Source organism: Acomys russatus, chromosome 5 (genome assembly GCF_903995435.1).
Source record: "Acomys russatus chromosome 5, mAcoRus1.1, whole genome shotgun sequence".
Lineage (NCBI taxonomy): Eukaryota > Metazoa > Chordata > Mammalia > Rodentia > Muridae > Acomys > Acomys russatus.
Genome location: NC_067141.1, coordinates 3,249,567 through 3,389,574, shown reverse-complemented (window position 1 = coordinate 3,389,574; position 140,008 = coordinate 3,249,567). Strand labels below are relative to the sequence as shown.

The following is a 140,008-nucleotide window of genomic DNA, read 5'->3' as shown; positions in this document are numbered from 1 at the left end:
GGTAGTTAGGACTTGGGGGAGAAATGGAAATGAAATCTTCTACATCACAAGGGGAAGTGTCTAACAGGTTGTGAATAATTCAGAGTTAATTACTAGGAAAACGCCTTCCTTTCTCATTTTATTCTTTTCTCCTGCCTGATGCTTAGGCTGCAGGTTTGGTGGATAATTTTGTTGCAGAAATTCCACTTGAGAGAGAGTGAGCCAAGTCTGCAGATTTCATCTTTTGGGGCTCGAAAGCTGGAGTGCTTGGGGTGCGGGCAGGAAGCTGCCACCTCCAATGTGGGGGACTGTCTCTAACTCCTGTAGACTCTAAGGGAATGTGCCTAGCAGTGCAGATGGTCACCATTAGCATGCTGACAGGGCCTCCTCACTGTCCCACAATCCCATTACACACCCACAGTTATCAACTTCAAACTCCATGACTTAATTCAAAGTCCCACTACCCACTCTTACATCCTCTCTGATACATTAAAAAAAACCCACAGCGTTATTGAGGTATAATTCCTGTAATATAAAATCCGCCCCCCTTAAATGGTTTTAGTATATTCACATAGTGGTAGAATGCCACCATTGCCTTACTTAGAGTGCTTTATTACCCCACAAGAAAGCCTCTTGCCCAGCAACAACTTATCTCTTCTCTACAAGCCATGACAACCGTTAATTTACTTTATCTGGTGTTTCAAAGTAGGATTTGGCTATTCTGGGCAGTTCATGGGAGTGCGATCATCTGACGTACACTCTTTGTGCCTGGCATCTTTCATGTACATGAGGTTCCAGTTTTAAAACCTAGGTGCAGTGAATAAAGGCCTGCTTCTTCTACATCCTTGCAAAAACTTGAAATCACACAGATGCCTCCTGGGAGTCAGTGTAGGTTGGCTTGGTTAGAAGGGCTCTACAGAAGTTGGAATCTGTGATACCCATGTCTCTTATGTAAAGATGTCTACCTTCTGTAATTCAGTTATCTTATGGGGTGTCACACAAGAGCTCATCGGGGCTTGAATTTGCATTTCCCTACTGACTGATGATATTAAACATCTTTTTATGTGCTTCCCTGTCATGTTTAGCTGCCCAAGACTGGACTATAGTCCAGTGGTAGATCACTTGCTTAGCATCGCACAAGGCCCTAGATTCAGTGCCCAGAACTCCAAATAGCAACAAAACCAAGTAAACCTACTGTCCATTTAAAAATTGTTAGTTTCTATTCTACCATTGAGTTACAGTAGTCCTTCAGACAGTCTGGATACAAGTAATAGTCAAATATTTTCTCTTATTCTCTGGCTTCTCTTTACTCCCTTTCCTTTGAAAGACTTATTTTATTCTTTAATTATGTATGTATGTATATGTGTGTGTGTGCATGCACGCGAGTGTGCGTGTGTGTGTGTGTGTGTGTGTGTGTGTGTGTGTGTGTGTGCAGGTGTCCATGGAGGGAGGCCAGAAGAGGGTGTAAAAGCCCCTGGACTTGGAGCTACAGGCTGCTGTGAGCTACCCAGTATGGATGATGATAACTAAGCCTGGGTCCTCAGCAAGAACAGCAAGGGATCTTAAACTCTCCTGACCCCAAAACATTCTCCAGCCCCCTTCTTTCTTTTTGTGAGGTAGGCTTTCATTCTGTAGCTTATACTGACTTGAAACGTACACATATGGCCATCCTCCTGCCTTAGCCTCCCGAGTCCTAGAATTACAAATAAGAACCATCACACCTGTCTTTCTTTGCACATAAGCTTTCTTTAACAACAAACAAACAAACAAACAAACAATGTGTGCGTGTGTATGTGTTACATGGTGCACATGCAGAGGCCAGAGGAGAAGTTGCATGAACTTCTTCTCATGTGTGTGTCAGGTGGTTAAACTTGGGTTATCAGACTTCACAGCAATTAACTTTACTGGCCCCTCTTCCATTTTTTTTTTTTTTTTTTAGACAGCGTTATCCTGGCTGTCCTGGACTCACTTTGTAGACCAGGCTGGCCTCGAACTCACAGTGATCCGCCTGCCTCTGCCTCCTGGGTGCTTGGATTACAGACATGAACCACCACTCTCGGCTCCTCCCTTTACTTTCTTGGCGATGTCAATTCATATGCCACACTGAACACTTCATGGAGCTCAGTTTATTTCTTATTTTCACTAGTGCTTTTGCTGTGATGTTTGAGGGGCCACAGCCTTACCCGAGATGAGGTGATTTATTTATATATTTTCGTCTAGACGTTTTAACAGCGTCAGCTCTGACATTTAAAGATGATCAGGTTTGACTTTGTTTCGCACACTCTGTGAGGCGGTGGCTGTAGGCTGTGTGGCATGTGCTTTCCTCAGCCCTTGTCAGCTTTCGCGCCACAGCTCCACTCCCTCATTGGGTAACGGGGACCCCCTACCATCGCTTCTTTGGACTTTGATATTTTACCTGTAAGATTCAGTCTGAGTTAATCTGTGTTCTCTAGAGGAACAGAAAAAATAATGGAACCCTAAAAGGAACGTCATTTGGTGACATATACAGTAGTTTGGGGAGCCCAAAAATATCTGTTTTCACACTGCAGAGGCTGAGAACCTGGTAGGATGCCTAAGCAGTCCTCATCTGGCATTGGCCTGGGCTACTCCTGGAAAGCCATTGGTCTTCAGCCTACACCGGAAGGCCTAAGAAGCTGGCCCTAACCCCAGGCCTTTGTTGAAAGATTATTGCTCAACCTTGGTGAGTACCTGCACATAGAGTTACCAGACCCTATGATGTACATTTATTTAACTTTGTAAGAAGATTCCAAATATTAGCCACTTCAAATAGTGGAGCGTGGCAGGTGCAGTTGCTCCAGGTGCTTGGGGACATCTGGAGCTGTCACTCTGTGGGATGTAGGCATCCTAACAGCTGTGAGGTGTTACCTCATATTGATTTTAATTGCTTTCACCCTCATGCCTAACAACAATGGGCGCGTTTTCATGCACTCACCCACCATCTGTGCGGCTGCTTTTTTTTGATTGCTCATACTCTCACCCAAGACAAATGTCAAGTGGTTCCAGTTGCATTGTTAATTTAGAGGAGTTCTTTGTATATGTTGGATACTGTTTCTTTGATAAAGTTACTGTGTTTCCGTTTTATTTATTTTAGTGTGGGCGAATCTGTTTGGAGATTCAAATGATGAACTGTATGTTAGGCACAGCACTTGGCATATAACCATTATTCAAACAGCAGAGGCCACAGAGTGGATGACTCTCTGTGCCCTGCCCCTCCCCCCCATGGCTGGACAACACCTTCCAATTTTAGGATTTCCAACCTACTCTCTCTCTCAGCAGAAATCTTGTTATAACTGATGCTCGTTTGTTGTTTTAAACCCCTTGCTTTATTGTCTGCTCAAACACATTCTAATTCTATATTTCTTCCATTGAAAACAATGTCAGGTGGGAGGAAAATAAAGGACAGCACATACAGTAACTTTTTCTTATCTCTGACTATTTTAAGATTTCCTTCTTATTCTTTTTCTCCATTTTTGAAATTGAGACAGTATCCTGCTATGTATAGGCCAGGCAATACTTCTATATCAGTTTCCCAAGTGCTGGGATTATATATGTGCCCAGTTATAGCCAATCCCCTCTTTTGTTTGTTTGTTTAGATCGAACCCAGGACCTTATATATACACAAGGCACTGAGCTATATTTCCAACTCATTTCTTGTATTATTATTATTATTATTATTATTATTATTATTATTATTATTATTAATGTTCAGACTTGGTCTTGCTAAGTTAAACAGGCTGGTCTTGAACCTTGGTAGACCTTGTACTTGTGATCTTTCTGCCTCAGCCACCCAAGTAGCTGGGATTGTAGACATGTGTCCCATTAGGCTCAGCGCCCTAGTTGCTGGCCTATTGCTGTGAAGCGACATCATGACCATGGCAATTCTTATAAAAAGAAAGCACTTAGCTGGGGGTGTACCGTTTCATAAATTTAGTCCATTGTCATCATGGTAGCGAGCATGGCAGTACACGTGCTGGAGCAGTGGCTGAGAGCTACGTCCTGATGGTGGTAGAGAGAGGGGGTGGGGATTCTGGACCTGGCATAGGCTTTTGAAACCTCAAAATCCACTCCCAGTGACACACTTCCTCCAACAAGGCCACACCTCCTAATCCTATCAAAGAGCTACACTCCCTGGAGACTAAGTATTGAAATTCAAGTGTATGGGGGTGCCGTATTTTTACCCAAACTACTGCACTTAGCTATTTCCTCTTTATTCTCCCCGCCCCGCCCCCCCTTGAGACTGAGTTTCTCTGTGTAACCTCAGCTGTCCTGGATTTGCTTTGTAGACCAGGCAGGCCTTGAACTCACAGCTATCTACCTGCCTCTGCCTCCTGAGTGCTAGGATTATAGGAGTGCACCACCATGCCAGGCTCTTCATTCTTTTTTTTTTAAAGATTTATTGCTCTGTCTGCATGTACACCTGCTGGCCAGAAGAGGGCATCAGATCACATTATAGATGGTTGTGAGCCACCAACTGGTTTCTGAGACTTGAACTCAGGACCTCTGGAAGAACAGTCAGTGCTCTTAACCGCTGAGCCATCTCTCTAGCCCCATTGTACCATGATGTACCTCTATGCGGGGCTCACCTTACTTATTAGTGCCTTTAACTGGTAAGTTTCATTTGCCAACCAGAGGGGCTAGTTTAGTTATTAGATTTTTCCAGTTAATCACCTTGACAGTACAGTCAGCCATCCATACCTACACAGTCAACCAATCATAGATGAAAACTGTAATTATGTTTACAATGGCCACATCTGTGTTGAACATCTGCAGACTTTTTTCTTGTTTTTATTACACAAATAATACAGGATAGCAACTGTTTAATCGCATCTATATTGTACTGGATGATTTTGTGTGTCAACTTGACACAAGTGAGAGTCATCAGAGAAGAAAGAGCCTCAGTTGAGGAAATGTCTCCATGAGATCCAAATGTAAGACATTTTTTTCAATTAGTGATCAATGGGGGAGGGCCTGGCCCATTGTGGGTGGTGCTATTCCTGGGCTGGTGGTCCTGCATTCTATAAGGAAGCAGACTGAGCAAGCCATGGGGAGCAATCAAGCAAGCAGCACCCCTCCATGGCCCCTGCATCAACTCCTGTCTCTAGGTTTTCGGCCTGTTTGAGTTCCTGTCCTGACTTCCTTTGATGATGGACAGCAATATGGAAGTGTAAGCCAATAAATCCTTCCTTCCCAGCTTGCTTTTTAGTCATGGTGTTTCATCATAGCAATAGAAACCATAGCTAAGACATATGTTAGGTATTGGAAGTCAGTAATGTACAGAGCATTTAGACTATATAGATGGCATTGTCTGTATTCAAACCTTATGCCATTCTATCCAAGGGACTCCAGAACATCAAGTGTGCTACCTATCTGGAGAGTCTTAGTGTTACACTTCCTAACCAAGGAAGGACTAAACTCCTAGACTCTTGAGCTAGTCCTTCCACTTTGTACTTATTGACCTGGGAGTCCCTAGTCCTCCATGTTTCCACCTTTTCTACAGATTCTCCATGTGTTGAAGAAACAGTTTCTTCTAGTTTTGTTTGTGTCTTGTGAGCTGACGGCTGCTGTAGGTTCAGCTTTGGCATAATGCTTCTGAGCATCTGATGCTATTTTCCTCTGTTCCCAGGGACTGATAAATTAGTTTCATGCGAGGTGGAGTGATGACAACAGGGCGCTTGCTCTGAACCAGTCTCCAAGGGGACTTTTTAGCATGTGGCACACAGAGCCTGCTGCCTGGTTCACTGGAGATGCTCAGCTGGTTATGGACAGAATGGGACGAAGAGACAGGTGGTAGGGAAGGAAGCCTTAGACACTGCAGAGCTCGATAGGTTATGTAATACAGGGCTCAGGGGGATGGGATGTGGAAACAGACAGTGCTGACTCTGGCTCGGTTGCCTACTCGCTTGGCGACTCTGAGCAAGTCACCTCAGCTTCACTTTCCTGAGGATAGATATCACAGTGAGTCACAGTGAACACTGAGCCCTTAGAACAAACACCTGGGGCGCATATCAGAAAGAGATTAAACTTGGTTTAAATTGCACAAAATATTTTGGATCCAAAACCATGTTTGAGGCCTGTGATCTTGTCACTTGTGCTCTTACCAGCTGCCCCTCCCCCTCCCCCTCCTCCCCACCCCACCCGCAGAGCTTCCTCATTCACCTGCCTCTTCCTAGGAGTAAGTTCCACCCCACCCCACCCACTCAACTGTGCAAAGCCTCTGCCTTCCAAGCAACCCAGAAACCTGCTACCCAGTTTTCCCCTTATGGGTCTTAACTGAGCCTGTCGTTACTGGAGGTACGAGGTGACTGAGCCATCAGTATTGTTTACTTAATGGACCTATGTTTTTTTTTCAGGGTGCCAATACCAATTAAGAGATGGAAACACAATTTTAATCCCATTTCTTTCAGGGGACAGGACATCTGAACTTGAAATACCCTGTCTCCAGGGCACTTGACGGATGCATTTGAGAATGCCACATCTAGGATGGCATCTCACAGTGATACAGAGGAATCGCCCTGTAAGTCAGACTTCAGATATGCAAATACAGGGGCTGGGGAGATGGATAAAGGTACTTGCTGCCTAGCATGGTAATCTAAGCTCTATTCCTGGGATTCACATGATGGAGAGAAAGGGCCACCTCCTGATGTCCTCTGATCTCCACACCATGTGCACACACACGCACACATGCACACGCACACATGCATGCACGCATGCACGCACGCGCACGCATGCACAATGAAATAAAATAAAATGGAAGCAATTTTTAGCTTTTTGACAGTTTATGACAGAAGCAAGTGTGAGTTTGCACGTGTGTGTAACTAATAGATGTTTAACATCATCATAACCTTTATGCATTTTTGCAGAATGTTTTTCTTCTCTGCCGCCTCAGCCCTGTCTGCAGAATGGCTGGGAGGAAGCATAGCTCTACCTCCTCAGACTGTGGTGGCCAACATCCAAAGGATACTGGGCCCAGACGTCTGGGGTTGCCAAGGGTCTTCTCCAGCTGGGCAGGAACTCCTGGCTGCCTCTCTGTGTCCTTGCACCAGGAGGCCTCTTTTCACTTTGTTTTTTAAATATTTCCCGAAGCTCTAATTGCTACACTTCCTCAAATGTTTTTTAATACAGGCAATCAGTGACTACTGCAATTAGGAGGGCCTAATTACCATCGGCATTCTTTTTTTCTTCTGAGAAACCACCATTGGAACAGTCACAAATAAACCTTAATGAAGACCAAAGCTTCTTCCCACAATCGAAAGTCATTTGTAATCATGATCTCTTATTGTCAGAGCTAGCAGGCAGAGGAGTCCTTTGAAGGACTGTTGCATATGCAGCAGCAACAGCAGCAGCAGCAGCAGCAACAGCAGCAGCAGCAGCAGCAGCTCCTGGGGTGGGGGGGCCCTTCAGGAGACACAGGGGGTTTGCATTTCATTCATTGTTAGCAGTGTACTTTGTTCATCTGATGAAGTTGCCTAAGCCATACATTTAAAGAAGAATCCCTGAGGTGCTGGAGAGATGGCTCAGTAGGTAAAGTGTTTTCCATGCAAGTAGGAGGTCCTGAGTTTGACCCCTAGAACCCACAGATAAAGCTGGATACAGTGGGACATGCCTGCAGTCTCCAGTGCTGGGGAGGTAGAGGTACAAGGATCTCTGGGGCTTGCTGGCCAGCTAAAACAAGGTGGAGAGCAATTGTGTATGTCAGCTTCTGGCTTCTGTATGCTTGTGTACTCATATGCACACATGAACAGTAAGTACACACAAATAATTTTCAAGATGTAGGATATGAATGGTAAAGTGCACACATTGTAAATATAAGATTTGATGCATTTTGAAATATAAGTATATATAGTATCAGTGGAGTAGTACATAAAACATTTCGAGGCTTGTGGAAGGCCTCTTCCCTGTCTTTCATTCAAAGTTGAATGAGAAGGCAGAGCCAGGAGGAGGCTTAGGGAACTGGGGGGGGGGGGGCGGAGAAGTCTCAACAATCTGCCTTTATTCAACCTAGAAGCAGTTGGAGAATAAAGTTCAAAAGACAGAGCAAGGGGCCCAAGAACAGATATGCACACGCATTGACAAGAGCTGCTTACAGATGGGGAATCCAGATCCAGAAACTAAAGCCAGAGCCAGAACCCAGAAAGAGGGGAAACCTGAAGCTGGAGGCCATTCGTGATGTGTGTGAGATCAGAGGGAGCCCAGGGAAGGCTGTTTGTCTTGGCTGCCTCTGGATTCATTATCATGGGGAGGAGCTGGAACCCAGTGCCTCTGGACCTGCCCTCCCCAGACTCCTACCCCCACCAGGAACCTTCAGAGCACAGAGCTGCAGTTTACAGATCACTGCTTCTGCCAGCTGTAACCCGGAAAGCCAGGCAGGCAGGGGACTCTGGAGTGTGGTCTAAGGGGAACAAAGCTGACTGTAGAAAGGACAGTCAGTCTCTAACAGAAGCCTGTTTGTGTTGCCTAAAGGTGGGTGGTGGGTGGCCTCCTCCAGCTCTGAGACTTGTGAGCTTAGAAGAGCCTCCACGTCAGCCACAGGAGACTGGCGCACCTTCCTCAGATTGGCAGGAGGGAGCTAGTGAGCATCTTTTCACTCTTGTCCCCATCCTCCTCAAGACTAAGTGGTGGTGTACTGTGCAGCCTCCTGGGAGGCTGAAGTGGGAGAGCCACTTGAGCTCAACAGCAGTCCTGAGTTTGGAGCCAGTCTTGGCAGCACAGTGGCGGGCTCGCATTTCCTTACCGTACCCCTCACTCTCAATTTTGCTCTACTTAAAAAAAAAAAAAAAAAAAAAAGAGGGTTGGAGATACAGCTTGGTGGTAGAGTGTATTTAAGAGGATGAGCTGTGACTGTGGCTCAGTTGGGAGAGCGCTTGCCTAACATGCTGTCATAAACTGGATGTGGCAGCACACACCTGCCATCCTGGTCCTAGAGAGATGGAAGCAGATTTGATTGTTTTCAGTTGGCTTTGGTTATATGCAAAGCTTCAGTGAACATTTGCTATGTATCTTTCAGTGTGCTTGTTTTTCTTAGGCACCTAGGAGTGAGACCATTGGGCAGATGTAGGTTTAGTGTTTATAGGCAAGGCATAGATTACTATTGGCGTTTGTTCAGAAATTTTTAATTAACTAACTATTATGGTGTGTGGCAAGGCATATACATACCACAATACACATGTGGATGCCAATGGACAAGCTTATATGAGTGTCTGAGTGAAAGAACAAAAGGGGGCATGCAAGGAACATGTTTTGTCAGTCTTGGCCAAAAAGAGGTCTGGGTGATCTCTATCTCAGGTCTGGCTTTGAGAACTCCTGTGATGTGAGGTTCATTCATCCTAGAAGTTGAGACAAACTGGGAAGACCGTGACTCAGAGAGACAACAGGGCAGAGGAGCAAAAATTAGTTAGCTGGGGGCTTGGGGAGGTGGGGATTGGGGAGGTGGGGGCTTGGGGAGGTGGGGGCTTGGGGAGGTGGCTTGGCCAGTAAAGTGTCCGCCATGGAAGTACAAGGACTGGACTCTGGATCCCTAACACTCATATCATAACTAAAAGTCAGAGGCCAGCACTGCGGTGATGGCGAAGGAGCTCATTGGCCAGCCAGTGTAGCGAATCAGTGAGCTCCGGGTTCAGGGAGAAGGCCTGTCTTACATGACACATAGGGAAGGGGAAGGTCCTGGATGCCGTTCAAGAAGACACTGAGACAGGTTTTGGGGGAGTCAGTTGAGTAGAAGAGGCATTAATACCGTGGCCGAACAGACAGAGAGGAACAGGGTGGTGAGGGCTTTGAAGAGTTCAGGACCCAGCACCAGAGATGGTATGGTGGTGGTTGAAGGAGAAGAGGATGCGAAGAGAAGACGTTAAAGGCCCATGTGGCAGAAATGGGAGTCTCTTCTTATATGGTCCCGAGGGTAGGAGTGGTTTCAAAGCACAAGCGTGAAGCTAGGCTCTCTACTTCCCAGGCAGGAGCAGAGGAGAGGACAGCGGTTGGGGGTGGGGGATGGGGTTGGGGGAGGATTTGTAGCCCATCAGTACCCTGTTTGATACAAGCTCACATCCCCGGGTGTGGTGGTTTGCATGAGAATTGGCTCCTCCCATAGGCTCAGAACACTTGGCCCCCAGTTGATGGAACTATTTGGGAAGGATCAGGAGATGTGGTCTTGTTGGAAGAGGTATGTCCCTAGGGGAAGGGGAGATTGAGGTTTCAAAAGACTCATGACTTTCCCACTGAGCCCACTCTGCCTCCTGCTTGCAGATCAAGGTGTGAACGCTCAGCTGCTGTTGCAGCTGTGTATTGCCATGCTCTGGATCTGCCATCATAAATTACCCATCTGGAACCCTGTGGCTACTTAAACACTTTCTTTTATGAGTCACCATGGTCATGGTATTTTATCACAGCAATAGAAAAGTAACCAAGACACCAGATGAGAGATCTGGGCAGCTGTCAGTCTCTTAGCTAGGAACTCGCAGGCAGTGTCTCAGTAGAGGGCCTATGGGTATCCTTGAGAGGTGAAGGGCTGCTGCAGATAACTGAGCAGCAGCTGGATTCTAGCATTATATTCTTTCCTACTTTCTTTCCTTTATTCCCCTTTAGACAGACAGAATCTTACTGTATGGCCCTCGCTGACCTGGAATTCTTATAGTCTAGGCTGGCCTTGAACTCACAGAGATCTATCTCTGCCTCCCAAGTGCTGGGATTAAAGGTGTATGCTACCACACTGGGTCCGTATCACTACATTCTTACAGAAAGTGACCGAGGAAGATGGCCCCACATTGACCTTTGACCTCCCTACGGATACACACACACACACACACACGCATTTACATCTGCATTACATTCATGAAGGTGTATGAACACACACACAGACACACACACAGACAGAGAGAGAGAAGCACAGAGAGAGACAGAGACATGGAAATATAGAGAAAGACAGAGACACCGAGGGGACAGAGAGAGACAGGAGGTTTGGTGTGGTGGTGACTGTTGTAAGCTGTTGGTTAATGATCTTTTGACTGCTGTGTCCCTGAATATCTTGAAAATATCTTAGTTTCTCTTTAGTGTCTTCAGCCGTGAAATGACGTAAGAGAGGTTATGTAGGACCAATCAAGTGAGTGGTTTTTAGATGAACACTTAAATGGTTACCACGCCCAGCCAGGGGCAAGGTGAAGCAAGAATGAAACTTAACCGTGAAGGTGGCAGAGGAAACAGAAAGCAGAGGCAGAGACGCCAAGCTTTTGTCCTGCTTCTGATTGCCCACTAGACAGCTTCGGGCCCAAGGGAAGAGTCAGAGCTTGTGGCTCAAGCAACCTCTGTCCTTGCTACTTACAAAGAGACGCACCCTTTTCATTCAAGGAAAAGCAGGGGGCAGGCTTCCAGAAGAGTAGCTCCTGGTGTGGGACCTTCCCAGTCTCCACACAACAGCCTTATTTAAAAGCTCTGGAGGGGAGACCTGCAACACAGGAGCTGAGTGTGGGCTCCATCTGGGCATAAGTGCTCTTGCAGAAATATGAGTTACTTCTGCCCAGTCTTGTGACAGAATTATGAAGAATGCAGAAATGTTAACGTTTCAGAAACCCAGTGCTGTCCAGGCCTAATCTTGAGGGAGTTTAATATTCCAACAGACCTGGAAGGAGCTGGCTCTGTTAAACCCCTGCCTTTGTGTTCAAAGCAGACATTATCGTCTCAAGGTGGAACGGCCTTCGGTTTACGTAATGTCTTTCCTTTTGTTCCCCCTGTTGTCCCAATTAATTGCCTTAGAATACCCGACCTCTGTGATTTCCTCTATCTCTCTCACCAATAATGATTTATGATCCGCTTCCCTCTTGATACGTAAAATGTAAAGAAGTTCAGATACTTCAAAGGCTTCACAGGACTCCCCCAGGTCTGGATACCAACTGTGGAGTGCCAGAGAGTGGATAAGAGGGGGGAGGTACAGGAGGGATGTAGCTCCTTGCTTAATCAAAATGTCTCCTTATGTTATCAGTGGGTGGTTTGAAGGAAAGGTTGTGAGATAAGGGTGTTTAAAACCTTGTGGGAGTTGTCTTTCCTGAGATTTGGGGATGGGAATGGTCTAGGTAGAGACACAAAAGTCCCCCCCCAAAAAAATCAAAACCCCCACACTTAACAGTCAGTGTGGGATCATTTGGAGCTTGGCCTTTGTTGACCCTACTGTGTCTTACACAGAGTATCTGGAGTCTGATTTCTAGTGGCCCGCAGCACCTTATACCAGTGGCCAGGCTCAAGGAAAACAACCCAGTCTGTACACTTTTCAGTTTAACAACATAATAAGAGGTCTGTCTGTCCCCTTAGCTGTACACTAGCTTAGGACTCACGTGAATAGACAAAGTAACTTCCTCCTCAACTGCTACCAAAAAAAAAAAAAATCCTTCCACTGCCCTCAGTGACAGGACTTTCTCTTTGGGAACTGGCCCACTGCAGTGTTTTTCAGTAGATTCTTCTGTCCATATCTTGGTAAATTTTTTTACTGCCAATGTCATTGGACTTCCATGTGCCATTTTACACAGTACCTGTGCCTTTGTGTTTTAACAACTTTAGCTACGTTTCTGTGACTCAGTGGTTTTTTCTTCTCCAAGTTTCCCTAGAAGCTCTAAGGGAAAAGATCCTATGCATTAGTTAGGAAGTACACAGGGTTTGAGACTTTCTTTTTTTTTTCTCTTAAAATATTATTTATTTTTATTTGTCAGTGTGTAACAATGGAGCAGAAAATTCCTTTCAACTGGAATTCAAATAAAATAACAATAAATTAAAGTGAAGGTCAAATTGACAGTATATGTTATTAATTTGTTGATTTTATTTCATGATTGCATGGCAATTTTCAGCTTATTAAAGAAAACAACTAAATGAATATTACTAATTTCTCCAACACACACACACAGAAGACTTATTGATAATTTTTTTTGTGACAACATCCAGTGTCTTTAATTTTAATTTATGTTCTTATATTTTTGCTTGTGAGCCTAGCCTTTAATGGCTGAGGCATCTCTAGAGCACTTAATTTATGTTCTTTTTTCTTTTTTTTTATTATTAATTTTTTAAACACATTTTTATTGAAAGATAAGATAATTCATATTACATCTCATTTTCTATCCCATTTCATACATTCTCCCATTCCTCCCTCCCTCCCAAGACTTTCTAACATGCTTTTATTTATTTAGTGCTGTGAGGCAGTGATACACAATGTCCATCACAGGTTTGTCTTGTTTAATCCTCACGTATTCAAGTTGTCCCTATTCAAGGCTGGGGATACATATGAAATATCAGTGGGTCCCAAGAGATTAGGTATGGCCAGAAGGGGGAGAAAGTGATGGTGAAATAGGCAGAGGAACTAGTGTAGACCACACCTGGAACAGGGTACCATCAGCCTCAGCTCTTTGGAGTCTTGACAAGAGTTTCAGGACTGCATAAGGAAGGGACAAAAAGCAGGAGTGATAACAAGAAACATGCACAGTTACACATTAGTGAACTCGTGGTCTGGCTGGCCAAACATTGGTTGGATTGGTTGCTGTCTTAGGTTTTCTTCTGTTGGATCCCACTGGCTTCAGGGAAAGTGTTGCTGGAGTAGGCAGTTGGGCTCTCCCCTTCTGGGGGTAGCTTTCATTGTTTTTGTAAGATGACCTCTCTCTCCTTCTGGCTTGGGGGTAGCTTCCATCCCATCATGGGATGATTAACTTGCAAAATTCATGGCTATATAAACCCTGAAAGATCTTTGGGTTGCATTTATCTTGGTGTGTTCATTCTTAAAGGGAAAAAGAGAAGAATGGGTCAGTTAAGGATCGGGTTAGTCAACCTTGAGTTACCAGGCTTTAAATGACACCCTTTAAAAGAGTAGCATGTCTTGGCTCCTGAAGAGTGACTCAAAGTTTAAGACAGCAAAGGAGGCAGCTGCATGGAGGCCCACAGGTCAGTGGCTAGCCAAAACAGCTCTCAGCCCCTCTTACGCGGCAAAGATAGAGTCTATTGGTATTTCTGTTTTGTAATATAGAGGAAAAATGTCCCCCTGCCTTCTTATATTTAATACCTGGGTCCTCCACATCAAGCTTATAGAAGACAGAGGAACAGAAAAGAGAGGACTCATGCAATTTTTACTTGCTGTTAGCATTTTAATTTCTTTTTAAAAGATTTTTATTTATTTACTTACTCACTTTACATCTGGGTCGTAGTCCCATCCCTCCTCAGCTCCCAATCCTATCCTCCTTTCCTCTCTTCCTCCCCCTTCCCATATTCCTCAAAAAATGGGAGCCCCTCTTCCCATCCACCCCACCTCATCAAGTCATATCAGGACTGAGCTTGTCTTCTTCCCCTGTGGTCTGGCAAGGCAGTCCTGCCAGGGGGAAGTGACTGAAAAGCTGGCAAAGGAATCCATGTCAGAGACAGCCCCCGCTCCCCTTACTAGAGGACCCACATGAAGCCTGAGCTGCCCGTCAACCATATCTGTGCAGAGTGCCTAGGTCCAGTCCATGCAAGGTTCTTGGCTTGTGCTTCAGCCTCAGTAGGCACCTCTGGGCCTTGGTCAATTGGTTCTGCTGGATTTCTTGTGGATCTTCTGTTACCTCCAAGTCCTTTCCTTGCTCCCATTTTCCTACAAGGCTCTCTATGCTTTGCCCAATGTTTGGCTGTGAGTCTCAGCATCTGTTTCTAAGTGTTGCTGGGTGGAATCTCTCAGCAGACAACTCTGCTAGGCACCTGTCTCCAAGCATAGCAGAGTATCGTTAATAGCATCAAAGGTTGGTTCTTGCCCATGAGGTATGGCTTGGGTTGGGCCAGGCATTGGTTGGACATTCCTTCAATTCCTGCTCTGTCTGCTCCATCTTTATCCCTGCACATCTTCAGGCAAGGGTGAATTTTGGGTCAAAGTTTTTGTGGGTGGGTTGGTGTTCCCCTTTCTCTACTGGGAGACTTGTCTAGTTAGAGGGTGTCCTCTTCGCTCACTATGGCCACTGCTACTAGAAGTCTCTGTTAGGGTCCCTCACATATCCTCCCAGGAGCCTACCCTGACTTAGGTCTCCAGCTCGTCACAGAGATGCCCTGGTCCATGGTTTCTCTTTTCAATACAGGCTTTCTGTCTCTCTGCACCCTGCAGGTCTGATCTCCACCTTCATATCTCTTTGCGCTCCCTCTCCTGCCTTGTTCCCTCTCTTTAACCTGTGTCTATTCTATTTCTCCTTCTGAGTGAGATTTAAACATCCTCCTTTGAATCCTCCTTGTTGCTTATCTTCTTTGGGTCTGTGCATTTTAGTATGTTTGGCTGTGCTGTATGGCTAAAATCCACTTATAAATGGGTACATACCATGTGTGTCTTTCTGGGTCTGGGTTACCTCACTCAGGATGATCCATTTGCCTGCAAATTTCAAGATTTCCTTGTTTTTAATAGCAGTATTTCATTGTGTAAATGTACCACAGTTTCTTTATCCATTCTTTAGTTGAAGGACATCTGGATCATTTCCAGATTCTGGCAATTACAGATAAAGCTGCTATGAACATAGCTGGAGCAAATGTCCTTGTTGTAGGGTAGAGCATCTTTTAGGTATATACCTAGGAGGTCTTGAGGTAGAGCTATTGCCAATTTTCTGAGAAAGTACCAGGTTAATTTTCAAAGTGGTTGTACAAATTTATACTCCCACCAGCAATGGAGGAGTGCTCCCCTTTCTCTACATCCTCACCAGCATGTGCTGTCACTTGAGTTTTTGATCTTAGCCATTTTGACAGGTGTAAGATGGAATCTCAGAGTCATTTTGATGTGCATTTCCATGATGACTAAAGATGCTGAGCATTTCTTTAAGTGCTTCTAGGCCATTTGGGATTCCTTTGTTGAGAATTCTCTGTTTAGCTCTGTGCCCCAATTTTTAATTGGGTTATTTTGTTTGTTGGTGTTTAGTGTTTTGAGCTATTTATATATTTTGAATATTAGCCCTTTGTCAGATGTAAGATTGGTGAAGATCTTTTCCAAACCTGTAGACTGATTGTCGTCCTTTGCCTTACAGAAACTTTTAAGTTTCACGAAGTCCCATTTATTAATTGCTGATCTTAGAGCCTGTTCTGTTGTTCTGTTCAGGCAGTTGTCTCCTGTGCCAATGAGTTCAAGGCTCTTTCCCACTTTCTATTCTAACAGATTTAGTATATCTGGTGTTATGTTGAAGTCTTTGATCCACTTGGACTTGAGTTTTGGGCAGAGTGCTAAATATGGATCAATTTGCATTTTCTACATGTAAACATGCAGTTAGATCAGCACCATTTGTTGAAGATGCTATCTTTTTTCCATTCTACTGTTTTGACTTCTTTGTAAAAACTCAAGTGTCTATAGTTATGTGGGTTTATTTCTCGGCCTTTGATTCAATTCCATGGATCAACTGGTCTATTTCTATGCCAATATAATGCAGTTTTTATTACTATTGCTCTGTAGTATAGCTTAAAGTCAAGGATGGAGATGCCTACAGATGTGCTTTTGTTGTATAGGATTGTTTTAGCTATTCTTGAGGTTTTTTTTGTTTTGTTTTGTTTTTACATATGCCATTTAGAATTGTTCTTTCAAGAGATATAAAGAATTGTGTTGTATTTTGATGGAAATTGCATTTGGTAGATTGTAGCTTGCTTTTGGTAAGACGGACATTTTCACTATGTTCCTCCTACTGGATCCATGAGCATGACATCTTCTGATGTCTTCTTCAACTTATTTCTTCAGAGACTTGAAGTTTTGTCTCACAGGTCTTTGACTTGCTTGGTTAGAATTACACCAAGGTACTTTATATTATCTGTGGCAGTTGTGAAGGAGGTAGTTTCTCTATTTTCTCAGCCCATTTGATCTTTGTATACTGGAAGGCTACTATGGTTTTTAAAAAATAATCTTGTATTCAGCCACTTTGCTGAAAATGTTTATCAGATGTAGGTAGCACTTCTTTGGTTGAATTTTTGGGGTCCCTTATGTATACTATCATATCATCTGCGAATAGTGATTCTTTGACTGCTTCTTTTCTGATTTGTATCACCTTGATCTCCTTTAGGTGTCTTATTGCTCTAGCTAGAACTTCAAACACTATATTGAAGAGATATGGAGGTAGTAGGCAGCCTTGTATTGTCCCTGATTTTAGTGGAATTACTTTGAGTTTCTCTCTATTTAATTTGATGTTGGCTATTGGCTTGCCGTATATAGCCTTTGTTAAGTTTAGGTATGGACCTTGTATCCCTAATCTCTCTAAAACTTTCATCAAGAAGGGATGTTATATTTTGTCAAAGGCCTTTTCTGCATCTAATGAAATGATCATGTGTTTTTTTTCTTTTAGCTTGTTTCTATGGTGGATTACATTGATGGATATCATATGTTGAACAATCTCTGTATCCCTGGGATGAAGCCTACTTGGTCATGGTGGATGATATATTTGATAGGTTCTTAGATGCGGTTTGCGAATATTTTATTGAGTATTTTCAGCAATGTTCATAAGTGAAATTGGTCTGAAATTCTCTTTGTTGAGTCTTTGTGTGGTTTAGGTATCAGGATGACTGTGGCTTCATAGAATGAGTTTGGTAATATTCCTTCTGTTTAAATTTTGTGAAATAATTTGAAGAGTATTGGTATTGGCTCTTTTTTGAATGTCTGGTAGAATTCTGCACTAAAACCATCTGACCCTGGTGCCCCCCCTTTTTTTTTTAGATTGGGAGACTTTTGATGACTGCTTCTATTTACTTTGGGGATATAAGACTGTTTAAACTGTTAAATGAGCTTGATTTAACTTTGGTAAGTGAATTCTATGGAGAAAATAGTCCATTTCCTTTAGATTTTCTAATTTTGTAGATTACAGGCTTTTGAAGTAAAACCTAACAATATTTTGGATTTCCTCAGCATCTGTTGTTATGTCTCTCTTTTCACTTCTGATTTTGTTAATTTGGATACTCTCCTTCTGCCTTTTAGTTAGTTTGGCTAAGGGTTTGTCTATCTTGTTGATTTTCTCAAAGAACCAGCTCTTGGTTTCATTGATTCTTTATATTGTACTCTTTGTTTCTAATTGATTGGTTTCAGCCCTAAGTTTTATCATTTCCTGTCATCTACTCCTATTTTTTGTGTTTGCTTCTTTTTGTTCTAGTGCTTTCAGTTGTGCTGTTAAGTTGCTAGTATGGGATTACTCCAATTTCTTTATGAAGGAGCTTAGTGCTATGCACTTTCTTCTAAGCATGGCTTTCATTGTGTCCCATAAGTTTGGGTATGTTGTGCCTTCATTTTCGTTAAATTTTAGAAAGTCTTTGATTACTTTATTTTCTTTTCTTTGACCCAGTGGTCGTTGAGTAGGGAGTTGTTCAGTTTCCATGAATTGGTGAGCTTTTTTTGTTTCTGTTGTTGAGTTTGAGTCTTAATCTACGGTAGTCTGATAAGATGCAAGGGGTTATTTCAACCTTCTTGTATCAGTTGAGGCTTGTTTTGTGACCAAGTATGTGGTCAGTTTTGCCAAAGGTTCTGTGGGGTGCTGAGAGAAGGTAAATCCTTTTGTGTTTGGATGAAGTGTTCTGTAGATACTTGTTAGGTCCTTTTGATTCATGATGTCTATTAGTTTCATTATTTCTCTGTTTAGTTTCTGTCCCTATGATTGGTGAGAGTGGGGCATTGAAGTCTCCCACTGTTAATGTGTGGGATTTGATGTGTGATTTAAGCTTTAGTAATGTTTCTTTTAGGAATGTGGGTGCCCTTTGCTTGGGGCATAGATGTTCAGAATTGAGACTTGCCTTGGTGTATTTTTCTTTTGATGAGTATGAAGTGTCCTTCCTCATCTCTTTTGATTATTTTGGTTAAAGTCTATTTTATTAGATACTAGAATGTTTATGCCAGCTTGCTTCTTGGGTCTGATTGCTTGGAAAACCCTTTTCCAGCCCTTTACTCTGAGATAACGTCTATCATTACTGTTGATGTGTGTTTCTTAGAAGCAGCAGAATGATGGGTCTTGTTTTTGCAAACATTCTGTCAGCCTGTGTCTGTTATTGAGGAGTCGAGGCTATTGATGTTGAGAGATAGTAATGACCTGTGGTTGTTAATTCCTATTATTTTGATATTGGTGGTGGTAGTATCTGTATGTTTCCATTCTTTTGGCTTTGCAGAATTGGGGTTATTTCCTGCATTTTCCTGGGTGTAGTTAACCTCTTTTGGTTGGAGTTTTCCTTCTAGTTTCTTCTGCAGAGATGGATTTGTGGATAAATACTGTTTGAATTTTGTTTTGTCATGGGATATCTTGTTTTTTTTTTTTTTTTCCATCTATGGTGATTGAAAGTTTTACTGGGTATAGTAGTCTTGGCTGACATCTGTGGTCTCTTAGGGTCTGCATGACATTTTCCTAGGTTCTTTGGCTTTGATGGTCTCTGTTGAGAAGTCAGGCATAATTCTGACCAGTTTTCCCTTATATGTGACTTGGCCTTTTCCCCTTGCAGCTTTTAATATTCTTTCTTTGTTTTGTACAGTTAGTGTTTTGATTATCATGTGGGAGGAGGGTTTTCTTTTCTGGCTCAATCTATTTTGGGTTTTGTTAGCTTCTTGTAGATTTATAGGTATTTTTTTTTTAAAGGTTGGGGAAGTTTTCTTCTATGATTTTGTTGAAAATATTTTCTGGGCCTTGGAGTTGGGAGCCTTTTTCTATCTCTGTTATTCTGAGGTTTGGTCTTTTCATAGTGTCCTAGATTTTGTGGATTATTTGTATCTGGAACTTTTTAGTTTTAACATTTTCTTTGACTGAACTATTGATTTCTTCAATCATATCTTCTACACCATTGATGCTGCTTACGTCTGTGGTTCCTGTTCTCTTCCTTAACTTTTCCATCTCCAGGACTGCCTTAGATTGTGTTTTCTTTATTGATTCTAATTCCATTTTTAGGTCTTGAACAGTTTTAGTTATTCCCTCCCCCCCTTGATTATATTTTCCTGTATTTCTTTAAGGGATTTATTCAATTTCTTCATCTGATTGGTTATATTTTCCTGTGTTTCTTTAAGTGATTTAGTCAATTCCTACATCTGTTTGGTTGCATTTTCCTGTATTTTTTTTTGAGGGATTTATTGATTTATTTTCCTCCTATAAGGCTGCTACCATAACCTCAGATTTAAGATCATTTCCTTGAACTTCAGGTGTGTTAGTATCTCCAGGAATTGCTGTGGTAGGATAGCTTGCTTCTGGTGATGTCATATGGCCCTGGGTTTTGCTGCTTATGTGTTTATGTTGACCTCTAGCTATCTGGTTGTCTCTGGTGATAGCAGGCCTGGTGGTCTCTGATGGAAAAGCAGTTGAAGGTGAAAAGGGCTCTAAGCTGAATGTTGCTTGGGCCCCACACAGTCCTCCTTGGTCTGCCAGATGTACAATGTGGGTCAAAGCCTGAGTACTGCTCACCTCTGCTGACCTTGTTACAGGTGATCCAGGCAGATCTGGAGTCAGTGGGGAAAGGGCTCTGAGCTGCATTTTGGTCAGGCTCCCCACTTTCCTCCTCAAGATGGTATACAATGGGGTTGGGTCCTACCTACAGCTCACCTCTCTGCTGGCTGTGTCCTAGGTGGGAGGTTATGAGCAGACTTTGGCATTATGGAGCCAGCCACACAGTGAATGAGAGCTAGCCTTAGGGATTCAGATTTGGATACAACCATGCAGTTGCTTGGTAGCCAAGCAGGCTCTGTGCTCCTGGCACTCAGATTTGGCTGGGCTCTACCATCTTGGACCCACACCCTGTATGCTTGTATTCTCCAACTGGTCTCCACAGGGAACCAGTAGAACCATGGACTCTGGTTATGATGCTGACCCCAGGTATCCAGGCTCTGCCTTCAGGGAAGCAGGAGGAATCCAGGTTTGGTTGCTGACACTGAGAATCCCTGGAACTGGTCCATATAGGCCCAACACACTAGGGGCCCTGGGTTGTGAGACTCTTGGACCCTGGAGATAGCTGGGGGGGGGCTGAAATTGTGTATCCCCCAGCTCCTGGGATGTACCCTTCTACCTGGAAACCCTGATGTTGGGGTCAGCTATTAGATTACTCGCCGTAACCATAGTCTCTTGTCTTCTGCGATTAAGATACAGTATACCCTGGCTGCTGCCATCCTGGAAGTCTTTGTGTTTTAATTTCTTACCTCTCCAGAGGAGGACAAAGGGCTATCTCTTGATAGAGAGTGGTGGTTTATAAATGTAAAAGGGGAAACTCCCTGTTAGGATGAGGTGTTTAATTTAAATTGGGCATGTTAATTAGGTGAACCAAAGGGAGCTTTTGATTGCTGGACTTCCATAGTTTGATAGCTAGACCTTGGTAGTCAACTTCAGGAGGAGGAAGTGGCCAAATAAGGGAATAGACCTTGGTGGCTAGCTTTAGGAATGTAAATTTAATGTTTTTGTTTGTTTGTTTGTTTGTTTTAGCAAGGTAGAGGGAATAGAGGAGAAAGGCAAGGCCTGCCAGAGCCACGTTTGTCATGCTCAGGCTGGCTAGAGTCCCTTCACGGGAGTTTATATACTATTTTAACAAAGAGCAGTACAGTTGGGGAGAACCAACGAGACAAAGGGAAAGAGGTTAGACTCTTGGCAGTGGTCAGTTGTGGAAAGATGAACACGTGGAGGCAGACTACTGGAAGGTAAGTGTTGCTTCAGCGAAGCTTGTATGCGCAGATTCAAGTTGGTGCCCTCCCCAGAAGTGAGCCAGCTTTTTATCCAAGGACAGGAGAAATGGGGATAGACACCCAGGGATTTATGCAGCAAGGGAGAGTGCAGAAAACTTTTCCTACCTCTGTGGTGTCTCAGTTGTCTTCAGTTCAAAGTAATCTTCATGGCAACGTGGCATATTTGAGGTGACTTCTGATCCTGTTCAGCATGGGATAAATCAAGGCACAGAAAGCCACTGATGTCATGGAGAAGGGATTGGATGGACCTGTTCCCTAAGTCAAGAGTGATGGGGCTGTGGCAGCAGGGGGCTGAGCTCTTTGTAACAAGGAAATTGTCATCATAGAGTTAAAGGGTTCTACACCCAGGATGCTCAGCTCAGGATAAATAGCTGCTGTGACTTGGAGGTGAGATGGAGCCAAAGAGAGGAAGAAGCAGAGGAGAGGACTGGAGTCAAATCAGCAAAATTCTATCAGAGGTCCTGGAGTTTGAGACCAAAGGGTTGAAAATCAGAGGGGAGTCAACATCAGAGGTAGGAATAAGATTTATGGCTGGAGGGAAAGGAAGGGAGAATAACACAGACAATTAAAGGCATAAAAGGGTATGCTGCAAAGAACTGGTTTATGTGGTTGTGGAGGCTGGTTGGGTAAGTCTGAAATCTACCGGGCAGGCCACTATGAAGAGCAGGGCAGGTGCTCATGGGAAGCAATGGGTGTTTCTGCTCACAGGTGGAGTTTACTTATTTAAATTTTTATTGATTTTTTTATGAGTTTCATACCATGGACCTCAATCCTACTCATCTTCCTATTCCTTCATATCTGCCCTATGGCCTTGCAACCTTCCCCCAAAAGAAAATAAAAATAAAAAAAATAAGCAACAGAAAAAGAAAGTACACACACACACACACACACACACACACACACACACACACACCCACCTCTCTGTGGAAGCATGTTATCACAGTGTGTCCAACAGTATACCATTTTGCCCACACATCTTCACTTGCAAATGTTCATTGCAATGGGTCATTAGTCTTGTGTGAGGCCTCTGGCTTCTGCTACATTGTCAATACTGGGTCCTCACTGAGACTCCTCCCAGATAGCCTCTTGTTGCCCTGTGTCATGGAGATCCTGCAGCTTTGGATCTGCAGGACTGACCCTTTCATGAGCTTCAGCATCTTATAGATGAGGTAGGTGGATGGGTCAACTCAAAGGCCTGGATCTGGGCCTAGGTGATAGTTGAGTTGGTCAGCCTGCTAGCTCTCCCATACCCACACCATCAGGGACAGTTCTCCAGCACTGCCCTACTTAGCTCACTCAATGCCACAACCAGCAAGGGGCAGACTCAGCTCTCCCAATTTCATGCCCTGAGGGCCAGCTCACCTGCACCCATGCCACCAAAGCTAGCTCTACTTGTGCTGCCCAGTTGAGGTGCAGGGCCTGGTCTCCCAAGTGCTGCAGTTGGTGAGGTGTGGGATCAGTTCTCCCAGTCTCATGCCCCCCAGGGCCAGCTCTTCTGACTGCTTCAGGTTTGTGGGGGGCATCTCCCCCTCACCCACACCACCTCATGGCATCTCTCGTATGCTCACAAGCAGCTCTGTCAGCAGGACCAGTTCTACTGTGCTGCCCAGGTGAGCACAGTAGAGGGACCGATCTCCCGAGTGCTGTAGTTGGTGAGAGGTGGGACCAGCTCTCCAGAATGCCAAAGCCAGTGAGGGGTGGGAACAGCTCTGTACAGCCTTTGGATATCAACATGGTGTCAACCCAGGTGTCAACCCAGATCAGGGTTATCCACATGGTCTTTAGTGGTAATATGAGCCATGAACATCAACACAGACCTGTGCTGCTCCATGGCCATGGACCCAAAAATGGCTCTCAGTGGCAGCATGGACTTGGATTTCACCATGGATTCAGGTGACAGGGCAGGCTACCACATTAGACTAGTCCTCTGCACACTCAAGTCTCCAGTCCCACCTCTCTTCCTAATGCTCAAACTGTCCTGCGTTTCTTTCTTTCTCATATGTCCACCACACACTTGTACATTGTAATGGCTCCCACTTTGGGTGAACCACATGGCTGGCTGACCTCTGGGTGTCCTCAGCCTGCCCATGCTATTTACTTTTCAAGAGAAACCTCAGTTAAGTGTTTGAAGCCCTTCAACTGATTGCACCAGGTCATTGAGCATAATTTCTTTTATTAAGCCAACTTTATAATTAGTCATAGCTGTGAAAACCCTTCACAGCAACATCCAGATAAGGGTTTGTGTGATTCATTTGGTCCTATAGGTCAGACAAGTTGTGATGGTTCCTCTTCACTGTCAATTTGACGGGATTCAGATCACTATGGAAACAAACCTCTGAGTATACCTTTGGGGGAATTTCTAGATTAGATTAATTGAGGTGGGAAGATCCCCACCCTGAATGGGTAACATCATTCCAAGGGAAAATGAAGAAGAAGGAGGAGGAGGAGGAAGAGGAGAAGAAGAAGGAGAAGAAGAAGAAGGAGAAGAAGGAGGAGGAGGAGGAGGAGGAGGAGGAGGAGGAGGAGGGAGGAGAAGAAGGAAGAAGAAGAAGAAGAGAAGAAGAAGAAGAAAAGAAAGAAGAAAGAAGAAGAAAGAAAAGAAAGAAGAGAAGTAAGAAGAAGAAGAAGAAAAGTCAAATGAATACCAGATCATCTCTCGGGTCCTCACTGACCATAGATACCAAAGTGGCTGACTGCCTCCCACCACTATGCCTTTACTCACCTTGATGGACTGACTGTATGTGATGACTCAATCCATGAGCCAGAATAAACCCATCTTTCTTTAAATTCATTTTGTCATAGCAATGACTCAGGTAACTAATACATGTATTGAAACATAAAAATCTGCCACCACTGTACTCAACATGCACTTACCAAGGACTTAGTGTCTGTCACTGTTCTGAGGACTTGTGTTCATGGATTCTTTTACTCTTGCCAACAAACACAGGAAGTCGGCACCACTCCTAGTGTTTGAGAACTGTGCTGTGTCCTCATTAGCATTAGCTTTGCTTCCTTTCCCAGGCCTGTGGTGAGGTCATGTTGCTGTATACTTCACATTGGTACAGCGGCCAGTAGAAGCATGTCAGAACCTGTTTTTATCTCCTGGTCATTCTGCTGAGCAGTATTCAGTGGTGGGGGATTTTTAGAAGGACCTTGAACTCGTCAGTGGGTTGAGCCGATGGTGTCGTAGCCTGATAGATGGTAGGGAGGAAACTTTAGGGGATGGACCCTGGTGGGAGAAGTGGTCACTGTAGATGTGGCCGTGAAAAACGTGTTCTGTCCCCACCTCACTGCTGCTTCCTGACCACCATGAGGTAAGCAGCTTTGCTCAGCCCACTGCCATGTTCTGTCTCACCTGCACCCAGGGACAGTGGGGCTCAGTGGCCATGGACTGAAACGACATGAGTCAAGAGAAACTTCTTCCCTCCTTCTCCCAGGGATTTTGTTAAAGAGTTGGAAAGCTAACTCAGGGGTTCTTTAGTTCTGCCATATAACACAGCCTAGCCTGATTGTGTCATTTTATGGGTGAGGAAACTGAGGCAGAGACAAGTTAGGCAAACTGCTAAGTCACCTTACTAGCCAATGTTAGATCCAGAACTCCCACTCAGCCTCTTAGCGTTCTGTCCTGAGCACTGTGCTCACTCAGGTTGCTATCTTTCTGAGGCTGAGTTCTTTCAATTCCCTGTCTGCCTCCTCCCTTCAAGAAACATTTGACAGTGGCTGGAACGATTTTTGGTTGTTACAAGTCGGTAAGCAAGGAGAGTAGAAGCCAGTGGTGGTATGTCATATCCTGCCTTGCACGGGGCCGCTCCCCAAGAGGGTCGCTCAGCCCCAAATGTCAAATGGTGCTGCTTCTGGGAAGCTGGGATAGACCTCCAGACTAAATTCCCTGTTTCTTATGTTACCTACTGCTGCCCCCAACTGCTGCCACCCTGTCTTTATCTCTTTCCTTCCTCCCCATCTGTCTTCCACCACTCTCCTTCTTCATCCTCTGTCTCTCCTACCTCCTCCAACTCTTGTTCACTCTACCTCCTTTTAACCCCCTACGTTCTTTCTCCTCCTCTTCTCTTCCTTCACCTACCATTCCGTTCCCCCCTGCCTCCCCCCTCACTCTTCCTTCACCTCTTTGGCTTCCTTTCTCCACCTCTACTCCTCTTTCCTCCTTATCCTGGTGCTTAGCTTGATGTCTCCTTTTTATCCGGCCTGGGACCTCAGGCCGCGGAATGGCGCTGCTGTTCACATCCAGGGTGGGTTTTCTTTCCCCCTCAGTTAACCCATTCTACAAATCCCCTGGCAGATTACACAAATGAGCCATGAGCCATCACACCCCGGTTTCTGCCTGCTTGCAACCAGTCACGTGGTTGGGCCTGCCGGAAGTTAGTCACTTAATGAATTGACTACAGTTGAGTGTCGGTGCTGGGGCTGGTCTTAGCTGACATTTGCCTAGCTGATCTGGAGGTGTGAGTGGTGAAGGCGCCACATTTGCTGGTGACACTTCACTGTGCCAGGTAGTGAAATGCCAGGCTGCTGCGGCTGAGGCACAGGGAGAGAGCTCAGCAGGCTGCGTGAGTGGGCAGAGGAGTTGCCAGGGATGAGCTTAGTGTGGGCAAGTGCAAGGTGCCGAGCTTGGCAAAAAATAATCCAGTCTATACTTAGAGGTTAGAATGGGAGGGGGAAAATTATGAATCAAAAGTAAAGCGACTTCAGTGAGTGACTCCCAGCCTACCTGACTGGGAGATTCACCGGAGCACTGGAAAGCAAGCTCTGCAGGTGTCTGGACTCCCGACTCAGGGATAGTTTCCCAGAAGTCTGGACTTGGCTTTCTTAGGTCCATTTTTATTTTTCTGCGGAAAACTGAGCAGGGTTTCCTAGACTTCCAGGGTTTTTGAGAGAAGCCCCCCCCAAAAAAATCTTGGTTTTTTTTTTGTTGTTGTTGTTGTTTTTTTTTTTTTTTGGTCAAGTGCCCATTTCCGTTTTCTTTATAACTTTTACTTTTGATATAAATTCTCTCCATGGAAAAATATTTATGAGAACAGTTAGGATTCCTATATGCCCTGTGCCCAGATCCATTGCTGGTTAACATTTTGCCCCTGTTGCTTTCTCTTTTCCATTTGCCAATTTAAAAATAAACACCCCACCGAACAGGGTAATTAAGAAGGAATAGAATTTGGCCAAGCTATCGGTGATTTCTGAAGTCCAGCCCCATTCCCAGGCCAATTAAGAATCCCTGTAGTGATAGGGGTCAGGAACATAACTCAGTCAGTAAAGCAATTACTGCACATTCAAAAAGATCTGTGTTCAGTCTCTGGCATGCACACCCCAAACTGGGTGCAGTGGGCACGTTCTTGTAATCCCAGCACCGGGAAGGCAGAGGCAGGTAGATCCTTCAGGCTTGCTGGCCAGCCAACCTAGTAGGAGATATTGTCTGCAAAGACAAAGTGGCCAGTGCCTAAGAAATAGTACTCAAGATTAATTTCTGGCCTCCACGTGCATGTGTGCACCCCTACACAGGCACGCCTCTCACACACAGAAGTATAACTGGGGTGGAGTTTGGATCTTTGTATTTTTTTAAAAAGTTCTTCCTCATTAATTAATTAATTAATTAATTCAACTTAATGTTGGTTGTAGCCCCATCCCTCCTCACCATCCAGTCCCACCCTCGTTCTTTTCCCCCCATTCCCTCCCCTATTCCTCAGAAAAAGAGAGCTCCTCTTCCCATCCACCCCAGGTCATCAAGTCATATCAGGAGTGAGATTGTACTCTTCCCTGTGGCCTGGCAAGGCAGTCCCTCCAGGGGGAAGTGATCATAAAACGGGCATCAGAGTCCATGTCAGAGACAGCCCCGCTCCCATTACTAAAGGACCCACATGAAACCTGAGCTGCTCCATCGGCTACATCTGTGTAGGGGGCCTAGGTCCAGTCCATGCATGGTCCTTGGTTGGTGCTTCAGTCTCAGCAAACCCCGCTGGGCACTGGTTAGTTGGCTCTGTTGGATTTCTTGTGGTGCTCCTGTCACCTCCAGGTCTTTTCTCTTTTCCTCCACTTTTCCACAAGACTCCCTACACTATGCCCACCCAATGTTTGGCTGTGCGTCTCAGCATCTGTTTCAAAGCACTGCTGGGTCGAGCCTTCCAGAGGACCATTCTGATAGGCTCCTGTCTGCAAGTATAGCAGAGTATCATTAGTAGTGTCAGGGGTTGGTTCTCTCCCATGGGGTGAGTGTCAGGTTGGGCCAGGCATTGGTTGGCCATTCCCTTAATCTCCGCTTTAACTTTATCCCTGCACATCTTGCAGGCAGGGCAAACTTAGAGTTGAAGTTTTTGTGGGTGAGTTGGTGTTCCCCTCCCTCTACTAGGAATCCTGTCTATTGAGGGCGAGTCCTCTTCAGTTTCTATGGCCTCTGCTAGTAGGAGTCTGTGCTAGAGTCCTCCTCAGATCCTCCCAGGAGCTTACCCTGACTTAGGTCTCCAGCTTGTCATAGAGATGCCCCGCCCACAGTTTCTCTTTTCTCTACAGGCCTTCTGTCCTCCTGCCCCTGCTCTCCCAAGGTCTGAGCTCCACCTTGGATCTTTGCATTTTTAAAAGATGCATTTATGTTTATTTTATGTGTATGAATGTTTGTCTGTATATACATATGTATAAATGTATATGTATATATGTATATATATGTGTGTGTACACACACACACACACACACACACACACACACACACACACACATGATATGTGCATCTGGTGCCCAAGAAAGCCAGAAGAAGGTATTGGCTCCCTAGAACTGAAGTTGCAGACAGTTGTGAGCTGCCATTTGCATGCTGGGAAGTGAACCTGGGTCCTCTTAACCACCGAGCCATCTCTCCAGCCCAGGACCCTTGCATTTGAAAAGAATCTTCTCCAGGTGATTCTCAAGTGTAGCTGAGGCTGAGGATTACTGGCTGTGGTCCCCTCAGAGTAGAGCCATGCATGCCACATATAGATTGGCTTACAGGTGGAGAGTGATTCAATTTTACCCAGTGGGAACAAGAAAGAGGCAGAAAGTCTGCTGAGTGACTCTGGGCAAGCTTTCTCCATTCTTAAAGAGGTATTTTCTGCTGCATGTTGTGTCTAGCTACTATGGGATATCACAGCACATGTGATGGGACAGTATTATATCTGATAAATATGGGATGGAATTCTGGCCTGCGGAGTTAGTTACATAGCTGTTGCTGTGGAAAAATACCCAACAAAACAGCTTAAATAAGAAAGGATTTATGTTGTCTCCCAGTTGAAATTATAGTCTATAGTGGAGTGAAGGTGTGGCAGCAGGAAGCTGTGCTCAAGCTGCGCCCTCAGGCAGGAAGCAGAGAGAGCTGAGTGCTGCCCAGGCAGTGTTTTCTCCTTATCCAGTCCAGGCTCCCTGGGATGGTGTTGTCCACATTTATGAGGGTCTTTCTAACTCAACTGATCCAACCTAAAACTTTCTCTCAGACAAGCCCGGTTTTTCTCCTAGATGGTCCTGAATCCTGCCAAGTTGACAATCAACATTAACCACCATAGAATGAAAATGTGGGGAGATGGAAAGACTTTGGTCCTTGGGTTGATTGTTAAGTTGCTGAGTTAACGAGCTTTGGGGTTCCATTTAAGTAGGGCATATTTTTCTTATTTAAGGTGCATGACAGAGATGACTAGTAACCTGCCGAGGCTATTGCACATGTTATATGATGTAGTTATTACACAGAAGCAGCTCTCTGCCTGTGGATGGCATTTTCAGCAGCATCCTTTCCTCTGGAGTCTACACAGAGCCACATGGCTGGTTCTCATCAGTGGATGGGACACGAAGTATCTAAGTTCCAGGCTGAGGTGGTGAAATTCCAGTTCATGATCCTTTGTCTTCTTACCACTGTCTCTTTCTTTATCCCCCCATCTTCTAGGTGGTGGCCACCAGTCTGATTCCAGAGCTCAAGATGTCACAGTATGGATCCTGAGTCACTGCCTGGAACTCAGTCACCTGACCAGAAACATTTCTTCTGATCTTTATGGGACCAAGAAATGAAGGCCTTTTGTGATTTTGGTGCCGTTTTCAATGACATAATCTAAGTCTCCCTGACCAGTGTAAACTGGCTAAGCAGGAAGTAGGCATTGGCTGCTTCCAGAAGAACTCCAACTCAGGCATGGGAAAAAGAAAGTGGTCATTAGGTCCAGATCACCACCATTTTACACTTTTAATTTAACTTAATATTTTTTGAGACAGGATCTTGGAATATAGCCAAATTTGCCCTTGAACTTATGGAATCCCTCTGCCTCAGCCTTCTGAGTATTGGGATTCCAGCTATGCACCACTGTGCCCAGCCAGATCATTGTCTGAAGATTGATTTGGGGGTGTTGGGGACATAGCTTAGTGGTAACCCACTTGCCAAGAACATACATGGCCATGGTTTTGATCCTTAGTACTGCTCTTGGGTTCTTCTTTGAGAGAAACAACCAACATGGGATGATTACTCCTCAGGAGCTGCTTGTTTGAGCTTGGTGGCTTGGCCTCTCCATTGTTATTGTGATGCCTTTGATCCTAACATTGTCCAAACCCTTAGACCCTATCAGTTGATTCTAGTTCCTACATCTCTTTCTCTGTCTTTGCCCTTTGAGGACTGATCTGGCTTTGTGGCTATGTTCTCCTGACCAGCTGCCACTCCTGTCTGCCTTCTCAGCATCTCCTAGATAGACTCAGCTGCCCTACAACCATTGGGTGTTCCTTTGGGTCTAGAAGCTTGCAGAAATACCTGTTCTGGTCAGTGTTCATTCAGTCATCAGCAACAGAGGCATACTCTGGCATTCTGATGGATAGGGGGACTGTGAAGGAGTACAGAAAGAGTGCCCAGGGCTCAGAGAACAGGTTGTTAGTCGGGCCTTGAGGAAATAAGGCAGCAAAGGTTTAGATAACAAGGCTATGGTGATGGCTCTGATTTACTCTACAGAGCTCAAAGTGCACTCTCTCCCTCCCTCTCTCCCTCTCCCTCCTTCCCTCCCTCCTTCTCTTCCTTTCAGTGTTTGAGCCTCATCAGGCATTAGGCAAGGAAGATATAACAGGAAAGAAGCTATCCAAGAATGCTGCTTGTATGGGAAACTTTTAAAAATATGTAAATTAAAGATATACAAACAAATTTAGCTATCCAGGGAACATGTAAAGAATCATGGGCCATCTAACTTAGCTTGGTAACAAATTCCTCTCTGAGAAAGTGAAGGGGGAATTAAACCTAAAGGACGACAAGGGGACAGGTATTTAGAGATGGAGAGATTCCAAGTTGAGAGAACATCAATTGCAAAGGCAAGAAATTGACTTAGCTTGACCAAGGACTGAAGTAGGGAAATGGCAAGACTGGGGTGTAAGTTGCAATATGCACATCCCATGGCATATAGGCAAGTAGGTCAGTAGACCCACTGGAATGCGAGATCCATCTGAACACAGGAAAAGGTGGGTTTTCTTTAAGCATAATTGAAGCTTTGTAGGTTGTTGTAGCTGTCGTATGCTGTTCGTATGAGCTGTCCCCTGCGAAGTCTCGTGTGTTTAAGGTTTGTTCCCCAACTGGAGATCTAATAATTGAGAGGCAACTGGATTCTAAGGACTCTAGACACATAATTAATCCCTTGAGAGGTTCACAATCCAGTATTGGGAGGTGATGGGATGTAGGAGGTGAACCCTAGCTGGAGGAAGCAGGCCACAGGGGACATGCCCTGGAAAGATGTGCTTTGTCCCTAGCACCTTCCTATGTCTCCTCCCTGCTTCCAGGAGGCCAGGATGTGGACAGCTCTGCTCTGCTGTGCTCCTGTCACCACAATATTCTACAGTACCTTGGACCTGAGGCAATGGAACCAGACAACCTTGGACAGAGACCTCGGAAACCACAAGCCCAGAGAAATCATTCCTCCCCTAAGTTGTTGTCTTTGGTGTCTAGTCACAAGGATGATTAACATGGCTGTTCTCCTTACCACATGGTTCTCGATCATTCTACCTTGCCCTTGGCTCCTGGTTAATGCTCTCCTCTCAGACTCTCTCAGATCTTTCCTGTTCCCTATAGCCAATTAGCAGTGGCCTTCTGGGTGTTTAGTTAATGTTCCCAGTGAAGATCGTTTGATCTGTCCAGCTTCTTTTTTGTAGCGAAGCCACACATCGCAGGCCACTGGCCATCCAGTGAATGGCTTATCAGGGCTTTGGTCAGGCACAGTCCTCTGACCCAACAGCTCTGCCTGGGAGCAGAGTCATGTTTGGAACACAGTGATGTCTACTCGTTGTGACAAAGACGTCTGAGAACTAAGCCCGAAGGAGATGGAAACAGAGATGACTGGGAAAAGTAGTATTTCCCTGGGACCATGGCTTACCAAATGTCTGAAAGCAGAAAATATGTGTTGGAATTTCTGATATGGCTTGAATCAAAGTGTGTGCGCACCAGCCCATGTATTTGCGTATGTGAAGCCAACAGTGCGTGGCTTCTCTCACTTTCTACCATATATTTTTAAAAAGTAAAATGGTATGTGTGTGTGTGTGTGTGTGTGTGTGTGTGTGTGTGTGTGTGTGTGTGCTCATGCATGCTTGTGCTAGTGTGCATATGCTCATAATGAGAGGGGAAGCAGGGTTGGGGGTTTTGAGTGATGGGTGCCATGGCACATGTGTGGAGGTCAGAGGACAATCTGCAGGAGTTGACGCTCTCTGTTTATCATGTGGGTTCTTGGGAGACAGACTCAGGACATTCACCTTGGAGCAAGCACCATTACCCACTCAGCCAACTTGGCAGCCCTCTGTACTTGGTTTTCTTTCTTTCTTTCTTTCTTTCTTTCTTTCTTTCTTTCTTTCTTTCTTCCTTCCTTCCTTCCTTCCTTCCTTCCTTCCTTCCTTCCTTTCTCTCTTTCTTTCTTTCTGAGACAGGGTTTCTCTGTATAGCTTTGGCTGTTCTAGACTTGCTTTGTAGACCAGGCTGGCCTCGAACTCACAGCGATCCACCTGCCTCTGCCTCCCGAGTGCTGAGATTAAAGGCTTGGCTTTTTGAGGCAAGGTCTCTAACTGGACCTGGAGCTTGCTGTTTCAGTTAGACTGGTTGGTTATTGGTCAACAAGCCTACAGGATTTGCCTGCCTGACCCCATGGCGTTTCAGCCATTTATCACCGTGCTTGGTGTTTGTGTAGAGGCTGGGTATCTCAACTCCGGTCTCCATGCTTATTCAGGAAGCACTTCATCCGCTGCGCCTGATCAAAACTCCCAGATGACCTCTGATGAAATGAACGGACTCAAGGTGAAAGTTCCCACCCCTAATACTCCTCTTTACTCTTAGTTGAATAACTAACTTTTGGTGGGGCCCCAGTATTGCTTTCTTTTTTGGACCACCCTCTGACATGGGAGACCCTGTCTATATACCTCCACACTTTGTTTGGTATGTGTTCCTTTTATGGAAAAGGGAACCATTTTAAACAGTGTAGACTGCTGTGCTCTCTGAACACAGTCTCCCTCACCAGAAGAAGAGGGACATAAGGACGGAGGTCACAGCTCTTGACATCATGGCCACCTCTATGATCTAAGCCCTGTAGGAGCTGGGCCCAGAGATGACTGAGGAAAGCAATATTTTCCTGGGAGCATTCCCTTACCAACTTCTGAAATCAGAAAATATGTGCTGGAGTTTCTGATATATCTTGCATTAAAATGTGTGTTTGTGGTATGAGGTGGGCGCTTGCTGAGGGCTGGCTGCTGAGATGGTAAAGACACCTGCTGCTGTTAAGATGACCCAACCTCCATCCCTGGAACCCACATGGTGGGAGGAGCAACGTGACTCCTGCAAGTCGTCCTCTCCTTTCCACGTGCGTGCCGTGGCACAGCCCTCCACTGCAAATTGAAATAAATACAAATAAATAAATTAAATAATAAGTGCTGGGTGCATGAAGGGATTGCTTGTCAAGAAGTGGAGACTGTGTGGCCTGGGGCTCACTGCACTTCAGGCTTCACAGAAAGCATGGGGCTTGATCTTGGTTTGAAGGGAGGGGTTTGGGGAAAGAAAAGCAAACACATTCCAGGTAGGGATAAGATTTGTTCATAAGGCAAAGAACTGAGAATCAGTATGATGTAGCCAGGGTACCATAGTAGCCTGGCTGGAGCTGGGGTGACACAGTAGCCTGGCTGGAGCTGGGGTGACACAGTAGCCTGGCTGGAGCTGGGGTGACACAGTAGCCTGGCTGGAGCTGGGGTGACACAGTAGACTGTCTGGAGGTGGGGTGACACAGTAGCCTGGCTGGAGCTGGGGTGACACAGTAGACTGTCTGGAGGTGGGGTGACACAGTAGCCTGGCTGGAGCTGGGGTGACACAGTAGACTGTCTGGAGGTGGGGTGACACAGTAGACTGTCTGGAGGTGGGGTGACACAGTAGCCTGGCTGGAACTGGGGTAACACAGTAGCCTGGCTGGAGTTGGGGTGACACAGTAGTCTGCCTGGCTGGAGCTGGGGTGACATAGTAGCCTGCCTGGCTGGAGCTGGGGTGACACAGTAGCCTGGCTGGAGCTGGGGTGACACAGTAGCCTGCCTGGCTGGAGCTGCGGTGACACAGTAGCCCGGCTGGAGCTGGGGTGACACAGTAGCCTGCCTGGCTGGAGGTGGGGTGACACAGTAGCCCGGCTGGAGCTGGGGTGACACAGTAGCCCGGCTGGAGCTGGGGTGACACAGCAGCCTGGCTGGAGCTGTGGTGGGTGTCAAAATCATGTGGAGAGAAAGACCCAAAAGGAAAAATGTAAATTTGAGATCAACATAAAGTAGCAATACTTTAGTTTTTTTGTTACTTTTTGAAACAGGGTCTTGTTATGTAGCTCAAGACTGTCTCATTCTTAACCTCCTGATTTCACCTTCCCCATGCGGAGACTGGAGGCGTGTGCCACCGTGCTTGGAGAGTGACTTATATGGGTGGTGCCCATATACTTCAACTTCTTTTCCAAATGATTTATGACTATGAACGTAATCCTCCTAAAAAACAATCCTATCGAGTCCCATTTTTACTTTATTGATTGGTTGGTTGGTTAACTGGTGGTAGTGATGGGGATCCAACTCAGGACCCTGTGGGTTCAAATGCAGGCAGACACAGCTGCATAGTGTAGAGTGTGGTACCGGCATGTGCCAGCTTTCCCTCAAGAAAACACCAAGGATCTGCTCCCGAGGTAGCGGGGAGACTGCGCACTGAAATGGGTGTGAAGCCCAGGCGCTCTGGTTTTGAAGTTGGGAGAAGAATGCTGCTGGGAAAGGAGTCCAGCTTAGTAGAGGAGATGGAGTGCCCCATGATGGAGCAACCAACCAGGAAATCTCTGTGATGGATGTTGCATAGGCTTTGTGGTCAGGCAGGCATGGGTCACGCTTCTGGGTTGCTATGTATTTTTGAGTTTCAATTCTATCCAGTGGTTTAAATAATAACTGCTTCAAAGGTTAGGACTCAATGGGACAAAATAAGTGACGTTTGTAACATGGTGCTTGATATGGAGGGTAGAGGACTGGTGCAAGGGAAGGACATGTGTGTGTACGCGTGCGTGTGCGTGCACATGTGTGGGAGTGTTCATGCACATGTGTGTGCATGCACGTGGCAGCCAGAGAACAACTTCTGATTATGACGAGTGGAGATGAGTCATCCACCTTGTATTTTTGAGATAGCGTTTCTCATTGGCCTGGGGCTGGCCAGTTTGGCTAGGCTGGCTGGCTACTGAACATCAGGAACCCTCCTGCCTTCTGGGCTTGTTGGTGAGGGCCACTGCACCTAGAGCTTTTACCTGGGTTCTAGATATTGAACTCCAGTGAGCAGCAGGTGCTTTACTGACTGAGCCATCATCTCCTCAGCTCCTCTCATGGGGATTTTGATGATGAGGATTGAACAGAATCCTGACTACGGCCTGGGGGTGCTCGTAGTCAGCTGAGCAGTCTTCAGTAGAGGTCTTCTGAGGCCTCTGGTGCTGAACCTTTGCTGGGAACAGCCTGGATGTCACAAAGGGTCCTTCCAGGAGCAAGGGGCCCATCTCTCTCCTCCATCTCTCTGGCCTTTCCATAATGGCTTTATATTGATGTTCTGGGCCAGCACCCAGCTCGTGGACCACTGGTACAGATTCTCCAATCTTGATTAGCTCCTGGTTCCTAGGGTAGCCTGGAGCTGGGGCTTCCTCCTCACAGTGTCTGTCACCTACCTGCTAGATTACTAGATCCTTTCATCCCCAGGGGTGTCTGCAGCCCCCGCATAGAGGGAGATGGTCCTCTGTCACAGCATCGCATCACCAAGTGAAACTGGTTCCTCCTTCTCTTTCTTGTTCCTTAAGCCAAGAGAAGAGGTAGCTTCCCGAGCTAGACTCTCTTTACCACTCCCAACACTTGGTGACATGCTTTTGATAAAGGGTGGCTGCAGCAACAGCTAAAAGATATCACCACCATTATTATTATTATTATTATTATTATTATTATTATTATTATTATTATTATTATTAACTTTCCAGTTGCCATTTGCTTATTTGAATTAATTCCCCTTTCCTCTTTCTAGTAAATAAACTATATACAACCACTTTCCTCCTCCTAATAGATAAAGTATGTAGAATTGCCTTCCAAAATCTGTTTATGGAAAGAAAAACTGAGTTTATTTAAAGAAAAAGTAGGTATGTAATTGTGTTGTAGGCCTAGGAACCATCTTATTAAGCTAGAGCTGGGGTTGGCTGAGGCTTGAGAAATGCTGATAGAGTAGGGAATCCTAATCCGTGTCGGAAGGCTTGCATACAAAGGAGACTCTGCTTGTTAGCATCTAAGATGCCTCCCACACCTTGAGTCTCTATTTCCTCACCCACTTAAATGGAGAAAGCGATTTCTAGAACATGAGGGTGCTTTGATGATTAAAAAGACAATTGAAGATGCATGTCAGCTGCATACAACAGCTGCTAAGCATTAAGTAAAAGGAATCGTTTCCAGCGTGCACTATTTTGAACACTTATTTATTCACTGGGGATGGGGGTGCATATGCACGTGGAAGCCAGAACTCAGCTTGCAATAGTTGTGCTCGCCTTTACCAAGTAGGTCCTGGGATCAAACTCGGGGTGCCAGGCTTGGTGGCAAGCACTTTTACTTGCTAAGCCAGTTCCCCATACCACCCCACCCACAGTGCTCACTTTATAGAGAAATTCAGAGTCGGGTCCTGAGTGGTTGAGACTTTCATCACACCACAGGAATGGATCTTGGCCAGTCACTTACCCTCTCTTGCTTTAGTTGGCTCATTGGTCCATAATGATATTAGCAACATCGTCTTTATGGGGCTCCTGGGAGGACCAGCTTCTTTCTTTTTAAACAAGTATATGACCCTGGATGACTGGGCTGCCAAGAAGGAGCACTTAGAACAGTGGCCCTGCCTCCCACTGGGGCTGAATCCTAGGTGTGTAAGTTCCGTGGATACCTGCCAAAACACCCCATGACACTACTGTTGAGGAGGGGGCATACCACTCATGCTTTTAAAATTTAAACAGTCATTCAGCTGTCTCCTCTTAAAGGCCCCAGAGCCCGTATAAGAACACTCTTCCCTCCCTTCATATAGAGTCACTTCCATTGGCTTTTACAGTGTTTTCTACGGACAGTATATTATATCATGGCCCCTTCAAATTTATACGTTAAAACCTTAAATCCCGGTGTGATGGTTCATGAAAGTGAACCCTTAGGAAGGCCCTCAGGGTTCATAAGGTTGTGAGTATGCCCTCCCACCCACCCCAGGAGGTCATTAGTAGATTATAAGAATAAAAGAATTACTTCCCCTCCCACTATATGAGAACACAGCAGGAAGTCAGCTGTCTACAAGCCAAGATGAGGGCTTTTGCCTGGAGACATGTACACAGGCACCTTGACCTTGAGTGTCTCAGCCTCTGGAGCAGGGGGTGACCTTGAGTGTCTCAGCCTCTGGAGCAGGGGGTGACCTTGAATGTCCCAGCCTCTGGAGCAGGAGGTGACCTTGAGTGTCTCAGCCTCTGGAGCAGGGGGTGACCTTGAGTGTCTCAGCCTCTGGAGCAGGGGGTGACCTTGCGTGTCTCAGCCTCTGGAGCAGGGGGTGACCTTGAGTGTCTCAACCTCTGGAGCAGGGGTTCTCAGCCTTCCTAGTGCTGCGACCCTTTAATACGAGTCCTCAGGTTGTGGTGACCCCCAGCCATAAAATTATTTTTCTGCTACTTCCTAACTGTAATTTCACTACTGCTATGAGTCATAATGTAAATATATGATGTGCAGGGTATCTGATATGTGACCCCAGTGAAAGGGTTGTTTGACCCCCCCAAAAAGGTCATGGCCTAGAGCTTTGAGAAATAAAGTCGGCTATTTAAGCTACCTAGATTAAGGTATTTTGTTATGGCAAGTACTGGTCACTAATACAATTCTCACCCTACCTAGAATCCATGTATAATGTAAAATAAAGTAATCTATTCATCTATCTATCTATCTATCTATCTATCTATCTATCTATCTATCTATCATCTATCTACTTGCCTATCTGATTCCTGCACTGGGGATTTTGATAGAGTCCTCACCTAGCACACACAATTCTCAGCACCATATAAAAACTAGATCTGGTGCTGTATGCCTGTAGCATTGGAACCTAGGAGGTGGAAAAAGGAAGACTGGGAAGATCAAAGTCATTGTCAGCCACACAGCAAGTTTGAGGCCGCTTAAGCAACATGAGACCCTGTCTCAAAACTACACAAAAATACTCGCACAATTCTTTATAAATTACTAATCATTATAATACAGACGTGTTTAACCTCATAGTTCTACTTCAGATGAGGAGACTGAGGTTTGAAGGTTGACAGCTTTGAATGTCAGAGTCAGAACTTGGGGGGCAAGCGTCCACCAAACTCCCTGAGAAGCCTCCAGGGGTTCAAGTGGCACGAAAGGCTACAGAGAAGATCTCGCTGGTCTCAGTGAAAGACGGAAATCATTCCTGATAGCTAGAGAGAAAAAGAGAGAAGAGTGGTTTCTAAGAGAAACACGAGCCAGGCTGGTGGTGGGAGAGCACATTTGTGTAGGAAGTACTCAGAAAACAAAGCCAAACGCCTCCAGCGGCACTGGTTACAAGGCAAAGACCTTTAATAACACGAGTGCTTATTACATTAGCTGCTTCGGGGCACTGACATCCTTGATTTCTGGTCATGTTTTTCTAACACTTAAAGGTGAATGCCTCTCCCGGGGCCGCCTGTGTGGTGGGTTTCCCCGAGAGTTTGTGTGGGTGGACAATGGGAACAGCTATGCATACAACTGATGGGGATTTGGAAATTCCCCCACTGCTACGACTGCACCTTCGGCTTTGAGTCAGTCCTTTCCCGAGGAGGGAAGAAATGCCATGGTCCTTCCAGCAAAGAAGGAAAACAAAAAGGAAAACACCTGGTACAGATACACAGAGAGGGGGGTAACACTGAGGGACGAGCGAGAAAAGTTGGGGGAGGTGGATGGGTTAAAGGGCTGAGGGATGAGGGACCGATGTGGAGGGGGCTGAGTCCATTTGGTTTCGTTCTTTGTAAAAAGTGATACCATCACGAGGACCATGCCATGCAACCTTAGAGACATCTGTGTACACTTCCCCCAAGGCTGTGCTGGGCGGCGGGGCAGAGGTCAGAGGTCAGCTCAGACAGGCGTGGTACGTCTGTTGGCCGGATTGTTATGCAGCGACTCCTTGAACTCTTTGGGCGTGGAATTGTGGAACTGTAGAAACCCATGGTCCCGGTCAGAGTTGAGAAGGGTCCCCATGGTGAGCTTAGAGGGGTCCCGGGAGAGGGTGAACATGGAGATGTCAGTGGAAGGGATGGTGTGGAAGCCTTTGCTGATGGGAGACAGGTCTCGAGACCTAGGCTCAGTGGAGCGAGAACTGGACCGTCTTCGGAATCTATACCTGTAGGGTGGTAGGCGGGCAAACGTAGACTTCTTCAGGAGCTCCGAGTGGGATCTGGCACGCAACTGCTGATGTTTCTCGATGTAGATGTGCACGGCGACCACGCCCACAATTTCCGCGATGATGAAAGAGAAGGCTCCAAAATAAAAGGACCAGCCGTAGGAGTAGCTCTTTTTAGAGTCCCTCTGCCCGGGGTCTCCAGCATTGGCTGATATATAAACTATGATGCCGATGATGTTGCTCAGCCCTGAGAGAAAGGGGGGAGGGCGGGGGGGGGGGGAGGAAGAAAACACGCATTCTATAAACCCTCAGAGGCAACGGCCATTTTTAGTGTTGGAATACTGACAGAACATGTGGAAGTAACGCGGAGAGGAGGCAATGGGTTGTGGCCAGGAAATCCCACAGCGGAGCTCTTCCTGCAAGGCTTGTCTGTTGGGAAATGAGTTCTGATGCTCAGTCCTGGGCAGGACACCATCGGCTAAAGAAGACATCGTCTACTCTCAGCAAGTCCTATAGAACCCAGACTGCATTTGTTTCCCCCTTGAAGTAACCCGTTCCGCCACCACTTAATCTTGGACACCAACTCACAAGGATGGCGACATGAACAAGATGTGGGGCCCTGACCTTGACTTTCTCCCCAGCAGTTGGAGAGACTGACATGTAAATGTAACTAGAGCACAATACAACACGGACCCTATCAGTGAGGCCTATGAGATGACTCAGGAGCAAAGGGGAGAGAGAGGGAGGGAGAGAGAGAAACAGAGAGAGACAGAGACAGAGAGAGAGACACACACAGAGAGACAGACAGACAGACAGACACACACACCTGTAGACAGAGCCAGAGAGAGGTGCACACACACACACACCACGATGAGAGAGGAGGAGAGAGAGCGAGAGAGAAGAGAGAGATGAAAGAGAGAGAGAGACAGACAGACAGACAGACAGACAGACAGAGACAGAGAGAGAGAGGCACATGCACACACAGAGACAGAGAGAGGCACACACACACACACACACACACACACAGAGAGAGAGACAGACAGAGACAGAGACAGAGAGAGAGAGGCACACGCACACACAGAGACAGAGATAGGCACACAGAGAGAGAGAGAGAGACAGACAGACAGACAGACAGAGAGAGAGAGGCACACGCACACACAGAGACAGAGAGAGGCACACACACACACACACAGAGAGAGAGAGAGAGAGAGAGAGAGAGAGAGAGACAGACAGACAGACAGACAGACAGAGACAGAGAGAGAGAGGCACATGCACACACAGAGACAGAGAGAGGCACACACAGAGAGAGAGAGAGAGAGACAGACAGACAGACAGACAGACAGAGAGAGAGAGGCACACGCACACACAGAGACAGAGAGAGGCACACACACACACACACACACACACACACACACACACACACACAGAGAGAGAGAGAGAGAGAGAGAGAGAGAGAGAGAGAGAGAGAGAGAGAGAAGAATCTTGCTTAGGAGTCCAGGTGGTTTTTGAGCAGGATCCAGACAGCTGACAGGAGAGGTAAGGCTGTGTGTGAGCTATGAAGTGTGGGAGAAGGGACAGAGAATTGACTCTCGAGGGTACAGCTTCGATGCTGGTGGCATTGTAAGCAGCAAACAGGGCCAGCTAGGAAGTAGAGTAGGGCATGTCCAGATACATGAGGTTGGAAATGCTGATGAGAGAGCAGAGGACACACACAGGGTGGAGCTGTGGTCAGAAGGTGAATAAAGCCCTGGAAGAAGGAAGATGACTTGTTTCTCTTTGTTTTGGCAGGGAGGGGGGGACTGCCTGATGCTGTGAATGGAACCCAGAGCTTTGAATGTACTAGGCAGTGCTCTACCACTGAGCTACACCCATGACCTCCAAGTCTTCTGTTTTCTGCACAGAATAAGACACACTTTAGTTCAGCTGTTGTGGCGCACCAGCAATTAACCTTGACGATTCACTCCCATGACTTGATTATCAACTTGATTATCAGCCTGAATTTTAGTGATGCCATCTAATAGGCTGGCAGCGGGTGGGGTGGGGTGGAGGACCCAGTCACAGGGCACATGCAAACTCCACTCTGAGTTAGTGTGTCTGTTGCCATGGTCCCTGGGCAGCAGACAACAGCTTCTTCAACCTTTCAACATGGACTCAACATCAGATCTTACGGACCAGGACTGTAGAGGTGTCCAGCTCCTTGGACTGGGCAACCCAGGGGCTTTTTGCTCTTCTACCATGCAAACACAGACAGTTGCTGGATTACTTACCTCTCTGTTGTGTAAGCTAACCCAATGCCGGCTATGTTTCAATGGAGAGTCTTGGCTTATTAATGTACCCGTCTCCCTCAGGCGTCAACAGACTACACTGGGAACAGCCAGTTGCTAACTGTTTAGGAGAAGAGTTGACTCCCTAGGCAATGTGATTGGGGCAGTGCTTGGGGTCCGTTCATCTCCTGTTGACTGACTAACAATACTTCTTTATGTCAGGGGCTCAGGCTTGCTGCCAACAATGATTGAGGGGACTGGTGTACCAACTGGCATCTCCTTGCCTCCAAATTCTCAGTACCTGTCCAGTGGCACTATATGGAGTCTGTCCCTCTTGGCAGGCCCAGCACCAGCTACTGAGTACCCTTTCCAGGTGCCTTCCTGTTGGGTCCCTTCCTCCACTCCTCAAATGCCCTGCACTTCTCAAGATATCCCCAAAGCTGTACAACTGCAGGGTTATCTTAAAGTCCTGCCTAGAGGCTGCAGAAACAACTCGCAGCTTTTTCAGAGGATTGTCTTGTGGCTGATAACTGCCTGTAACCCCAGCTGTACAGGATCACACATCCTCTTCTGGCCTCTGCAGGCACCCACTCTCTAATACACATAAATAAAAATAAAATAAACCTTAAAATATAAAACAAAGCTTTGCCAAGCAGAGTTGCTTCGGTGCCACCATTCTGATTGGCTGGTGCACATGTGTGAGGTCTTACAAATATTTTGCATATGACTCTGGTCCTACTGCATGTAGGATTTGCTCCTAGTAGGGGAGGGACAAGTTCTGCCACTACACCATGTTCTGTACTGGCCTTTCCTGGCACAGGCTTTCCTCAGGTAGGCTGCTCGTTTGAGATACCTCTAATATGGGAGATGACAGATCAGGAGATGACAGATCTGGCTCTGTCATGCTACAATGACCCCCCCCCCCACCACCACCCAGGATAAAAAAACGGCTTCTCTTCCCCAAGTGTCAATTTGCCTGGATGATTAGTGGAAGACACATTCTTTTATATTAAAATGAACATGGATATAATAAGAAGGAGAAAGCAGAATTCACATGAATTTTTCAGTTAAATGGGAAACTGACTTCAAAGGCATTTCAGCTCTCTGATGCTTCTACTGATGCCCTGGGTGCCCAGGGCCATGTTCTCACTCTCTCCTCTGACAGCAGAGAAATGTGGGTGACAACGTTTAGAAAGTTCCAGAAAATAGGGCTTTTCTGGGGGTGGGGGGAACGGTAGGAAAGTTCACAGAGATGCTCAAATGTCAAACTGGATTGAAGAGGCAGGAAGCCAAGCAAGCTATCAGTCATTCACAGGGCACTTATTTTGGACTGGACACTGGATGGCATCTTTAGTGATTTGGTTTGTTTATTTTACGGTGCTGGTGCTGGTACCCAGGGCTTCAAGCATGCTAGGCAAGCGCAGTGCCGCTTCGCTACAAGCTCCTAGCTCCACAATTTTTCCTTCAGAGAATGACCGCGTATTCCCTTTTATAGACAGGGAAGCAATGTGAGTTAGTAAGTTTCCATGTCAGCGTAAGCTAGGAAATTAACAAAGTCGAATTTGAGCCCAAGACTCTTAGCCACAGTGGTTTGAGATTTCAGTAAAGAGGCTCTCGGGGACACTTGATCATCCCTACTGCTCCAGATTCTAGCCCAGAGCTTGACCCAAGGCAAGAACACAGGATGTGTTTGTTGAATGAATGAATGAATGATTTGATGTATGCATTAAGCACACAAAACATGTAACACTCACTTTGTGTTGAGTCACACCAGGTTATAGCCACGGATCTAGGCTCAGTAATGTGTACCAATTCATCTACTCCTTTAAGCAACCTCCAGAGTCAGGATCATCATGACTCAGACCTTTTTAGGTGGGGAAACTGAGGCACAGAGCAGTTTAGTGACTTGTCTGCTGTGGTACAATGAGAACACAGTGCAGGGAAGACTAACATTGGGGAGGCCTGGCTTCAGAGCTCGTGCATTCGGACCTTGTGATCAGGCCCAGGACACAGTCAGTGCTCAAAAAAAGGCTGTACCGATCGTCTAAACCCTTAGCACATAAAGGGCCTTGAACAGCGTGAGGTCTTCCAATATTGTCATTTTATAGGTGGAAATTTAAGGCTCTTGGGGCTCCAGAGGGAGAGTAACAAGATTACTCTCCAGAGGGGTCTTAGCCTAACAAGTATCCCCTCAAGGCTCTCATGGTCCCCTGCATCTAACCTACCTGTCATCCCTCACAATACTCCCATGCAAAGAAAGTAGATGGTGACACTCTCCCTTGACAATCCCCCAGGGGGACAAAATAATGATCTTATCTCATTCTTTGTGAACTGTCACGTCAGTGCAACACTGCTGTGGATTCTCTAGGTTGGTCAGCCAGAGTAAGGACAGGGCTCCCAGTGGGAGGAACAGTCCCCAAAGCCTGTTAAGCCAGTTAGCACCTGTCACCACAGAGTGTGGTCAGAAGCCACAGTTACTTCCATGTGACCTCATCTCCCCAGGGTAAGGGCACGATGTACTTTGTGGTCTGTAACTGGAATGGCTCTATGAGGGTCTGAGTGGATGCTGTCTCTTACTCACACTGCAGAAAGTGTAATAGTGGGGGAAGGAGCCAGTGCAAGGTCTGGTAGGGGACCAAGATGCTGGGCTCCATGCTTGGCAAAATCTTGTTGCTGCTTTTCCAATAGTAGAAAATAGCATCATGATTTGCATGCCTAGTATCCTTTTTACGGGCTTTGTGAAGTGGGAATCATTGCTCTTTGCCATGGTGGAGGTGAGAAAGCCAAGATACCAGGAGGTCGGTGATGGCTCCCAAGGCCAAAAAGGTGGAGCCAGAACTCAGATTTCAAAATGTCACTTATCTGTAGACAATGTTAGCCTGGAAATAGTGCAAGGACACTATAGAAAGAAGCAACTAACATGCTTTAAATGACCTTGGTACAGTTTATTATGATTCTTCTATTTTATTGTTTATTAAGATCTTACTATATCTAATATATAAGTTATACTTTCATATGTGTGTTTTTACAGAGTCAGTACAGTGTGTATAGATTTGGTTCTATTCTTTGGCTTCAGAGTCCACTAGGATTCTTGGAAAGTACCCCTTGTGGGGAAGAGAGGACCAACAAACAGCAAAGTTTGAAGTTCACTACCAAAGCCGTCTTCTTCCACCCCTGCTATGACCAAAGCCATCTTCTTCTACCCCTGCTATGATGGTTAATAATAATTCCCAACTTGACTGCATCTAGAATCTTCTAGGAGGAAAGCCTGAGCATGTCTGGGAGGGACTTCCCAGGCTGTTTTGATTAAGGTGGAAGACCGACCCCAAGTGTGGATGACCCCACCCCATGATCTGGGGGGCCTGAATTGAGTATCAGCTCATCTCTCTCTGCTTCCTGACTGCGGTCACGATGTGATCAGCTGCCTCATGTTCCTGTTGCTTTCTTCACCAATGTGGACTGGGCCCTCAAACTGTGAGCCAAGAGAGACCCTTTCTCCCTTAGGCAGCTTTTGTCAGCCGTTTTGTTGCATCAATGAGAAAAGGGATGAGTAAACTTTCCTTGTTCCTTGCTTTCCTAAAGCCTTTTATCCAGTTGTCATTGACCTGCCTGGAGCGGGGACTGATGGGAAGAGATGGCAAAGACATGAAAGGAAACACAGAAGAAGGAGAGGAAGATGAGGAGATCGGAGGAGGTGGGTGAAAGAAGTTTCTGAAGATGGTGTCTTATCTCCTGGTCACCTCTCACTTTCTCCTGCTCAGAACCCCTGTGGACGGATGACCAGGTCTTCCTCAAAAACATCTGGGAGTATTGCCTTTGCCTCCTCCTGAGCTGCTTGGGAGATACAGGGACTTGAATGCTTGAAATGTTGTGAACAGCAGTTGATTGGCAAGCAAGTGTCTCCAACCCCTTTTTAACCCTTCTCCTTCTCTCTGTCCCCTCTGTCCCTCTTCCCTCTTTCTCTTGTCTTCTCTCTTCTCTCTGCTTCTTCCCTGTCTCTCCTTAGAGTTTCACCATGCAAACCAGGCTGGCCTGGAATTAGTGGCTCAGCCTGCATAGTGTTGGTTTTCTAGGCGTGCACCGCCATGCTTGGCTGTCTCTTTGTCTCATAGATGCTGACATCTTGTTCCCTCCATGTGTTCCTCCTGTGGCAGCCTTAGCTAGAGTCTGGGCCTTTTGTTGTCTAATAGCATCTTCAGCTATACACAAGTTGGGCGTTCACCGTCGGTGTGGCTCTCTGGCTTTGGTTTGTTGTCTGGGGAGATCGCCAGGGTTAGGGAAGATGCTCACCTGCAGAGACAAAGAAGATGCCCGCACTGAGGATAACACTGTGCCTGCTGCGGTGGAACTCGCTGGCAGCTACACAGAGGCCCCCGAAGAAGAGCAGAGTGACGCTGAGGATGGGGAATACACTGGAGGCCCTCACAGCCCCTGTGGAGAGAAGGAGAGAAGCTTTCATTTAAGCTCCAGCCATGCCTGGGACTCACCTGCTGTGGTTGTGGAGTGTCTACAAACCAAACACTGCAGAACTGAAGAACAGTGCACATTGCATAAGGAGGTAAGGCCAGGACCAGACACTCAGGGGCACAAGCCCTTTCTAGAGGCCGACCTCTTGAAAGTCTAAGCAATTTTTACAGTAGTGTGCACTGTAAAATATGTCTAGGGACTTGGAGCCCAGAATCACACAGGACCTCACTTTCAGCCAGCCCTCATTTTCTTAGCTCCCTCCTCCCCACACTTCCTGGGGTTGAATGTCAATCCTCTGCTGCCTCAGCCTACTAAACGGGTCACCCTTCATCTCTGATGTGGGCCTGGGAGTGAACACAGGCAAAACCAGACTTAGTTGCAAGCCCCAGGTCCTTGGGTGGGGTTTCACTTACTCTGAGGGTGTCCCTGTGTCCAACAGAGGGCAATATCAAACAATAATTAAAATCAAACAATGGCAACCAAAACCTGACCATGATAGGAGAGGGAGGGTAGATTTAAAATCTTTTGGGTCTGTAATTTGAGCCTGGAACCCAGGATCTTCATTTTACAGTGGGATCTGCAAATTATATAGGCAGTCTTGAATGCAGGCATTCCTGTCAGCCCATTTGCAGCTCATCAAAATGCAGAATCTTAAACACCTGTATTTGCATAGTAAAGAGTCTGGCAGTACCCATTCAAAACCCATTTAGTCACAAAATGATTAAATGAATTTATGTATTCACTCAAGAAATATTTACGAAGCGCCTACTAGATGCCAGGCATCCTGCCAGGTGCTGGGGAGACAGCAGCAGAAACACTTATGGACCATAAAGGCACTGTCCTTGGGAGGAGGGATGCTGATCAGAAGACCCCTGAATACCTGGCTGTGAACCTGGTGGCTTCCTGGACCCTGCAGAAGCCTGAAATCCCCATGGTAGGAGTCAGGATGACCCTAGCCAGGATGAGGGTGCAACTTCTAATGGGTTGGGTCTTGATGAACCTTAGGACACTGGAAGTGCTACAGATGCAGCAGGCACTCCCTACATGGATGGACAGAGCCTTGGCCACAGTGCACCACAGAGTGTTGGCCACTCCCTGCAATGGACAGGCTGACCATGACGGTGGCTGATGTACACCATGGTTTAGGATGATGTACATCGTGGCTTAGGAATAGGCCCAAAGAGTATGTGTTAAACAAGGCTTTGCTGAGCATGTATTGCTTTCAAAACCACTGTAGGGTTTGCAAATCCCAAGACAAAATGGCCTAAGTCAGGGACTGGCTGTATTTTCTGCCATTGGTGGGGGATGGGAGGGCAAGTTGGACCACTCTGTATTTCACATTACAGAAAGGAGTAAGAGCCTCGGTATAGCTAATGGTTGGCTTGTTCTGGGCCAGTCTGCACACATGCATTACTAATGGGTTGTTTGTCCTAACTCTCCAGCCCGGCTAACATCTGGAGGAGTGCAGAGAGCTGACGGCTAAGTGTCTGGGTCCAGATGTCCAGAAAGATGAAAACAGAAGGTGGGATAGACATTCCATGAATGTTGTGACTACCTGACCAGAAAGCCAGCTTGCATACTGGTGATGGGTTGTCTCGTTCTCAGTAACAGCGCTGGCCTGAGAAGAGGCGTGAAGGTGAGGTTAAGAGTGTAACCTGCAGTCTTCCCTGGCCCTCTGAGTAAAGCTCGCCTTAAATATTCATAATAGTCAGAACAAGTGTTGCTCCAGTTGCAGTGTAGCGAAGCCTGGATATAGAACTTGAGTGGATTCTGTGCTCATCCATATATGAAAAAACCACAGGCCCTATCCACATGGTTTTCATGCTCCAGTAGAGACCACAGGCAGGGCCTGCCGCATAGTTTGCAGGGCCTTGTGCAAAGTAAAAATATGAGGTGTCTTGTTACACAATTAAAATTTCAAGATGGTGACAGCAGTGCAGTGATGGCGACCTTCCCCTGGGTTGGGCCCTGAGTGATTGACAAGACTGCAGGTATCCCGGCTTGGACTAGTGCAGTGAACCGTGGAAGGTAAGTGATGGAATTCAGGGCGTATTTTCTATGTGGAAGCTCCTATATGGCTGTGAGAAGAAGATACATGAACAACTGCCATGCTTGCTCTCAGTGTAGGGTGAATGGTGGCATCTTACTGTGGCCCACCAGCCAGAGGAGCAGGATAGGGGTGGGATGGGCAGGGGACAGGCTCATGTGGGCCATGAGAGGTTCAGAGTTGAGTTAACGTCCCTCACAGTCACATGACTTAGCTCCAGCCACTTCTGCTGTTCAGATCTAAAAAACTGTTTCTAGGATGCTGTGACTCGTTTGGGTTGGTTGGTTGCGTGCTTGGGGATGGTAAGGGAGGGACGAGGTGGGGCACAGAGGAAGAGATAGGGACTTCTGTATTTGTTTCGAGATGTCTCAGGCTGGAGGCTTGGGCAGTCTGTGGTCATTGATAGCTGTTTCCTTCCCGTTCCTTTGCTACCACAGTAACATTTTAGGAGGGCTTTTAAACAGCCTGAAAAGCTGGTTGAAAGAAGAGTGGCATAGGGGAGGGTATCCTGGGCCCTGGGAGGACCAGAGTATTCTATCAGCCCCCTCGGAGCTTGTGGCTTGCCCTAGCTGTCTTTGCTACTGCCCTGGATTGTGTTGGGGGGCCTCAGAGAATGGTAACCTGAATATATAGTGCTTGTTTTTGTTTTGTTTTGTTTTGGCTTTTTTTTTTTTTTTTTTTTTTTTTTTTTTTTTTACATGCTGAGTAATTTGATTTAAAGTAAATGAAAAAAGCTTTTAAAAAGCAGGCTCAGTGTCAAGGTCCATCTGACCTTGTGTCATTCTCACCAGCATAACTTCATGGCCTCGTTTCAAGTGCTAGCAGAGGTTTTCTGTGACCTTCTCTTATCTGCCTGAGGTCTGGACTCACCAAAGAGGAAGCAATTACCCGAGTCCCTTCCCCGAGTTCCCATCGCCTAAGCTCATTTCACAGGGCCAGGCAGTGTGCCGTCACACCTGGATAGACTTCTGCCTGTCACCCATGGCTGCCTCTGCTTCCACTCCACAGAGAATCACTGACAACCCGTTGTGTGTCTTGGTGTCAGAGTTTGTTCCGGCCCACTGCGTGTCTAATAGGCCCGCTGGGTCTGAAGGAAAGCTATTTACTTCCTCGTTCTCTCCTTCCCCTATGGAATAAAGGAATCTGTAGGTTTCTAAGTCATGTTAGGTGGGCGCTCATGCTCTGCTGACCTTCCAACATGAAGTGATTTGCTCCCCCTCTTCCACACCCACACATTTGTAAGCCTCTTCCCCAACTGAGTGTGTTTATTGCTAGTTCATTCCAATAAAGCTTCAGAAGGTGCAGTGGGGTTGAGGGGAGGGGTTCCCTTTTACCTCAATACACGAAGGAGGTAGAGAGGTCATCATCAGAGTGTGGGGTGTGGCTTACTGGGTCCAGCCTTGGGAGCAATTCATCAAATAATTCCTAAAAAATTGCCATGTTTGATGCGTGGGTTCCCAGATGGATGCTCGGGCTGAACCCACAAAAATCTGTGTATGTGTTTATGTTTGGTAGTCAGAGGATGATTTGTAGGAGTCAGTTTTCTCTTTCTACCGTGTGGGTTCTGGGATGGTGCTGAGGCCAGGTTTGGAGGCAGGTGCCTTTAATCTTTGAGCCAGCGGTTCTCAGGCTGTAGGTCAAGACCCCTTTGGGAGTCCCATAGCAGACATCCTACATAGCAGATATTTGCATTGTGATTCATAATAGTAGCAAAATTACAGTTATGAAATAGCAACAAAACAATTTTATGGTTGGGGGGTCACCATAACATTTAAGGGTCTCACAGTGTTAGGAAGGTTGAGAACTCAGAGTCTGAGCCATCTCGCCAGTCTGAGAATTAACCTTTAACGAGACCGTTTGCATTGTGAGTTGGCAGGGTTTGCTTGAATATTCAACGTAATGAGTTTATTTGATTAAAAGAATTTTTTAATTAAAAAAATGATTAACCTTTGAAATGTGCCCCAAGGACATGCTCCCAACACTGGAAGTGGTAAGGTTGATTATAAAAGCGTATATTTGGACTGGCCTGGTGGCGTAGGCCTGTTATGCATTCTAACAAGGAGGCTAAAGCATAGCACAAGTTTAAGGCCTGATTGGATTACAAGGTTAGTCAAGGCCAGCCAGGGTGAATTAATGAGATCCCATCACACACACACACACACACACACATACACACACACACACACACACACACACAGAGAGAGAGAGAGAGAGAGAGAGAGAGAGAGAGAGAGAGAGAGAGAGAGAGAGAGAGAGAGAGAAAATAAAAAAGAGAAAAAAGGTAAAGGCTGGAGACAGCTCCGTGGCAGAGGGTACACACATATGCCACAGAAGTGTATTTGAAACATGTGAGTATCGCTATGTGTGGAAGAAGGGCCATTAGCGAGACCAGAAAGGTAGCAGGTCTTCAAAGCCTGCTTGTTCCAGAGTGTTCCTAAGACAGGAGGAAACTGAGCTTCCTCTGGCCAAATGGCGGGGGGAATGAACTGTTAACTGCAACCCACACCTCAGAGATGCCTCTGCCTCCTGTAAAGCTGTCTCAGACTAGGAGTAAACATTGACCAATTAGAATTGCCCTCATTTGCATGGTAGATAATTCAGGGCAGGGCATTGGGCATTGGACTTCTTACCATATCCTATCCAAATAAATGAGGGTAGCTCCAAATAAGGACCCCAACCCCACTCCAAGCAGCCCAGCATCTTATGTAGGCAATTGTTCTTACTGTCACGCCTGCAGCATACTAAACAAACTTGTCATTTTTCTACTCTGGTCTAAAGAGTGTCGTGTGTGTGTGTGTGTGTGTGTGTGTGTGTGTGTGTGTGTGTGTGTGCGCGCGCATGTGCGCACGCGTGTGCGATGTTCCTAATGGTGAGGCGGTTTCCAACATGACACAGTAGCAACTTGGCAACCCTGTTGGTGGCCAGCCTTTCCCCTGCCCACAAGCAAGATTTAAATAGGTCTGCAAACCTTGGCCACAGCCATCTTCCTTTTCCACATCTGCTACCCAAGCTCTGAGGGACTGAGTTCAGGTCTTGAGAGTCAGAGGTAAGCTGATTTGACTGTAGTGTCATCATTGGCCATAGAGTTGGACTTTGCTGCCCTTTATACTATGTTATGGGAAGTCTTCCATTGATATGACCTAGGCCTTACTTGTGAGTCTTCTACGCTGCTACGGGTTAACTGTGGCCCTCAACGTTCCTGTGCTGGGGACTTAATCTAAAAGTCTGCTCATGGCATCTGTAGCATGGCTTCTGGGAGGTCACTGGAATCAGATGACTTCAAAGGGTTGGGCTTCGATGTAGCTGTTGGTGGCTTTAAGGAGAGGGAGGGAAACTAGAGCTGACAGATTTGCTTGTCTTTCTATATGGTGTCCTCTGCCACATGAGATGATGCAGCTAGAAAGCCCTTGCCATTGGTTTGGCGGACACCAGCACCATGCTCGTGGGCTTCCTAGCTTCCAAAACTGTTAACCAAAGAAGCTTCTCTTCTGTATGAATTACACGGACTCAGGTTCGCCATCATGGCAGCAGAGAGGGATAGGACTAAGATGCAGGGGTTTAAATGGCAGCGGGCCCTCAAAGTCTAAGAATGTAAGTGGAGAAAGCAGGCTGAGCCGCAGAGTTCCTTCATCACCCTCTAAGCGCCTATTACGGATGTGATATGACCAGCTCACTTCCCTAGGATGATGGACTGTCACTTGAGCTGTGAGCTAAGGTAAATCCTTCTTGCCCGAACTGCTTTTGAATCAGGGTATCTCATTACGGCTGCAGGAAAAGAGACTCTAAAGACCGAGCTCTAAAACTCCTGGCAGGAAACCCGAATGCTACCGTGAAGCTGCTGCTCCGGAAGGAGGGAGAAGATGGTCAGAAAACCAACCAAGCTCTCCGAGGAATTTAAAACCCCTTTTATGAGTTGTGGCGTGAAAGCCACAGTTCTGATTAGTCTCCCTTAGGGCAGGTATAAAACAGCGTCTTCCAAGTAGGAAAGGGAAACAAACAATGAGCATTCTGGGAAAATTCCATTGGTATTGACTTTAAAGGCATGGTCCTTTGAGGGAGTCCTGTTCACACGCCATCCCTCACACTTTAGATTTTTCTCCCTCCCTCCAGCCCACCTCTTTCTTCCCTCCTACTTCCCCTCTCCTGTTCCCCGACCACCACTCCCAATGCAGATTGAACTCTAAGGACATATTCCACCCCCTTTGGCCCCAAGATAGTTGATCTCTGAGTCACAAAACCTGAATAAGACAATTTCTTGGAAGTTTAATTTATAACCTCAGTATTTTTAAAAAAAATCACCTTAAACCTAACATTCCTAAATAGCAAATTGGGAAACACTTTGGGATTTCCCTTGTGCTTGAACTTGAAATGACACTGGCATCCTAGGCCAAGCTTCCGGTGCCTGGACCAGTGTGAGGCCTATCTGTATCCGACACTGCTTTTTCTAATCCCATGTGACAGGCCAGAGCTGACACACACCACCTCATGATTGCCTGTTTGGTCCAGGGCTGAGTGTAATATACATTCTTTTATTTAATTTTTGTGACCTTGTCAGACTGAGGACATTAAAATTTCCATTTTAAAACAGATGAAGAAAGTTCAGAGATTGAAGTATTTTGCCTCAGGACTAACGTCACTAGGAAGAGACCAAATAGGGTTAAAGCTTGGGCCATTACATCCCAGCCCCACATTGCACTGGCTCTAGAGTGCTGTGCTTGGAACAGCCCATGACATACCCAGGTTATTGACCTTGGAAAATTCCTGCAGAGACACTTCCCTGTCCCAGTAGGGTTGGAACTGCAGAGACGTGAAAGGAGAAGTGATCTTTGGCTTGTATTTATCATGCCAGGCCTTGCCCTTGGGGACCTCACCCATTAGCACCTTACCCGTTACCACTTTGCCCATTAGCACCTCAACTCACCACTGGGAAGGTGAAAACTGTACTAAGTTGAAGAAAATTCCTTAGATTTTCTTCTAAGGAGACTAAAAAGAACCTTTGAATTCTTTGTTTCCTTTCTATTTCTAGCTCATCGAAATAAAAGAAACTTCAACATCAGAGCCTTGGGAAAAGTATGTCTATACTTTGAGGTGGATAATGAGGAACCTCACACTCATAGGTAAGTAGGTGACGGCAGGGGGCCCTCTGCTTCCTCCCAGGGAGGGAGACAGGAAGGGTAGGGGAACTTACGTAGAAGATATTCTGCTGTATCCTGTTCATAGTCTGCGTCTTCTGGGAAGTGATCAATTTTCTTGCACACACCTCGGAAAGCCCCTGTGAAAAAAGACACAGCCTTGAGACAGGGGAGAGTGTTACTGGGACCCAGGCTGGGTCTGCAGTTCCATGCTGCATATACTTCCCTGCTCATCAGAAGCTGTGCACAGAGGCCCAACAGCTGATGCAGTAGGTGCAAAACAGAGACCAGCTGCTGTAGCTTGGATCTTGAATGTCCTTGGGAGGCCCATGCCTTAAAAGATAGACCTGGGGCCGAGAGTAGAGTTCAGTCACACACAGACACACACACAGACACACAGACAAAACCCTTTCTGCCATGGCCAGGAGGGGCTAGGACTTTTAAGCCCAGAGTGAGGAAGCTAGGTCATTGGGTGCACGACTTAGAAGGTGATTTTAGGAGTGAGGCCCTTGTCTTTCTGTTTTCTTTTTACCATGAAGAAAGCAGCATTGCGCTCCTATATTCTACCCAACACGAACCACCCATGTTCTGTATTAGGCAAAGCCCCAAACAGCGGAACCAATTAACCATGCCCTGAAATCTCAGAATCAATGTCCTCCAATACATTTCTTTTCATTAAGAGTTGATTTTTGCCAGGCATTGGGGTACACACTGGTGGCTCCAACTACACGGGAGGTGGAAACAGTAAGGATGCAGGTTCAAATCCTATCTGGAATATGTGACAAGTTCAAGGACCACTTGGAAAACTGAGCAAGACCTTCCATCAAATTAAGAATAGAAAGTAAGGGGAGGGAGGGAGCTCAGTAGTAGAGTACTTGCTTAACACACACAGACACACACACACACACACACGTTTGTCCTGGGTACTTGTCACAGTGACCCACAGCTAACATATCAATGAAGACAACAGATAATAAATAGATACAATAAAAACTAAGAGGCTGAAATCTGCTGCTTTTGATATTGCATGTTCAGATATTGCTTGCTGTTGCTCTCTTCCCTAGTGAGATCACAGTCTTATTCTCCCCACCCCACCCCACTCCAAGCCCCATCCCCCACCCCGCCAGTGTGGCTCACTCCTATCCACAGAGAAACTGTCAGCATTTTGCTTGCTTTCTTTCTCCAGCATAAACTTGACTCAACTCATTGTGTGTGTTTGTTAATCATTGCGGGTGTTTATTAACTAGCCAATTAACCAATCTCTGGGGCAGTTAATGACTCTGTCAGTTCTTATAAATGACAAACAGTATTCAGAATGTCTCACAGCACAGCATGAAATTATGCTCGTGTTTCCTCTTCCCTGTCTGCAAAGACAGAGGAGGGGAGCTGAGGGGCAGTGTAGTGGAGAGCAAAGGAGGGAGGTGAGGAATCAGACAGAGCCTGGCTTGCTTCTCAGGGAGGTCACTGTAAAATGAGAAAGGGCCATCTATGAAATATATATGCATATATAATTCTTATGAAGGTTTGGCATATAACCGTAATAGCTGCCAGTTATTGTCTCTGGGGTGGAAAGATGGCTTAGAGGGCAAAGCACTCACTGCTAATTGTGAGGAGTTCAGATCCCCAGCAACCACATACAAAGCTGAGTATGGTGATGGTGATGGTGGTGGTGGTGATGGTGGTGGTGGTGGTGATGGTGGTGGTGGTGGTGGTGGTGATGGTGGTGGTGGTGGTGGTGATGGTGATGGTGGTGGTGGTGGTGGTGGTCATGGTGGTCGTGGTGGTGGTAGTGATGGTGATGGTGGTGGTGGTGATGGTGATGGTGGTGGTGGTGATGGTGGTGGTGGTGGTGGTGATGGTGGTGGTGATGGTGATGGTGGTGGTGGTGGTGGTGATGGTGATGGTGGTGGTGATGGTGGTGGTGGTGGTGGTGATGGTGGTGGTGATGGTGATGGTGGTGGTGGTGATGGTGATGGTGGTGGTGGTGGTGGTCGTGATGGTGATGGTGGTAGTGGTGATGGTGGTGGTGGTGGTGGTATGGTGATGGTGGTGGTGGTGGTGGTGGTGGTGGTGGTAGTGATGGTGATGGTGGTGGTGGTGGTGGTGATGGTGGTGGTGGTGGTGGTGGTGGTGATGATGGTGATGGTGATGATGATGTCTGCCTGTAATGAAAGTACTGGGAGGAAGAGACAGGAACATCCCTGAGGCTTGGTGAACTCCTAGTTTAGTGAGAGATGTTGTCTCAAGAAGTAGGGTGGAGGACTGGCAGACGGGCACATTATATTAGCCACATAATTTCTTTTTTTAAAAAAATCTTAAAATATATTTTATTAATTTATTTATATTACATCTAAATTGTTATCCCATCCCTGTATCCTCCCATTCCTCCCTCCCATTTTCCCCTTACTCCCTTCCCCTATGACTGTGACTGAGGGGGACCTCTTCCTCCTGTATATGTTCATAGGGTATCAAGTCTCTTCTTAGCCACACAATTTCAATGATCTGCATTTAATTTCCAGAACCCACATAAAGGTAGAAGGAGAGACTAGACTTCACTAAGTTGTCCTCAGGCCTCTGTACACGCTCTGTGGTATTCAAGTAAGTGTGCACACGTATGCAGATGCATGCTTGGACATACACACTAATTAAAAAGCAAAGGTTGGCTGGGCATGCTGTTCTATGCCTTTAATCTCAGCACTCCAAAAGCAGAATCAGGCAGATCTCTGTGAATCTGAGGCCATCTTGCTCTACATAGTTAGTTCCAGGCCAGGATAGCTAGCAATACATAGTGGTACCCTGTCTCAAAAAAAGAAAAGAAATGAAATGAAGAAGTAATTGAAGAAGCCACTCAACATTGACCACTGGCCTCCGCACCCATAAACGTGTGCACACATGCACACTCACACACTAACATGAAAGTGTTTCCAGTGGGCCAAGCACAAGGATGGAGCCCACCGCCCTGTGAGGCAAGGCTGTTAATACTGACATTTCTGATGAAGCACCAAGGATCACAAAGGCATCCTAGCAGGTGAGGAGCCACCTTTAGACTATGAATACCCTCCATTGTTGTGCCTACTGTTCTTGCTCCTATGATTATCTTGTAATGCGAAGGGTGCTATCTATTTAACTCCTTACTGCTCATGATTGGAAGTAGGCCCCAAGACAGCAGCACTTCACAGTAATTGTGATGAGATATGTAGACCACCTCTTTGGTTCTGATTCTTTGCAAAGTGTAGATTCAGATCCAAAGAAGGAGCCAGGGGAGAGGACTCAAAGAAATTCTTGGAAGAAAAACTAACCATAACATGTCTCCTAACTTTGAAAAAATAAAAAGATGCTAATTTTACTCAATTGTATTTCAGAGCTTCATTCTCGTGTTCCTGTTTATTGAGTGTGTATTGTCTTAACGTGTGCCTGAAAGACCCACGCATCAGTCTTCAGGGAGATGGAATCACGGGGCTCTGCATTTATTGGAGGATTAATCCTCTCATGGTTTATAGCTGAACAGACTTCATAGGGGCTCTGGACCTGGTAAGAGATGGGGTACAGTTGGAGGAAGTGAGTCTTTGGACATATGTGTGCCTGAAGGCTGCTGTACCTTGTCCTCAGCCCCATCCCTCTCTCTTCTTGTCCATAGCAACCAATGTACTATAAAATGAATAACCTTCTCTGCCATCACACTGCCTCATCGCAAGCTTACTGAAAGCAGTGGGTCCAGCTGGTGGCATACTGGAGCCTTTGAACTGTGAGCCAAAGGGAACACAGGGCTCAAGCATCTCGTCTCAGCAATGGCTAGCAAGCTGGCACTGGATCCAGGGAGACGGCTCAGTGGGTAAAGTGCTTGCTACACAAATGTAGAGCCCTGAGCTTATTTCTCTAGCACCCATGGAAAAAAATCAAGGGTGGCATCATGTATCTGTCACCTTAGTGCTAGGGTGAGGGCAGATCCTAGGCCTTGTTGGTCATCTGGGCTGGCAAGCTCGGACTCACTGAGAGACGCTGGCTCAAAAATGAGCTGACACACACACACACACACACACACACACACACACACACCAACACAAATTGGCTGGATAATTTCATAATAAGCACACCTGTTGCACACTTACTATATCCCATGGACCACTTTACACATCTTATATGCTTCCTACTCTAGAGCTCTCAAAGCACATTGTTTTGTGATCCATTGTACAGGCAAAGCAAGCTGAAGATTAGAAAATTTAGCCAACGACATGGCAAATACACTGTCACTCTGGTGTACTGTCTCATGGATTCTGAAGCTGAAAGTCCTAAGCACTGTCGTGACTCTCCATTCCTTCAGTGGTCTTAGAAGTGGGAGCACAGTGCTTTGGCCCATGACTGAGTTTTGGGGTCATCCCTGTCTATCAACAGTGGCAGTGGGGTGTACAAGCAGCTTCCCCACAAGCTTTGCTTCTTCCATGAAATAGGCTGGCGGCCACTGGGTAGAGCAAGGGGCTTGGAGGGTGACCTCACGTCACTGTAAACTGTTTTATATATTTCAGAGAAGATTTCACAGGAAAAAATTCAGGGGGAGGCAGAATGTGGACTCTCCTAAAACAGACCACCCAGGGTCACTCTGGGGCTTAGTGCAGGGATGCCTGCATTTGACACGGTACAGGCTGCTTTAATGATTAAGGCAGCAAAAGACGGGACCGGGAATCATTAACACCAGTGGCTCCTGAAACACACTAGCCAGGTTTTCAGTGTGTACAAGTGTGTGTGCGTGTGCATGTGTGCTCTCATGTGAGTGCAAGTGAACCTGCACATGCATGTATGTGTATTCTCAATTACTGTCCACTTTACAGAAAAGATTTTATTTTATTTTATTTTAAAAAAAGTTACGTGTCTGTATGTGGGTCTAGGGAGATGGCTCAGTGGATAAAGTGCTTGCTGCACAAATGGAAAAGATTCTGCTGAGCTCCCCATGGTCCAATAACTTCTGCCCTCTAAGGGGAAAAGTGTAAATTAAAAGAAGTTTGGACTTGCATAGGGTGTAGGGTATATGAGTGTATGTGTGTGCGTGTGTGTGTATGTGTGTGCTCCTGTGTGTGTATGCACCTGTGTGAGTATGTGGTGTGTGTGTGCGTGTGTGTTGTGCTCCTGTGTGTGTATGCACCTGTGTGAGTATGTGGGGTGTGTGTGTGTGTATGTGTGTATATATGTGTGTGCTCCTGTGTGTGTATGCACCTGTGTGAGCATGTGTGTATGTATGTGTCTGCTCCTGTGTGTGTGTGCATGCACCTGTATGTGTGTTGTGTGTTGTGTGTGTGTGTGTGTGTGTGTGTGTGCTTGTGTATGCCTATGTGAAATCCAGAGAAGAATATCAGGTGTCCTAGTCTCCACCTTATTCCCTTCAGACAGGATTTGGCACTGACCCTGGACCCAGGCTGGAGGCCAGCAAGCCCCAGTGACCTCCCTGTATCTGCTGTCCCCTCAGCACTGGGTGACAGGTGCATGTGGCCATGCTGAGTCCTGTGTGTGTGATGGGGACTCACCTGGGGCTCCTCAGGCATATGCAGCAGGTCCTCTTACCTGCTGGTCCATCTCCCTGGCCCAGTGAGCCTTTCAGAAACTTGAGTCAAAAACTGTTTTGTGTGGTGATTTTTGTTCATTTGCTTTCTTTTAACCTGTATCGTTTAGTTGCCCATTGTTCTCTATTAAAAATTAGATATGTTTGCTGCTATTTAAAACTGAGCGTATTTCACATGAAAATCATATTGTCACCTCATTAGTTGTGTGACACCCAATCTCTGTAGTCAGACATCAACAGCATTCTTTAGCCTGGGCAGGAGTTCACCAGTTGGCCAGAACCCCCAGTTGCCCTGATTTCCCTATGTCTTTGCAGACATATAAATCCTACTGTCTCTGAATGAAACATAGTAATAGGCCTGTCTTTGGAGACACGTCTTGGTATCAATGGTGTCAACCATTCACTAGTCATAGTTCTCGGTGATTTGCCTCTCCGGCCTTCAGGGAGCTGAAAGGAGTGACGCCACAGAGCTGTTCTGCACTTGAACTGGTGCAGTCACAGGTTCTTCAGCACCCAGGGCTGCTCTCAGCACCCTCCTCACACAACTTTCAATCAGGCAAATGCAGAAAGCAGTTAGTACACTTCCTGGCACGCAGTAAGGACTCAATAAATCAGACCAATTACTATCATTGGTTTTGGTAAATATTTTAGGATGAAAAGAGACAGATTGGTGACATGGTGTGATTTTCAAAAGCAAAGCATTATGAAAGGGAAGGGTGTTGAGGATTTCCCCAAGGAAGACTCCCCACACTGATCGTGACGCTGTTGGCACCCTGAGTCAAGTGCTTGTTGTAAAGTGAACTTGGCCATGTGCATCAGCAGCATACTGCTAGCTCCCAGAAATAACTCCCAGCTAACATTTTTATATCCCTTCCATGCTTTTTTATCCTCCTGTGCTTCACACAAGATGATTCAACAGGGCTGGGATCATATATTCTTTACTTACATTTTCTTATGAATATTTCCCTCATATTAGAAAAAAACTTTGAAACTTTCACCATGTAGTCAGGCTGGCCTTGAACTTGTGATCCTCCTGCCTCAGCCTTCTGAGTGCTAGAATTACAGGTATGTGCTTTAAAAACCATTGGTGTTAAGAATAAAGGTATTTTAAGGAGAGACACCTGTATTCCTCCTTTTAGTTATGAGACTATTGAGACAATGGACCCCGAGAAAATGGAATTGGCATGAGTCTCCTGCTAGGAGAAGGACAAGGCTGGACATTGGTGCCAGCAGAGGAGGACGTTGTCTCCTTAAAAGAGTTTGTCCACTTCTGGTAAGTTGTGAGACTACCTGGCAGGAGAGCCTGGAGCTGACGCAGGATAGGTCAGTGGTGGTGGGGACTATGTTTTGACCAGGCTGCTCAGATATGCAGATCTTATCCTCCTGTTAAGCCTAAAGCTCTTGTCAGGGCCCCAGAGGCAGACTGGGGAGGGCCATTGGACCTCTTCTGGATAGTTCTTTCTCTGTTTTGTACTATTATTTGTCTCTGTAATGGCCTATTGAGTACAGCTGGCCGAGCATAGCTTGTTAAGACTGCTTGCCTGGGCTCTGAGTCTTACCAGCCCTGGCAATACTACCATGCACAGTACTGTATTAATAAGTCTTTTTTAAAAAAAGAAAGAAAAAGGCTGGATGTGGTTTATTGACATGCTGCAGACAAGTGGAACCTAGAGAGCTTTTGAAAAAACATTCAGATTGTCAGGGAACAAACTCAAATGCTCGGCTTCAAGCAGAGGCAGAGGCAGAAGTGCTGCAAGGGGGGTGAGGTGAACACAGAGGAGGGCTATGGTTGTTGGTCTGGGCCTGATCTGGTGGCTGAGGGTGAGAGGTAAGGGGACTCCAGTACCCAGGCAGCTGGAGGACCTGGGGTGTGAGATCCAGCAGACCACAGGCTCCTGGGAAGAACATTGGAATGGAAGGGAGAGATTTATTGAGGTGGTGAGGTCTCGTGGTAGAGACTGGCTGTATGGAGATTAATGTTTCAATCTGGGAAGAGAAGGTTACTCCAGTAGTTTGACTTTGGCTGAGACAGTGGAATTGGTCCCTTCATGGAAGGAAGACCGTCTTCTCAGACCATCACACCTCTTAAAGGGCAGATCCCGGAAGCAGTCCCACTAAAGTCAAGAACGGGAGAAGCATGCTTGTCACGGTCTCTGTTAGTTACCACAGCTCCATGGGCTCCACTCAGCACAAAGACCGAGCTATGATCAATGTGGGAAAATAGAATAAAGGCACCATTTCTCCAAGGTGACAGAAGTGGTCTATTCAGAAAGCTGAAAGCAATTTTCTCAGGAAAAAAGTTAGAATGAATGAATGAAAGGGCTCAGAAAGGTGTTTTTAAAAAAAAAAAAAAAAAAAAAAACAAGATATTAAGCCATTCAACAAAGCTATAATAATTAAGTCCTTGTGGTACTCACATTGAGAAATTATTAGAACAATTCTTAAATGCATAAAATGTCCTAAAAGTAAGCAGCCTATTATGTCATATTTAGATAATCTCTGTTAAATTAAAATAACATATGTGACATATGGTTCAAACAGTATAGAAAGGATTCAGCGTAAGCAACCTCACACACACCAAAAATGATCTCCCTGGTAACTCAGTGAAAATGATCTTTGTTAACTGAATGCTGAGCGAAATCCTAAGTTGAAATCTGAAGGGTAATGAGAAGCTAATCAGAGGGGGTGGTTTCTTCCAGCAGAGGGGTATCTGGTGCACTGAGGACATTATCCAAGAGGGAAAGCTTGCCTGGGAGTTCAGAGTCACTGCGGGTGATATGGGGTCAGCGGAGGGTGGTCTTCAGAGGAGACCGAGAGTGCATGGGTGAGAGAGAATGAGAGAGGTAGTGGAATCTGGGGAGGGGCTGTGTATGAGAACTGGGCTACAAAGATTGGTGTCAGGTTCTGAAGATTCCCTGGTGGTCAAGACAGAAAGGATGCTGGTCCCCAGACCTGACATCCTCAGTGACAATCTTTAGACCTGTCACAGTGTGAACAAGATGACTGTATTTTGATAAATGGGCACGGCAGTCAAGCTGCTTTCTGCACACACATCCTTTTACTTGTAGATTTGTGCAGTGCCCACCCCTCACTTCAGAAGCAGTGGACAGTGGTTAACGCTGAGACACACAACTAGTCAAAGTCTATTTCCCTACCTCAATTCTTCTTTTTCTGTCTGGTGCTCCCTTTCCTTCTCCCATATAAGAGAACTTGTGCCATTTCTCTTTCTGAGTGTGGCTCATCTGGCTTAACGCAATGGTTTCCAGTCCCATTCATGTCTCAGGGTTACTATTGCTGTGATGAAACACCAAGACCAAAGCAACTTGGGGAGGAAAGGGTTAATTTGGCTCACCCGTCCACATCACTGTTCATCACTGAAGGAAGTCAGGGTGGGAACTCAAGCAGGGCAGGAACCTGGAGGAAGGAGCTAATTCAGAGGCCATGGAGGGTGCACATCATGGCTTGCTCAGCCTGATTTCTTATAGAACCTATGACTTCCAGCTCAGGGATGGTACCACCCACAATAGGCTGGACCCTCCCCCATCAATCAATCCTAAAGTCAGATCACATAGAGGCATCTTCTCAGCTGTTATTCACTTGTTTCAGGGAACTCTAGCTTGTGTCAAGTTGATATGAAACTATCCAGCACAACTTGTTTTATTGAAAATAATTGCTTTTTTATGTCATGGGGATAGCATGAAGCAAGTGTTCTACCATGATTCCACATGCTTGGTATGATGATAATTCTGTGTTTAGTGAGGGAACAAAAATTCATATTGTTTGTCAGCCTGACAAAATCACCTAGGAGACAAACCTCTGGGCACGCCTGTGAGGAAGTTGCTAGATTGGGTTAACAGAGGTGGGAGGACCCACCCTAAACTTGGGCAGCACAATGCTCCAGCTGGAATCACAGACAGAGAAGACTCTTGACCGTGGGTGCAGTGTAAGTAGTTGCCTAACACTTCTGTTGTCATGCCTTCCCTACGGGGACGGACTGTGTATCCTCAAAACTGTGAGCCAAAACACACCTGTCCTTCCTTAAGTTGCTCCTTATCGGGCTTCTTGTCATAGTACCCAGCAACACATACTTTGCACACCTAAAGGCTTGAGTTTGATCACTGGAGTCCTCATAAAAAGATTGCAATTCAAGCATTGAGGAGACAGAGATGAGAAGATCCCCAGGCTCACTGGCCGGCCAGCCTAGCCAACTTGTAAGTCAAAAGAATAAGGGGAAAATGACTGACTGACGAAGACAGCCGATGTTGACCTCTGTTTTCCACATGTACATGTACTACCCTGTGCCCCAAAGAACTCATTGCAGCCTCCACTGTTACAGGGACATGATCTGCCAGGTACCTGATGGATGCTGTCTGGGTGTCTCTCCCAACCTTGCCCAGCAAGCATTACTCTAGGTAACATGAAGAGGTGGTAAGCGTGGCTTATTGGGGTTGGATCCTGCTTCTATTACACATCAGTGGTTACTTGCCTTATTCACAGCTCACTCTCACCCTTCCTAAACTGTGAACAGTACTAACATTTATTGAGCTCTTTAATGTGAAGTCAATATTTGTCAAATGCTTCATTCGTTCATTTATTTTTGAGACAGATATCATATATTCCAGGCTGGCCTCAAATATTCTCTGCAGTCAAGGATGGCCTTGCCAGTGGATGAATTTCTGATGCTCCTGCTTTGTCTCTGGGCGGTGGGATTATGGGCGTGCACCACCATAACTCCTTCATGATATTCTGGAGTCAAGCCTAAGGCCTTGTGCATATCAGTGAGCACTCCACTTGCTGAGCTGAGTCCCCAGTGCTTGGCAAGCACTTTCAATGGGATTTGTGCAAGTATGTGTTAATTCAACTAATGATTTTCAAGACAGAGAAAATTAAGATCTGATTAATCCCAGATCTCAGCTCTTAGTAAAACTCTCTTAATCCACAGCACTGGGCACTTAGGTTAGAGGGAACAACTGCTAATAATGTCATCTTTATTTTGGGCCTAGAAAGGAAACCAGGGTTCTCTTCCATCCTCTGCAGTTGCATGGATATTTATGCAGATCTGTGTGTGTGGGTGCATGCATGCATATGTATGTACTGTGTGGAGGTAACTTAGGCTGGACGCCCAAGGAGCTTGTCACCCTCCAGAAAGATTGGCCGGGACAATCTGCTCTGTCAAGTGCAGCTGAGGGCTACATAGAATTTTGTTTTTGTTTTTTTGTTTTTTGGAAAGGAGAGAGGTCTTAAAAATAGCTCTTCAGTGTGTATGTGTGCATGTGCCTGTGTGTCTGTGTATTTGTGTGTATGGGTGTACATACACATAGCTGGCTAGTCAGTCCCAGGGGTTCTCCTGGTTTTACCAACCTCTTCTTTTGCCAGCACTGGGATTACAGGTATATGCTTCCTAGCCTGACTTTTTTTTTTTTTTTTTTGTGGGTGCTGGGTATCTGAACTCAGGTCCTCACTCTTGCACAGCAAACACTTTATCCACTCAGCCATCTCCCTAAACCCAGTGCTTTTGGTCTTAACTTTTCCAGGCTTGCGGTCCTGAAGGAGACAGGGTCAACTGCAGCTATGACAAACTACCTGGGGATAATCAACTTTATAGGAAGAAAGGTTTGTTCTGGATCACGAGCTCAGAGGTTACAGTCTGTGGTTAGATTGCTCTGTTGTCCGTAGGCCATTGTGATGAGACAAGGAACACGCGGCACTGCAAAGGTAGCCAGGAAGTAGGACACGAGAAGAGACCAAGAGAGGTAGGATGAGATACAAAGACACATTTCCTCAACTGGGCTTCAACTCCCATAGTTTCCGCCCACCCAATAGTCCATTCAGCTATGAATCCATCAGTTGATTAATTCCTGATGATATTGAGCTCTCATGAGCCTCTGAACACTGTTGCATGGGGGACCACAATGCCTTCAATGCAGGCGATCCTCAGGTAATACTTCCCAACCAAACCATGGCCCAGGGGCAGATTCCCCTCCAGCAGAAGGACAGGATGCCGTCAAGGCCTTTGATTCATCTTGTAGACAGGGTCGTTTCCACCTATCTCCATGGGACGATCAGCAGCTACACTGGTGGTCCTTAGGCAGACTTTGCATGGCTGTGCTTTCATACAACCTCACAAAGGGCCATTGTGTCAAGCGAGCTCTGGGTAGGCACCCCATGTTCAGAATGAAGATTGGTGCCCTTACCAGTCTACAAAGCCAAGCTCCATACCCAGAACCAGCCCACAAACAGAACCAACATAGTAACTGAAACTTGGTTACTATCTCAGCCACAAATCCAGCCAGTGTGCTCAAATTCCAGACCCCTAAAGCCCAGTTTAGAACGCAAGGCTACAGTTATGGAGCAACCAGCATTCTGGGTCCAGCAATCTACATCTTCAGATGCATCCCCGTTGCAATAGGTTTGTCTTGAGATATTGGGAAGAACAGAGGTCAAGTTCTTTGATGCCCCAGGGGCATTTGGGCTAAGAAGGTAAAAGTAAGCTCTTGCTAATAAGAGTGCTTGTGTTAGAACACATCTGTATTGTCTAAAGACAAGGATGAAATCCACCCACGGAAGCTCTTACTTAATGACACTGGGACATACAGAGTTTCTGAGTGTCCATGGTGGCTCTAATTGTAGCTAGGTCAAGAGGCATGGTCCTCAGAGTAACCCTTGGGAAGACACTTTTTTCACAGGAAACAATGAAAGGCAAAGATATGCTTGCTGCCAATTACATTTAGGACTTGAAATGATTTATAAAAATGTTTGTTTCAATTGATCTTTTTTTTTTTTTTTTTTTTTTTTTTTTTTTTTTTTTTTGGTTTTTCAAGACAGGGTTTCTCTGTGTAGCCTTGACTATCCTGGACTCACTTTGTAGACCAGGCTGGCCTCGAACTCACAGCGATCCGCCTGCCTCTGCCTCCTGAGTGCTGGGATTAAAGGTGTGCGCCACCACGCCCGGCCCTGATCTTTTCTAAGTATGGTATAAGATAAACAAAAAAAAAAATCATCACGTTGACTTTGGGGGTGGGTGGAGAGACCTCATTTTTCTGATAAAGCTGCACGGTGGTCCTATAAGAAATCCCTTATGGCAGGATTGTAAAGTTTGATTTTCACAGCCGAATCATAAACTGGGTCAATTTTGTAAAAAAAAAAAAAAAAAATTATGTTAGCTCATCATCAGTTTTCCCAAGGGCTTCTGTTAATCTTTTGATATTCAAATCATGGGATGTCTATCATGTTATCACCCTTGTCAGTTCCCCCCTCTCCCCTTGTTAGCTGTGTCCTGAGGCAGGCTCTGCTTCTCCTTAGCTGGCACATTACATTCCGACCTTCTATTTGCTTTGCACTGTCTCATGTTGACAAGAGCTGGCAATCATACAGAAAGCTGCCAGACAGAGCCTGGGGGTGTTACATGGGTGGGGGTGGGGTGGAGGTGGGGGGTAGGATAGAGCCTGTGAGCAGAGGCTGCTTTTGCAAGTGGTTGGGTCATTAACACATATATTCATATTTAGGCCGAGTTCACTCGCCTGTCCATATGCACAGATTTAGATAATGAATTCCTGGATAACGAGGACCCTGAACTAAGCCTGGTCTCTTTGAGCAAGATGAAGCACTTGGGGTATAGCAGTGATGAATTATTGCCTCTAATAAGAGGATCAGGAGCCTGAGAAAGTTAATGAGAAATAAACATCTCTGGCTTAGCAGAGATGCTTCTTGCCTCGCTGTTGGTGCACATCCTGAGCCGTTCTCTTGTTTCACAGATGTCTTTGGAGGCGGCTGCATCCCATGAAGAGTGGGGCCGACACTTTGGAGTTTGTCAGTGACTGAAAGCAACAAATTCCTGCAATAAACACTGCTGAGGGAGTGACTGGGTGGGTTGTGAAGGGTGCTCATGAAGCTGGGTAGACAAGGGAGGATTCTATAAAAAGGCAGCTTTTAATGACAAAAGGGATCTGTGCCTGGGATGATAGATATGAGGGAAGTGTCTTCCATGCGAAAGAGAGAAGGCCCACAGAAGGTCTTTGACCTCAGATGGGGAATTTAGTGAGAGAGGATGGGCTTTTGCTGCCACTTGTCTCCTGCACACAATAAAACAGTTTGCTTTATTTTTAAGGAGCCTGGCATTAAGTTCTTGGCACAATCGGTCAATTGGGTGGGTTTAGAAAGTTTGTGGTATAATGTTTCCTCTTGCCCTTAATTAGGAGGACAATTGAAGAAAGAACAAAATAACTAGCTTACCTCAGAGCCCAGGATCCAACCATCCCTAGGCACAAGGCCAAGAGGCCAGCCCTCCCCAAGTCCAGGTCTGGGCCAGGGCCCAGATTCACTCTGGACCTGTGCATCCTGCCACCCAGCACAGTACCCATGATTCCATGGGCTCCATGGTTTGTGTAACCAGTGAGACAGCGGAATTGTTCAATGGTCTGTTTTGTGGAGAAAGAATGAAAACTGAAAGTTATTTGACTGTTGACATTTACAAGGAACAAAATAAAAGTCACAGGGGAAATCTGGTGCATGTTGGTCCCGTTTATCTACTGGTTTCGTATTGTTACTCGAAGGCTTGAACCCCAGTGGGGTTGCGGTGCTTACACAACCACTGACTGTTTAGAGCCCCAGTATTTGTCACCCTGTCCCCGTGGGCACTGGAAGTGCACAGAACTCGTTCCCTCTGCAGCCCACAGAGGCGAGGGCTCTGGAGCAAGGGGTTGAGAGAAGTCAAGAGTCATGGATGTGGCTCCTTTATCTTGGCTTCTTGCACACAGGCCCGTGTCTCTTCCAGTGGGGCAACGCCGGAGCCATTTGTGTGAGATTCACCTGGAATGTTGCTTAAAATGTGAAATGTGTCCTCGGGCCTCCCTTGGCTAAGGTCTCTAAGAACCTCTGCTTTGCAGCAGCTCCCTGTAGGGTTCCGCTGAGTAGTAGGGTCTAAGAACCAGGCTCTGACCCCAAGAAGGTGCTTCTTTAATAGCCAAGTGGCCTCCCTGGCATGTCACCATATCTGCAAAGAACTGTGCCTCAAGTGTCTGAGAGGCTGAGATGCACAAGGTAGATATGTTAGTTACTTGCTGCTGTGACAGAATTCCTCAGAAGAAGTGACATAAAAGGGGAAGTGACACTGTCCATCATGACAAAAAGGCATGGAGGCATGTGTGGGTGGTCAGTCACACCAATATCCCAAAAGCAGAGCGAACAGAAAGCGGGCCAAGATACGAAACCTCAAAGCACATCCCTCAGTGACCCACTTCCTCCAGCAGGAGGCGCTACCTCCTGAAAGTTTCACAGCATTCTCAAAGAGGGCTACCAACTGGGGACCAAGTGCTCATACACACAAGCCTATGGGGGGCCATCTCACATGTGAACTATGTACAATGTGCTTGGTGGGGGGGTTGGTGGGAAGAGAGAGACTCTTTTTGAAGGTTTGAGGCAGAGGCCGTTCAAGACTAGTGCTGTGTGTGGTTCAAATGTGTCCCCCACTGTTTGTTCACACAGTGGAAGCCTAAGCCCCAGTTCAAGTGTGGAGAAATGAGACCTTAAGAGGCAACTGAGGTCTAAAGACTCTGTCCTCAGAAGTGGATTGCTGTTGTTGTCATGGCCTTTGTATGTGTTTGCACGTATACACACTCATGCATGCACACACGCATACTGTCACCTGACTTTCGTCATGAGAAGGAGGTTCTCAGCAGAGTTGGCTCCTTGACCTTGGACTTCCTAGCCCCTAGCTGTAAGAACTAAAACACCTTTCTTTATAAACCACAGAGCCTCAGGATCTCTTCCAGCAGCACCAAACAAGGTAAGATGACCCAAATCTTCCAACAGTGAAATAGCACAGTCAGGGAGAATCCTGAGTACTGAACCCCTGTTGCTAGCTTGTCTGGCCTGTGGGGTTCAGTCTTTATTGCTCACAGTCTGGTCAGCAAGCTCCTCCTGCTCTTGTCTGTCCAGGGCTGGGGTTACAGGCTCTCTGTCGTGCCCTGCTTGCTGTAGGAGTACTGGGGATTTGAACCCCTGTCCTCACACTTGCCAAGCAGGCACTTTACTGATTGAGCCATTCCTTCTGTTCCCCCGCCTTCTTTCCACCTTTTATAAGTAGCACACATATGGCCCAAAGACAATATGGCATGTGGAGGCTTGGAGTTCAAAATAGTATTTTTAAACCCCAATTTGACACTTTCTTCATTAAAGAAAAAAATCCAGAAGAATCTTTTAAGTGCTGTTTCTTAGTTCCTGAGTGACGTGCACTTGGATTGCCACCCCTGCAAGTTCTATAAACATGCGCAGAATAAACCCCCAAACCGGAGCCCGGGTTTAGCTGTGTATAAAGAGTCACACTATTTTAATTTAATTTAATTTTATATTTTGTGCCATTCTGGTCATGCTAAACTGAGAAAAGGAACCGAGGCTCCTGGATTAATCTCCAGCTACCCTGGGCTGCTCATTTCAACCTTCGCTGGTCAGCTCTGTCCAGCACTAACAGGCTGGCTCTCCAGAGCCAGCGCATCCATTGGGGCCCTGACATTTACGTGGCATCTTTTACTCTCCTCTATTCATTAAGCATGGGTGGTTGCCACAGCAACCATTAACTGCACCTGACATCCAGGAATAGTTCTGGTGTTTTGAGCAAACACCACACTGGGGTTTCATTCAGTGATGTAAAGACCTGATTGCCTTCCTTCTGAACTACGTGGACACCCCAGGGCTTTCCCAGGGGTCTGAATTCAGTGTCTGAGGCAGGATAGAGAAGACGAGATCTCCCCTCCAAAATCCCGGTTTCCTTCCCGATTGACCCCAGACTATCTCTTTGTTTTCTGTTTTTTAGACAGGGTCATGAAATATATCCCAGATTGTCTCCAAAAGTCACAATCCTCCTGCCTCAGCTTCATGAGTGCTGGGATCATAGGTGTGCACCACTATGAGCCAGTGTGTGTGCGTGTGTGTGTGCGTGCGCGAGCGTGTGCGCGTTTGTGTAAGTGTAGAGGCCAGAGGTCAACATCAGGTACCTTCCTCAATAATTCTTTACCTTATATTTTGGGGGACAGAATCTCTCACTGAGCTTGGAACACACTGATCCAGCTAGGCTGGCTGACCAGCGAGGTCCAAGCTTCCTCCTGTTTCTGTCTCCTCGAAGTAGGGACAGCAAGTATGTACAGGCATGTCTGGCTTCCTATGTTGCTGCTGGGGAAATGAGCTCAGGTCCTCACTCTTGTGTGGCGAGTGCTTTGCCAACTAAGCCATCTCCTCAGCTGCCTCCCCGAGTGTTTCTTAGTATTGAGGAGAGGTGCTAAAGGGCTATATTGAGTGGACTCTGTGCCGACGACAAGGCGTGGACAAGGGTGGAGGGGGCCTCCAGAGTTATCCGAGGTGCGTGCACATATATTTTAAGAATTCAGGCACTGTGATGACCCTATGGTATCCATGTGTGCACATGACTGTGTGCTAATGAACACCTATCTATGGCTTCTAGGCCTTTGCATATCTCTACCTGGGCCGCTGTCTCTTGGCTCTTCATGCAGCATTGAAGTGGTGGTCTTCCTTAAGTGTGTCTAGTGACTTTCTCTCCAAAGCTTGCCATCATGTGTGAGGACGCTAACCACTTGTCTTTCCTGCCTTGTATGCTATAACTTCACCACTAGCTTGAGCTCCTCTAGGTCTAAGCACCTTGGCGCAGAGTGGCAACCTCATGCATGCCTGTCTATCATGCGCGTGGACCAGAGGGAATTTTAGACCAGATGACTCTTTGTTGGGTAGTAGCAAGGATCCCTAGCCTGGCCTATAAGGGCATCTGTGATCTGGTGCCCCCAAGGTTTCCAGACCCTTCTTACCAATGCTACAGCCTTCGCTCCTCTCATGTGTCCAGAGCCCTTACACACATAGTCTGCTTGCAGCGTCCCTCCCCGCATGTCCCAAATTCAATTAATTTCTACTTGTACTAAGTAAGACCTTGCCATCATATCCTTGGGCTGATGGTGTTTGATTATTTGTTCCCACAGCACCCTATGCTTCTCTTTCAGGGGCATATTATAAATAATTAATTAGGGTTTCATTATGTCTGTTGATTCCACTTAGTGTAAATTTCAAAAGAACATCTCTATCTTGCTCACTGCCCTCTTCCTGGCATGGCATGCAGTAGACTGTTATATAACAAGTGAACACTAATAGATGCATCAGTATTGAGTATTTCTTACAAGTCTATGTTTTTAAGCTTTTCTTCTCTGCTCAGGACTCTTGAGCCTGGTTTTCCAGCTCACCTTCTTGCCACTTCCCTCTCTCGGGGCTATAGATTTTTTTTGTTTGTTTGTTTGGTAGCATTCAAGCCCTGCTCACTCCCTAGACTTTATCTCACCCAGGGAGGAGAATGGTCAAATTCCCAGCATGCTCACCACTATTCCACTCGGCTGCCAGTGTTGCCACTGGCTGCCATGGGCTCTAAGGATGTGAGCAACCCGCCTCTCCTTCTGGATGGGCTGTATGCTGGAGCTTGCAGTTAAAGGTCATCAGCAGCGGTGGAGAGAACAGGGAATGTATCTCTGTGATCATCAGTGGCCTGAGGCTACTATCAATGAAATCTGCTTTACCTGCCCAAGGATTTCTCTCTCTCCTTCACTGTGAGAAACCCTGGCCTCATCCCACAGTAGGGAATGGCATCTCCTACTTCAGCCCCAGCCCTCGTCTCTCTGTCTGTCTGTCTGTCTGTCTCTGTCTGTGTGTGTCTCTCTCTCTCTGTGTGTGTGTGTGTGTGGCCCCACTATCACTTCAGGTGTTATAAGGCAGCTGTGAGCTTATGGGGACAAGGGTACTAGTGTCTTTCTGACAAATTTAATTTTTTTCATTTGACTCTTTAAGAAGAGAATAAAAGACAGAGAGAAAGCATGTGTGAAGGGGCTGGATACATGATAGGTGCTAAATAAAAGCTGGTTTTCTTTTTCCCTGTGCTTTTCCTTGGAAAGGAGACCCTTCCATTCATGTATCAACATTTATCTCCATAACAGATGCCTATCAAGTTGAAGAACTTGTTTCTGAGATTCCCCTTATTATCCAAGGCTTTACATAAACCGAAGGTCAGAGTGACCTGGGACGCCGCCATCCAGGACCTGTCACTCACTGGCTGCACATACTTGTAAGGCTTCCTACACCTCTTTCAACACTTATATACTCTGCCTAACATGAACAAAGCACTACTACTATTAAAGGAGTTGTGCAAGACTGAAGACTGAGGAGGCATCTCATAGCACCCTCAGCAGCGAAGGGGTAGACTTGCCAAGGCATGTCCGTTCTATGAACCATCAGGTATCAATCACAGGCAATGACAAAGTTTTGACTATACAAATGAACAGGAAAAATTCTTACATTAACTTTGTCACAGCTCTAGGGAGCTGGAGAGATGGGTTACAGGTTAAGAGCACTGTCTGCTTTTTCAAAGGAATCAAGTTGCTGGCTAACAACTGCTGTAACTCCAGTTCCAGGGGGATCCTATGTTCTCTTCTGGTCTCCACAGGCACCAGGCATGCATGTGGTACACAGGCACATGCAGGTAAAACAGTGGTACAGGTTAAATGAAAAGAAAAATAAATAGTCATGGCTCTATATGGAAGTTCCATACAGAGATCCCGTTGTTAGCAAAAAGAAAAAAAATGTGAATACTGCAGTTTATGGAAATAGTAGTCTCAGGAACTGAGCAGTGTGCTACCCTACCTGGGCGATCGTAAAAGGGCCATGCTATAGTGGATACTCATTGTGGGTATATTGACTTAGACATACCTACGTCTCAGAGTACATAGGAAGATGCTGAGTGCATCCTTTCCACTGGTACTTACCTCTGTTGGTTGTGGGGAATGACAGAATGGCAGAATGGTGGGGATTATGCTTTTTTACATGATATATTTTTTAAAGTGATCTATAGATATTATAGTGCATTTACTTTTGAAGATGCACTTCACTATATATTTTTTTTCAAATTTAAAACTCTTCAAAAGCCAGAGATAATGTATAAAAAAGTGTTCAGCTGGCCATGGTGGGGCACATCTGTAATTCCAGCACTTGAGAGGCAGAGGCAGGTGGATCTCTGTGAGTTCTAGAACAGCCTGGTCTACACAGTGAGACAAAAGCCTTGCTGAGAACTGTCTGGTACAGGGTTTATATATTTAGTAAACTCCAACTACAAGGAAGAATAAGGCCATAGAGAGCCTGCTGCTAGGTGATGAGGGAGAAGACGAGAAGGCCAAAGACAACACATTGTGAAGAAATTCCTGCCTTGTACTAGGGTGACCAGGACATGCTGAGGTATGAATGGCATCACAATGTATTTCTTGGGCTCTGATTGGACAGTGGCTCCTGGTGCCACCAGAAATAGTGTTATTTCTGCCTGACCTTGTGTTGCTAATGTGAGAATATCCAAGCAGAGTGTGGGTCCTCAACAGGCCTTGGGTGGAATGGGGGAGTGAGATGTGAGCTCCTGGCCACCTCCATATTCCTTTTCCATCTGCCTAGCTTCTGTAAGCTCCAGGGTGGTATCAGCTGTGAAACTTGACACGTATAGTAGCTAACTGTCAAGTGGATGGAATTTAGAATTATCACAAAACAAACTCCTAGGCATGTCTGTAAAGGGGCTATCTACATTAGGCTAATGATGTGGGATGACTCACCGGAGTTTGGCTGGCTTCATTTCAAGGATGGGAGTCCCAGGTAGAATAAAAAGAAGAGCCAAACAGCAGTCTTCATTGCTCCTGACTTTGAGTGCAGTGTGGCCAACTGCCTCAAGCTCCTGAGTCGTGATCTCCCACCACAATGGGCTGTTATTATTTTAAAACCGTGAGCTGATGCAACCCCTTCTCTTACACGTTGCTTTTGTCATAGCAAGAGAGAAAGGAACAAATATGACAGATCCCAAATAACTCTTTGGGTCATTGTTAGTAACTGATACAGATCAACTAGGTAACACATATATCTAGTTCAGTGACATTAACGTTCAGTAGTGTATTAATATCTGTGTTATCCACTAACCAAGGACCATGCATACAGTGGACCTCGCCCACTACATATATGTAGCTGATGGGCAGCTTAGTCTTCATATGGGTCTTCTAGTAAGGGGAGTGGGCAAAGACTTTCTTGCATGTTTTCAATCACTTCCTCCTTGTGGGGCTGCCTTGCCAAGCCACTGTGGTAAAGAATGTGCTCAGTCCTGATGAGACTTGAAGGACTGGGATGGGATGGGGGTGCACTCGCTTTTTCTGAGGGTTAGGCTTGAAGGGATATGGGGAAGGAAGAAGGAGGGTGGGGGACCAAGAGGAGAGAGGGAGGGGCTACTATTGGAAGGTAAAGTGAATGAATTAATTTAAAAATCCATGTTATCCTTAAGATCCAGAATCCTTTACCCACAATTCTGAGACACATGCAATTTCCTTGGAGCTTATTTTGTCAGCAGAATCAGACTGAGCTGATGTGATCAACTCTTCCTTGTCCTTACTCATCTCTCTTTTGAGCATAAGTTTTATGGGTCTTATAGTCTGTATAATCCACTTTATGGATCATATAATCTTGGAACACAGGTATCTAAGTGTAGAGTTTTGTCTCACAGGACACCCAGTACTCTGTGGTAGACAGTCCCCCAATCTTCCTAAAATGTTCAGGAACATTTGCCTTCCTGAAAGCTATCCAGGTTGGGGACTGAGGAGCAAGACATCTGATGTCTACAGCAGTCACCCTTCCATGTTCCAAATCCTTTTTCTGTGTATTTATGACATATATATTTTTTATCGTTTATCTCCCATTTCTCTTTAAGTCAACTCAGTTTCTTTTTTAACTTAAATTTATTTCCAATGGAAACTTTATAACTCAACTGTAAATGGAAAGCTGGTACCTCTGGCCATAAATAGAAGTCTATTATAAAAATAAACACAGTAAAACCAAAACCATATTATGAAATTTCTGCTCAATTCCATGAACTGAAAAGGAAATATCTTGCTTACCACATGGTGAGATGTTATTTAATGGCAGGCTAGGAGGCTGTGTGTGAGCTACGGTGTGTGCTGCTGCAGCTAGGCAGTTGAGTGACTTGCCTGGTGGAAGGAGGGTGCTGGTTAGCTTTCAAATATCATCCATCTCTGGTTCAGGGCAGTGACTTTCCGTGCATCAGATGGCTTTCTCCATGTGGTTGAGGCAGAGGGCCTATGTCCAAAGTCACTCCAACTTCCTTAGTCTTTGGTCCTCCCCACCCTTCTCATCCCCCTCTCCTCCTCCCAATAAAGAATCTCCTTCTGAGATATAAAATCCTTGGGCCAGTGTTTCTGGGAGACTTGGCCTTCAGGATGCCATAGCATAACTAGGAGCCATGAGTCTGGCTTTTGGTGTTGCCAGGAAGAAGGACCACAGAGTACTGTGGCCTGGGTACTGGGAAGGAAGGAGGGCAACAGAGGCCGGGTACTTAGCTGATATTGGTTCATTTGTTTATTAAAGACACAGCTAAATATTAACAGTGAGTGCTTGCCATGTGCTAAGTACCACAGTGGCTCTAGGGATACAGAGGGCATTAGAGAGTGGACAGCACTATCCCTGAATGGGACCAGCCCTAAGCCAACAAAGGGCCCAGACAGCCAGTGACAACAGGGAAGGATCTCAGAAAAGGGAATCTGAGCTGAGGCCAGATGCTGACATGAGCAGCCACACTAAGGACAAGAGAGAAAGAATCTAGCAGGGAGCCAGAGGCAGGAGTCCCACCTTTATGAGTCCCTGTATGGGGTGGCATTTCTCAAGTTTCGGTGAGGCAGAGTCCCTGGGAGGGTTTGTCCAGACACAGCTTCCTGAGATTCACCTTTAAGACTGGATTTAGCAGGTCTGAGGTTTGGCTGGAGCTTCTGTGTTTCTAAGAAGCCATGATGCAGCCAGGACTCCTTCAACAGAGACAAATCAGATAGGTCCATCTGATCTTTCAGATTTCCAAACTGTGAGCTAAGTCTAACCTTTCCTGACTTATAAAGAAACCAACCTGAGGTATTTTATTATAGCCACAGAAAATGGACAAGTACAAAAATCTGTCTACACACACACACACACACACACACACACACACACACACACACACACACACACACACACACCATTATTCAGGCAGAGGGCGTAGTTCTGTTTCTTTAGACTTCACACCTGTCAACAGGGCGCTGCCATCTCTGGTGTGAATATACCAGAAGAAAGCTATGACCTGCAGCATGGGGGAGCCTCAGTTTTTCCAGAGCCATGGATTTGGGCTACAAGTAGTAGTTGTCCAGCCCAAGTCCCACCGGTCATTTACTGACACGAGCTCCTCCATATTCTCCCTCTGGTCCCTGGAGCAGGCAGAAGACATCTCCATGGTCTTCTACCCAGCTCAGCTTCCATCATCCAATTCCTCTATGGTATATGGATGTTCCATGACTGCCACGGACCGTCTCAGTTGGGTACAGGTCCTTGGGAATGATAGTTCTCGAAGTGTTGGTGGACAAAGATAGACGAAGTGACACTCAGATTCAAATACTACCCCTGGGTTTGTCTCTGTTTGTTACTTTGCCTATCTTTGTCCACTGATGCTTTGAGAACTCCTATTCCCAAGGACCTATACCAGACTGAGACGGTCCGTGGCACATGACCTTGGAGACAGGGGCCCAATAGGGAAACTTGGTGGCTCAGGAATCACCCCCAGTCAAACTCATTCTTTTTTATCCATGTAATCTGCTTTTAATTTCTCAGCATCCTGAAGCCTTAAATTCCTCATCTGAAAGACTAGATGGCCCAGCTGAGCTAAGGGAAACATCCGAGACAGACCATGCGGGTAGTGATAGAGTGATGGCTGTTTGCATCCTGGTGGTTCACATACGGAGCTCCTCCGTGTGCAGGACTTCCCTAGGTTCAGCCGGCTGGAGGCTGGCATCATCATGCCATCATTCAAGGTACCACTCTAGACAGTTCTACTGCTACGCAATCCCCTGTACATTGTCTTCCTTTGTATTTCCCTGGTGAGGGCAAAGGAGCTCACAGAAATGAAACTACCTAAGGTGGCCCAGCCGGGCAGCTCTGCTGGAATCTGGACCAAGTTTGAAATGTGCTCTGCATCTGGAGTTTGAGCTGTCCATCTCTCTCTGCTCCACATGATGCACAGTGTCAGAGCCTTGCTGGATGCCAGGCAAGGGAATGGAGCTGTGTCATTTGCTCCCAGGAGTTGAGGGCTGATGAGGTACAGTCTCCATCACCGGTGCATATGGCTGGGGAGAGGACCTGGGCTTTGGGAGGTGGCGTGGAGTTCCCACGCAGGTATCTTAGAGAGAAGGTTGGGAAAGCAGCCAGAGAACAGAGAAGACACAGATGGATTGATTAGGAGATGCCTCAGTGAACAGCATGTGTCTCACTCCAAGCCAGTTCTCTGGGGGACACAGAAGCAGAGCACAACCTTCCCCCAGGAGCTGTATCTCATCGGGGACTGAGATCACTGATTCCAAAGAGGAAATCCCACTTTTGAGCAGACAGAGAGTGGGCTGAGAGCTGAGATTTGGGGCTGGGGCTGGGGAGGAAAGGCTGAGTCAGGGCAATTTCAAGGGTGGACATAGCCTAGGCTGACAGGGAAGGTTCCGGCTGGGGACTGGTAGAGGAGGTGAGACATCAAGACTGGGCCCGCTCTCAATGTGCTATGAATGTATGAGGCTCAGAGGCTCTTGAGATCCTCCAAGTGGGGGGTGACACTGAGGTTACTGCATAGTTCCCAGGGCAAGTTGTACCCACCCTCTGATGCTCAGTTTCTTCTTCAGCAAGACAGAGATGATAGTATAATTCCCCAGGCTTTCTGTAAGATGAAAGGAGAGCATGGCATAGCTCACATGTGGGCTGCCACAGCCTCATGGCATAGAGAAATATGTCCCTAGCTCCCACTGACTCCCCAGGAAGCATGAGGCGGTATTATTCTGAAATCTGGCAAAATTCAGCAAGGGATCTCCCCTCCCCCCTGCCCCCTTCCCCTCCCCCAGGCATTGTCCACTCTCCCTCATCCTCATGGCTTCCAGGACACCCACGCAGTCAGGCAAAGGGAAGGTGGGAAGGAGGGTCTGTGAACTCAGAGGATGTCTGTGATCAAATTGCCCAGTATGTAGTCTGTGTGAGGTACATTAAGACAATGGTGAGGATGGTGGGCATAGTGAGCAACCGGAAGGAGTGAGGTGATGCGCTGCTCTGGGTGGAGCCCTGGGTGCTAAGCCCTGGAAAGTCCAGCATGCCTTCGTTGGGTTTGGAGTGTATCTCTTCTCCCAAAATAAAACATCTGGAGAAGATGCTGCTGTGAAGGAGGGCGTGGTGGCACACACCTGTAATCTCAGCACTCAGGAGTCGGAGGTAGGCAGATCTCTGTGAGTTTGAGGCCAGCCTGGTCTACAAAGTGAGTCCAGGACAGCCAAGGCTACACAGAGAAACCCTGTTTTGAAAACAAACAAACACCAAACCAAAAAGAAAAAAGATGCTGCTGTTGTGTGTGGGATGTTCTGCACAGGCCTGTGTGTTTAAACATTTGTTCCCCATTTGTTCCCCAGCTGGTAGTGCCACTAGAAACACGGTAGAGATGGCAGACCCTTTTGGGTAGGAAGTATAGCTAGCAGAAGTGGATTCCTGGCGGTGGAGTGGGGGGGACTTTAACCAACCCATCAGCTTCCGGTCCTTTCTTAGCTTCCTGGTCAGCTGCCGTTACGTGACCTGCGACCTGTGACCTGTGACCTGTGACCTGTGAGCTGTTGCCTGAGATTCTCACTGACAGTTACTGGGCTGCTCAGCAGTCACGATGGATCCAAATCTCCTGAAACCCTGAGCTAAAGTAAATCTTTTCCACCTTACATTGCTTCTGTCTGGTCACAGCAAAGAGAAATGTAACTAACGAATGCAGAGATGGGGGGGCAGGGGGGGCAAATCTATAAAGGAAGTTTGACAAGTGTGATGCCTACTCTTGGTTGTCAACTTGACTACATTTGGAATTACCTAAAACCCAAGCACTTGGGCACACCTGTGAGGGATTTTTTTTCTCAATTAAATCATTTGAAGTAGGAAGACCCGCTTCTAATGTGGATCTTTGAGGTGGGAAGATCCACCTTTTCTCTGGACCACACCTTCTGCTGGTAGCCTCTAGAAAGCACGTGGAAGAAAGAAACTTTCTCTTTGCCTGCTTGCTTTGACTCTCACCAGCAAGTTCATTCCTTCACTGACATTAAATCCTACTTTTCTGGGATTCTGGAGTACACTGAAGATCAGCAGAGACAGCCAGCTTCGTTAAATAAACTACAACCTACTGAATTCCTGGACCTTCTGTTGGCAGGCAGCCATTATTAGACTAGCTGGACCACAGCCTATAAACCATTCCAATAACACACACACACACACAGACACACACACACACACACACACACACACACACACACACACGCACACATGCATGCACGCACGCAGGCACACACACACACAAACCTACACAACCCCCAGTTTCAAGAGCTTCCCCAGGAGCCTGGACTCTAGGGTCGGAGGTAGGAGCATTGTACTCAGGATCCCCAGCTCCTATGTTCCATCCTTTGAGTGTGTGCCTACCTAGGTTCATGAAGATAAGGGAGAGTGGGTGAAGAAGGGAGGAGGAGAGAGGAAGAGGAAGAGGAGGAGGAAGACGAGGAGGAGGAAGAGGCGGCAAGAGCGCTTGGAGGATTTTGCCAGGTTTCAGAATTAAGCTGCCACATGTCTGCAGGGGGAGTTGGAGGGAACACAAGGACATATATATTTATACTGCGAGGGCTGTGACTTTCCTTCCCACAGCATTTTGATGGCTAATAAATCCAAGAGGACAAGAATTGGTCTTTTGCTCAGATATGCTGGGGACTGAGGCAGAGGCACTCTTCTAGAATCATGGCTTTTCTGCTTCTCTCTCCTGGTGCCCTGGCTCACAGGGTCAAGGCTGATCACGGCCCTCATTCTGCAGGCTTGGAGCTTGGTGCTCCACTCACACGAAGCCAGTGGGTGGCCTGGAGACACAGGAACTTATTTCTGCCTCAAGATAGGGGCCACAGTGATCAATTAAATAACTGGAATGAAATAATGGCGACAACGCTGTAATATATAAATGCAGGCTTATTGGAAAAAGCACAGTAGGGGGACGGTAAGGGAGAGTGTGTGTTAGGGGTCGGGGGAAAGAAAGGAGAGAGGGCAGGGAGGTGGGAAAAAGGCAAGGGCGGCGAGGGGGGCAAAGAGGCAAAAGGGCCAGTTCATGTCCTGAGTCTATGGGAGAGGGGAAGCCCCGCCCCTAGGTAGAGGGCGGGGCATGCCAGCCACGCCCTGCAGCAAGACCTAACACTGGCTAGAGCCAGAGTGGTACATAAAGGACCTGCTCACTTCATTTAATGTTCTTTCTAGCTTGGAATTCTTCCCTTTTTTTTTTTTTTTTTTTGAACAAGACATTTATTATTTTCATGTTGTGCTGGACCGCATACAATACAAGCATTGGCTCCAAAGTCCTATCAGATCCCCAAATTTGTACAGGCCAAGTTCCTTATATAAAAATGGCTAGAATCTGCACTTAACCTACAGAATTCTCCTGTTTATTTTATATTTTAATTTTTCCATTTTAAATACATGTGCTGCACATGCGTACGCATGCTTACATGTGCATAAGCACACAGATTTGCGACATGCGCACACGTATGATGCCAGGAATTATGCTGGCTTTTGCTGCTGTTGCTGTTAACTTGACACAAACCGAGTCATTTTGGTAGGCAGAGCTTCAGTTGAGGGATTGCCACCTTTAAACCGGCCTGTGAGCAAGTCTACGGAGGGATCCACTGTGGACAGTTCTAGCCCTAGGCAGGTGGTCCTGGATGGCATAAAAAAGCAAGCTGAGCAAGTCACAGAGAGCAAGCCAGTAAGCAGCAGTCACCTGACTTGTATCCGCCTAGAGCTCCTGCCCTGGATTCTCTCCGTGATGGGCTCTAATCTGTAAGATATAATTGACACGTTCCTCTCCAGGTTGCTTTTGGTCATGGTGTTTCTCACAGCAACAGAAAGCAAAATAGAACATGAGTAATCCACCCTGTCTGTCTGTCTGTCTGTCTGTCTGTCTGTCTATCTATCTATCTATCTATCTATCTATCTATCTATCTACCTTTCCAGAAACAGGGTTTCTCTGTATAACCCTGGCTGTCCTGGAATTCCCTCTGTAGACCAAACCGGTCTTGAACTCACAGAAGTCGGCCTGCCTCTGCCTCCAGAGTGCTGAGATTAAAGGCATGCATCTCAGTTGCAGTCGCCTCCACCACCACCTCACCACCACCACCACCACCACCACCCACCATATTCTTTCAGAGAAGTAACAAAACAACAGCTCTTTTAATCAAACCCAGAGCTCACTGATCTGCCTATTGTCACAAGCCAGTTTGTCTGGGGCCTCCCTGTTTCCACTTTTCTGAGGCTGGAATTACAGTCAGTGTACCATGCGCACCCAGCATGGGTCTCAGGGGATCAGAACTCTGGACCTCAAGCTTGTGTGACGAGTGCTTTAGCAGAGGAACCATCTCTCCAGCCCCTCACATATTCTAAAGTACTCTATATACCGTATAGCTGATGGCACAGCTCTTAGCACACTAGCAAATGACAGCTCTATGGGACTGCTCAGGCAGAGCAGAGGAGCCATCCCCAGATGGGTTTGCAGATCCAGCACCCAGGCCTGGGCAGGAAGACAGCACACTGGCAAATAGTGAGCTGGAGGAAGGAAGGAAAGTGTAAGGAGTTGATAGTGACATTTGAGCAAAGCTCTTTAGAAGCCAGGGCTCTAGGCAGAAGGAGCAGCGAATACAGAGGCCCTGACATGGGTGCTGACTCAGTATGCTGGCATCATTGCTGGGCCAGGGAAGTCTTCTCCAGGGCATCGGGAGCAGCACCAGGGGATGCCTCCTCTGCCCGGGTTCTTCTGTATATTGATGCCAAAAGATGTAGAAAAATATTGAAGTGTAAAACATAAAAGGGATTTGTGGATTTAGCTTAGTGTAGGGATTGTGAGCTCCGCCCTGGGGTGAGAGTACCTGAGTTCAAGTCCCACTGTTACTATTTCAAGCTGTGTGACCCAGGGTAAGGTGCTTTACCCTTCTGGAGGGGGGGGAGGGTATAATAGGATTATCACAGAGGGCTCATCATGAAACACAAAGGAAAAACTTTCATGACAATGAATGGTCTAGGAAGTATGTTTTAGGAAACAGCATTTTTTCTGACTTTTTTTTTTTTTTTTTTTTTTTTTTTTGGTGGGAGTAGGAGGCTAATGCCTTCACCACAGTGTGTGCGTGTGTGTGTGTGTGTGTGTGTGTGTAGCGGTCAGAAGACAGCCTGTGGGAGTGAGTTCTCCTATCTTTACTGGGTTCTGGGTACTAAATGCAGAGCCTCAGGCTTGTAGGCAGTGCCTCTTAACTGCTGAGCACCTTCCCTTCCGTTACTTGTTAAAAACAGAGCTCTCACACTCCAAGGCCTGTTCAGTGCTTACATGCCTTCAATTAATTCTCAAAGCAACATCATAGGATGCCCATTGCCACCCACTGTTTTCTTTTTACAGTTGAGAAACGGCAACAGAGAGGGCAAGACACTTATCCAAAGGAAACACAGCTGACAAGTGGCAGGGCTAGGCTTAGAACCACAGGAGTCTGGCTTCAGGAAAAGAACATGGTTCTCATTCTTGGCCAGAGGGATGGTGCATAGCTCAAAGAGCACCAAGTGAGGCTGGAAAGGCGTGGCACATTGGAGTGGAGATGGCCAGTGAGCTAGTCTCCCATTTGGGTCTGTGGCAGACCCATGAGACTTGGTAGGAGCCAGACTTCCTCACTACCTGGTTTGATTGATCCCAGAAGCAAAGCTTTGGCCCCCATCCTTCCTGACAACATTGCTTTACTCTCTAGCATATTTCCATCCACCATGAGCAGTCACAAGTAGAGGCAAGTATAGCATAATTGGTGTCACAGAGAGCTCAGTGTGTGCAGTGCAGTCCTGGCTTGGCCTGGCATTGTGTCCCCTTGCCCTCGCTGTTCCCACCTCACTTCTTGGAGGAGGGAGGAGCTAGGGGAAGGAGGGTCACCTGAACCAAATGTACATATTCTTCTTTTGACCATTCCCTCAACATTGTGTTTACACAGTTTCATTATTATAAATTCAACAAAAGTTCAGAAAGCACTTGGATCTGGCCTGGCACGGTTAAATGCCATTGTACATATACTGACCCACAATAGCCCCTTGGGGTATAAACCTGGTCCTCACAGTGCATATGGGGGATCACGGCTGGAGATCTGTCTTTGCTCCTAACTTTTGTTAGATGTGAAACTGTGGCCAGAGTAGGCAGGTCCTGTGTTTGAAGCTGGCTTCCTGCTTCCCCCGCAAGAAAAAACCCCTTGAGAAGCCTCTTACCTTTTCCCTAGGAAGCCATGCCTTTTGGGGTTCCTAGTTTTGCTCCCTGCAAGGTCAGAGTCAGGACTGTGTCCTGGAAGAATGTTCTATCACCACATGCCCTCCACTGTCCTCAGAGGAGTCTCATCACTGGGCATATACAGGTGTGCTGATGCTCAGGGCAGGATGTGGGGCCTTGGGAAACCTCCTGCATTTTGAATGCTTCTCATGGGCAGGCAAGTGTGTAGTACAGACACTCTGGAGCCTGTACCCAAGTTCAAGCCCCAGTGCCATCATCTGCTAGCTGGGTGACATTGACTGAGTTATTTCTCTGTGCCTTACTTTTCCCTGCCGGTAAAGTGGGGATAAGAAAAGCGCCTATCTCAGAGGGCTTAGTGAGGACCAAAGGGAGTAGTATAGGTCAAGAGATGAGCACACAGAGAAGGCACTGTCTAGATAATAGCTATTTTCATTGCTGGGTCTTCTCCTTTCCTCCTCTTCTTCCTCCTTCCCACTTTCCATTTCTTCCCCCTCCCTTTCCTCTTTTCCCCTCCTCTTTTTTTTTTTTTTTTAATGGAAACTTCCACTTTTTCTCCCCCCTGAGACAGGGTTTCTCTGTGTAATCGCCCTGCTGTCCTGGACTCACTTTGTAGACCAGGCTGGCCTACGAACTCACAGCGACCCTCCTGTCTCTGCGTCCTGAGTGTTGGGATTAAAGGCGTGTGCCACCACGCCCGGCAGAAACTTCCATGTTTGAGACAGGGTCTTAATTATGTAGGCAACTGGCCTTGAACTCACATTCTTCCTGCCTTAGAGTCCTGAGCTCTGGTCCGCGCCTTCTCTCCCCTGGGCGGATCCTGTCCTCCTTCATCGTCGCCCCGCCCCCATCCTCCAGCTTGCTGATTCTTTTCCCTGGTAACATTTACCCATGATTCTTACTCCACCTGACTCCCCCACTTATGCTGTCTGGTGGCTGCTTGTCATGTTTAAAATCACATCTAATATCCTCGCCACAAGTCCCAATGTCCTTTCTGCTTTGACCCATCTACTCTGCCTGCTACTGTCTATCCCTTTGGTGGTTGTGTCCTGTGCCCCAGCCACGCCAGCATAACCACGCCAAGCTCTTCGTTGTCCCAGGTCCAGGGCACTTGCCGCTCCCTTTGCTCAGAACGTAGCTCTTCCATATCTCACATGGCTTTGCCTTTTCACTCAGGTCTCAACTCAGATGCCACCTCCCCAGAGAGCTCCTCCCTGCTGCCCCATGGCAGAACATGATCTGATGTACGCTTTAAGGAGACAGTTCTTATGTCCTGTGGATAAATCATTTCCCACACAGCATGCTCTTACACTGTTTCTACTAAGTCCCACCAGGCGTCAGGCACCCCTGCAGGAGCCTACGTGAGCTGTAATTCATCTGCTCATGCAACAGGCATTGTTCTGGGAAATGTGTGCAAACCAACAGACAAGCACCGGGACAGCCTACCAAGAGGTTACAGCCCCTGCAGGGGAGCTTTGACTGATGATTTTCTCATGCTGAAAAAAATGTGTCCTGGGCCACAGCTAAAGTTTCTTTAATAAGTGTCAGGACTGTGTTACCTGGAGATGGGGTCTTTAAGAAGCACAGTGCTAAACAGTCACTTCTACCAATCACTTTACGCTCAGGAACATTGTGCAAGAAAGGGCAGGAAGCACATAAGAGCCAAAAGATAAGGTGAAAGTCTGCAGAACACCACTCTCTAGAATGGGTTCAACCATTGCGATCATTAATTTATAGCTGTGGTTACTTCGTGGGTCCAGACATGACCGGCCTTATCAACGGTCAGTCAAGGAAGAGGGAGGGGCTCAGGAAGGGGGGTCCTTTCTGTTACTTCTCAGTTATTGGCTATTGATAGATGCTGGGCTAGGACAGAACCACTGTCTTTGGTTGTAGACCCATTGCTGAGCCAACCAGGCTCCATACCCATCATCTATGGTCCCTGGCTCATCTCAGTGGTCCACAAAATAAATGACTAGACAATTAATCTGGCAGAGAGATTTATAGGGAGTGAGCAGAGAGTATAGGGGTGATAGGGAGATGAGAGTGGTCACTCTGCAAGGTGTACATGTGTAAAATGGTAAATTAAAAAACAACAGAAAAGAGGTGTGGCCTTTTGTTTGTTTTGTTTCTCAAAACAGGGTTTCTCTGTGTAGCCTTAACTGTCCTGGACTCACTTTGTAGATAAGGCTGGCCCTGAGCTCACAGCAATTCCTCTGCCTCTGCCTCCCTGAGTGTTGGGACTAAAGGCATGCACCACTCTTCCCAGCTAAGAGCTGTGGCCTTTAAGAGGTGGGGCTTCTGTCAAAAATCAAGTGTCCATAGGTGTAGGTTAATTTCTGGGTCTTTGATTCAATTCCATTGATCTACCAATCTGTTTCTATGCCAGTACCATGCAGTTTTTATTACTGTTGCTCTATAGTACAACTTGAGATCAGGGATGGAGATACCTATAGAAGATCTTCTACTGAACAGGATTGTTTTAGCCACTCTGGGTTTTTTGACACTTCATTTTTGACAAAGAAGCCCAAACCATACAATGGAAAAAAGATAGCATCTTCAACAAATAGTTCTGGTCTATCATGTAGAAAGATGCAAATAGACCCATATTCATCACCCTGCACAAAACTCAAGTCCAAGTGGATCAAAGACCTCAACATAAAACCAGACACACTAAATCTATTAGAAGAAAAAGCAGGGAAGAGGCTTGAACTCACTGGCACAGGAGACAACTTTCTGAACAGAACACCAACAGCTCAGACTCTGAGGTCAACAATCAATAATTGGGACCTCATGAAACAGAAAATCTTCTTTAAAGCAAAGGACATAGTCAGTAGAACAAAACAACAGCCCACAGACTGGGAAAAGATCTGATAGAGGGCTAATATCCAACATATATAAAGAACTCAAGAAATTAAACACCAACAAACAAAATAATCCAATTAAAAATGGGATACAGCAACAACTCTCAACAGAGGAATATTAAATGGTCGAGAAGCACTTAAGGAAATGCTCAATGTCTTTAGTCATCAGGGAAATGCAAACCAAAATGACTCTGAGATTCCATCTTACGCCAATCAGAGTGGCTAAGATAAAAAACAAGTGACACCACATGCTGGTGAGGATGTGGAGAAAGGGGAACACTCCTCTATTGCTGGTGGGAGTGCAAACTTGTACAACCACTTTGGAAATCAATCTGGTGTTTTCTCAGAAAACTGGGAACAGCTCTACCTAAAGACCCGGCTATACCACTCCTGGCCACATACCCAAAAGATGCTCCACCATAAAACAAAGACATTTGCTCAACTACATTCATAGCAGCATTATTCATAATAGTCAGAAACTGGAAACAACCCAGATGTCCCTCAACCGAAGAATGGAGAAAGAAACTGGTACTTAGCTGGAAATTGCGGTAGATACTGGGACTTCCTAATGGGACTCTAGACGAGAGAAGTAAAGAAGAATGGAGAAATAGAAGGATCCAGAGGGTCCTATAAACCTACAAGGAGACCATTAAGAGGGGCAGATCCAGACCTAGGTGGGTCAGCAACCAAGGCCAATGCATGCAGTAAACCTAGAGCTCCTATCCAGATCTAGCCAGTGGACAGCACATTCTCCACAATTGTGTAGAGAGCAGAGACTGACTTGGACATGAACTCTGGTGCCCCCTATGTGACCACTTCTCCTTGGTGGAGAGACCTGGTGACACTCAGAGGAAAAGTAAGCAGGCTACCAGCAAGAGACCTGATAGGCCATGATCTTATAGTGAGAGACAAGATTCCCTTCTGTCACAGATCTAGGGGAGGGGAATAGGATGAAAGAGGGAGGAAGGGGGAATGGGAAGATACGAAGGAGGGGATAACAAATGAGATGTAATCTGAATAAATTACTTAAATAAAAATTTAAAAAAAAGAAGTTAAGGGAACCAAAAATAAATAAATAAATAAAAGAGAGAGAGAGAGAGAGAGAGAGAGAGAGAGAGAGAGAGAGAGAGAGAGAGAGAGAGAGAGAGAGAGAAACTGGTACATCTACACAGTGGAATACTATTCTGCTATTAAAAACAAGGACATCACGAACTCTGCAGACAAATGGATGAAGCTGGAAAAGATCATCCGGAATGAGATACCTCAGACTCGGAACGACATACATGGTATATACGGTCTTATAAGCAGACATTAGCCCTATAATACAGGCTAGCCACACCACAATCCATTGACCCAAAGAAGCTAAGTAACAAGGAAGACACCAGGAAGGATGTTTAACTCTCATTCAGAAGAGCAAATAGATACTGGAAGTGGTTGAAAGAAAGGGAACAGGACAGGAGCCTGCCATAGAGGTCCTCTGAAAGACCCCACCCAGCAGGGGATGGAAGCAGATGCTGAGACTCACAGCCAAACTCTGGGCAGAGCACAGGGAGTCTTATGGGAAAGTAGGGGATAGAAAGACCCAGAGAGGACAGGAGCTCCACAAAAAGACCAATAGAGGCAGCAAATCTGGGTCCAGGGGCCACTGAGGACACTGATGCACCAACCAAGGACCGCACATAGAGAGGACCTAGGCCTCTTGTTCAGATGTAGCTGATAAGCATCTCAGTCTCCATGTGAGTCATCTAGTCAGGGGAGCAGAGGCTGTCTCGGCCATGGACTCTGTTGTTTGCTCTTCTATCACTTCCCTCTGGCGGGGGCAGCCTTTCCAGGCCACAGAGGAAGAGGATAGATGCAGTCCAAATGAGACTTGATAGGCTGGGGTCAGTTGGTTGAGGAGGAGGGCTCCCCCTTTCTGAGGACTAGGGGAGGGGGATGGGGGGAAGAGGGAGGGAGGGTGGGAGCAGGAGGAGAAGAGGGAGGGGGGCTACAATCAGGATTTAAAGTGAATAAATTTTTTAAAAATTTATAAGAAAACAACATAAAATAAACAATAACAGAATGTGTGTGTGTGTGTGTGTGTGTGTGTGTAGGGTCTCTTGGTGCTCATGCTGAGACCCAGCCCTGAAAGGGAACAATGCGAGACCCTGGTTAGTTCTTGTCTCTGTGCTGCTGGGGAGGATCTGGTGGGAGGGGGACGAGGGGAGGACTCACTTGCATACACTAGGCCAGCGCACTGCCATGGAGTCACATCTCCATTGACTTGGTTAGTTCTTATGAAACAGCAAGACTGGTCCCTCTTCAGCCCCTCTGCAGGACCACCTCTCTCTCAGAGGTGCCTCACCATGATGGCATTTCTCAGGATGTATAGCAACTAAAGGAGAGCCTGTGTCACATTGTTTGGAATTTTAGCCACTTGGGACCTTTTTCTTTTTTTTAACCTAGCCTCAGGCACTTTGCTACAGCAGCGGAGTTGGGACTGATGGAGCAGATGTGTCAGCCATCTGTTCCCTTGGATGCAGATGAGAGAACAGAGACCTCGCACTATTGGACTCACTAAGGGAGACTGTCCTGCTACAGGCCCAGGGTTGCTTCAGTGACAGTGGCTCCTTCAGATCACCCCATCTGGAGGATGCCACAAACCCAAGAAGTATAGCCATGTGCCAGAAATGACGTGGTTATGATGAAGGACTGACAGGGGAAGACCTCTTCCCTGATTGTACCTTCTTGCCCATCACTTTCTCACGTGTGGCCATGGTCACACATAATCCTCCCAATAAAAGCCCAGCGAAGCAGGAAGGCCGGGCTCACTGCTCCCCACCCACTTGCTGGCCACCGAGGTAGACAGGAAGTGGCTGTTACTTTTGCACAGCACAGATATTTAGAGGTCAGGGGTACTCTCTTAGGTTGCGCTCCTGTGGACACACTGGACGGCATTTGACAAGGCAATGGTTCCTTGGGCTGGGCTTTATGGGGAAGCCCCTGTGGGAAGGCTGGTAAGGAGAGCAGGGCAGTCCACTGGGGGAAGTGGGACTGTGTCAGAGGTGTGACAGTGGAGCTGGGATGGCCTTTGAAGATACGTTAGCTGAAGGCTAGAAGGTTGAGCCTGCTCTCATCACACCACAATGCTTCTGGGAAGAAGCTGGCACCTGAGCGGTACCAGCTCTCCCATTCTGGGAGACGGGCTTATCCGTGGGCAGGGTGCACTGGCAGGTCCACCCCAAGAGGATGAGGATGCTGGTGCTCTCATGCCACCTGTGCCAAGCCGACTGAGAGGGTAGGTCAACCTCTGAAGCCTCGTTTGCCTGTCTGTAAAACAGTGGCAAGGGAGAGGAGGGTATCACGGCATAAGGCCAAGGCTGGGTGGGTGACTGCAATGAAGCTTTGTTATGGGGATATTCAGGACTGCAATGGGCTATTATCATTGTCGGATAGCACAGATAGTCATATGTACTGTATACATAGATTGTATGTATATATACTAGAGTGAACCTGAGCACAGGTGGGTGTGTAAACACAAGTGAGCGAGTACATGAGTAGGTACATGTGTGTGAATGTGTGAGCACCTGCATGCATGTGAGTGCCTCTGTGAATGCAGGAGTGTGTACATGAGTGCGTGTGTGATCACATGGAAGTGTGCATGAGTGACTGTGCAGATGTGAAGCAGGCTGTGTGTGCACATGTGTGTATGTGTGAATGTGTATATGAGTGTGTGTGTGCACGTCTGTGGGTGCATGCATGTGTGAGTGTGTATGTGTGTTAGTGTGTGTGTGTGAATGTGTATAAATGTGGATGTGTCTATGTGTGTGTACATGTATGGGTAAGTATGTGCAGGTGTGAGTGCATGAATGTGTGCATGCATGAGTGTATACATACATGAGCATGTGAGTTCATGTGCGCATGCGTATGTGGATGAGTGCAAGGGTATATACACATACATGAATGTATGCATATATGAGATGTGAAAATGAGTGTTCCTGTGTCAGTACATGAATATGTGCTTGTATGTGTATATGTCTGAGTAAGTACATGAGTGCATAAATATGTGTGTGTGTGTGTGTGTGTGTGTGTGTGTGTGTGTGTGTGCGCGCATGCGCAGGTGCGCACATTGGGGGAGTTGGGGTGGACAGGAGCTGGAGGATGGAGAAGGTTTAGCTAGGAAGTTGGAGAAGGGAACTCCTTGGAGCAGGCATTCCCTGGCTGTAGCAGCGGCACATGAAGGGGGTGAAGGAGGTACAACATGAGCGGAAGGAATCATTGCCAGTCTCTTGTTCTCCAAAGGCTTTTAGGTGGTCCTTGCAGTGTCCAGTGTAGAACCCCAGGCTTCCTCTGCTCCATGCTCACATAGCTCAGGAGACTTCTGTGTCTCTAGCTGCCATTCAGCTACCACCTTGCCTAGCACCTGTGCTTTATCTGCAGAGAGGGAGGAAACATAAACCCAGAAGGAAGAAGAAGAACCCAGCTGCATGGGGTGAGAGGGTAGAGGGTGAGAGGGTGGAGGGTGGAGAGGGTGGAAGGTGGAGGGTGAGAGGGTGAGAGGGTGGAGGGTGAGAGGGTGGAGGGTGAGAGGATGAGAGGGTGAGAGGGTGGAGGGTGGAGGGTGAGAGGGTAGAGAATGGAGGGTGAGAAGGTGGAGGGTGGAAGGTAGAGGGTGGAAGGTAGAGGGTGAGAGGGAGGAGGGTGAGAGGGTGAAGGGTGGAGGGTTAGAGGGTGGAGGGTGGAGAATGAGAGGGTGGAGGGTGAGAGGGGGGGAGGGTTGTGGAAGTAGAGGGTGAGTGGGTGGAGGGTGGAGGGTGAGAGGGTGGAGGGTGGAAGGGGGAGGGTGAGAGGGTGGAGGTAGGGGTAGAGGATGAGAGGGTGGAGGGTAGAGGATGAGAGGGTGGAGGGTAGAGGGTGAGAGGGTGGAGGGTAGAGGGTGAGAGGGTGGAGGGTGGAGGGTAGAGGGTGGAGGGTAGAGGATGAGAGGGTGGAGGGTGGGGGGTGGAGGATAAGGGGAGATGCTGGTGGTGAAATATAAGCTTCACCAAACTAAAAGCCTCCCCTAGAGCTGCTGCCAAGGGAAGCCCAGGGATGGGATGAGCTCCACTCACAGCAAGCACTGCATTACCCACAAATGACTGTGGGCCAAGCACCGAAAAGACAGCTGCTCCCACCCAAAGTCTCCTCTAACTAGACCTTGAAAGGCACCAGACCATTGTCACTTAGCGGCCCAGGGGCAGTGGACATTTGCTGTCCTTTGCTAATCATTTCTGTTTCACTTAGACTTTGTATTATAGAGCAGTTTTAGGTCACAGCAAAATGGAGTATGTTAGCCATTCCCCAGATGCCTGCCTCACTCATGATCAACATCTCCACCCCAGTGGCACGTTGGTCCTGACTGCTGAGCCTACATCATGGAGCCATCACCCCCCTGAGTGCAGGGATGTGCTGGGGCTCCATCGCTTGCTAGTGGGCTCACCGTCAACAGCTGAGCCTTTGGGAGCTGTGTTCTTTGGATTCCCCCAGAAATGCTGTGCATGGGGATGATGGGAGGGCAGGAAGCACTCACTGATTCCTTGACTTCATCGACAATACGGCTCACTGGCGTGTGTTCATGAGGTATTTGGCTAGTAGCTATTTTATATAGAGGAATGTGTTGGGGTAAAACTTGAAAATCTCCAGCTTATTCTGTCACTGTCTGCCCGGGGAGTGCAGGGACCTGACTTCTAATAGGATGAGCTGTTATTTCAGGAACTCTGCCTCCCCTGGGCACTAACTACACAGGCCTGTTCCTTTTGCTAATATTCACCGTCACATGTGGTCACACTATGCCTTAAGGCTACAGGGCTCAGTTGGTAGGGTATTTGCCCAGCCTGTAGGAAGCCCCAGCACCATATAGAAAAACTGGCTTGTAGAAATAGGAACCTGTAATCCTAGAGAGGAGCAGAAGAATGCCCGGGGGTCGGGAGTTTAAAAATCATCTTTTTGTTGTTTTGGTTTGGTTTGGTTTTTTTGTTTGTTTATTTGTTTTGTTTTGTTTTTTCAAGACATGGTTTCTCTGTGTAGCCTTGGCTGTCCTGGACTCACTTTGTAGACCAGGCTGGCCTTGAACTCACAGCGATCTGCCTGCCTCTACCTCTCAAGGGCTGGGACTAAAGGCATGTGCCACCATGCCTGGCCTTAAAATCATCTTTGGTACATAGGAAGTTTGAGGCCATTCTGGGTCTGTCTTGGACTGGATAGAAGCTAGAATCACCTGACTCTAGGTCTGGATTCTAGGCACGCCTATGAGTGGTTATCTTATGCTGACTGAGGTGAAGAGACCTGCCTACGTGGGTGGCGCCACGCTCTAGCTGGGATTCTGGTCTGCATCGTGGACGAAGGAAGCAGAGTACCAATCCCTCTCTGCTCTCTGACCGTGTATGGGACCTGACTAGCTGCTCCAGGCTCCTCCCATCTTCACTTCTCCACGGTGGTCTGCTCCCTAGACCTGTGAGCTTTCACCCCTGAAAAAGCCCATTCTCCTGTAAGTTGCTTTTGTTGGAATATTTTATCACAGTAAAAGAAAAACAACTAAGACAGTAGTAGTAGTAGTAGTATCCTTTCCTGTGCTCAATTTTAAAATCTACTATCCTTTATTACAGTAAGATGTAATAAAACAGTCCAAGAAATTCAATGTGTTTTTGTTTGTTTTTGTTTTTGTTTGCTTTGTTTTGTTTTTTGCCATGATGACTACTTTAAATCAAATCTCATTCTGGAACGCACTTTTTTTTCCTTCTATAAACTGCCGGTCACATGTTCCTGCCCAATGCCTGTGGCTCAGTTTGTGCTATTAATCCATCTCACTGGTAAATAACCCTCACGAGGTCCCTGTCTTTCTGGAGATGAAACCCAATGAAGGAAAATAGCTATTCCACAAACAGACATCCAGACACAAGTTTACTGCAGAAAGCATTGTATTCTGGGGAAAGGACTGAATGGGGACGCGGGACACAGAGCTGTTGGGGGCAGAGAGTAGGGAAGGGCTCGCTGAGAAGGTGACATTTTAAATAATTGCAAAAAGCCAGCCCCAAGGCTCCAGGTGGCAGCACACAGGGCTTTGGACTAAGAGCTTCTTGGACTACGAAGAAAAGATTGGTGTGAAGGCTGGGGAGTGTGACGCCCTCGGTGGAGGGCTTGCCCAGCAAGCACAGCCGCCACTGCACAAAGCAGGCACAGTGGCACACGCCTGTGATCCCAGCACTCATGAATCGAACCAGAGACAGGAAGATCAGAAGTTCAAGCTCCAGGCCAGCCTGTGATAATTGAGACCGTGTTTCAATCAGTCATCAATTAATCAATCAATCAATCAGCTTGTGGAGCTGGAGTCCGAAAGAGGAGGAGGGTATTGGAACGGAAACTAGAGAAGGAGCAAGGAACACACTGGACATTGCAGTTATTTTAACCCCCTTGCAATGTACAATCATCGGAAAACTTAAAAACAAAAGAAAAACAAACAAACAAAAAAACCCAACAGGTCCAGGGACTCACCATGATGGGATGGAGTCCAGACACCCACGTGTTTTTTGTTTGTTTGTTTAGAGATTAGCTGTGCTACCACGGAGGACCACTGATGTGGGTCTGAAAACCTACAGTTTCCTAAATACTTTTAGTGTCTCCAAATCCCCAGGAGACTTTGCAAGAAATGCAGATTCTGATTCAGCCAGGTGGAGTCAGTCGTTTCATGTCTTTCAGCTCCCATGGGAGGCCGACGTTCCTAGTCCAAGGTCCACATTTGGAGAAACAAGGTTTTTGTCTGTGATAAGGAGGCTTATTTTTTTTTTTACAGACTGGTAGAAAGCCACTGGAGAATATTAAGCAGGAAGGCTAGCACGACCTTACGGATGTTTTCACGAGATTACAGCGGCTACAATGTGGAAAATGGATTGCAGAGGAAAAGGAGTGGATGCTGGGAGCTAAGTGATGAGGGATGAACAGGAGGGCTGCATCACTTTGGCTTTCTATGCTGCTCTGGGGATGCGGGGATTGAGGAGAGAGATGAGAAGTGGATACTGTATAAGGTTTCAATCTAGAACCCTGCATCTGTCTCCCCACTAGCTACTCAGAGCCATTCCCAGAGAAACGACTCCAACACAGGAAGACTCCCAGGTCCAGACTTAACTCCCAGCCACAGAGAACCCAGATATCAGGTTCAGATAGGGGGAGTACAGGTTCTCAGGACCGATAGCTCGTAACTAGAGCGTGTCATGCGAATGTCTCAAAGACTTCAAATGTCTTTGTTGTCTCAAAGTCTTTGTTGGCGGCGCATAGTGCCCTCATGGGTGAGAGGATCTGGGCTGTATGCCAAGATGAACGGATGAAGTATAGTTTTCATTTGGGAGCCTGGTACTGCCAGATGGATAGCAATTCCCCCGGCCCTATTCCCTGTTTTGGATGGTGTCTTCAAACCGATCCCCATAGTTCCAAGAAAAAGACCGATGCCTTAGAAAGTCAAAGGAAACCATAAGGTGTTCAGTGGTTGAGGGATGGGTGTCAGGTGTCAGGTTGGTGCCTTCCCTGCCTGCACACCCTTTGGGAGCTGAGGGACAGGGTACGCTCTTCCTAGCACTGCGCAGAGGAGCGCATCGACTTCCTGCCTTTGCTGGGTTGCTAAGCTTTCGTGTTAATTTCTCAAACTCTGGAGAACAGATCTCAACTTGTCCAGAAACTTATTATTTCTGGGAAATAAGGGAGGATGAGCAAGGAAGGGAGAGGGAGGAAGGAGGATTGGGAAGGGGGAAAGTGGGGGAGGAGCTGGGAGGAGGGAAAGAGAGGAGAAAGAGGAGGAGGGAGAAAGGGAGGAGGGGTGGAGTGTGGGAATGGTTTCGCAGACAAAATGGCACAAGTTACATCTAGTATACTGAGGGGCCCTTGAGTGCTGTAAGGCGCTCTCGTAGATTATTGCATAAATAAGTTGTTCTGTGGCAGTCGGTAAGACAGTGAATGTACTAAGATTTATACTTCTGGCCCCTCTAGAGGATGTACTCTGGTTGTCTCTCATAAAGACTGTAGCCAACATCTATAAATTGTAGGGGTTCACAGAAGAATGCAGATTTCAGATTCTTTTTAATTCAGAAGACATGACAGCAGCGGCCTATGTTCTTTTAACAGGTTTGGAGTTTGCTGTGCTTCATACCTAGTCCCCTTTCTTCTTTTTTGATGGTACCAAAAATTGAACCCAGGTCCCTGGGCTTGCTGGGCAAGTCCTCTACCAGTGAGCTATGCCTTTGTTTCTCCTTTTTCCTATGCAACCTTCTGGTCTCTGTAGATACCTGAGGTTGTGGCCTTGAATACAGATTCAAGAGCCTATTACTTGCCTCATAAGGCTATGAGCCACTGTTGGGAACAAAAGATCAGCTCTTTATCTGGGATGGAAAGGCAGTTTGGAAGCAGTTCAGATCAAAAGGCCTTAGTCATAGCTCAAAAGAAGAGTCTACAAAGTGGGAAATAAACATAGAAATAGCTGCAGCCTTCCATCTGGAGCTCTTTGATATTCATGGTCTCTGGTCTTCTGAGTGGGTGAGCTGTGCAGTCGGGACTTATGGGTTTTGATCTCTTGAAGCAAAAAATGACTCCAAGCCCCATGAGAAATGCAAACCTAGGATATACCTTCCTCTCCTCTCCTCTCCTCTCCCCTCCTCTTCCCTCCTCTCCTCTCCTCTCCCTCCCCTCCCCTCTCCTCTCCTCCTCTCCCCTCTCCTCTCCTCTCTTCTCTCCTCTCCTCTCCTCTCCTGTCCGCTTCTCTTTCTCTCCTCTCCTGTACTCTCCTCTCCTCCCCTCTCCTCTCCTGTCCTCTTCTCTCTTCCTCCCCTCCTCTCCTCTCCTCTCCTCCCCTCTCCTCTCCTCTCCTGTCTTCTTCTCTCCTCTCCTCTCCCCTCCTTTCCTCTCCTGTCCTCTTCTCTCTTCTCCCCTCCCCTCCTCTCTCCTCCTCTCCTCTCCTCTCCTCCCCTCTCCTCTCCTGTCCTCTCCCCTCCTCTCCTCTCCTCCCCTCCCCTCTCCTCTCCTCTCCTCTTTGTTTCTCTTCTCTCCTCTCCTGTACTCTCTTCTTTTTTCTTTTTCTCTGCTCTTCTTTCTTCTCTGATCTTTCCTCTCCTCTTTTTTTCTTCCCCTCCTCTCCTCTCTTCCACTCCGCTTTCCTTACCTTCCTCCAAACAGATTAATTTTTAATCTACAGTGAACCTCTTCTTCCCCACTCACAAAAACCAAATCAAATACAGCCAAAGCTTCAACCACAATATGCTGATATGAAGAAAGAACCCTTAAAGGACTTGGGGTCTTTAGGAAAACTACCATTTCCATGGCCTGAACAAGGAATGGGCATCTTAAACCATGAAAGGAGGAAATATTCAAACAGTAAACTTTGAAGGTGTGTGAACATGACACAGGGCCAACAGCAGGAGCTGCTGCTGTGGTCGGAGTCTGTATTGAACACTTGGCTCTCGGCTGATGGTGGCACTTTAGGAGGCTGGAGGAACTGCAGGAGTTGAGCCCTAGTTGGATGCCTTGGTGGCATCCACTCTCCAGTTTCTTCCTCTTTCTACCTCCTTTGTTGTTTCTTTGCCATGATAATGTTAACAGGTCCTCAACACACATTTCCACAGGCAAGGTGCTCTGCCCAGGTGTGTGAGGCTAAGCAAGCTTCGGCTGAAGTCTCTAAAGCCGCAGGCCAGGACAAATCCTTCCATTCCTGTCAGGTACTTTGTCACAGGCACAGGCACTGATGCAGCTGCTAATGCCAAAGGTGGGACAATTGGAACAACAAAAATAACTAACGTGGCAGTAGATTATGACCCAGAGAATAAAGTAAGTATGTCAGCTGTGCCCACACAAATAAATTGAGGAATTGGAAAGCAAATGTGGGAGAATAAATAACTCTCTCATGTAGAAGAATTCCCAATAATTTATGTAGTTACAGCTCCCTCAAGGAAGCAGAACCTAACCCCGCTCCTGGAGTGTGGGTTGTGAATAGTGACTGTATCCCAAAGTGCACAGTAGGGGAAGGGAGAGGAAAGAGTGGCCGTGGTGAGAAACCGACAAACACCGGTTCAGCCGCGGTCAAGGTTAACGTCAGCAGAGCTAAGTCGCGTTGATAGGCTGTGTTCTTGAATGTTGTGAAGAGGAAGACATCTCACCGTTGTGATCCCCCCCAAGCCCATAACTCCTCAGGCGGTTATGAGAAAAGCTGCAGACAAGACAGACTGAGAGACATCTGACAGAATGCTGGTCAACACTTCTAAAAATTGTCAAGGTAGTCAGCAAAGACAAGGAAAGTTTGTCCAACTGTCATTGCCTAGAGCAGCCTAAGGAAACATGATGACTAAGCAAAAGGGTATCCTGGAGCAGAGAGAGGATGCTGGGTGAAGGATAAGGATGTTAGTGCAAAGCACAGAACCCAGTCATGGAAACCTTTCAGTGTTGGTTCATGGCTTAGAATGAACATGCGTCATGCTAGCGCGCCTTAACAAGAAGAAAGGACTTGAGTAGGAGCTTGCTACAGTATCATTGTATTATATGTAGACCTGCAACTGTTGTAAAAGCAGATTTATTTAAAGATGTGATTTTTGACTCAATTGTAGCTCTAGAAATTTTATCATAAGGAAGTCATTAGGAAGGTATGTAAGAACTCATTTACAATATGGGCATGTAAATGAGTGGTTTGTAGTTAGAAGTCAACAAATTCCCAATAACAAAGAATTAACTAAGAAAACTACGGTGCTTCACATAGTGAAATATTGTCACTTAATGGTGCAGTGATGTATCTGTTGATGAAGAAAGTCTGATCACTGTATCTTGATGAATGCAACTGTACATGGTAAAAAGATAGTCTCACCTTGGTTAAAAATATAAGTGACAATGTAAATACACGGTGGCACACATCTGTAACCTCAGTCCTTGGAAGACTGTGAGTTTCAGGCTGGCCTGGGCTAAACAGTGAGGCTGTGCCTTAAAAATATAACAATTATGTACCCAAAAGGGGTTAATTTTGGACTAAGAAAATAGACTGGCAATTATTTCTTATTACTTTCAAACTTTCTTATGCTGAGTTTTTTAGAGTATGATATAACATACTTCTATAGGAAGAAGAATATGTCTGTACATATGTATATGTAATTTTAATTTTTTTAAAAGGAAAAGCAGGATTCTAGGTCCCAGACATTGAACCTCCACTCAGTTTACTGAGGCCAGCTGTTTTGGGGGTAGCACCTAATATTTTTCTCCTTCTCAAGGCCACTAGAGAAATACGGGAGCATCCTTTTTCTGTTCATGATATCCTGTTGACCACATAGATGAAACAGACAGCAAATTGGCTCACATATGGTAGGAGGATTTTGAACCTCTACAGTGAACGCCCCACGATCCATCCTTGACCCCCTGCCCATCACTTGGTGCTTCTTTCCTCAGATTGCTTTCAGAGGTCTTAGCCTCAAAGGCTACTGCAGGTCAGAGATAGTGAGCTGGATTCCAACCCTAAAGAATTTGTTTGGACTGCTGAATCTAGAGGTTAACTTCTGCAGCACTTAGTAGGTCAACACCTGCTGAGAGGATGGGTAGGTGGGTAAATGGATGTAAGTGTATGGGTGGACAGATGATTGGATGGGTGGGTGGATGTAAAGAAATGAGTGAAGCCCGGTGCTGTGGCGCACACCTCTAATCACTCGGGGAAGCAGAGGCAAGAGAATCTCTGTGAGTTCGAGTCTAGCCAGGTCTACAAAGTGTGTCCAGGACAGTTATGACTCAGAGAAACCCTGTCTCAACAAACAAACAAACAAGAAACGAGTGAATAGGTAGATGAAAGTGAGTCAGAGGATGGATGAATGGAAAGATGAAAGGACAGACAGAGGGGAGGAAATGAATGGATTCATGGAGGGGTGTATGGAAGGATAGATGGACAGATGGGAGGAAATAGGGGGATGTGTGGAGGGATGGATGAAAATGGATGGGCAGATGGTTGGTTGAACTGGTAGATGGAAGCGACTGAGTGAATAAACGGACGGACTGATGCATGGATGAATGGAGGGATGGATGGGCAGAAGGAAGGGAATGAGTGAATAGATGCATGGATGGAGGTGTGTGGATGGACAGATGGATTGCTGGGTAGAAGGAAGTGACTGAGTGGGTGGATGGATGGATGGATGGCTAGAAAAATGGATATGTCCTCTGCTCATTTTGTATCGTGTCCTTTCTTGTTCTCAGTTCTCAGTTGAAAGGGTTTGGTTTTGTTTTTTCAGAGGCTCCACAGTCTGTGTTATAGCATTCCTTACCCCACATGCCAATTTGAATTCTCTGAACTGGTTCAAAAGTAGCCATCATCCCAGAGTCTAGCTGAGGTGGTTTTGGAGTGGAGGCTGAAAGTATCCTTGCATTACTAGGCACGTTCCAGACCCACTGTCCTCTGCCCCCAGATGCTCCCTTAGCTCCCATGCCTGCTTGAAAGGCAATGACGGTTCAGCATCATGTGCAGATGCTGGCATGACTGGCACAATCTGAATGGACAACCTAGAGTCTCACTTCTCAGGACTTCTGTGACTCAGAAAGGCATCAGGAAGTCTCTTCTCCCTTTGATGGCATTTTGGGAATCTCAAGTTTCTAATAGGCAACCGATTGGATTATTCAGACACATTACTGATACACAGTATACTAAAGCAGATGGAGGGTTAATGCTTGAATATCTTCACTTAGAAGAAGAAGGGAGGGCATTACAGGAAACCTGGAGACCTTGAAATCCGCACAGGCTGAGTGCTCATCCTGCCGAACACATCCCTTCCTTTCTGAAGGATGCTTCAGGAGTGTCTTCTGAGATAACAGCAGCGTCGCTTCAGCCCCCTGAGCTGCTTTTTTTTTTTTTTTTTTTTTCAGCTCTTATCACAACCGTAATTGATTAATTTTTTTTGTGCACAGTTGGGAGTCTGGTGAGGAAGAGGTGTGATTTTGTTTCTGCAAGAGAGACCATTGACATGCAGGTCTGGAAGAAGTGCAAAAAGAAAACAAGCGCATCCACAGAAAAACCAAGATATGAAGGTGCGGAAACAAACCTATCAGGGGAGCTGGCTCTAACGGTGAGAAGCGACAGATAGAACCCTGGACGCAGGCAGTGAAGAGGGTGGAAGGGGGACAGGACCAGGATCCAGAGAGGGAACTGCCATAGTGGCCTCGAGAGTGATGGGAGATCCTGACCTTGCCATGTCTGGGAAGAGGCAATCATGAATCTACAGATTTCCATGCCTTATGATGTGGTTCAGCACCTTGCATAGAATTGTCCTCTTTAGAGGCGGTAGGGCACAGTCATTAAAGCTAATGACTTAGTTCGAATCCCAGCTGTTGCCACTTCCCAGCTGTAAGTCAAGAGGCTTCTTTACCCTTTCTAAGCCTTGGTTTCCTCATCTGTAAAATAGAGATGATCTCAACACCTCCAAGAGTTGTAAGGATTAAATCATTAATGTGTGGCACATGCATCATGGTGAACCTAGAATATTCTGCCTTCACATTCATGTGGGTAGGCATGACTGGATATGACGTCCTAGCACGTCCTAGTCCATAAATCACATGCTTACTCAATATATATCAGCTGGATTATTGCTTATACCTTAAAGAATCACAGAGGCCTGGGGGGCGGCAATCACACGTCTCTGGAGGCTCAGCTCTAGCTGCCACCAGCATCAGGAGTAGCAAGCTGAGGATCTATTTGGGGTCTCCTCATTCCAGCAATCACACCAGGAGCACTTGGTAGAGTCGAGATGGCGTTATGGGGTTAGTGTTTGTGGCGTGTGGGACAGAGCGTAGCTTCTAGGGAGCGCACCTGGTTAGTGCCTGGAGAACACAGCTGGATGCCAGTTCACACAAGAGAAGGCCAAACCGACCCATTTGGACCTGAAACAGTTACCTTGAAACTTAGCATGAGACAAAAGCAAAGTGAGATAGGATGTCCTGTTAAACTCACAGGTGGAGGAACAGGACTCGGCCTCTGGAGAAAACACAGCTCAGCTATGCTGCCTTGGCTCTGGGCTTTCCATGTGTCGGCCAACACCCACTTCATCCTTTGCACCCAGCACCCAGTGAACACTGGTTATCTATCAGTAGAATGAATGAATGAGTGTATTAATGCACGAATGCTCATGTACAGAGGAGGAGTTACTGTGCCTGCCTAGCACAACCTTATCCTCTGCACCAGGTACCAGTGGTCATGAGGTATCATGTGTTAGTCAGTCTTCAAGTCCTTTCACGCTTAGTTTCTCATTTCGTTTTCCTACAGCCTTATGAAACATTTTTTTTAAATGTTGCCAGATAAATTATCACAGGACTCTTAGAACTGGCAAGATTCTGAGTCGCATTCCCTTTAGTTCTTGTTGTTTCATCTATGATAGCACAATGCTTCCAAAATACCCTTTAGTTGTTTTGCTAGGAGTGGAGGACAATATGGTCTCGTTGCCATCATCTGCTTACACTTTTGGGAGTGTGTCAGTCACTTGACCCCCATCTCTCGCCAAGAGTCCCCTGGCTATAAAGACAATTATCTCCTTCAGTGCCCTGGAACCTGGACCTTCTGCCCAGCAGAGCAGGCAGCTTTTCCTCCGCCTGTGGGCAGCATTAATGAACAGTGGCTGGGAACCCCAGGGCTTTGGCACAGGCAGCTCTGTGTCCCTTGGCACTGCCTGATGCTGGGGATTTCTCATTGCCAAGCTGAGGCACTGCCTGTCCCACTGCTGCAGAGAAGGCTCCTTGGTGCCTTTGCCCAATGTCGTTACAGAGATAAGGGTTTTCAGATAAGAAGAAGGAAACAGAATCCATCTTTCTTAAGGCAGTGGAATGTTCTCAGAAAGGAGAGGAGGGAACAGTGGTTTCCTTTGGAAACCGATTCCTGAAGTCAAATGGATGCTGGAAGTTGATGGAGGGTGACACAAGGTAAGGAATCCAAAGGAGAAGCCGCTGGTGTGTTCGTCTGAAATACTGAAGGTGTGTTCCTTCATCTCTCACAATGTGTCTAGTGTGACTGTGTGTGCAGGACACCAAGCACGAGATAACATGTCCTCTCTAGCTCTCTCTGTCTCATCTCACTGGTTCAAAAGAACTTGCTGGTAAATGTCGGGTGATTTTTTTTCCCCACTCTGGTCCTCAGCTCTCTGCAGTTGAAGCTGACATAAAACCTTATTAAAGCAAAAACCAAATCTATCCCAGAGCACTTGTTGGTTGCACCTCAGTGATACCAACAGTGTAGGTTTTGAAGAGTGCAAGAGAGGAGCCTTTTGGGGGGAAGGATGGAGTCCCACAGTGCAGCTCAGGCCTGCCTTGAGCTTGAGACCCTGCCTTTACCTCTCTTGTGCCACGTTGGCAGCCTGAACCCCCATGCCCAGCCTCGGGTGACAAACTTCTTACCTCTACTAACCAATGAAGGTTCTAGTATTACTTGGTTGTATTCTGATATAGGTTCTTGAATCGGGGTGGGGGGGGGTGTCCTGTAAACAAGCCTGCTGTCACCCGCTTTATAGATAAGAAAGCCAATGGTTCTGAGAGTTCAAAGTGTTAAAAGAAAATTTCACACTAGTGCAATACAGACTCGAGATTCCGATGCAGGAAGGGTGCCTCCGTGGCCGGTACTTACTTGGCTATCCGACAGAGTGACAAGGCTAAGGAGACTAGGTACTTGCCCTCATTCGACAAAGAAGGAAGCTGAGGCTATAGTACAAAGGTGCAGTGCTTTTCTAATATGTTCAAGGTCCTGGGTTCAATTCCCGAGCAGGGGGTTGGGGGCACACATGTATGGGCGTGGTTGAGTTGGTATGGCTCAGTAGGTGCTATGCAGGCCGAAGAACATGAATTTGAGCCCCAGAATCCACATTGAACTTGACGGAGAGAGTGGACCCCTTACGATTGTGCTCTGACTTACACACCTGTGTCATGGAATGTGCAGGCTCCACCCTGACACATCATATACACACATTAATAATAAGAACCATGATGATGATGATGATGATGGTGATAAAATGGAAACAAAATAAAGACATAGACCCACAAAGGACATGGCCATTTCAAGGTACACCATCAGAGGCAGAGCTGACGTTGGGGCTGAGGTTACAGCCAGGATACTTAACATTCAAAGGATGACAACCTCTTTGGACCTAGAATATTTCTGCTTGGAACAAATTACCTGGTGTAGAAACTTAAAGATGAAAGGGCTGATTGCACAGTTTCAGAGGGCTTAGTCTGTCATGACAGGGGAAGACATGACACAGCTGCTCAGTCTACACCATGATGGCCGGGAGGTGGAAGGCTGGCTCTTCACTCACATTTTTATTTCATGGGTTCTCCCATCCCAAGAAATACCACCCACATTCGAGGTGGGTCTTCCTCTGAGGTCAGGGCCCCCTCCTCCTGTGGTGGTTCTGAGTTCAGTTCTGCTGAAAATGAAGACTGACTGTCACAGCAGCTGACCCAAGTCCAAGATCTCGATGACATGTCTACACAAGCAATTATCCAGATGCTCCTAAGAGCCAGATGCTTGCTCTGAGATGGGCTGCGCATCCAAGCAATCAGAAAATACATTTCCTCTGTTGACAGGAGTTCCTGTCAAGCCCCTAGGTGGGTCTGCTCCCCTGTAGGCAACTCTACATCGGCCCTCTCAGGTTCCAATTCAACCTGAGGGAGATTTAGGTTCTTTTTTTCTACTTCCTTTAATTTTTTTGTTTCTTTCAGGATTATTTTTTGGTTCATTCCAGCTTAGATTTTACTCAAATTTCTTAGGACTGACTCGAAGGAAAAAAGCATTTTGTTAAAATAGCTGTGTTGCTTTTAAACAATTTGTCCTCCTACTCACTTTTTCTTTTTGGAAGACAGAAACCGAATATAGATTTGTGGGAGAGAGATAAAGAGGGAGCCATAGAAGAGGAGTGGAGGGGAGAGGAGAGAGCACTGGGAGTGAAGATGAGGAAGATGAGAAAGAGGCAGCAGTGGAGGCCTGACCTGTGGTGTCTGAGCTCCAGGGCCCCATGAGGGCAGAGTACCCGACCCCTCTCTGCTTCTGTTGCCTGTGATATATTGAAGAAACTCTCTCTCTCCCCTCTTCTCTCTCTCTCTCTCTCTCTCTCTCTCTCTCTCTCTCTCTCTCTCTCTCTCTGTGTGTGTGTGTGTGTGTGTACATTTTGGCTTATTACTATTGCTAATGGCTTTTTAATGGCTTTTTAAAGCATATACTTATTGTATATAGTGATGGATTTCATAAAGACATTTCTGTAGAGTATATTATACATTTTGACGATTTTTAACTTTCATTATCTCCTTCCTGCTCCTCCCCTTCCTATTAGTCCACTTCTCTCTACTTTTATGCAGCAAATATACACATGATCATACACACTTGCACACACATTTAGGACCCACATATTTTTAAAAAAAGGAGTATTTACCTTTCTGAGTTTGGTTTCTTTCACTTAATATGTCAAAAGGGAACCAATGCCAGCTCCCTGAAAGAGCCTATGTTCCCAATTACAGTTTTATTTAACAAAGAGAAGGAAGGTCCTTATGCCTCATAGAGAGCCCAGGGAGGCCAGTTCCTGAGGGACCAGCCCAGTCAGGAATTTCTGCTGCTGCTTTCCCTGGAGGAACTGCTGGAAACTGGCTGCTTGGCATAGTAGGACAGGACATGTGTATTCAAAGTGCCCCCTCCCAGCACTAAGCTTCACTGTCACCTTGCTCAGCCCTAACATCTTCCTCTGACTCCTTAGCCTTGATCCGTTCTACCTGTACCCAGGAGTGCATCCTGCCTGCTGCCCTTACCTGGTCAATATTTATCCCTCATGTGCCTCAGTTTCTCTGGGCACCGGCCTATGCTAAAGCAAACTTGCCTCATTCTACCTCCTTTCAACAATTGGTTCCCTCCATCCTCACTCTGCTGTCAGCGTCTGTGCTAGAAACACCTAGCAGGTTGGCTTTAGTGTGTCTACTGATAAATGCATCTCCCAGGTAGCAATTCACTTTACCCTTGCCACAGTAATGCCAGTGTATGGTATGTATGTCTCTGTTCAAGATTTTATTTTTAATTAAGTGTGTGTGTGTGTGTGTGTGTGTGTGTGTGTGTGTGTGTGTGTGTGTGTGTGTGTACATTGTCAGAAGAAGCCAGAAGAAAGCATTCGAATCCCCCCGGAGATGGAGCTACAGGTGGCTGTGAACTGCCAGATGTGGCTGCTCAGAAGAAGACTTGGCTCCTCTGGGACAGCAGTTGATGCTCTTAGTTGCTGACTCATCTCTCTCTTCCCCTTCATCCCTGCTCCCCTTTTAACTGATCAAGAAACTAGAGCACGGAGGCATTAAGAAACTTTCTCTCCAGGTCCCCTTGCCAACGAATGGTGGGAACAAGACTTGAACCCAGCACAGTTCCTATGCCTACCGTTGTGTTCCTAACCGCTGTGCGGCAGGGACTCAACTGCTGTGGGCCCGACTTTTACCATCCCAGTTTTCTCTCTTCCTTTCTTCTCTGTATGTTTCTTTTTCTCTTTCTAGATTCTTTCTCTGTCTCTGCTACTCATATGCAGTGTGTGTGTGTGTGTGTGTGTGTGTGTGTGTGTGTGTGTGTGTGTGTCTAGATGGAGTTCAGATGTAACCTAGGCTGACCTTGAATGCAAGATTCTCTGCTTTACCTTCCAGAGAGCTGCGCGGTTACAGGTGTGCCACACACAGCTACTGACACACTCTTTCTAAGGAAGCCTGGGAAGTGGACTTTCAGATCCAGGCCTCTTTACTTCTTATCTTCTGTCAGTCACCAAAGGATATTTTCTGTCCTCCGCATTTCACTTGACTATTGTAGCTTATATCTGGGCCACTGATTCCACCAACTGTAGATAGAGTTCATGGGGAAGACACACCTACACTAGACATGCACACCTTGTTCCCTAAAATACACAGTGTAGCAACTATTTCTCTGTACCATAGGCAGCACACAGGCACTACATCTCACATGAGGGAGCTGCATCAGAATGCTTGATGAGGCCCATGGCCTTTAGGTTTACAGTAACATAGTCATCAGGAGATGCAGGCAAGTGCTGAAGCATGTTGGGTCTGCCACTGGTCCAGTCACCATCTGCATGTAGTTAGAGCAGTGGTGAATCCTCACAAAACAACTGCACGCAGCTATGGAGGACTGACTGCGTGCCCTCGGTTACAGCCTCGTCTGACTTCCGTGAAAACCCTGTGAGGAGCTGCTAGTCTTCTGCCTGTTAGTGATGAAGAAAGAGTTCCAGAAAAGTGAAGATGATGTGACAAAGTCACCCAGCTACTGAGACCTAGGACTCCATCCGTGCTTCTGGAGTGTTGCTGAGCATCATCTCTCACTGCCTGGAAGATTTCCCATAAGCCCCCCATTGGGGGACATGACATCCTCTAAGGACATGAAATGTTCCTGTCTGATCTGGGCACCAGGGGAAATTGTTCTGTTCTAAATTGCATATATTTTAGATACTATTTATTGAGCAATAGCTGGGGTTGTGATCAATACCCCCACAATAATAATAATGTCTCATTTTATCTTCAAAATAACTCCATGGTTACAATTATTATCCTCAGTAGATGTATTTTTTTTTTTTAAACCCAGGATCTTATTATCTGAGCCATTTTCCCAGGATGAGCTGTGGATGAGGTCTGCTTAGCAGCTTAAGCCAGGTTGGGCACTGGTCTGCAAAGATACCTGATTCTATTACTTATAAGTCAGGAAACCAATTTAAGCTACTTAATTTTCCATGCCTCAGTTTCTTTATCTATGAAATGGGCACGATGGGGATTGAGTTAATTCTTATAAAGTGTTTGGTACTCTCTGCGGGCAACTGACCAGTGTCCTTTAGTCAAGGGACTACCAAAAGACTCAGTTCAGACCTCATCTTGTCAGCAGCCCTTAGCAGGAACACAGATGAACGATTCAGGTCTGCATCTTTAGGCTCATTCTCGCCTTTGCTCTAGTCTCATTCTTCTTTGGTCCAACGGAAAACTTACTCTTTCATTTTAACTGTAGAACTAGAAATCCTCTCCATTTTTTTTTTTTTTTTGTTCCGAAACAAGATAAGTGTAAGTTAAGAAATGTGTGAAATGGTACTTTCGATCCGTGTTAAACTTATTACACACAGCAGGTCCTTGCTCCAGCCTCCCTCCCTCCCACCCTGGGGTTACGAGACTGTATATTCCCATTGTTCTTCTTAGCCCCCACCTCACTTATTTCCTCCAAGTACAGTTTTTTTTTTCATCTGTGAATTATGGCACGCTCTCCATCCTTTTAGTGCTGTTTGGAAAGATTTTTATGAAAAATTATTATTCTCCATTTCACAGATAAGGAAACCGAGGCATGGAAGGATTAAGTAGCTTAGATACAGTCTTACAGCTTATAGAGAATAGAACTAGCTGCCTGTAAATCCAGACAGCTTGAGTTCCAAACTGCCCATAGCTGGTCCTTGCTGTCTGCAGCTAGTTCAGTGGGGTAGTCTTCCTGGAGTAGCCCCAGATGTCTCCCAGCGTAAGCCCTGTTAGAAGCTGGAAGAGAGGTAAGGGCCCTGGGGGCGAAGCGCTCGCTGCAAGTGGGTGGACCTTCTTATATTAGAGGCTGGGGCTCTCAGAGCCGTGGTGCTCCACCTTCAGGCTGGGGCTCTCAGAGCTGTGGTGCTCCACCTTCAGGCTGGGGCTCTCAGAGCTGTGGTGCTCCACCTTCAGGCTGGGGCTCTCAGAGCTGTGGTGTTCCACCTTCAGGCTGGGGCTCTCAGAGCCGTGGTGCTCCACCTTCAGGCTGGGGCTCTCAGAGCCGTGGTGCTCCACCTTCAGGCTGGGGCTCTCAGAGCCGTGGTGCTCCACCTTCAGGCTGGGGCTCTCAGAGCTGTGGTGCTCCACCTTCAGGCTGGGGCTCTCAGAGCTGTGGTGCTCCACCTTCAGGCTGGGGCTCTCAGAGCTGTGGTGTTCCACCTTCAGGCTGGGGTTCTCAGAGCTGTGGTGCTCCACCTTCAGGCTGGGGTTCTCAGAGCTGTCTGTGGTGCTCCACCTTCAGTTTGGTAGAACCAGTTCTGGAGATCTCAGTCTCCACCTGCCAACTTGAAAGTTTTAGCATTTCAGCTGTTTCAGAATTCCCAAGGCCCACAAAATGCTAAGGTGCTTTTTTTAGGGGGGTTTTAAAAAATGTGTCTTTTCCACCATCACATAACAATCCAAAGGAAAGATTTCAGGTTCTTTGCCAAATGTGTCTTTTTAAAGATTGTGTTTGGCCAAAGACCAGAAATGGAACATCTGAGCGGACTGTGGGGAATCTCTCAGACTCATCCGCAAGGACCGATAGCCGGAAGAGGAGGGTAGCTCCCTCTGTAAAGCTCTGGGCTGTCTGAGGCGCAGTGGAGATTACGTTGGTTTCAGCTTCCTCACCACACTTGCTGACAAAGTTACTTCCTTAAAACATTTGACACTTCAACTGAGAGTATGGCCCAGAGGTTTTGGGGGATCCATATGAACATCTGTGCCCTTGCTGAGCAACAGTTACCAGTTGGCTCTTTGGTGGGAAAAGTCTCCACACTTGTTGGTGATGTGTGTATGTCCCAGGCTCCCCCCAGTGTGAATCGGCTCTATCATCGTTTTGTAGTGTTTCCGTTTGGGACTGCAAACACCCACCAACAAATAGGAGGCTTGCTTTCTAACGAGCTGGGGATGTGTGGAAAATAGAATCACTCACAGAAGTAGTGAGGCGCAGATGTTCCATGGTGACAGCAGGCTGCTGTGCCAAGCACAGACAGTATGTGTGGCCAGGGGACAAGAAGTGCTGCCCAAGAGCCCAGGAGATAAGGGGAAGAGGGCAGCTGGGGAATGGAGTCTGGTTTCTTTTCCCCAAGGTCCAGCCTTCTGCGGAGCTGTATGACACTCTGCTTGGAAGTGGTCCAGGGAGCTGAATATTTAGCTTTGAGTAACTGCTGTGAAAGTTTTCACTTCCAAAGCAAGGGGAGGAGATGTTTATAAGGAATCAGAAAGACCTGGGTTCAAATCCAAGTTCCAACACCAGCCAATGGGATTTTCTTGCCAAGTCACTTAACCACATTTTTTTTGTTAACTATAAAATAGGAAAATAAAAGGACTTACTTAGGAGGTTGTTTGGTGTATTGAAAGAGACAGTATAAAGCCCTTAATAAAATTGCCATTCATGGGGAAGTCTGGTAAATAATGGTTGTTGTCATCACTACCGTCACCAGCATCATCCTCCACATGACCCCCACTATCACTTCCAGTTCTGAAGCCCTGGTAAAGTGATCTTGAGTTTTCTAAATTCCATTTTGCCCTTTCTACAGCAGGAATGCGATAATTATGGTTACATCACAGAATTAATGTTTACTAAGTTCTAGGACAGGACCTAACACGTAGCCCTTAAAACATACAAATCCATTTCTCTCTCCCCTTTGAGTTCTGTTAAATTTCCTTTAAAAGTTTCCCAACCTTCCTTTTAAGTGTGGTTAAACTTAGTTATGAAGAAACATAACTTGCTAATGCTACATGGATGTGCTAAGGGTCTGGGAGCCAGGGGAGGCAGAGAGGATGGCTGTCCGGAGGAGATCATGCTGTGGCAAGAAAGACACAATCATGGGATGCTGTGGTGCTAAGGATACAGCTATGGGACTCACAGGTCCACTGCTCAAGGTAAAAAAAAATTGGTACCCAACCCAGGTCATTCTGCCTCCACTGACAAGGAATGGCAGTATAACTTTATTCACTTCAATAAAGCATTATGCAGCTGTATCCAGGGAGAGAAGCAAGTGGCAAATAATACCTACAGAATGATATAATTTTTTAAGATTCATTTTATTTTTTCATTTTTATTTTTTAAAATATTTTATTTAATCTTAACTTATGTGCATTGATGTGAGGGTGTCAGATCTTGGCGTTACAGATGGTTGTGAGCTGCCATGTGTGTGCTGGGAATTGAACCCGGGTCCTTTGGAAGAACAGGCAGTGCTCTTAACCACTGAGCCATCTCTCCAGCCCCTCATTTTATTTTTATTTGTGTGTGTGTGTGTGTGTGTGGCTCTCCATAAAAGTCAGAAGACAGTGTGATAGTGAGTAGTTGCCTGATATGGGTTCTGGGACCTTAGCTGGAGTCTTTTGAAAGAACAATCTGAGCTAGCTCTTAACTTCTGAGCTATCTCCCTAGACCTGCAATTCAATTTTTAAAAGCTAACAACGTCCCCGTGTGCATGTGTGCATGTGTGTGTGCATGGGTTTCAGGATGTATTTGCAGCGTCACATCGCTCTAATGAAAACCTCAAAGAAACCCAGGAACCATGAGAGGTCGGCTTACATTCATGTTTCAGGGTCTCAGCCTATGGTCAGCTGTTCCGTTGCTTTGGGCCTGAGATGAAGCAGAAAATCATGATGCTGGGTTCATGTGTCTAAGGAGGCTTCTCACCTCATGGTGGCCAGAAAGCAGACAGCCTGAGCTGGTGGGCTTCCTCCTCATCCTCTGTTTCATCTAGCCCCTCAACTTGTTGGGCAGTGCTATCCATATTTAGGATGGGTGTTCCCCTCAGTTGCTGTCTGTTATGGGTGCTGGGACCTGGACTGGGGTCCATGCCAATCATTTCTGGAAGTGTCCTCATGATCACACCACATGGGTTCTACTAATGTTCTAAGCACTTGCCAATCTAATTGAGTTGACCATCAAGGCGAGCCATCGCGCGAGGGTGCAGAAGGTTGTGGTGGAAATACACCTCATTGTTCACACTGGTTATTTTGGAATGAGGAGAGGGCAAGGTAGGATGGGTCTAGAGAAAGATCTGTTAATACTTATTTTCCATCTTTAGATTGTTTTTTTTTTAATTTGGTTATAGTATCTTGAAAGGGACTTTGAACAATTGGTGTTCACAGATTTTAAAATTATACATGTAATTTGATATGAGAGATCACACAAATAATGTGGTGGTTTGAATGAAATGGTCCTCATAGGCTCATAGGGAATGGCATTATGAGGGGGTGTGGCCTTGTTGGGGTAGGTGTGGCCTTGTTGGAGTAGGTGTGGCCTTGTTGGAGTAGGTGTGGCCTTGTTGGAGGGTATATGTCGCTGAGGGTGGTCTTTAATGTTTCAGATGCTCAAGCCAGGCCTAGTGTCACTCTTTCCTCATGCTGCCTGCTGGTCTGGATGTAGAACTCTCAGCTACCCCTCCAGCACCATGTCTGCCTGTGCATCGCTATGCTTCCTACCATGATGGTTATTGACTAATCCTCTGAACTGTAAACAGGCCCCAATCAAATCTTTTGTCAGAAGTTGCCATGGTTGTAGTGTCTCCTCACAGCAGTAGAAACCCTTAAGTAAGACAACGAGGAAAGGATTTTCTTCCTGCTCTGAGTCTGTGAGGGCAGGAGCTGCATATAAGAGGAGCACAGAGCCTAAACCAGAGTAAATCCCATAGAATAAGAAAAGAGTGAGTCCCATTGATGCAGTCAGCAGTAGCGTTACGGGCCTTCCATTGGCCAGTGGATGGGAGTGAGTTCACGGTTAGGAGCATCTTCCAATGGTGACTACGCATAATGAATCTCTGTGTAGAGCTCTGTCATCAGACTTTCATGGTTTCATAAATGACTTGGTAAGCACCAACATAGCCAGGTAGTTAGCCACAGATGACAGTTACCCGAGGGCGTCACAGTTTGTTGGGTGTGGACTAAGATCCCCAAATGAATCTCTTCATGTTAAAACGTGCCAACTTCAAAAAGATTAAAGTTTAAATCTGGGTTGAAAAAAAAATCCCAGGAGGAAAAAAAAATATTGCTGGAAATGGCATTTGGCTAGCTGCCTTCAAATGATCTTGGCTTCTTAAAAAATACATTAAAAACTCAGAGACAGAAACCTCAAAGCCTGGAAATTGAAGACTGAAAGACAGTTTAATGGCACAATTTTGGAAGAAATGACACCAATTATAAATGCACTTGGAGACAAAATGGGAAAATAGAGAAGGGAAAAGACAGAATTGGAAGAAAATAAATGATAAACAATCACACAGTTCAGCTCCACACAAAAACATTTCTACATGTCTATGAATCAAATGATGTTCTAGGAAACACAAATGACTCCAGAAAAAGAAAAGACCAGACATTGACAACTAAGACATGAAAGAAATTGTCAAAGAATTCCTTTCCAAAGGCCCTGGACTCAAAGTCTCTCATGTGGAAATCATTCTACTGAAAGCCCAGAGAGTAATTAGATCAAACTACTACAATTCTGAGTTTAAAATTAGAAAATGAACACACACAAAGAACAAACTATATGAAAACTTCATTGGCAAATACATCAGGAAATTATATATCAGAAAATCGATTTCCACATTCTATAGTAAAGGAATAAAGTATGTTCCTACAGGACTTACAAGAATTGAAAGTGCTCTACTCACAAGAAAGGAATTAGCACAGGTTAACCCACTAACAAATGATAGGGAAATCTGATGGGTAAAATAGAAATAAAGAAATATAAACCTCCCTATTGAATTAAAAATCACCACCTAGGTGATACTGATAGAAGCCTCGGTACAATGACGTAGAAGACTTTTCTAAAGCACTTCCAAAGATCCTACTTTTTGGTAAAACTCTGGAAGGATTACTCACTTTGGAGGAGCAGGAATCACCTTAGGATAGACTACTGGTCCTCACAGAGATGCACATCAGCAGCTGTAACCACGCCCTGGCAGGAGCCGTTCTCCAGGCACAGCTGTTACAGTTAGAAGAAGGGCATGGTGGTCTTTGGACACTACCATTACTTAGGGATTCTTTAGGCCTCAGAGAAAGGGAAACGACTTGTGGAGGGTGGTGGTGTTAGTTTTAAAGACATTGGTTGTGCTCAAGTAAGTCTATGAGCTAACTTTTACTAATAGTCGTATGTTTCTGGCAATGTGAGAGAACAGTCCGAAAATGTCTGGGAAATCCAATTAGAGGAGCCACCATTTGACAAAGAATCATCCTATCAAAGCTATGATCTGAGAGAGTCCCTGAGATAAAAGCGTAGATAAAACCACAGTGGCTGTGAGTAAATTAGCCTGCTCACATCTGTGTCTACATGTGTGCCTGTTTGTAACTTTAGTGAGATAAATTTCGTAGGGATGTGCTGATTTGTAAGTAGGTCAGTGTGTGGCTTTAAGTCTCTGGGGGCAATTTTGGGGCCCAAGTTCTTTGGGTTCACAACTCTGTTCATCTCGAGCACAGAAAGCCTTGAGAGGCAGGTGGAGATTGGTCTTCAGCAGAGGTTGTGCCAAACCAGGGGGAGCCCAAGCCAACGTGGCTTGCCAAACATTTACAAGGCCTCACCTTGTGTTATTGCAGAAACGGAAGGGACTCCAGTCTCTTGTTCAACCATTTCTTTGATCTTCGACCTCAATGGAACTAAACTTTAATTCCCCACCCCACTTGTTAAAACGGGAGCAACGTGCTTGGATCCTATCTCATTCGTGAAGTAATAGATAAAAATACAACCATGTCTGAAACCACTTTGTGTTTGTTACCTTTGCATTGCTGTGACCAAAGTACCTGACAGAAATAAGTTAAAGGAGAACAGTTTTACTTTAGCTCATAGTATGAGTCCATCACGGCTAGAAAAGCATGGCAGCGCTCCTGGTGGCGGAGGTGTGTATTGGTGGATTGACTGAACAGGAAGCAGGTTAGAAGGCCAGAGCCATTAGCAACTGTAACCTTCAAAGGCTTCTCCTTAGTAACCTCCAGCCACCTCCTAAGGACTTTGTCTCCAAACAGTGGCACAAGCTGGGGATCAAGTCAAGAAAGATGAGCCCAAGGGTAACATTCCAGATGCAACCACCGCACTAACTCCTGAATAGACTATGCCATGGCAGGGTGGCCTTGTAATACAGGGCTAAGAATGCAGGCTCTGGGGAGAGGCTGTCTAAGTCTCTGTGTGACTTTATTTACTATCAAGGGGCCTTTGGGAAGGATGCTTTACCTTGGGTTTGTCATTTTCTAGTTGTGGCAATTGACTTTAATCTTACTCTCTCTCTCTCTCTCTCTCTCTCTCTATCTCTATCTATCTATCTATCTATCTATCTATCTATAGTCATTGGCTTTGATTAGTTCACACACGCATTACTGAACAAATCGCCTTATTATTAAAAGGGTGGTAATAGGAAGGGTGATGTAACAAGCAAACGAAGAAAAGGATGCATCTTGCTTATAACTCCCCAATAACACTCACTGCCTGTTCTTACCATCATCACAGGGGAGGTACATGTGACTCAGACCTCGGCCAATCAGCCCTTTGAGATTCCTTATCTGAGGCGATTTGTTCAGTAATGCGTGTGTGAACTAATCAAAGCCAATGACTGCCTGCTGGAAATTAAAGGCACATGCAAAGCTGGATTTGAGAACGGATGATCTTAGCCCCCGAGAGCCACTGCTAACCATCATGTATTCCTGAGTTAGTTGTCTATTACCCCAAAGTGGATTCCGCAGAGAAGATGATGGGGAGAGAAATGTTGCATTTGGGACTTTGATACCTGCTTCAAACCATACTTTTGCTATTAAGCCGATGTGGTCCTTCCTCACTCTTTCCGGTGTATGTGTGTGTTACAGCTGTGTATGCATCTGTGTGGGGGCCAGAGGTCAGTGATGTCACTTGTCTTCCTCCATCACTGCCTACGTTATTTTTAGAGACAATATCTCTCACCCAGCCCAAAGTTTGCTGACTCTCAAGTCTGGCTGCCCAGCAAGCCCCAGAGGGTCCTCCTGTCTCTCCTTTCCCAAAACCAGGATTACAGACATATGCTGCCATACCTGGTATTTCCTGTGGGTGCTGGGGATTCCAATTCAAACTCAAGTCCTCGTGCTTGTAGGCTAAAGCACTTTGCCAAATGATCCACTCCCCCAAAGCTTTCCCTTTCTTCTTAATGCAGTTAGAATCCAATTACTTTGCAGCAGTGGATCCTTGGTAGTGTAATAGAATGACTATATTGTTATGGCCCCCAACAAATGGCTCCCTGGTTCATCAGAACAGATCGGGTCTGGTCCTGTTCTTAACGTTATAGTTCAACCCTCGAACAGAGAGTAGTCACATGATTATGAATGATGACCCTTCATCTGAATGATGGGCATATTACGAGTGCAAACAACACTGCCCTTTTCCAAATCACACTGGAGAGCATGGGATGAGAGACGAGTCAAGAGCTTCAAGCCCATGACCTTCAAGTAGTAGCCCCTAGGCTAGAATGGAAATTAGCTAGAAACCATCAGTTCCAATTTCAAAAGGTCACCATGTATGAAAGCGTTCCTTGATATTCTCCCAGAACCAGATGATAAGTCAGACAGGGGCCTGAAATGATGGCTACACACAACTCACTTCTGTGAGATCCAGAAAACCCAATGTGTGCCCAGTCAGACTACAGTGACCTGAGGTGGCACTCGGTCTTTTAGCATCAGTTAACTTGTCACATGGAATCTCTTCTAATGGCTTGTCATCTGGTTCTATTAGGAGAAGTTAGGATATACAGGTTTGCCTGACTTTTGGCCAGCGAGGCTTTATTTGTGCAGGTAATTAGACACGTCACCCCTGTGTTCTACTGCAGCATACCCGGTGGGCCTCTTAACACTCCAACTTGACTGTTAAATAGGAAGTGATAAATTTATTGTGTTCAAAGTCCAACTCATTGTCTATTACCCTCACTAAACTCCCTGTCACTAAAGGGTGTCACTGTCAACTCAAACACTAAAGGGAGAAAATTCAGAATGCGTTGACCTCATTTGCCATCACTCACTGCTCTCTTTCTAAGACAGGATCCTATCGCTGTGGCTGGTTGGCCTGTTTTCCCCTTTTCTATTTGTGTGTACATACCGCACGTATGTGTGTCTGTGCATGCCTGCATATATGTGGGCATGTGTATATGTGCATGTTTATGTGAGTATTTGTAGATGTGGAGGACCAAGGCCTATGTCTGGAATCGTCTTACGTCTTTAATTGCCCTTCCACCTCATTCAACAGGGAAGCTCTCTCAATCAAGCCCAGAGCACATAGATACGGCTGGTCTCACTGGCCAGCTTGCTCTGGAGAATCCCCTATCTCCCTTGGCATTATAGGCAGGCCACCACACTCTTCCAGGCGTTTGCATGGGTTCTTAGGATCCAAACTCTGGTCCTCACACTTGCCTGGCAAGTATTTTAATCACAGATCCGTCACTGTTGCTCCCACTAAGGTCTCTTAACCAGTCTTCTTCAAATGTTACTTTTCCTTCCCTGTTCTGTTCACGCTCCAGACAGAACTTCAAAAAATAAAAACCTAGCAACTTTGGATTTTTAAATACCTTGTGTTTGTGTGTGTGTGTGTGTGTGTGTGTGTGTGTGTGTGTGTGTGTGTGTGTGTAGGAATGGATGTCCAGGAAGGCCAGAAGAGGAGACAGACGTTACAGGAGGTTGTGCACTACCAGGTGTAGATGCTGGGAACTGAATTCTGGTCCCTTGCAAGAGCAACAGGTACTCTTAACAGTTGAGCCGTCCTTTCAGCCCCAAAATCACCATTTTAAACTTTCCATAGTGTTCCCAGTGGCCCCAAGATAACATGAAACTTGATGTATCTCTCCAGTCCAACAACTCCTCCAGCCTTGTTATTTTCTGCACTCACTCCACCTGTGACTACACACCTGGCCACAGCTATTCCTGACTATTTGGGGTTCTTGAGATTTTTCTTTTGCATGAATCTCTTTAGTCCAGGGAAGCTACTGTGATGGGGGTGCCACAGTCATGCTATTTGAGTATGGATTCTGTCCTGCGAAATGGCTGTGTGTAGGACAGTTGATATGCCTGTGCCCAGGTTTTTTTCTTCTGTCACATAGACATAAAGAGAGTTGTTAAAAGGCTCGGATGTGAGGGTAGAGATTACTTAGCATGGATGTTGGCAGATAAACCACAAACAGTGTTATATATGTTTGTTCGTGTTTTACCAACCAGGATGGCTGATCTTCACTGTCAACTTGACTAAATTTAGAGTCACCTAGGAAACACACCTCTGAAAGCACCCTTCAGGGTGTCTCCAGAGAGGTTGGGCAGAGTGGTTCTCATCCACGCCCACACCTCTGCCCTGTGCCACTGGTAATTTCCAAATGTATATTTTACGACCAATTGCCTTCAACATCCTCAAGTTGTCTTTTACTAGGGTTTCTGCAATAATTACTTGGCTTTTCTCCCTGCGTATCCCTAAGCTGACTCTACATGGCTCCCAACTTGTTTTAAAAGCATCAATTCAAAGCTAGGCTCCATGGCAAATGTCTATCGTCTTAGCTCCCAGGAGGCTGAGACAGGAGCCTAGCTTGGGCAACATCGTGAGAAAATCAGAGTGCCAACACCAAAAAGAGGATGGTGGCTGGAGGTAAGCTCCTTTGATGGCCAACTAGCAGATAGAGCCACAGACTCAGCCATCCTTTCTCCAAAATGAGAGAGAGGGACACAGGAAGAGGGATGGAGGGAGAGAGGGCTAGAGAGACAGATAGAGAGAGACAGAGAGAGACAGAGACACACAGAGAGACAGGGAGACAGAGAGAAGCCGAGAGACAGAGACAGAAAGAGGGAGCTGTGTATTGCCGGGGTGTCAGCTGTTGTCTTCCTGCTATGACAGAACACCTGACAACTTGAGACAGGGCAGTTTTATTTTGGTTCACAGTTTGAGTGTACTGACTATCCCAGGCAGCATGAGGCAGCTGGTCACTCTGCATCTGCAGTGACGAATCAGCGAGGCAGGTGCTGGTGCTCAGCAGGAGGAAGGCTGGCCAAGAGGAACATTTTGCTCAGTGGTGGCCCAACAGTCCTGTCCGTTCTGCAAACACCCCCCTCCTGGCACAATTTCTTTAGTTGTAGGTTACAAGATGGTCAGTTTATAGGTTTAACCCCCACCCACCACATGCCTGAGGATACCCAGCTCACTCTCACCCCCCACCCCCACCCTCCAGCCCCGGCTTTACTTCATCTCACAGGGAAGTTAAGTCTTCACAGATCTCCACTTTTTGTAGAGTCACAGCTAACAAAGCCACGAGATGCTATGAATCCTCCAGATCCCATCAAACGCTACCTCAGCAGGGTTGCGTTTTAATCAAAGCCACTTCTTTCGGGACTGACACCTCGCATTGCCTCTTACATCCCAGAGATGGCAGAACAACGGCTTGCCCTAGCTGCAACTAAAGAGGACTCGGAGACAGAGGCCAAAGCAGCCAGGGGACCGTTTCATCTCCCATAAGAGAGAGAGCAGAGCGAGAAAAAAAGCTGATGACTGTGTTTCTCATCTTCGTTTCTTCCCTCAATGCTTTCAAGTTTGTCAACAGAATGCAAGCTGAACCGAAGGAGAGGCTTGAAAAATCTGGGACTCAGATTCTACACATCTATACATTATCAGGCTTTTGTTTGTATAGATGGCATCAACTTGATATTTCTGTACCATACATAAACTCAAAAGAAGTGCAAATCCTTATCTTAAAACTCACAGGGAAGTGACAGTAGATCCGAGTGTGTGTTAACATAATTCACGAAAATGTCTGTTTTCCAGAACAAAAAAGGGAAATGACAGGAGTAGTATTTCTTTTCATTTGTTTGGCAAGTCTTTTACTTTTCAAAATGTTTATTTAGTGTGGATGTATCTCTGTGTGTACACATCCATGCCAGCGTGCACATGCAGAGGTCAGAGAGCACCTTGTAGGAGTTGGTTCTCTTCCTCTGCCGGGGGTCCTGGGAACTGAAGTTATCAGTCTGGGCAGCAGGCACCCAGAGTTTGAGCCATATCCCTGGCAAACTTCTTTAAGGCATATTTTCTATCTGCCTCTGTGTTTGATTACTGCTGGATGTTTGCATAAGGGAAGAGGAAAAAACCACAGCTTTACACAAATATCTGATCGGAAAAGACGGAACCTTTGAATGGCCTTTGAAAATAATTGTGGCTATTTTTTTTTTTCATCTTACACAAACCTCAAAAAGCAATGGCTTCTTAAATGTTTTCTTTTTTATCATAATAGTAGTAGACCATGTAACCACATTGAATTTTCATGTCTTATCACATGAGGATCCGTGGTTCTCACCCTATGTTGTTGCTGCAATGTATACTTAGAAGGCTATTTTGTTTCTGTTTCTGAGACAGGGGCTCACTATGTAGCAATAGCTGACCCCTTATGCCAACCAGGCAGTTCTGGAACTCACAGAGATCCACCTGCCTCTGCCTCCCGAAGTGCTGATATTAAAGGCATGCATTAATATGCCAAGCATAATTTTTTAACAGCATATGTTTGGTCATTTGGAAAATATTGATTCATTGAATTATGCAGGTCTTTTAAATTGGGCACATTTCATCACACAATATTAAAAAAAGAAAAAGAAAAAGAAAAAGAACATCGAATTGGTTCACAGAGCCAGATACAAGTTTTCCAAAATTGTAGTTTTCACTTGAAACCTTGAATTTTATCCTTGGCAACAAATACTGTTGGTTGCTTTTTTTGAAGTGACAGGCTCAGATCTTTTTTTTCTTTTTCTTTTTCTTTTTTTTTTTTTTTTTTTTTTTTTTTTTTTTTTTTTTGGTCTGCCAAAGACCCAAGCCTGAATAACCATAATTTTCCTATCAGTCAGTCATTCTTTCCAGAAAATATGGCATCTCATGGAGGGAAAGCAGCTAGTTTAGCTCACAACTCAGTTGCACAGGGCCTTCTATGGAGACCCACAGCAGACATAGGCTTACAGTGGAAGTGCTCTGTATGTATTTCCTATGTTTTTAGGGTATCAAAACACCCCCCACAAACTGAGATTTTAAAAAAATCTAACTTTTGTTTAAAAAAAAACCCAACTTCATTTAGAGTATTTTAAACATCTAACATTACCTTTCACTGTGTGGGGGTGGAGACAGGCGTGGTGACAGTGATTGCTTGGACTTCAGCCGTGTTGTTACTGTAGTGTGCACATCACTGTGCAGCAGTTGCCACAGTGGACAAGACGTGTCTGTTCCTGCCACTCCTCCTGCTCTGAAATATGTTTGAAGTTGCTGGAATGCTCCCTGGAGGCTGGCCTGGCCCTGCACCCTGACCTCCATGCTGTGAGAGATACTGGTTTTCAGAGTTAGATTGCCTGAGTTTGGATTTCACTTGCTGGCTCTGGTGTGAGCTGGTGGCCTCTCTGAGTCCCCCGTGCTCATCTGTTAAACAATGATAACACCATGTAGGGTTTTACAGGACTAAGAAGAGGTGGGTAAGCACGCAGTATACGTCAGCACGCTGCTACTTACTAACTGCTGCCAGCTCCCAAGTGTGGCTCATCGGCAGATACTCTAGAACACAGAGTCCGTAGAATCTGGACTGTCCTTATGAGAAGAGTCAGATCCAAGATTTGTCACCAAAGACTGTGAATCTGATTTGCTGCTACTACCACCATCAGTTAAGCCACTGGTTTGGCCTTAATCTTCTTTGAGTCTTGTGAAGATTCTCAGTGACAAACAGAACGGTGGTTACCACGGTCTAGATGATTCTCTGTTGTTGGCAGAGCAGTACCTATGAGTAGATTCTATGCCATGCCTATGTCATGCAAGTGGAAATAACCAACACATGTTTAATGTAGGCTCCGGCACTTTCCTAAGCTCTGCACATTCACACAATGTAACTATTTACATAATGTGTGCAGCTATTCATACAATGCTGTCTATAGCTACAATGACAGTCCTTATTATAGGTGCGCTAACTGGGATTCCCGGGAAGTTAAGCAAAATGCTGAGTCACTCACCCATATTAGTTGGACTCGGATTTGACCCCAAGTCATATGGTAGCATGAGTCTGTATTAGTTACTTTTGCATCCTTGTGACAAAACACCGGGCAGCAACAACTTAAAATACAAAGGTGTCTTTGGGTTCAGTGTGGCAGAGGGTTTAGCCCAGCATATCAGAGAAGTGAGCCAGTATAGGCCATATTCTAGTAGTTCAGGAAGTAACAGGAAGTTGTCAGGGGTAGCATGCCTTCAAGGATCTACTCCCAGTGACCAACTTCCTCCTCCAGTTAGGCCCCGCCTCTCAAAATTTCCCTGAACAGTACAACCCTCTGGTAAGCAAGTATTCCAGACATTAGCCCATGAGAGACAGTGTAGCTCCAAACCATAATGAGGTTGAATTCTCTTTTTTGTTTACTTTGGTTTTGTTTGCTCTATTTTCAATTTTTATTTATTTATTTATTTTTTGATTTTTTTTTTTTTTTGAGACAGGGTCTCTCTGTGTAGCCTTGGCTATCCTGGGCTCCCTTTGTAGACCAGGCTGGCCTTGAACTCACAGAGATTCACCTCCCTCTGTCTCCTGAGTGGTGGGATTAAAGGCATTCGCAACCACGCCCGGCTATTTTCAATTTTTAAAGACAAGGTCTTTCTATGTAGCCTTGGCTGGCCCAGAACTCTCTCTATAGCCCAGGCTGGCCTCCAACTTGCTGCTGTCATTCTGTCTCTGCCCATAGGATTACAGGCATGCACTACCACACTCTATAAAGAGTTGACTTAGTAAATTCTGGTTGGTAATAAGGAAGCCGGAAAAAAAAGGTGGGGGGGTGTAATGGTTTTCCCAGAGCTGTGTTCTGAGGTTACCCTGCTTAAAAAGAAATCTTTGAATCAATCAGAAACTCTAGGAAATACGGAAGTTGCACCAGAAAGCCTGAGCACAGGTGTAAACATATGCACAGCGTGATTTTGAGCAATGGGCTAAGTGTTCCGAGATGCCATTTGAGCACTTGTCTCCGGGTGTCTCTGAAACCACAGAGAAGAATGTGGCCGTAGAGAGCAACTCGGCTTTGTGCTGAACATTCTACAATCACAACCGTAGTAACTTGAATCGGTTTTCAAATTCTGACTCTACTGCTGGAACATGGAAGATGCCGATGTCTTTACAGGCCACTCGCTAATGGAGTTGGACGGTGGGATGTTTATTTGCAGAGCTGAAGCTGGAGCCGGAGGCCCTGTGCGAGCCAGGCAAGTGCGCAGCCTGTGAACCACCCTTGATTTCATCTCACTCTTTTTCTCGGTGATCTTTTAAACTTTCTCTCTGATAATTTCATACATGTTTACAACATGACTCCCTGATATGTCTATCCATTTTCCCCTCTCCTACCTGAAGAGACTCAGAACTGGTCAGAATTCTGAGACTAAGTGACTGCACAGGCTCAGACCTTCTTGGCAGCACTCTGCCCAAGCTCAGGAAACATTCCAAAAGAGGGAGCAAAATGCATGTAAGAGCCAGAGGATGGGGGAGGGGAGGGTAAAATCCTGTCTTCTGGACATGACGTGGCCATTGCACTCATGTGTGCCTAGCAGCTGTGGTAGTCTGCACAAGACCCACTCAAGGTCAGGTTAGGATGAATCTTAATGATGGAAAAAAATACAGTTGACAGACGTGTGGGTAGAGACGAGGAACCTAGACATTTTTATTCTGTAAAGTGGGAAGCTAGGACATTCTGCTCAATGTGCATGGGAAAGAAACGAAGATTTATATTATTTTTTAAAATTAGAGAGCTAATCAATACAGAGAGGATAGTGAGTTGGATAAATCCTTACCTATCACGGCAGGAAGTCAATAGGCTACAAATCAAGAAATAGAGAGATGAACATATGATTTAGAGATATGGGAATAAACACAGGGAGTGTCAAATCAGAAATGGCTTTGAAGTAAAAGCTTTGTATGGCTGTAAGGGGTGAGTCTCCCAGGCATTGTCAGATTGTAACGACAAAGGATTGTCATTACAAACTTTTCTTCATATTGGATTTTAAAATTCGATGAATGATTCAGGGCCTTAATAAATTGAAAGACATCTTACTTACTCTTCTACTGTTGTCAGAAGACACCAAAACCAAGGCACCTTAAAGAAGAAAGAATTTGTTGGGGCTTATAGTTTCAGAGGGTTAGAGTCCATGGCCACTGTGGCTGGGAGCATGGCAGCCAGGGGCTCAAGCAGTAGCTGAGCACTCACCTTTTGATCCACATGCACAAGGCAGAGAGAGTGAAATCAGAATGGTGTGGGCTTGTGAAACCTCAAAGCCCACTCGTGGTGGCACACCTCCTCCAACAAGGCCACGCCTCCTAATGATTGCAAAGTAGTCCAACAGTTGGGGACCAAGCATTCAAAGATAAGAGCCTATGGGGTGGGGGTGACTTCTTAGTCAAACCACCAGACAAGATCAATCTCGGAAGGCTTTTGAGTGCAGTAAGAACAACACGAACTTGAAGAGAAGCATATTCTCTCTGCTACGTGTTAATAGAAGACTCAGTAAAGCAGGAAAACAGAGAAGTGCTATCTGCCAGTCACTTAACTACACCTGAGCAGCAGTCATTTGTGTGAAGGGAGGGCGAGGCTGCAGAGCAGTGACACGGGGAGATGATCAAGTTGGCTTTGTTCTATACTGGGGGTCTTTTTAAGACCTTCGAAGAATTTTAAGAAAAATATAAAGTCTGTGGAAATAGTTTGGTGGTAGAGGGCTCATAGAACTTCTTGAGTTTGATTCCCAGTACTGCAGAACAAGATTTAAAGCATGATACAGGGAAAATTCTACTAAGAAAGATATAAAAATATCAACTATCTAGGATTTTTTTTTCAAAGTTTAACATGAAAAAGAGAAGCTGGGTATGGTGACATTCAACTCTAATCTTAAAGGTTGGCAAGCTGAGGCAGGAGGATTTCAAGTTTGAGGCCAGCCTGGACTGTAGAGTAAGGTCAAGGCGAGCTAGAGATAGAGTGTGACTCTGCCTCAAACAATGAAGTGCACACACACACACACACACACACACACACACACACACAAATACACACAGGCTTAATCCACTGACATGCTTTCATGGATTTTCCAGTCAGCTGCTGCTTCCCTGTTCTCACTGTCCTCGGTTTAGCTGTAAGAACCTGGGAGCGCTGACTTCATTTGTGTAACCTACCCAGCACTGGCCAGGTCAGTCCTCTGTGTAGTCTATATAGTGCTTGTTGTGTAGTTGGCATACGTGTCTTGAGCACATAGTGAGGCCAGCCACTTTGAAGACTCACAGCCCTAAGAACATTTCCATGACAACCCCACATTGACTAATCCAGGAACTCCTCCTCTTAGCAGCAGGAGCTCCAGCCACTGCTTGCCTCTTCAGCAGCATCTTCCCCACACAGGAACCTGGCCTTCCTTATTCTCTGCCGCAGCATCCTCCAGACATAGCATGGTGTCTCGCACACTGTGGCAGCTTGGTACGCACTTGAAGAGCAAGGAACCCAGACCCAGGCTGAAGCTTCCTCTCCCAGAAACCACTTAGCATCTCTCGTTGGATCTCCAGGCTTAGCAGGGGCCCTGCATGGCATGCAAAGCCAGTTGGAGCTGGGTAGCACAGGGCCTCAGTGGTAGAGAGCTTGCCCAGGGTGTGTTAAACCCTGATTTTGGTCCTCAGTTCTGAGGAAAAGGAGAGTGAGAGAATCTGTGGGTTAGGCAGAGGTTACTCAGCAGGAAGGATGATTCTAAGAGCTTCGACAGGTTCTGTAAGACATCAGAGTTTCTCACTGATGTCCCTTTTTGGTATGGTTTTCCACAAATAAGAAACTGAGTGCTGAAGGAACCATGGGCTTGTCTTCGGAGGAAGGAAGGAAGGAACGCAACTTGGAGATGGCGTTTTGTTGTTCGCATCGAAGACAGTGGTTGGGGACACAGGGTGGGAGACAAGTTTGAAGACTAAGCTTAACCTTCTTGTCTAACAGGAGCAAGGGAGACCCGGGGGCAGTGTGCAGCAAACGACCCAGCGGAGAAGACTCTGAGCATGTCTCAGGACCTGCGTCCAGTCCCCACTACCGGGACTAGGAGGAGAGAGACGGAAGAAGCTGAGCAGGAGGAGGGAGGAGTAGGATGAAGTGGGGAAGGAGAAGAGAGGGAAAGGAAGTAAAAAAGAAGTGAAAGGAGAAGAAGAGAGGCGAGGGAGAAGGAGTAAAGAGGACTGGGGAAGAGAGGAAGATGGGGGGGGGCGGGGAAGAGGAGATGAGAGTGGAAGGAAAGAGGGGACAGTGATGGTACAGGCATCCACTCCTTGATGGGCTCTGAATCCAGGCTCTGTGTGAGCTGGCTTCCTAGGCCCCAAATGCATCTGCTTCTCTCCTTCTGGAAGCCCCTCCTCAGCCACACTGGACTTCTTGAGCACCAGGCACAGCCCCTTTGCAGCTGCTGTTCCTTCCCCCCTGCAATGCCATTCCTCACACAGCCACTTGGCTTCTTTCCTCGCCTCATTTCCATTTTGAGCTCAAGGTCACCTTCTCAATGCAGCCACAGTGTATGGATTTCCACACACCCAATTTCACGCATACACCTTCCCTTAGCATACCTTTCCGTGTGTTAGGACTCGGTCCTTTCTTAAGCCAATGAGGTGTCATTACAGTAGAGCCCCAGGGCCTATAACTGTAAATTCATCGTTGGTATTCATGACAGGGACCTCAGGCCTGATTTCCGAAGTTCAGACTTTATTATTCTAGTTATTGCCACTTCCTACTGCTCAGGAGGGAAGCAGTCACTTCTCAGAGGGGCCATTCCAACCCCGCCCAGCAGATCCTTCACTCAGGCTAACACTTTACCTCTTGATTTAGTTTTTTCTTTTTCTCTGAACACTTAGAGTATTTTAATCACAAACCACATCCCTCTTTGGCAAAAACAAACACAACAAAAAATCCCACAACAACAAACCAATACTTTGGAAACAAAAAACTCAGAACTACTTCATAATACAAACGTTGAAGCATTTTCTGCTAATAAACAGCTGTTTGGGTCTATGTCCCACGCTTTTCAAGGAGCTGAGAAGGCCTGTTGTAAATGTCTGTCCATCTATAATGACTCCTCTGATCCAGAATTAACTCCCATGGGGGCCAGGAGAATTTTATGACAGGTCTCTTCATAGCCACCTGTGATTTCTGGAATCACATTAACTTAATGGTTAAATATCATTGTATTTCCACAATTCCAAACAGCATATGCTACCGGATGCAGGGTGGCCATGAGTGCAGCTCCTACCCATGCAGGTAACAAGTACACATGGGGTACAGAAACAGTGTCTGTTTGGTTTGTATGCAATATGCCCACATGGCACGGATTTACCGTTTTTTTTTTTTTTTCCTTCCCCAGGTTTGCACCCAGAGTATTGAGGGAATTTCAAGGTGAGACTGTTGAAGTGCTGTGTTACATTCTGGGAAGAGATAGAAGGCAGCAGACCATGACACAGAGTCAGGAGAGCCATGGCTCTCAAGCTGCGGGCTACTGGATTGTGTGACCTCATAGCTGGCATTTTGGATTGATTATTAAGAGAGTGGCTCATAAATGCTTAGCAATCAAGCACCTAGGGTTTGGGAGACAGCAAAATGGATGAAGTACTTTCTGCACAGGGGACCTGTGTTCAGACTCCCAACAGCAACATGAAATCAGGACACAGTGGTGTGTGCCTGCAACCCCAGCACTAAGGGTGGGCAGTGGAGGGGACGGGAAGATCCTGGAGCTTGTTGGACAACCAGTCTACCAAAAATGTCCAGCACTGTTGGGGATTAGCACAGGAACACTAGAAGCTTAAGCTAATCAAATTATTCTCTTGCCTGCAACAAAGTTAGTGCACATTTCATGAGCATATACTACACTCTGGGCTCTGGGACAAAGGTTATGGGAAGGTGATGGCTAGAGTTCTTGGATAACATTACTTCTAATATTCAAATTAAAGACGAAAATGATGGTGTTAGGATTTGCCTACCCTCTGTCTCATCCCAGTTGCCCACTTTTGGCTCACTCTTGCCCAAAATTAGTAAGAATCAAGCTTGGCGGAATATTGGTCTGCTGCCCGGTGTTCCTCAAAGATGCCTGAACCCCTTTAAGTGTTGCCTGAGAAACTGGCCAAAAGCTGATTCCTGCCTGACACAGCATTTAAAGCTCAAAGGAGTCAAACCAGTGACATGACCAAATCTTAATCCTCAGAAGAGGGGACAGTCATGAACCTAATCACATGCCCAGTTTAGCAAATCTCAAGCTCCATGTGGAGGCAGTGGTGGTGCCTCATGGATTGTCCCCCCTCCCCCGCATTTGCCAGGCTCCTTGCACTTTTACTTGCAAATGTTTGATGCTTCCTTTTCAAGGGAAAATGCCACTGGGTCTGTGGAGGTGGTGTTCCTTCAGAGCCCAGTGCTATAGTGTTAAGACCCTGCTAGTTTTTACCTTTTCTTTTTCTTGGTGTTGCTTTCTGGGTTTACAATCAAAATTAACAACTCTTAACATTATGTTTATATGTGTGACATGTGTATAAATGCTCGCGCGCGCGCGCGCGCGCATGTGTGTGTGTGTGTGTGTGTGTGTGTATACACTCACACACATAGTGTGGGGATGGTAGGCAAAGGTTGATATCAAGGAATCCTTTATCACTCTTTCTCCCATTTCCTATTTTTGAACCAGAATCTCTCACTGACCCTAGGTCTCACTGCTCGGTAAGACTAGCTGGCCAGTGAGCTGCAGGACCTGCCTGTTCCTACCTCCACAACACTGGTATTACAGGGTTAGCACCACCACTTGCTGCTTTTTCTTTTCTTTCTTTTTAAAAATACTGTTTATTATTTATTCAGTATCCTGCCTGCATGCCAGAAGAGGGCACCAGATCTCAAGTCCAGATGGTTGGGAGCCACCATGTGGTTGCTGGGAACTGAACTCAGGACCTTTGGAAGAGCAGCCAGTGCTCTTAACCTCTGAGCCATCTCTCCAGCCCACTGCTCTTTCTTTTGAACATGGGTGGTGTGGATCCAAATCCAGGTCCTTATGCTTGAGCATCAAGCACCTTGCTGACTGGGCCACATCCCCATGCCCCAGAAGGACAACTTATCATGATATTTGCAACTATTGGATGTTTGTGTGCCAGTGACTGACAGAGTGGGCGGGATGAAACCCATCCTTCCAGGCCTCGGCTTTTACCTGGGGACAGGCAGTGTAGAGGTTTGGGTGGGGCTGTGCCTTGTATCCCTACAAGCTCCCAGGGCTGTGGGTTTGTGAACCTACTTCATCTCTCTGAGTCTCTGTCTACTTGCTGGTGGCACAGAATGGCTAGCAGGAGACTGGCTTCTAGAATAATCAGCTGATCCTGTTAATACAGTGTATCCAAGTGCCTGGCAGATAATTAATGAGAGACGGCAGGTGGGAGGATTTGAACCTCAGCTCTGTCTTCCTATGTAGATGTCTATAAAATGTGGGCATCGGTAATATCTATTTTCTGAAGAAGTCATGGGGGTCACGTGACACTGTCTTAGGACACTGCTTAGATAGTGTGTGTCTGTTATTAACTAAACAAACTAGTGTTCAGAGGATGGCTGGGAAACTGAGCACACAGCCCAAAACAATGAAAGTAGGTGGCATATGGAAGGTGATTGCTAAGTGTCAGGTGTTATTTGTACTGCGTTATTGTGACTTCCTTTGGGCATTGTCATCGTCCATTCTTCTACTCCTTTCATGAAAGCATTGGATCCCACAGGCTAGCTAACAGTGTCCCAACCAGTTACCAGTATTGGGAAGGCGGAGCACATGTTCTTTGGAGGTAGGCCACTTCGTGGGACCCAGGGTATAGGACTACAAGTAAATCTGCTTTGCAGAGCCATCTAGAGGGGAAATGGTAATCAAACCCTGCATTTTCCTTCATCACTCTCTCATTATATGTTTGTTTGTTTATGTATTTAACATTCAATGGCTCCCCCTTTTGAGGAAGTAGTGAGTCCTGTGTCCCAATGAGAAAAATCTCATTTCCCTTAAAGAACCATGTACAGAGCACTAAGAGGGAAGAGGCCCACACTTCTCTTTCATAGCTCAATGTTGTTACTGCTTGCCTGGCTAATTCCTGAGTGCTGAGACCCTGCATGTGGGCTTTCTTACGAAGGCACAGGCACTGGCTTTTGGAGGGCCCTAGGGTCCCTTCCCAGTAATGTGCTTCCTTGCTGGGAAATAACTGACTTTGGACTGGGCTTCCCCATCTCATGTTGGTTTCTGTCCCTGGCTGATGCTGTGACTTCAATTGCCAACCCGGTACCCTATAACTATTTTTAAAGCCTCTCTTCTCAATATATAGGTTCAGCTCTGCACTTAAGTGCATGGCTGGTGACTGGAGTTGGGGCTCAAGAGAAGCCTGGTAGTGTGGCTTCTTTGCAAGCATTGTACAGATGCACCAAGGGCTTTTCAGCTAATGGAGATCTTTCTCCAATATGACACTCAAGCTTCATTCAACTTACAGAACCCGTCACTCCAAACAGCCTGCCCCATTGTCATACACTTTTTCAACATTGTTGTTTCCTCTCCATATACTTGCTGACATGTGTCCCTAAACAAGTATCCAAACCAGAGATGAAATACTAACCCCTCTTTTCCCTACGTGTTCTTGTGTGTTGTGGACCATTCTTCTTGGATCCCAAGGTAGCTCACCGAAGAACCACAAGTAATGGAGAAAAAAAGAGCACTGGCATAAGAGAGATAACTTTCCATCTTAAAGCAAATTAATACTGTCTGACATGGATGAATCAAGAATTAATGGTCAACATATTATTGACAGAACCACAGACACAGCAAAGGAAGTCATCTTTGACAGGTGGGTGCCACAATTTGAATTTGAAACGCCTCTAGGCAGGTATGCTGAATGTTAGCGCCCTAGAAGGGGCACCATTTGAGGAGCTTTTTGGAGCCTTTAGACCTCTAGCTGTCAAGTAGTTCAGTAGAGGCAGGCCTTTGAAGGTGATCTCTGGTTCCTGATTCCTGCCGCACTCTACTTCCTGTCTGCTGTGATGTGAACAGCTGTTCTGTGCTATTTGTTTCCACCGCCCTGATGCCCTGATGCCCTGGCCAAAAGCATGGGGCCAAGCAGTGGCAGACAGATGGAACACTCTAAAATTGGGTTCCGAAATAAGCCTTTCTCCCTTAAGTTGCTTCCATCAGTGGCATCATTTTGGTGATGGCATCTGCAAAGTAATATGCCTGATAAGGGGACAACCAGAGGTTAAGCCATCTCTAAGCTCTCACACCCACTGAAAGACGGGTCTCAGATAAGACTCCAGGCTCCCATGGCCCCAGACATTTGCTCTTGCCCCATAGCCTCAGGTGTGATGTTTCTATTGTAGAGCAGTGTGTCTACAGCATCTCTTAGGGTGCCCAGGACAGAGAAGAAGAAACCAACCCTGCAATTTTTAAAGGTTTCTCTTTAACCCCATGAACACTGTTTTCATTTGGAAGGTGATTTCATATCGCAAAGAATAACTTTCAATCTGTTAAAAACACATTTCTACTAACGTACATAGTCAGCTGATGTCAAGTTTTATTCAGTTCAACAGTGAGAATTCAACTCAACTAGCAGAATCATAAAACTGATTTAACAGAGAAGGTAATTTTTTTTTCCAGTAACAAAATTCTGAAATAAGACTGTAAAGTTAGATGTAAAACCTGCAAGCTGGGAAGTGCAAGCCACTATATTTGGGGTTATCTTTTTTTAACTGAGCAGAAATCATTTGCACTGTTACTGAATAAAAAATTATGTTCATCTCCTTTATTTTTTGAACTAAATAAACATAGAATTATTGGATTCAAGTGTACTTCTTTAAAAGACAAAATTATACAAAAGTAGAGTCCCCAGAGGGTCAGATGGTCCCTTAGGCGAACTTGTTGTACACTATTCTGTGAAAACATGAGAAGAACCCTGGTGTCATTTTGCCTGGTTTCTTATATTTTTCAACACATATCAATAGTCCACACTAATCAGTTTGGCAATGCAAGAAAACAGTCTCTATTGTATTCCTGAACTTATGATTTCAAGGGATGAAACCAACACAGGGATTTTCCAGGCATTTACTGCCTGTGATGGAACAGAAAAAGAAGAAGAAGAAGAAGAAGAAGAAGAAGAAGAAGAAGAAGAAGAAGAAGAAGAAGAAGAAGAAGAGGAGGAGGAGGAGGAGGAGGAGGAGGAGGAGGAGGAAGAGCAGGAGGAGGAGGAATGCTGTGTTTGGGGTAGGAAGAAGATGCCTGGGGGCTTTGTACCAATGAGGGCACAGCTGGAAGTGAAATGCTCAACAGTCAGTTGAGCACAAGACCAGTCCACAAAATAGATGGTAGCTATGGTTGGAGAACGGTCATGATTAGAGGTGTAATATTGGGAGTGTAGGGGTCAGGTGGGCCCTACTTTCTATCTGGACACCACTTGCTAACTGGGAAAGCAACAGGGCATCTGAGCATTAATTTCTTTACTGGCCAGAGCAGTCACTTCTGCACTGTGGCAAGCAAAATACCCATCAGGCTTTTGTCTTTAGTTCATGTATCTTAGCGACCTGGGAGGTCTTGGAAATGGGCGGGGTGGCTTCAGCAGTGGTGGGGAGCTGGTGAGGGACTTTGGACATGTGTTGTTTGCCAACACTATGGAAGCAGCCCAGCATCTAAAACATCTGACTATGCGGGGACACGGCACAGCTCGGTGTTATTCATGTTCCTCTTCTGACCTCTACCACCTTCTCAGCCCTAACTCATCCTACATGTACAGCTGAGGTCGCTCCCTCACACCCTGCCTTATGACTCTGGACCACCTTTTTCTTGTCTTGTGACTATTGGGTTTTAAGGGTGAGAAGGAAGAACGCATGGAAAGGACCAGAAAGTCCAGCACTAGAAAGGAGGTGCTCTAGCTTGTTCTATGCTATGGCTTAGGTGAGGTGACATGTACCATCTAGAAAGTGGCTGTTTTAAAGCTCTAGGACATAAAGCAGTGTGCCTCAAAGATAAGACCCCTGTACCTAGAGAGTCTGCATTCTCACGGGTGATATAGGACAGGGAGGTGTGCAATGACATATCTGAGGGTGCCTAGCATGGGGCTTGGCACCCAGGACATACTCAAGAACCCCCTCCCTTGCCTTCTTCCTCAACTGCATCTTTGCAGCTTCCCCCCAAAGGATTCTGAACACATAAATAAAGCTGGAACCCCATCTGGCTGAAAAAGCCAACCATCTGCAGATTTGGAAATATGGGGGAACTTCTAATGACTGGCTAATTTTTTTTCTCATTTTTTTTTCAGCCAGATGTTTGGTGTCATCTAGGCCCATCTGCAGTAGAAACAGAGATTTATTGAACTTCTTTCTCTTTGGTCTTAAGTTCCCTGTGCTATAATCCTGAGTGGGCTTTCTTTTCTTAATATCTAAAGCCCTTTTTAATAAGTTATAAAGAGTAATTCATGAACTGAGTATGAAAATAGAAATTTTCTTTAAAAGGCTATTTAGGTAGTTTTTAGGGCTTAAAACTGGCAACCCACTGACAAAATTAAGCTGCAATGTAAACACAAGTTTGGATGAATCCATGTTTTTAAAAGGTGAACTATTTGCTTATATTTTAAAATTCAAAAATTTAATGCCTGATTTTTCTTTGATCTTTTTCTTCTTTCTATGTATATGCATATGTTGTATATGCATGTGTACATATATAGTTATGTGTGTGTATGTATCTGTGTGTGTTTTTGTGTGCACAAGTATGTGTGTGCACACATGGAGACTAGAGTCTGCAGTTGGGTGTCTTCTTTGATTGGTCTCTACCTTACATGTTGAGTCAGGGCCTCTCACACAAACCTGAAGTTTCCTAATTCAGCTAGTCTAGTTATCCAGATTGCTTGGGAAATCTGTGTCTGCTCAGATCACAGATAGTCCGCCATAACCACCCAGAACTTACATGGTGGGGGAATCTCAACACTGGGTCTTACCTTCGCATAACAAGCACTTTTCCTACTGAGCCATTTCGCTGCCCCATGCTTGACTCTTCTTTACCTGATATATTGGGACATACGTGATACACATTTCCCCAGAGTCAAACTCAATTCAAGTCGACTAAGAGTTGTTCTTTAGATGGCCTCTCCAGCTTGGCACAGTCCCCACTACCTTCTTTCGCTCCCACGTTGAGATCAAAGTCTGGCCATCATGTGTTGTCTACTATACAGCTGCACTAAAGAGTGTAAAATGCTTTCTTCATGCTTCACGTGACCTGGCTAGGCCACACGGACAGTGGATTTGTGACTTCTTAACCTCATCTAAAGTTCTTATCTTAGACCTGAGTAAACTGAGGTCCAAGGGAGGAAAGCAGCATAAACAATTTACATGACTATTAGGGACAGGCATGTGATTAGCAGCCAGGATTCTTCCCTACTGGGCAAGTGGTGTCCCCCCCACCTTCTAAATGCATTGCTTTGCTCGGACTAAGCCCTTTGGTGGATTTTTTTTAAAAAACAAGGGAAGTGGCTACGGAATACATTCTCATTCAAAATTGCACGCTGCCTTTGAAAACATGCAGCAGCGGGTTGGGACTTTGTGAATGCCTTGCCTGCTTTCCAGATAATGAGTCAGGCGATTGCTTGGGTTTCTCGCTGTGGGTGTCTCTACATAGGTTGACTGGTTTTTCATTCAAAGTGCATCTTTTGCTGTGCTGGGTTTGTTCTTGTCTGGCGGCTCCTGCATCCCTTCCGTTGCATTCCATCGCTGCACAGACAAGCTGGATGTTTTTGGGTCTGAGTCTTCTGAATGGAAAAAAACCATGTGTCTGGGCATCCTCACTAGTCAGTGTTTGTACCAGCAGCAAATGAGCTGCTAGAGCTCTCTAGCAATGCTCTGAGATTCTGCAAGACTTAGGCTACCTACCACCTGCCAAGCTGAGGCACTATGCCCTTGGTCCAGTTATGGAACCTCTCCTAGCCTCAGTTTCCTCAACTATATGGTGATAGTACCTACACCTCTGAGCTCTTCTGAAGATGAAATACCTAATAGTTTAAAAAAAAATGAAAACAGCACTACTACATAGTAAGACCTACTCTGCTAGGTCATAGGAGTGACAAAAGGAAGTCGCCATCTCTCTCTTGAGAGCTGTGGTGCTTTTGAGCATTCTCAGCCATCCCCAGACCTACTGTAAGCATCCATTACATGTTGGCTCTGATGTCATAATTGCTTGGCGGATTTTTAAGAACTTTAGACGTCAGGGACCCACAACAGATGTATGGAGGCATAGAATGTAGCTGTGGAGTCTGATAATCTATTTTTAAAAGCCTATTCATGGGATTTGAGTGACTAGCCAAGTTTGGGGACAATTGATATTATTAATTTTTAAAAAAAGATTTGAATACTTTTGCTGTTAGGGGACTCATTATCTCTGGAAGGATCGTTTGCCATGCTGGGTAGGAATTTATTTATTTTTATTTATTTATTTATTTATTTATTTATTTATTTGTTTGTTTTTTTGAGACAGGGTTTCTCTGTGTAGCCTTGGCTGTCCTGGATTCACTTTGTAGACCAGGCTGGCCTCTCGAACTCACAGAGATCCACCTGCCTCTGCCTCCCAAGTGCTGGGATTAAAGGCGTGTGCCACCACGCCCGGCAAGGAATTTATATTTCAGTAAAACCTGTCTTCCTTGAACTCACTTACTGACCCCTGTGAGGCCATGTAGAAAATTTCAAGTCTCTCTTGCAAGTGACAGCCTTTCTTTCACATGTTTGCACACAGCTGTCATGTCGCTCCTTAGTATTCCCTTATTTGGGACAAAATTACCACATTGTCTCATGCCTCTTAAAGTATGGGAAAAAAAGAGACTCCTTTAAATTATATGTAAGAAAAAAAAAATGAGCGACAATGCTCCCTGCACTGGTCTTTAGATGAGTAAAGGGTCAAAAGCTGAGGGTGTTGTTCTGAGATAGACAGGAGTTGGTGAATAGAGGAAGCTATCTATCTTCCCCTCACAGAGGAGGACATCCTAGGAGGTATGCCTGCTGCTGCATGTGTCAGTTTTTAATTTAATTTAATTTTTATTTTTAATTTTTTCCCTTTTTAAAAAAAAATTTAAGTAATTTATTCAGATGCATGTGTCTTATCATGCAGAAAACAGAAGCTCTTGCAAAGTCCTCGAACACTCAATGTGTTCAGTTTACTGAGAAGAACCATGGCTTAAAATTTTAGGCAGGCCCATCTAGATGCTAAAAACATCTCAGAGTCATGAGGGGTTATATAGCTCACTGAGTGGAATGCTTCAACAATGTAAAATGTAGTTGAGAAAAACTAGAAGAAGACACCAACAAATCTTCTGGAAAGAACTGATTTGCCGAAGAACACATCTTCAATTCAGCTAATTTTCCCCTGATTTCCTTTCTTACTTACCCCACTAAGTCTGTGGGACAGTCACTTTGGACTCTGGTCCCATGCATAAACTGTAGGCACAGAGTAGCATGCCAAAGAGAAGAGAAAACATTCTTTATGAGAGTTTGGAGAAAGGTTCAGGAAATTTAGGCCCTGATTTTATCCTGACAGATGTTTAGGTAAATAAGGCAGGGTGAGAGAAGTCAATATTGGTGTTTAAACTTACATTTCCAGAATAGTTCCAAGAGGCAAAATGATTATAAATGACAAAACCTGGTATACTTGCATATGGTTTTGGAAGGGGAGAAGCCTGGGTTAAAAAAATTTTTTTAATGCTACCTATGTAAGTATTATCACACTTATCAAATCACAGTATTGCAAAAACTGATTCCATCCATTACTGACAACACAGCAAAAGAAATGGTGAGATTTCCCCAAGGTGAATAACCTCATGTCACCCAACTGCAAACGGTCAGAAATAAGCACAAATGTTAGATTCTTGATGTTCTTTAGCAAAGAATCATTTCAGAATTTCTTTCAGTACACTGGATACAGTGTAAGCTTGAGCAGTCGTAACTCAAGACTATGGGTTCCAAATCAATCATTTCTTGGGTTTACTGAGAGTTAAAAGGGACAAACATCTTGGCTAAGTATGTAGAGACCATTTGCAGCATTAGTTGGGTTTTGTGACTGACATGGTTCTCACCCCACCTAAAGCAGCCCTTTCCATCCCAGGTTTCCCACCAGTTGCAAATCTGCGTTGGAAACAGAACCAACTGTAGTGGCGCTGTAGTCAGGAGAGTTCAGCGCGTCAGGCTGTGGGAAGGAGGCCAGAGAATGATGCAATATTACACTAGCAAGTGATGTCATAGCATGATTTCCGAAGTCATTTACATAAATGTGAGCTCCCGAGAAACCCTGAGAAATGCCACAGGGTTGCAGGTGGAGAGAGCCAAGGGTGACTGAGGGGAGGGGGAGGGAGCCTATATTTTCTTAACTGTCACCGTGATAAACTTCATTGGCTCCCTGGAAGCCAGAAAAACAACAAAAACCAATCAACCAAACAAATAAACCCCCTTCTTAGTGTCTCTTTGATCTAGTGGCTCCCTCAGGTAGCAGGTTCACGGAGTTCTGATTTTCTTCGTTATCTTTTTTCACTCCTTGTGATATCCAGGCATTCTCCAGTGAAATTGACAGTCACTCTTCATGCAGTGAAGAGACTTTAGTACTGACACAGGCTGCCTAAGAACCTGCCTTGCCTCATTATAATTTAGAACAAATCCTCTAATTTTTAAAATTAGAAGCAATGAGCTGCAATTCTTAGAGTCAGTCTCATCTAAACGTCAAGGAAATACATTTGCTGGTATGGGCGTGATTTATGAATGAAGTCAGGTGGATAGCAAACACGAAGACTTCAGTTTTACTTTGATTCCAAATAATGAAACACTTATTCATAAAGACGTTTTCTTTAGCTGTGGGGGTGTGAGAGTTGGGGTTTACATGTTGTTTGTTCCCTATACCAGTTAGCAAAGGAAGTTCATTGCAGTGTATAGTTAGACCGAACTCGGAAGAAGCTGGTAAGATTTTTTATTGAAAAAACAATCATAAGTAAGCAGACCAGAGTGCCAGGTCAGATCAGTCCCTCCTCATCTCCCTCATCACTTTCTTATCTTCCCTCCCTCCAGTCCTTAGTAATCCCTGTTCACCAAAATGCAATTAAACAAATCCAAAGTCCTCTTCTCTAGACAGAGATCCAAGCAGTGCACAAACATGCCTAGAGATACGGGATTAGATTTCCCAACTGCAGAAGCTGCTTAGAGTGTTACAAAATCGCATCCCGTTTAGCTTAGACCAAAACCAATCAACAAGACCCAATCCTTCCATCCAACACAGCACCAGCCTCAGTGGAAGCATAGTCTAGACACTCACACATTTTCAACAACAATATCAACTATTTTCTTCCCTTTCACTGCCTCTGTTTCCCCCAGCACACGTCAAGACACTAGAAGCCGATCATTCAGAGCCAGTGAGAGGAATTTGTAAGTACCTTCCAAGCAGCAGGTCCTCCACAACCCAGAGTGGGTCATTACTTCTTCATTCTTCCTGCTGGTTTCATTGTCACTTGTAGATTTAGTCCTGCACACACCTCTGGAATATAGCCAGTAGTCCGTGCCCACTGCAATGGTCATTAAACTAAAAGCTGCGAAGGCTCCTACAGTGGTGATCAACATCTGGATACCTCTGTCACACATCCTCATAATTCTTCATGGTACTCAGAACGGCTGGGGGTTGGAGGGTGAGATTCAGTGCCGGAGGGGAGAATCACTCTGCAGCTGGGTAACCTAAGACGGCCTCTTCCAAAAATCCGGATCTCCTTTTGTCAGCATCCACGGGGACTTTGGGAAAGCTGGGATTTCCTGTCTTGAGCTCTCTCCAGTTCCCCGAGTCCTCTATGGCCCTCGGGAGGGTGCGGGCTCCAGGGGGTTGGTCCACATCACTGCTGCGGTCAGAGGATTCCTGGGTTGCTTTCATTCCTCAGGAGCTTGGTGAGGACGAGCTTTTGTGCAGGGCATGGCTTCTGAGCTTGGAGCTGCCAGCTCGGTTTGGGATGCGCCTGGTTTCTCACAGCCCTGTGAGACTCAAGGCAAAAGAAACCCAGAGCGGTCTGGTGTGTGAGCGTGTGTGCGTGTGTGTGTGTGCGCGCGCGCGTGTGTGTGTGCGTATGTGTATGTATGTGTGTTGTGTGTGTGTGTGTGTGCGCGCGCGCGCGCGTGCGTGTGTGCGAGCGCGTGTGCCGGGGGTGAGGGCGGATGGCAAAAAATAGCTCTGCTGGGAGGCGAGTCGCTGAGAAGAGTGTTCACTGCTTCCCAAGCCTCCCAGGAAAGCTCTCCGCCTGCTCTCCACACCCCCGGGCAAACTGGAGAAAAGCGAGAGTCCTGGGGCGGGGGCCAGCCACTTACGTCGGAGGGCTGATGTCCGTGGTGCTGAACGGACAGCTCCCCGCCTGTTGCCCAGCCCTTCCTCCTCTCAATTTCAGGTCGTTGAAGGTCCGTGGAGCTGAAGGAACAGGTCCCTTCTGCGCCAGGCTGCCGAGTAGCTCTTTTAGTTCCTAGGCTTTGCACCTGGGGTGCCGAAGGGTCGCTTCCATAACACTCGCCAAGTGCTTTCCTGGAGCCGGCTAGCTAGCTCAGCTCTGCGTGCTCAAGCCCACACCCCGAGCAAAGTTTCAGGAGCCCGGGGCAGTCAGCAGCAGGGCTCCAAGGGCTCTGCAGCGCAGTGGATCTCTCTCTCCTCAGAGGGAAGGGTTACGGACAAGGGCCAGGGAAAGAAGCCCACAGCGCACTCTGGTGCGTGCGTTCTCTCAACGTCCTCCTCCTTATCCCTGAGCCCAATGAGCCAGGCAACTTTTCTCTTTGCTGTGGGGGAGTCCACTGGGGAGACAGAAGCTGGGAAAGATTTAATTTTCTTAAAGGGATGGGAGGCTCTGACTGATGGCTCACTTGGGTGGGCAAAATATTGTCTATGTGTATCTGTCTCAATTTTGTTCATCGGAAAGCAAACCAACATGTCTACCCTCCTCTCTCCGGGGTTCGTGTTTACACAGGAGACAGCGTCCTCACACTAGACCCAGAACCATATATATTTATGAATATATATGTGGCTGAGGGTACTAAATGTACCCAGACTGTTGTTCTCATATCAGGGACCGTGGGTGAAGGGATGAAAGGGTCTCTGAATACACTTCCTAAATATTTTAACGCTTTTACGTTTGAGGGGTGTTGAACTCAGGATGAGAGAGTATTGAAAATGTCAGCATCTTTCCAAAGGCCCTAGTACTATTAATTTGTTAACATCTCTTCTAAGTTAGACCAGGAAGGAGGTGTAATTAGGTCTGGGTTCCTTATTAGCCCAAAGCACAAATGCCATCATCACACACCTGCAAGTTCTTTCCCTCAGAAATAGCAAATGCTGAAAAGAACCTGCATGGGCCAACTTCCCAGGTCCATATGTTCCAGCATATAGATAAGGACACACTAAGTTGACTTCAGGCATCCCAGCGCGGTGCTTTGACCATTTATTTTCCTGTGGTGTGACAGGTACTGATACCCATTTGGATGTTTGGAATTGAGGCTGCGTGGGTTGTTTCTGCAATCCCTGAGATATGCCCACAACAGACTGTCATGGTTGACTGTTATTTAATTGGACAAACATATAATGGGAGGGACTTGTAGGCACATATTAATTCAACATGGTGCCATCTCTGGCTGTCTGAGAGCTTCTATTCAGCTAACTGAGTAGGAACTGTATACTGAAGAAATCTCAGATTTGGCTCACAGCCTTTTTATGGCTTTGATGTCTTTATTTTTTAGGTTAACGTCATTTGAAGATTTGGCTCTTTGTCTTACACACACATACATGTGCACATACAGGTTTGTATGTGTAGTTATGGTGTGTTTATGGCTGAGTGAGTGCTATTGTCAATCTTATGGTGATTTCCGAATACCTATGAATTTGCTGTGGATAAAATGTAGATATGTGAATATATGTATACATCTGTATGCTGCAGTTTGTGGGGTCATGTGATCATGTTTTATATTAATACACAGCTGAGTACATGCATGGATTATATGTATGCATGTGAATATGCAGG

General features: G+C 46.1%; 1 protein-coding gene across 1 annotated transcript; it reads right to left on the bottom strand.

Moving 5' to 3' along the window:
- Positions 1-38,998: 38,998 nt before the first annotated feature.
- Positions 38,999-138,062, bottom strand: Cacng3 (calcium voltage-gated channel auxiliary subunit gamma 3). The gene is made up of 4 exons (XM_051145190.1): positions 137,405-138,062; positions 53,467-53,550; positions 46,055-46,195; positions 38,999-39,747 (listed from the first exon to the last, which is right to left on the bottom strand). The coding sequence occupies exons 1-4, from the start codon at positions 137,613-137,615 to the stop codon at positions 39,236-39,238; spliced, it is 948 nt and encodes a 315-aa protein (XP_051001147.1). The 5' UTR covers positions 137,616-138,062; the 3' UTR covers positions 38,999-39,235.
- Positions 138,063-140,008: the final 1,946 nt, after the last annotated feature.

Excerpts from the sequence above, each read along its gene's own strand:
- Cacng3 (XM_051145190.1), bottom strand. The coding sequence starts at position 137,615 with ATGAGGATGTGTGACAGAGGTATCCAGATGTTGATCACCACTGTAGGA. Across the intron at positions 53,551-137,404 it reads GAGGACCTGCTGCTTGGAAG|GGGCTTTCCGAGGTGTGTGC; the intron begins GTACTTACAAAT and ends CTTTTTTCACAG. Across the intron at positions 39,748-46,054 it reads CATCTTCTTTGTCTCTGCAG|GGCTGAGCAACATCATCGGC; the intron begins GTGAGCATCTTC and ends CCTTTCTCTCAG.